This window comes from Diabrotica undecimpunctata, chromosome 9, assembly GCF_040954645.1.
Source record: "Diabrotica undecimpunctata isolate CICGRU chromosome 9, icDiaUnde3, whole genome shotgun sequence".
Classification (NCBI taxonomy): Eukaryota; Metazoa; Arthropoda; class Insecta; order Coleoptera; family Chrysomelidae; genus Diabrotica; species Diabrotica undecimpunctata.
In genome coordinates, this window is record NC_092811.1 from 121,231,244 (window position 1) to 121,354,892 (window position 123,649).

A 123,649-nucleotide genomic window follows, 5' to 3' on the forward strand; every position below is an offset into this window, starting at 1 on the left:
TCAGAAGGAAACATGGGTAGACTAGTTTCGATCCCTATTTGCTAAAGATGACGATAATAAACCACCAACACCAGAGGTGACGACAAAAAGATGAAATAAATATTGAGGAAGAAGAGGTAAAGGAAGCATTAAGGAAATTAAAAAATAGAAAATCACTAGGAGAGGACAGAATACCGAATGAACTCCTAAAGTACAGATGACCAAATCTGACCAAACAACTATTAAAACGAATCCAAAAATAATAGAACAAAACAGAATTCCTCAAGAATGGAGATCAAGCATCCTAATATCTCTCTTCAAAAAGGGAGACAAATCGGACCGGAAAAATTACAGAGGAATTAATTTATTAAACATAACACTAAAATCACCAAAGTGATAACAAATAAACTGAATGATATTATAACACTAGCAGAAGAACAACAAGGTTTTAGGTCGGGAAGATCATACACCGACGCTATATTTATAATTTGGCAAGTGCGAGAGAAATCATTAGAATACAACAAATCGGCATGTCTCAGACGTCATCTAAGGGGTCAGCAGCAAGCCCTAGTGGGAGTCTTCCGTTGCCATGAAGGTTATCTGAGAAATATTCAAACATCACAACACAATTTTAAGTAAAATGTAAGACATATTAAATTCTGTACCATCTAAAGGGTTTCTACCCAAATATTTAGTGGTAACTCATGTGCCCCGAGTAACATAACACTGATGATGGGCTTTTAGTCCGAAAACGTTTTGTGATGTAACCTGAAATAAATTATATATCTTTTATAAAGGATTTTAAATACACTTTTTAAAATAAAGAACTTATAAATTATTTTTTGTCTAATTTTTTGTCAATTTTACATATTCTGCATTTTACTATTGGGTTACTCTCTCTTCTTCTATAGCATCCCTTCCTTTCGAACCTTAGACGTTCGACGTCCGATCTGATGCTTCGTCAAATCTAAGGTCTTCCATAGGTTTTAATTTTTCCAGTTCTGTTTCGATCTAATCGTAAAATTGGTTTGTATGTTGCGAACAGTCTTATTAAAAAATCCCGTCTCCTCCGCTTCTTCCTCTTCGTCACCCTTTTTACCTTCCGGATCATCTTGTTCTTCTTGTTTAACGTCAGATTGTAACTAATTTAGGTTTAGCCGAATTTCTCTATTACGAGCTTTAAGGATTTTCTCTCGTTTTGTTTCCCACTCAAGCATAGAGGTCACCAGCATATTGTAATTTTTAATGAGAGTAGAAAGATTCTCACTGAGTTCTATCAAGAATGCAGTACTGTTTTGATTTCCAATAGCAACAAGTCTACCCTGATCATGGGTTTTTAAACAATTTAACCATTCTTCACATACTCGTAGGCTTAGGTTAAGCTTGTTTTTGGTGCTGTAGAACATCTTACACATCGAATCTCATTGTAAAATAACACCATAATCCAGGCGCCATCTGTTAAAGCACATTTATGAAAACCAGTTCATGCAATACTGCTCTCGCTACAATCTTCTATCCAGATTTTAGCAGTCCAGTCACCAATGGAAATTCTTCAAGAACACTGAGTTTCATTGGAGGGCTACGATTAGTCCCATATGAGCATTTGGAATTCTAGCCACCATTTTCTCTATTGCTGTTTTTTCCTTTCGATTTCCAAAAATAATAGTACCCTGTACCGTGCCAACCATAAACCTTGTTGGGATGGTTACTTCGTATTCTAGAAAAACAAACACCTACAGCTTTTCTTTTCCAAAGAGAACTGTTCTTCTTCTTTGGCATAGTCTAATATAAGGGTCACTGTGAGCTCGGACATTTTTTTGATACCCCACCATTTTATTTCATTATCGCTGGATACACTAAAAAATTACGTTCCTGTCTTGGAATGGATCCAAAAAGCAGATTTTGTACAGGGTTAATAAAACTATTCTCTCTGACACTCACTTCAACTGATTCCATACCTTTACGCACATCCCATACAGCTACTTGACCTAAAATTCACCGCTAGCCAAAATATGCGGGTCCTTCTGGTTATATTCTAAGCATACGATATAATCATCCGGTTTTAAAATATACAAGGGTCTGTTTAAGTATGTGGATTTGAAATATCAGATTGCAAAAAGATATAGCCAGATTGGTTTGGTTATCTGGAGACCAAGAAATATGTGCTATAGGTCTTGTGTGGCAATGATATATCCTGAAAAACATTAACTAATCTGGTTGAGCTGATTACTGAATTTATCACACAACTTTTTCTCCAAAAATGCGAATGCCACCTCTCACATCCACCTCCAAACAGATCTGCCCAGGTCTTAGTATGTGAGTTATTTTAAGAGTCCTCTAGCAAGTACTTCTCTTTCTCTGTTTTTTTTTGTATTTGGGATTCTTGCTCTTATTTTTGCTCCTACCAAGAAGTGGTATGAATATATATTAGCCTACCGATAAGTACGTACATTCGTTAGATTAGAGAAGTGTCTGGTTTCTATTAGGATGTGATCTATTTTATTTTTTGTTGTTTCATCAGGAGAGGTCCATGATACTTTATGGATATTCTTGTGGCGAAGGTAGGTACTTCCAATGACCATGCTTTTGGAAGCTACAAATCTTATTATTGTATTTCCATTATTATTGTTGATGTATAAGCACGGCATTTTTCATGTATGGTCTAAGGTGTATGATAATCTACAAACATTGTATAATAATATGTATATAACATGTATTTAATTTTTTTTATATTTATACGAACGAATATAATAAATCACTCTATTGCAAATATTCTTGTTTTCTTAATTTTGATCATTATTAATTAGACAGATCAAAAAATGTACGCACAAACATACGATCTAGGGTTAATACATACTTTTTAAATATAGATTTTACCATATTTAGTGAATTAAGAGTATTAATCTATATTTTGTATATGTTGGGCAAGTGATTAAATATTTTTGGAGCAAGATACATGGCAGATGTCTCTGCTATTGATTTCTTGGTATTTCTCAATTAAACATGATAATTTTTCGACTGTTCTAACAACCATTCAAATTTCGTCATTTTGTGTCATGTGGAACAATTTCACCCAATCATGTCAACATTAGACTGATAATTGCATTCAGTGCAATTTTCAATCCCTATGACAACACGATCGAGTTTGACAACTTCCTTAAAATAAATTTCAAAATATCACGTTTCGGCAATGAGAATGTTCAAAGTATAAATGTAAGTATATAAGTGTAGAAGAACAACAATTGCTAAAAATTACTGGTCATGGCAATCAGAATTCTATAAAACCATACTTGAATCTCGATCAAGAACACCACAATAAGATTATAAATATTATGCGTGGTAATAGATCTTCTATAGTAGAGAACAGCAACGAATCTAATGTTAACTTAAATTTTAATAATTGTACTTTCACTAACTGTACTTTTAATAAATAAATGTTTCGTTATGTTGAGTTATGATTTTTTTTTTTCGAAAAATTATCCGCCGAATATCCCTCGGACATTGATGAATGCCTCATAATTTCATGACAAATTTCTCAAGCTCGTTGCTTGGTAACAGCACTCACCCTTCGGCTTCGTGCTGTTACCAAGGAACGAGCTTTCGATTGTCATGAAATTATCTCGTCTGTTATCAATGTCCTAGGGATATTACTACTGATAATTGGTTTTAGTGCGAGTCTCGTAGTGATGAGGTAAGGTACGCAGGATATGATTATGATTGTATGTGTACAGTAGCAGGGAATATAAAGTTGCCTCGTATCCATAATGTTAGTATCACAGAATAATAAATAAGAGGAATATGTCATTTTTTTTTAATTTTGATTTTCAATATTTTTTTTGTAATGTGTCCTTTCTTTAAATAAGTTTTTTGTACACCGCTCCACCTAAGAATTCCATATCTAATTCTAGACTCAACTAGTGCATAATAAAATATTTTAAATCTATTTTAAATTAGAGAAATTTAAACTTTGGAACTATTTAAAGCTCTCAAACACTTTGTTAATTTATCTATCTGGACATCCCGTCTTAAATGAGAGCCGATTTTTATTCCAAGATACTTTATAGCGTTACTTGATTTTATAATTATTTTTCCCTTCGTGTTTTTAATTGTTATAGAACTATAAGAAGGTAGTGTTACTTTATAACTGCAAAACAGAACAAAAAACGTTTTTTCGTAATTAATTGTTAAACCTTTGTAATTAAACCATTTTATTAGTTTGAGCATATCTAACTAAATTTTATTCTTAAAATGTTCCCAATTGTCTGCGCTACATAAAATTGTAGTGTCATCGGTATAACTTACTATCTTCCCCTCAGTATTGAGATTATATAGATCGTTGGACTGGATATTGAATAGTAGTGGTACTAATACTGTACCTTGGGACACACCGCACGTTAAGTGAAGTTTATTACTGTTAATATCATTTACCCTAACGATGTGTTTGTTGTCCAAGTAAGACTTATGTAAATTATGAGCAGTGCCGCGTATTCCACTATTTTCTAGTGCTTCTAATAGTTTTGGATGGCTTACAGTATCGAATGGTTTTGCCAGGTCTAGAAATACACAAGTAAGTTGGCTATTGTCAATTCGATTATATATTTCATTGGTGTTCTATTATTGCGTCATTTGTCGAAAAATCTTCATGGAATCCAAACTGCGAAGACGATAATATGTTGTGCTTATCAAAGAAAGTTGTTATTCTGATTTTAAGACATTTTTCAAAGGTTTGTGTTAAAGTGATAATTAGTGACATTGGGGTGTGGTTTGTCAAACTTCTCCCTTCTTGTATATATGAATTACAACTGTTTCCTTAAATTTGTCTGGACATAGACCAGTTTTAAATATTAAATTCATTAGTTCCCCCAACAGTTTTATGATTTGTTTTCTATAATTCTTATTGTTTCTGCCCTAGTATTGTCAATACCGGGTGATTTTTTCTTCTTAAGTATTTGAATAATTCCCTCAAATTCACTTTCAGAGACCGATCTTAAATACATATAATGCATCACGCTGTTATATTGTGGGAAATACGATGTCGGTGACGTTATATTCTTGGCATAAGTTTCTCCAATTTCTGTAAAATAACGAGCAAAAGAATTGGTGATAGTTTCACCATCTGTTACAGTAGTTCTTTCTTGTGTAACTATTTCTATAATATTTCTTTCGGTTTCTTTACCTGTCAAATTTTTAACAATATTCCACAGGTTTTTGAAAATATTCTTATATATGAGTGGCTCAGAGGCAAAGGTGCATAACCCCAAAGATTTTCTTTTACTGATTAGGCTTAATAAGTGCTAATAATTTCTGTAAAAATCGTGTGCAGAATCAGCCTAAACTTAATTTTTATTGGTATGGTGTCTATATGTATTAGTTTTAGTCTTTGATCTTCAGAAAACGCTTCCTACTCCTGAGTTAAGTACAGGTGTAATTTATTATAAGAGATAACTGTGGACATATAAATTGGGACATCCATGATGAAGTCACAGAAACAGGACACGTGTATATCTGGCCTGAAAATGTCGCATCCCTAGGAGCTCAAGAGATAGCTTTATGTTTAATAAACCATCTTGAGGTGTACTTACCTGACCCAACCGAATATCTAATTTTGTATAGCGATGGTTATGGGGGCCAGAATCGGAATATAAAGATGGCTTTAATGTTAAGAAATTACCTTCAAAAGTGTAAATTGTCACTCAAAGTTATAGAACAAAGATTTTGTGTAGGTGGACATAGTTTTAATATATGCGATCAAGATTTTGGGTTAATTGAAAAGGAGAGAAAACACCATGATCGAATTTTTGATTCCGATGATTGGGTTTCCATAATTCAATCGGCCAAAAAAAGAAATCCAAAATTCTAGGTCAAAAGATTGAACTCACTGGAGTTTTTTAGTAGCAAGTCGCTTGAGAATAAGATAACAAATGGAAAAGTTAGGTACTATAACTGGCGAAAAAGTTAAATGGCTTAAAATTCAACAGATAAGGTGTCTTAAAAACGAACCAAAAAAATTTATGTAAAATATTATAGAGTACAGAACATGGGCTTGTTTCATGCGGTTGATTTAAGCAAGAAAACCAAAGGCTGCCCATCATCATCTACTCTAATGTACAACTCAGATGTTCTGTATCCAAATGGGAGAGCAATAACAAAAGAAAAGGAAAAGGATTTAATGGACTTACTTAAGTTTATTACGCCTGAGTTCCACAGCTTTTATTCTGGATTGAAAGATAGTTCTGATGCATTAGATGAGGGCTAAGAAGAAGCAGTTATACATAAAAATTAAAAATACGCACAAGAATAAGTTTTTAGCTAATAAGTTGAAGATTTGTTTTCTGTTTATCTTAATTTTTGTTTTGGACAATTTACTTATTTTAGTTTTCTTTTTGGCAAATGTGCCTAAACATAGCTTTACACACAAGTTTCTCTAGGAATATATTTCTTTGTAACGGCAAATGTGCCTATACTTTTTGAACACAGAATTAGAATAATAAAACTTAGGTTAGATTTTTCCTTAAATTTTGTTTTAAGACATTAGCTTTTCCTTTAAAAAAATAAAGTGTTACATTTTTTTTATCTTAAAAATTGTATTTTTTATTTAAAGTTAACTTTGGCATGATTTATCACAAAATCTCTTATGTATTTACTTCATTATTACATGCAATTCCAAATGGACACCTCTATTTTTAATTAATGCTACTATAATTATTAATAACAATTACATTTTTTTATACTCCTTTATAAAACAAAAGAAAATCCGAATCACATTAATGTATGTTAGCAACTGAATGGTATAATTTGGAGAAAGCATTTGATGACAAGGTTTATTATAATAGAAAAGGCCGATAACCTTCAATGCTACAAATCCGTGCACGCGAATACACATTAATTAAACAACAATAAATCGAGTAATAGAAAAAGCAAAACATACACAGTGCTACAAAAAAAGTCATCATTACGCATGGATTGTGAGACAAATTGATTTTAAATGGGTTTCATGTCAAAAAGGAAGTTTTTAGGAAAATGAAAGTTTATAGCGACAATACTCCAAAGTTTTAATTAATTTATAATTAATCGAAATTGTTGCTAGATATGTATAACGTAAAGTTTGTGTAAAATGTCTTCCGGGTTTATACGTAAAATAATTGAGCTAAATTTTAATATTTTTGATGCTCTGAGTTCAAAAATGTCTCTTTTTTTTGGCAGCATGTTTAATTTTTAATAGATAGCTTTGGCGACAGGCTAATAGTGGCCTTTTATAGAGTAAAAAAATAACTTTTAACTAAAAATTTCACGTTTGTTACTTGTCAATAAAAAAAAAAACAAAAAACTATGATTTAGGCTATTAAGGTCGTGGCATATTATCATGCACGTTGCGTTTCCAGCACGTAGTGTTTAGTTTCCGAAAAATATATTTTAAATTGTTTTAAATATGAACAATTCACACAGTCAGAAACGTAGCGTTTCAGACACCTAACGTTTCCGTTCAGTATATTCGAAAACAATATTTTACTGATGCCGACCGCTACGTAACGAGTCGTAACCGGTTGGTACGGATAATGTGAATTAGATGTCCGTCGTTTTCCCCTCGTTGTTTATTTAGGTATTTGTTTGATTTTGACACACAGTATTTAAAAAACTAATTTTCGAGGCTATTTTGTTATTTATGCATTGTGTTTTCATTGCTTTGTGACAATTAAACACGAAAGTGATAAACAATTAGGACTTTTGCACGGAAGTGATACCTCTTCTTTTTAAAAAATACTCTTTGGTTTGATAAGTACGGCTTCGTTAAATGTAGTATTTTATTTTTTAACTAAAGATGTAATTAAATTCAAAACATATACAAACTGAATCCTATTTAATCTAAAATGTCCATAATATTTTTCATCGTCATCAATTAATTATTTGTATAAAGTTCAGTATTCACCTTCCTTTTTCCTTTCTCTTAGCATTGGATGTACCTTCTTTTTACTACAGTTTTTCTTTCTTCATCGTTAAGTAGTAGAACAATTGCACATAATTTTTGTCGAGAAAAGCGAGATCATATCTTCACCGAACCAAACTGAAACCTTCTATGTATGAAAATGTGAACGCGCAGTCCAATTGCTGGACTCGAAACGCTACGTGCCGGAAACTATACGTGCACGATAATATGCCGCGACCTTTACCGTCCACTCGTCAGAGACGAAAAGATGAAGAGTGTAGTTTTTTATATTTTGTCGCAAATGAAGTTTCTTTTTAGCATCTATTTCTTTTAGGACTATACTTGAATATTTCCATTGAACCCTATGTTCATTTTCTCATGTGTGTTTACATATCGCACCCTTGCTTCAAAAGTGACACAACTCAAAAATGACAGCATTTGAGTTATCACTATAAACATCATCTGTAAACAAACCCACACAAATCATCAAAAGCATTTCAACTTGCATTCAAAAACTTCCGTGAGATGGCGACTGGATTCGGTTTTGATGATTTCCCACTCGGCATTTCCCCTGCAGCATAAGTGTCACAATGTTAGTTGCGTGCCTGTCTTGGTCATTGTTATTAGTCGCACTTACTACTAAAATCGCACTATTTTTAGTTGTGTCGTTTTTGATGATTTATTTTGTATTTTCTGTTGACAATATTTTGAGTTAACACAGTTTTATTGAAAATTTGTGAAGAGTGTAAACTGCATTAATTGAAATTGGTTCACTTTTGTAAATTAAAGTGAGTAAAACATGCGTTTTTAATTTGAGTTATGTCACTTTTATTGATGTTATTTGTAACGAGCACAAAAATAAGCAAATAAAATATTTTTATGTTGGATTTTTTTTGCTAACGAAGTCGAAATAAAGTTTAGTTTTTTCCGTGTTTTATCTTTTAATTTTATAGAAACTATTTTGACGTTTACGACCACAAATAAAGCAATAATCATGGCAGTAATTAGCTTGTTCTTACCGAATCAGAACAAAATAAACGTGACAAAATGTAGGTTCTATTCTTTCTGACAACATTTTAATAAATAAATCAAATTTAATAAATCAACTCTTAGGTACCTCCGTACAATTATGGATCCCATCAAAAGGCGAACCACTGCTATCCTTAAATTGGCAAAAGATATTATTATTCAAGAATAGAACATAAAAATAGAATGGGGGGTTAGACAAGGAGACCCAATGTCACCTAAACTTTTTAATACGGTGCTAGAACATGCTTTTAAGAATTTGGATTGGATGACAAAGGGAATAAAAATAGATGGAGAATATCTAAATACATACTTATAATAGCTGAAGATCTAGGTATGGCAAGAGAGATGGTACAGGAACTCGTTGTGGCTACAGAAAGTGTAGGTTTAAATATAAATATCTCGAAAACAAAAATCATGACCAATTTGGTACCCAACCAGAACATCAGTATTGGTGGAAAAGAAATAGAACTCGTAGATAGATATAAATACCTGGGACATGAAATTATGATTGGCAGGGATAACCAGACTCATGAACTGAAGAGAAGAATCGGCCTTGGGTGGGCAGCATTTGGAAAACTGAGAGAAACTTTTAAAAGTGAGCTGCCCACATGCCTAAAGAGAAAGGTATTTGATCAGTGCGTCCTCCCAGTCTTGACGTACGGAGCAGAAACACTTACCTTAACAAAAGCAGCAGCTACCAAACTGAGAGTCACGCAGAGAAGAATGGAGCGGTCCATGTTAGGAATAACTCTGCGAGACAGAATAACCAACGAAGACATCAGGAGAAGAACCGGAGTGACTGACATCATCGAGAAGATAGCCAGACTAAAATGGAGATGGGCAGGACACATAGCCAGAATGACAGATGGGCGATGGACAAAGAGGTTATTGGAATGGAGGCCAAGGGAAGACAAAAGAAGCGTCGGTCGACCACCTACAAGATGGACTGACGATTTAAGAAGACTCGATAAAAACTGGATGAGAGCGGCGCAAGATAGACGGGGTTGGAAACATGAGGAGGAGGCCTATGTTCAGCAGTGGACTCTTGAGGCTGGATGATGATGATGATTATTATTCAAGAGTCCTTAACAACAATAGATGACACAGACAAAGAAAATGTTGTTTCTATACATCTTTCGACCGCCAGTCATGGCCACTGCAGCAATATAATGGATAATCACGGAGAAAATAAAGAAAATCTGTATCTAAAAGTTACGTCGTCGCCAAATCCGTCCAAATCATGTCTTTTGTTGTAATTTTTTATGAACTTTTTAGCTTCGTAGATGGCTGGATGGTTTCCCGCACAATTTAGGCATTAAATCATGTTATCGTTTACGTTTATTGGACACTGACTAGTTTGGTGCGTTTCTGTGCATTTTACACATCTAAAGTTGCGTTGACAGAAATTTCTGTGCAACCCTATCTCTGGCAACGAGTGCATTGGGGTATGTATCTTCTTATATACAGTTGTTCAACTATTACACTCGTGTTCATTAACAACAAAGCTAACTTTAATAATTTGATATAATTTCCCTTTTAACGTCTTTTTTACTGCATGGTTATTTAAAGAAGAAGAATTGGGTGACCTAAACTCAGGTATCTGGACCATGTGCAGGAGGATTTAAGGGAGATTGCAGTAAGGGGAGGGAGAAGACAGACACTCGACAGAGAACGATGGAAGAATGTTTTGAGGCAGGCCAGAGCTCACGAAGGGCTGCAGCGTCAACTGATGATGATGATGATGATTATTTAAAAACTATCATTTCATTGGACTCTATGATAATTACTCCATTTATTTTATTTAGTCGTGTAGAATAATCGTAATTTAACAATATAACTAGTTCTCGAAATATATTAAAATATCTTCCTGATTTGATTATTATAGTAAGACTCAATTTATTTTTCACCTGACCAACTCTCTATAACTCCTGAATCTTTTCGTCCGATTTCTCTTACTTGTACTATCTGTAAACTTCTCTAAAAAAATGATAAGGGGCATTTGATTATCTCCAGAAAAGCAATCATTGACAAACTTTCCTACTATAATTTAGATGGTAATATTCTCTCATTTGTAAAAAACTTTCTAACTGTAAGAACATTTGAAGTCCTTGCCAATGGTAAACTTTCTCAATGTCTTTCTCAAAATTAAGGTGACCCTAAAGGATCTGTTTTAAGTTCAGCTCTATTCATTCTTGCATTCAACGAAATTTGCAGGTTCTTTTCTGCCCCTATCAAATATGTTCAATACGCTGATGACCTAATCATTTACTGATATGGTAAATCTATTACCACCACATGTAAACTCATACAAAGTGTAGTAAATCGACTTCAAGATAGATCTAATGAATTAGGATTATCACTCTCTCAGAGCAAAACCAAATTAATAAAATTTTCCAGAAGGATTGTCACTCCCTTACTCCAAATTTTATTTAACAATTCTTCACTTTCTGTTGTTAATCAACGTAAAATTCTTGGTTTGATATTTGACTCCAGATTAAATTGAAAGAATCAAATTTCTGAACTTAAATGAGGTGCCAATGAAACTACTTTATTAAGAGTCTATAAAGCCCTCATCTGATCTAAGCTCGACTACGGTAGCTTTATCTCTTCCTCTGCCTCTCAATCTGACATAGATTAATTAAACTCTGTTCACAATAGCGCGCTGGGTTTATATCTAGGTGCTTTTTACTCTAGTCCTATCGATAGTATATACCGTGAATCCAATGAACCTCCTCTTACCCTAAGACGACTATTTCTTCTACTTTCGTATGCTGCATCAATCATTTCCTAATTAATACAATGCCGTCTTGCACTGGTGTTGGCTGTGCAGTAACCACTAAACATGAGCTTGTAAGATCATCTCAGTTACCCTTAACATGAAGCGTTTACACAGGTGAACCATATAGTATTCTGTTGGCTTTTAAATGCATCTTCCATCAAAACAGACATATTGCCATTTGTTCAGATTCTCTTTCATCTATCCATTCAGTCAATACAATTTTCACTGACCACTCATTAGTTCAAAACATTCATGACATATACCAAAATCTCTCTGTTCACGATATAACAGTCTCTCTCATGTGTCTGCCTTCTCATACTGAAATTACTGGTAATGAAACAGCAGGTCATTTTGCCAAAGAAGCTACCAACCACAATACTGGAATCACTCCAATTCAACTAGCTAACGATCTCAAACTTGTTTTCAAAAAGTCAGTAGAGGATACTCTCGGCAAAACTTATAGCAAAAGAGCTAAAAAAATCTTCATGATCTCCAACCGTTTATTGGTCATCTCTCCCTGGACTTCCTACCTAGAAGAGAAGCATCGACTATTAGAAGACTCCGAATCAACCTCACCAAACTTACCCATGGTTTCTTGACGTCCTCTGAAACTCATCCAACTTGCCACCGTTGCAATGTTTACGTGACTGTAAAACACATCTTCACCCGACTGCAAACAATTCACCAACCTGTATAAAGCATTAGACTTGAAACCTAATCTTAAGGAGATGTTCAACAACTCTACACAGATCACAAAAACTATACAGTTTCTAAAAACTGCTCAACTCTACTACAAGATTTAACCTAATAGATATTAGTTAAAGTGATATAATTATTCTTCAGCCCAACTGATAGCGTATGCAGACGATATTGCACTGGTTACTAGAGTTTTAAAAACCATGCAGAACATAATATTAATACTAGATAAAGAAGCAAAGGAAGACCAGCCAAGTCTTGGATACAAGGTGTTATGGAAACCATGAAAGATAGAGCCATTGATGAAGACACCTGGAGAGATAGAAAAAGATGGCGATCGAAATGCGGGAAGCGGCAGAAGCTGTAGGATCCCCGCTTATATATATATATATATATATATATATATATATATATATATATATATATATATATATATATAAGAAGCAAAGAAGAGAGGGCTAGTAATAAACCAAAGAAAGCAAAACGAAATACCTCAAGTGTTCAAGAGAGAATACGAACATAGAGAAAGAAATTAAGCTTGGTGCATATACATTTGAAATAGTACACCGTTTCAAATACCTGGGAGTGATGGTGAATGACAGAAATGATAGAACGGATGAAATAAATGAACGCATCCTACTGGGTAATAAAACCTACTGGAACTACCAAAAATTCCTGAAAGAAAATCACATTAGTAAGAAAACCAAATTAAAAATTTACAAGACTGCAATCAGGCCAGTGATCACCTATGGTGCAGAGACGATGTGCCTAACACAAAAAGATGAAATGAGGTTTAAAATCTTAGAGAGAAAGATAATTCGACGAACAATGGGACCGGTGAGGATAAGTGTAGACGAATTTAGAAGATTAACCAATGAAGAAATTAAAGAAGTCATCGAGGGTGAAGACATAATTAAGTTCGTGAAGACGCAAAGGCTCAGGTGGCTGGGACATACAGAAAGAGCTAACCCAGACTCTAAGCTAAAGCGAATAACTGGATGGAGACCAACAACAAAGAGACCAAAGGGGAGACCCAAAACAAGATGGAGAGATCAAGTCTTAGGAGACATAAAGAAGCTGAGAATCTACAATTGGAAGGAGCGCTGTAAGGACCGGAAAGAATGGAGGAAAATTGTAGACAGGACCAAGTCACACACGCTGCTATAATAATAAAAAAAAACAACAGCGGACTGATTCTCCGCAATAAATAAATCAGAGAGCCCAAAAGAGCGGCAAACACTCCCCCAGGAGTGAATAAGCCATGATGACGATGATGATATAATTATTATTTCTTTTCTGAAAACTATACAGTTTCTAAAAACCGCTAAACTCTACCAGAAGATTGAACCTAATACACAATAGTTAAATTGATATAATTATTATTTGTTCTCATTATTTATTTTTTTCCATAGCTAATGTTAAAGTGTTGCTATAACAACTGTTTTGAGTAAATAAAGTATCACTTTAACCGAAAGGGTAGATAAAGTGACACTTTAACAGCCAGAGTGATAAAATGTTTTAACTTTTTTTTATTCAATAAAATTTACAAATTCAAACACATTAAGGATTAAAAACAACTGAAATTTTACAATTAACATTATTAGAAATATCTATTTTTGGAGCATCTCAACTTGTACTCGTTTGCTTAAACACTTGATTCAAGGTACTCGAGGATTGATTTTCTGGTCCGCCAAGTATACACTTGGATACAGCAATCTTATTGCTTATTGACTTTTCAATGTAAGATTCTGCAACAGATGACGATTTCCATCCACCTAAACGTTTAACTTTTACTAGATCAGCTCCAGAATTTGCGAACATAGTAGCTGAAGAACGACGGAAACAATGCCCCGTGTACATTTCTGAATTTGCAACACAATTGCGATTTTTGTGCTAAAAATTATAATTTTTTTTGAAATTCTATTTTTCACCTGAACTTGAAGTCTTGCTATAGAAAAAAATGTTGTATTGCACACGACGATAAAATCGCATTATCTTCTCAAGTATAATATTAGCGTCTCGACTGACGTCTCGACGCTAAAAAACGCTCTCGAAGATAAAGTACAATTTTATCGTCTTGTACAATAAATAACTAATATATTTAATATTATTCTTGTACCAATGGCCATAGTTGTCGAGGTACTTTATGTAAATGAAAAAAATATATTTTTCTCACTAGGTATACAATAAGCGATGTTATTGTTCATAATCGACAACATTTATCAGCAATTACATTTTCTTGTAATAATTCCCACCCGAAGAAAAAAACTTTTACTTTTTCTATGCATGGATAATGTAAATTTTATAGAATAAATGCATGCTCAATTTCTTTGTGAATAAGTGTATTCGTTTGACCAGCAAAACCTAATAATTAACATCAACTTTTACTATCCCATGAAGACTATTATCGCCGCTTGAAACTAATTGATTAATATCGATCATAAGTCTTCAAAATGACATTGAATGCGTGAAGGTATTTGAGTGAGAAACATTATAAATTGTTAAGATTCTAGTTTATTTATAATCTGTTAATTTAGTCAAAATCGAAATATTTTTTTCCTTCAGCGAAAGTACAGAATGCATAAATGAAAATAAAGATCGTAACATAGGGTCACCAAATAAATTTGAAAAAACAGGATACATTCAAGGAGGAATTGAGGGCGACACTCTCCAGCTATAGAGGGTCAAGAGGACCTTCATCGGACGTAGTTGTTAAAATATCCTTTTAGCTGATTAGAGCAGCGGCGTAATTACAATTCAGGGGGCCTGGGGCAGAAGTGACCGGAGAGGCCCCTCTCCACAATATAAGAAAAAGCTAAGACTTACCTCCATTATAGAAACTACCTAAAATTTATACCTATGCTATGCTAAAAATTACTTTTAATTGAATTAATCTGGTTTTGTTTTATTCATTATCCAAATATTAAAACAAGGGTTAACATTGATAACACAAGCATATTTTCTCAATATTCATACTTTAATTTATTTTAGAGTTTTTACTTACCAACATTTTTTTTCTTATTTTTATTCCTGAAAATTGTTTGATTACGCTGTCGAAGTCGATGTTGATTGCTGCTTCACGTTTAATCGAGAGCATTGCCAAATTATTTAGCCGAGTCTGGCCCATCGTGGATCGTAAATACACTTCTCCAAGAAATTAACGCACCGCTTCAATAAATCAATTTTATTTGTAAACAGGCAAAGAATAAAAAATAAAACTTCAGCAGATTTATTCAACATTTTATTAGTAACTATAACAATTTGTCTAATCATCAGAAAATGTTGAAGTACAGGAGAAAAAAAAAATAAATCGGAAAATTCTAAAAAAGTAGTGATAAGAAAAGTAAACTAAAATCTGAAAAAAGTCTTAATAACCAGTGTTTTTCACCTCTACTACATATAGCCTCACATTGTTGGCACACACTTAAAATTAATTGCCGTATTTCATTTTGGTCTAGTTCTCTCCAAATCTGGATCAGCCTCTCTCCCACTTCCTGTAAGTTGTTTGGTTGGATCGGTGTCACTCTCAATCGCCCACCAAGGATATTTCAGAGATTTTCAATAGGATTTAAATCCGAACTATGTGCTGGCCATTCCATAGTATTAATTTCTACCTCTTCTAGATAATTTCTGACGATCTGTGAAGCGTGAGGTCTGGCATTATCTTGCATTAGTAAGAAATTTTCACCGATATAAGAAGCGAATGGTAATACATGTTGCTTCAGGAACTTCAATATGTACCTTTCAGCTGTAACAGTTCCACTTTGTATGAAGACTAGGTCCGTATGTGCGGTCAAAGAAATACCACCACTCACCATAACGGATCCTTCACCAAAAAATGTGGTGTGAGAAGTTACACTGAGCATATCGTTCGTTTCGTCGCAACACACGAACACGTCTCGTTATTGTACAAACAAAATCGGGATTCATCAGTAAATAGCACTCGTTCCCAGTCAGCCTCTAACCAATTAACGTGTTCTCTGGCAAAATGTAGTCCCCCCCTTCGATGCTCTGCAGTTAATAGAGGACCTCGGGCGGCAATCCTAGGTGTTAAGTTGTATTCTCTCTTCATTTATTTTTGCAGCTTTTTTATGGTGGCGAAGTCTTTTGATTCCATTAACAATTTCTTGCTTATCGAATTCTGTGTCACAATCATTGAGTAAATACTCGACCTGAAAATTTTGAATTTTTCGATTACAGTCTCTATTCTTTACATCCTAGTTTGAAGTTCTTGGTGTAGCTTGTCTAAACATTCAAGTATACATCTTTTATTTTCATTTTCGAGAGATAGTCTGGCATCTTCGGCTGTCTCTCCAAGCATTATCTGCTTAAAACTGTTTTTTTCAAGGGAGATTCCAATTTCATCACATTTCTCCGAAGGAAACTGAAGAGCCTTCGTGACCAACTCATATGACTGTCTTCCAAAAAGACTTTCAAACTTCGGAATTTTATTACGGCATTTTCAAGGCTCAAACACTCCGTCTGTAAATAACACTTTGGACTGTCTATTTCTTGCAAAATGTACCCCCATAAATGAATGAATTCAAGAAATTTGAAATTAAAAAAATTCGTATATAAGTAATATCATAGGAAAGAAAATTGTGCCGGCAATATTCTCGACTGGTATGAAAGTTTGTTACCTAGCAATTTTCGCGAATTAAATTTTGACAGTTAAATCACAAGACGTCAGTCGAGCAGTTTACAGCCTCATTGCCTTTCAAAGCAAGTTTAAATGAGCAAAGGCGAAAAAACTTTTTTTGTGCTCAATCGGGGGTTTCCTCGTACCAAAGCACGCCGTTGTGTCCTTTAAAACATCTGAATGCCGGTTTGCATAAGTAATGACTTTAGACCTGGAATTGTTCGTTTAACTTAAATTCCAATACGAAACTTCCCCTTGGGTTAATTTTTATTTATTTATTTTTTTTATTTTTAAATAAATATTTACAATCTACTCATAAACAGTACATTGAGTAATTAGTAAATGTGATGACAATATTGACTTGATTTGGGACAGTGCTCCATTTTCACCTGTAACCATGTAACCAGGTCTTCTCTCTAAGTCATCTTCAGTCTTCGTTCCTCCATTGGTAGCTAATATAATTCACATATAATTTGGCTATAGTGCCTTGAATTTCGAATTTTGGCCTTGTTGGCTTGAAGTGATATGACATCTTTTATGGTTGGTACTCCTAGGTCATTGTGGATGGTTGCATTGCTCACATACCAAGAAGCGTTAGCTATCATACGCAGTGATTTTAGTATGACTTTGTAAAGCAGTATTTTGTTCTCCAATGCTAGTTGTGAGTTTCTGCCAAAAAACCAATTCATTTGTTTTAATTTTATATTGAGTTTTTTTGGCATTAATGTGTTACTTCCAGGTGAGCTTTGGGTCCAAATGCAACCCAAGATAATAGGTATGTCAGCAGTAAAGATTAGGTATAGGAAGGGAACGAGGACTTTAGGATAAGGTACATATCGCTAGGCAGTAAAGATTTTAGTTTATATAGCAAACCATTGTGCCAGACTTTATCAACAGCCTCTTGAATATCGAGAAATACTGAGGCACACATAGTCTTTTCTTCCAAACTTTTTTTGATTTTATTTACTATTCTCTGACACTGTTGGATTGTTCAATATTTTTGACGGAAACCAAACTGATGGTCGTGTATTATGTTCTCGAGTGGTACAATTTCGCTTATTCTATTCCGCAGGAGTCTTTAAAATATTTTGAATATAAGGGTAACAAGCTTATAGGACGATAGGAAGAAGGATCTGTAGGCAATTTATCTAGCTTTCTAATCATTATAATATGAGCATATTTCCACTGGATTGGAAAATGGCTTACAATAACTGCATCATTCTATTGTAGATAATAGTAAACATGAGAACTGCTTTCCTGGGTAGATGTTTTAGGATTCTACCATCGATTAAATCGTATCCTGGGGCTTTGTGAGAGTTGGTACTTATTAATATTATTCTGCAAACCTCAAGTGAGGAGAATGCTTTCATTGGAGGTGATAGTTGGCAGGGTGCATCTAGATATTCGCTAACTACACCATCATTTATGTTTTAACCTAAATTTTTTGTGTAAATGCTCTATGATATTGTAACTTTATATAATTTAGCAAAAATAGATTACCAATATATTTCATAATACTTATTTAATGTACATATTTGTAATATTAAATTTACAAATTCTATAAAAAAAAATAAATAACAAAATTAAATACTTGTATAAATTTTATAATAAGAAAAATCTACAAGAGATATGTATTATACATTTACAATATTTCTTTGTAGAAGGAATAAATAATTCATCAATAATATATAGTGTTGACATTCATTGTCAAACAAAACTTGATCTTGCTTTAGATCTAATGCGTCTGTGATTCTTTTCGTAGTTTCTTCGCATGTCTTCGAATTATAATTCGTATTTCGTTTTGGGCCTCAATACTGATTTAGGTTGCATTTTGGGACTATTTGGTGGCGTATAATCTGGTTCAGGAATATAGGGCATGCCGTAGTTGTACATATTTGGCATATTTGGTACAGTCGGAGAAGGAACGCTACGTGGAGGAGATCTTCTGCCAGGCGCTTGTGCCTTACCGATCTTAGCCAACCTGCTTCCGTTCGAGGTGGGTCTTCCGAATTCGTAGGGGTGCAATGGATTCATTGCGCTATTGCTAAGTGGATTCATACCATTTGAACCTCTCGGTGCTTGACCTGGTGTAGGGCTAAATATGCCTTCCTCTGAGTCGAATCCTCTGTTTTCGAAAGTGTTGTCTATTTGTACGTTGTCATAAAGACTAAATGGTGATTGCCTAAAACAAACAAAATAAAAAAAAATATTTTAAGAATGTAATGGTCCAGGATATGACGGTTCGCTGTTCAGAATTATTTCTACTTTTGTGGATTTACTTGAAATTTTGACAGTAGGTAGAAAATATCTCAATGATAATAAAATACTCTATGCCAATATGTGCTTTTCCTCTAGGGGTGGTTATCACCTCCAAAGTGGTGTGCAAGGATTGTACTCCCAAAATTAAGAATTTGATTGGAATCTCAACACGATGTTTTGGAGAGCGAAGTTCCATGTACTAAGGACATTACTAAGCAGGCCATGGACATGATACAACAAATGAAGTACCTTCGAAGTGAGCTGGACTCTTTGAATGGTTCTTTTCAGGCAAGCTTTAAAAAACTTAAATCTGAAAGATATAAGAGTGCCTCAAACAACTAGTCCCATGGAACAAAACACAACAGACCATTCAGTGAAATGATCGAGAGACAGAAAAGATCCAACAATATTATGATTTTTAATATGCCTGAGTATGGTAAGAATGACTATTTAAACAAAGCTGGATATTATCTGGATTAATGAACTCAGCCATTGATATTTTTGAGGCTACACGAATTGGAAAAAAGAACAAAAATGACTATCTATCAATACTCAGAAACAGAAGTAATATTGACAGGTCATTAAAGATTTTTATCGATTTAGATCTCACCCCACCAGAGAATCGCATTAAACACTAGTCAAGAGAGTTCAACTTAAGGAAAGAGAGAGAAAAGATCAACTCCTAGAATAATGTCAAAAAACTAACACAGTTTTCACCTGGACTGTGAGTTTATTTTCAAAATAAAGAAGGTCTAAGAATGAAGCTTGACAGTTTATTTATGAATGTATTCCATTCTCATTACAGTAGGGGAGAGTGGGGCACATTCGGCCTGGGGGCAGATTCAGCCACTGCAAATAAAATTTTAAATAAGCAGAATTTCGCAACCAATTTTCGCTAGAAATGTGGCAACAATCCATCTTCACTTTAGTTGTTGGTATTTCTGCAATAAACAGTGTCCAAATATTTGTTTTGTTTTTAAGTTTGTTTTTTCAAGCTAAACGTAAGTTTTTAAAAAATATATATTTTATGTGATTTAGTGGGCCTGCGTAGCGCAAGCGGTAGGATGCTTGCCTCGCACGCCGGTGGTCCGGAGTTCGAATCCTACCGCCGGCAAGAACAACTAGACATTTTTAAAAATGTCTATAGGCCCCAGGTCGACTCAGCCTGAATAAAATGAGTACCTTGGGTAAAACCAGGGGTAATAATAGGCGGTTGAAGCGTAGCACTGGCCATGTTACCTTCCTTGTATACCGTAGGCCCTAGATATAGCAGACTACCCTGCTATACTCCCAAAGCCGCGAGGCGGTATAAAACGGGAGACTATTATTATTATGTGATTTAGTTAGTTGCTGTTCACATATTTTTGTAAAAATTTGCTCATATTAGGTTGAAAATCTCTAGTTTCAGAATATGCATTGATATAACCTCTAACTTTGACCAGAAGGCCACAATAAATTTTTCATGCTTGCAAAGTCAGGTGGGGTACTTTCGGCCGGCCTAACGGGGTACATTCGGCAGTGGCCGATTGTGCCCCACACTAATTTAGTAGTAGTTTTAGTGATTATTTTGATATTTTTTTTGTATTGCGGATGGTAAGAAAGTACCAAAATAAAACAGATCGAGCAAATATAAGTGAGCAGCGCATAAAAGATGCTCTACAAAATGTCTTTTCAAGAGATATGTCCCAAAGAGAGGCAGCAAGAACGTTTAATTTAAAAAGACAAACTTTGCAAGCTCGCATGAAAAAAATATTAAGAACAATGACGGTTGAAGAGTTTTTACAAAAGTTGACGATGATGGATACGAGAGCGAAAATGTCATAGTAGGTTAGTTGATGGTTCTTGTGTTTTAAATATTTTTTTGATGTACTTGTTTGTCATAGATGAATAAATATATGTTTTTTAGGCAAGTACGCTTGTATGAAGTGTATTTTCTTCCTCGCAAGAAGACATGCTAGTGGATTACAAAAAGCAACGTTCTAATATGAATTAAGACTTAATCTACGAACAAATAAGATCAATGGTTTTTGACTACGCGAAGAATTTACCAAATTGCAAATATCCAGGGAGCTGGGATATAAATATTAAGGCAGGAAGAGATTGGTTACTTGGCTTTATGAAAAAGCACTCTAATTTATCATTAAGAAAACCGGAAATCACGAGTTTGGCAAGAGGTCTCGGATTTAATGCTACCAGAGTAGAGAAATTTTTCCAAAATTACAAGACAGTGTTACAAAAATATAATTTTAGCCCTGATCGAATCTTTAACTTGGGCGAAACAGGTGTAACAACAGTCCTACCCCCTCCCAAAATTGTAGCACCAAAGGGTAAGAAGCAAATAAGTCTAGTATCGTCAGCCGAAAGAGGTGAACTTGTAACAGTTGTCGGGGTTATAAGCGCAATAGGAAACGCATTATAACCGATTTACATATTTCCCATGGTAAGCAATATCGAAGACTATTTATATGAGGCACCGTCTTTAAGTGTAGCATTTGGAAATAAGTCGGGGTGGATCACTAAATACCTTTTTATTAAAACTCTGGGGCACGTTGTCAACCACACAAAATGCGATAAGGAAAATAAAATATTATTGCTGCTGGACAACCATGAGTCGCACACTAGTCTAGACGCAATACTTTATACACAAAATCATGGGAATAGTAATGCTATGGTTTCCTCCGCATACTTCCCATAAACTACAACCACTTTATTTGTGAGTTTATGGGATTTTTAAGAGTAAATTTTCTTTTTCCTTAAATGAGTGGTTGATAAATAATCCGGGAAAAACTATTGCTGTTACAAATATCCCAAAAATTACAAAACATTCATTTTTAGAGACATTTTCCCTGAAAAATATTACAAGCTCTTTTGAAAAACCAGGAATATGGCGCCTTAATTCACAAGCATTTAGCGACGCAGATTTTGATGCCACTAAGGTCTATAAGAATGAATCAAGACGTGAAAATATCTCAAATCAAGATGCAGATTTTGAAATAAATATTTAGCCATCTACTTCAAAAAGTGTCGGCGTAGTCCGTAATGGCTCTGTACAAGATAATAATGAAAAGTGGGGATCGAGGGCGACGAAACAGTTCCGAGCAAAATTCTAAGTCCTGAATATGTAAGATCTTTCCCAATAGTTGAAAAAAGTCAAGATAAAAAAAGAAAAATTAAAGCAAACCAAGGAAAATCTAGAATTTATACAGAAACCCCTGAAAAACAGCGATTGGAAGAAATAGAAAATGAAAAAAAAAGTGAAATCAGAAAAAGAGGACAGTAATCTAAGAAAGAAGCAAAAATTCTGAACCAATAGGGATGAACAAGCAAAGAAAGCAAAAATCCAAAAAATTAAAATAAAAGTTTTTTATGACAGCTCTAGCAGTGAATCGGAAGTGAGCATTTTTTGTGATGACTCGGATGACAATGAAAGTCTTGCATCTTTTGAATCCAGCGAGGAACTCATAAAAGACACTTTCATATTATTAAAATTTGAACTGAAAACAACAATGTTTATTATGTTGAAAATGTGGTTGAAAAAGTATCTGATTCTGAATATTTTGTCAAATATTTGCGGCGCAGGGGAAATTTTAATAAATTTTATTTTCCTCAAATAGAGGATACAGAAACCTGCGAAAAATCAAGTATTCATGCCAGACTTACCAAATTATCTAAATCTCGAAGAGATTCGACGGTGACATTTCACTACAACTTTGAAGGAATTACGGTTAAGTAAATATCATTGTTAGTTATTAGTTAATAATGTTTTTTAGTTCATTAGTTCTTTTTTGATGTGCTAATTTTCTTACTTTTTCATATTTTGTACGTTCAAAACAATGATAACGTTTCTTTTAATAAACTGTTTAACTTGTAACAATGCCGTTTCTATATACCTTAAAACATTGCGGCCCAAAGTGCCCCTTGGCCTGGCTGATTGTACCCCCACTGGGGGCACAATCAGCCAGAGTGTAATATATATATTTTATTTATTTATTAACAAAAAACTAAAATATATTCAACAAAACTGTTTTACTTTTTAAATGGACAAAAGTATAAATTTTACTTTTTTGTTTTCAAATTAAATATAATGAAACATTTTTTGTATTTTTTTACCTAAAAACAATTATGGGGCCGAATGTGCCCCACTCTCCCCTATTATCATATTCAACGAGACTTGGTTGACATGTATCTATGCCGATGAAGAGCTGCAGTTTTTTGACCTTAACATCAATGAACAGAACTGATCGTTCCAGGGAAACAAACGGAAAAATAATTTATATGGAAGACAATTTTTCTCTTACACAACGTTAAAACAAATTGATGCAACAAAAAAAGATATTGTCTACCTAGCATTTATTACAAATATTTAAATTATAAAAAAGACATGTTCTATGAGGCACTAGACCGAGAGTACGATGAGTGCCCAAAAAATGATATCAAAATAATAGCAGGAGACTTTAATGCGAAAGTCGGAAGAGAGAATATATTTTCGTTCTTCAAATTATATCTAGTGTGTCATGCTATATCTAGTATGTATTGATCGATCACAAAATTAACAGATTTCAGTATAATGTGCGGAATATTTCACTAACTATTAGAACTATCGAAAAAATAATATGGAATATTCTTTATTTAATTATCAAATTAATTAGCCAATAAGTTAATACTTACCCTGATTGATAGGCATTTATAGGTGAAAGTAGCGATCGCCGGGGCTAAAAAACAAAAATATGTAATTAAAATTCATTTTACTATAATGTTCGATATGCAATATTACGATGGTACCATAATATGATGTCATAGCGATGTTTCCATAATATCAAATCCCGGAGATGACTCCACAGGAAAGGTCGAAAGCTCGATATAACAAAATTCGACACAGTCCAACTAAACTAAATGACTAAAAAAAGTTACTTTATTTTAATACGAAATAAAAAATAAATGAAATGTTCTTTTTATTTAAATCTACATTAGTATTTTATACTTTTCAACTTTGTGAAATATTTAAGTTGGTATCAGAATAGTAAGGGTTACAGTCCCAAGCCGTAGGTACAAACTGGCAGTATGCATATGTTACACACCTTTTTCTTTAAGTTTACAGGAATGGAGGTGTTTTTCAAGATATACGCTAGTTGGGCCAATGGGCCATGGTCCATTATAATCGCCAATGTCCTTAGGAATGGGACACGTTAAGAAGAAGAAGATGCTAGTTTACCGAAAGCGGCCCATACCAGTTATGTTCTTCTTTTAATTTTTCCATCCTGATTTAGTTTTTTACCAGTTTCAAGACATGTTCCAATTATAAATAATGTTCAACATTATGTATGGTATGCTTTTGTATTGTTAGATACAAGCATAGATACATACAAGTTAGATAGTACACGTTCAAGTAGAAACGTTGCTAGAGAGTTAGATAACAATGACTATAGTTAGAATAACTAGCACAGAAGTATTGTTTACTAAAGTTAGCGTCTGGATTGTCATTTTAGGAGACTACATAATAAGTTCATTTTTTTTAAGGGCAACTTGAATAGTAGAGTATACCTCGATTTGTTACATAATCATGTTCTTCCCGCTATTCTCAAACTTCCTGATGTAAATCTGGAGAATGTTTGGTTTCATCAAGACGGCTGTTCAGTTCACAATTCTCGAATAATTAGGGAGTACTTAAAAAATACTTTCCCGAATCCAGTTGTCAGTGGAACAGGCGATATTAAGTTGCCTGCGCGATCTCCAGATCTTACACCTATGGACTTCTTTTCTTGGTACATTTAAAAATCATTATCTTTGGAACATTTAAAAAGCATCATGTACGATCATCCTGAGGCTAGAGCCCAAAATTTTGATGAATTTAAAAATGGAATAAGAGATGTCTTCAATTCTGTTATAGCAGAAACTTTTTCATCTGTCCGTAGAAGTTGTTATGAAAGAACTGGGATACTGTTCCGCCATAGAAGGTCAAATATTTGTAGGGCATAAAGAATTACATACTTTTTATTTTATTAGGAATTATTTTTTATTTTCTATATTTAGTATATTTTTTGTTTTATCTTTTTACCGCTTTTATTTTCAATTCAACCACAAAAAATTGTTCACATTATTAAAAACCGATACAAATGCACTGCTTTATAAAGGTCAGTGTATTTTTATTGAGTTTATGTTAAAAGAAATGAACCGGGCATACGTATGAACACAAAAATCGACGAACAGAGATGTATACCCCATACATTATTATGTGTTACTAAATGGTTTTCGTTTTCTCGTTTTCTGTCTGGGTGTTGGACGGGATCGGAGAATTACAATTAAGTAGATTTAATAGGCAATGTTGCAGATTTTAGCTCTGTATGTAGTGTGTAATATCTAATCCAAAAATTAACGCACTGTATATATGTATATATATATATATATATATATATATATATATATATATATATATATATATATATATATATATATATATTATTTGACAAAATTATAAGCCAATACCACGTTCATTACGAGTTTTAACTAGAAATAAAAAGACTCACCTTCCTTCTCTGTCGACATACAGAAACGATTAAAACGATGACCATAACTACATTCAATATCCATAATATGTATCCTCTTGCAGCGACAGACATGACGATACCTAACGCCGTATATTCAGTCTGTAAGCTTTCTGCGGCCTAAAAATAAAATAATCTAGAGATGTGTAATAGTAAAATCGCAAAATGGTCCCTTAAAAAAGCTCCGATTATAAATGTTAAAGCAAATATACAGACAAATGAATTACCCAAAGTTTCCCATTTACCAGTTGTTGTATTATATGTTAAAGTATATGTATATATTGTATGTACAATAAACGCAAACACTTACATTTTATTTGATCACAGTAATTATGACGCAAGTGTTTCAGTTGGCTACCTTGAAAAGTTTTAACTGTCGTCTGTCATCAGTTGTCACTATATTAGTCGTACGAATTGGACTGTTTTCAGTGATTACCGTATTCAATTAGTGAACAACAACAAACAAAATTTACTACGTTAATATACATAATATGATAACTTAACGTGCGTGAACAATAAAAAAGCGATTTTGAAGTTATGTTAAGCTAGGTTCTACTTTAGCGCACGTGGGAAAGCAAAAGTTAATAATAATACTACGAGAACGGTTTTTAGATGATTGGAGATAAAAATAAGATAATATTTTTCACATTTATTCTCAAAGTAGCCAAACGTATTCAGTTTTTAGGTTAAATATTCCATATGCATGATTGTTTAATACTAACAATGCAAATGTTATTTGAACGTAAAAACAATAATACTGGAACGTAGTGATATTATAAAGTGCTGTATGCTAAATAGTATACATCAAGGAAATACATGAAATAAATCATACAAATCTAGAGATACTTTTAAGGTGCTTTATGCAAGATAAAAGCCTAGCCAAACCTGCGTATCCTTTACCCGCTTTACCTTCTTTCATGTCACCTTAAACGTTCATTAAGATTTCTGTCGGCACACACCTTTATTTTATCATATTCGTGGGCATATATGCACCAAGTTAATCGAAGTTAAAAAAGGACTTAAGAAATATCGAAACTACTTCTAAAGAAGATGCCCAGATGACTAGGGAAGATCTAGCAGTCCCAACAAGTCGTCTTGTAGAGTAGTCTTATTTGAGATAACAGCAAGATGATGTAGCTCAGAAATGTTTAACCAGAGCTCACACCATACCTTCATCTACTTTCCGAGGAAGAACGCAGGCAGCTAACCGAACTTAAGCGCTGATAAAACTTATTGGTGAAGGTCCATTTGCTCATTTGAAGGATGTTGACTAAAGGACAGGAACTTTGGGTTGATATGTATTGAGGAAGAGTATTTTAATGCCAGAAAGGAATTTCTTCATGAAAAAAAGGAGTAGTACGAAGTTAACGCTGAAAAAATCCTTAAATCTAAATTGTGCTAACAAACCTTTCGGAGACCAAAAGGATTTTAAAGTGACATTAACCGGTCTTGATAAACGAAATAAAGAACTAAATCTGTCGTTTGGCAGCTGGACAGCAAAAACATATGAAAACTATAATTACTATATATACAGTATGTCGAAAACCCACACATAACGACAGATATTTATACGCCTATTCATATCACCATCCTGTACATTTACATTCAGTCATTAAAACACTGATTACAAGATACGAAAGACTTACAGACGAAGAACATAAAAATGAAGAAATACATAATGTGAAGGCTTCTCAATATACACCATCTAAAAGGCCCAGAATGCTCAAAGGAGAATTATGAACCCAACAGAAGACGAAAAAACCGTTTGAAAAAACTATCATATCATCTGTAAAGGGTTCAACAGAGAAAATGACAAAAGGTGCTGAGAAAATACAAAAAAGAAACGATATTTAATACCGACGGAGAAGTCTCAACTATTTTACCATACGCAACAACAAAAAAATCATTAGAAAATCAAGGAGTATATGAGATTCTCTGTGGGGACTGTGACAAATCGTACATCGGATAGACCAATCGAAGAATCTATGTGAGACGAGAAGAAAATCGAAAGGAGAGAGAAAAGTCGCCTAAAAAAATGTGAAATCAGAGAAGCATTAAAAATTGAAAAAAATCCTAACAATCTAAATCAAAGAGATGATAGGTACTCAAAGGCTTCCGATAATATGGAAAACGGTGTTGAAGAAGATTACCAAAGTAAACCAGGCAACAAGGCTGAAGAGTAGGACCCAACTTACCCATACACGTACAGGGCCAATCACAAGAGGCACTGCCAAGGGCCGCTTGATGGGATCGCGCCAAGATCTACCAGATAAAAGTTTTTTTTGGGGGAGGGGGGGGGGGGTAAATATGTCTTTATTACTCTTGATTTAAGATTTTTGTCGATTTTGTCAGTGACACATTTGATGTAAAGCCGCGTTTATTGGCGAGACAATTGTCATTGGACAATTGTCATCACGTGGTTGCGGATTGTCGGAGGCCAGTCCAGTTGAACGAGAAGATGTTTATACGGGGCCAACTATTGCCATGGCAGTAGGCAGCTAAAACATGGTCGACTGCTCGTCATCTGTGGTGTCCGGTGAGGGAACTGGCAAAAAACAAGACAGCACTACTTGCCTACACCATTCACACGGCGCCAATTGTCGCGACAATTGAGATTTCGAGTGGTGGGGGGACTCACTGGGCGCAGCTCATTGTCCTCAGTCTACTCCCGGAGACAACTGAATTTTGGGCCAATTGTGAGGGCAGTTGGCAAGGCAATTGGCCTGAAGTGTTTAGACGAAGACAATAATTTCATGCCAGTCAGTTGTCTTATGACAATTGTCTCGCCAATTGTCATTGTCTAAACGCGGCTTTAGGAAGAAAAATTTTCGTATGATGAAGGTCTGACTCGTTGGGTTGACATTGAGTGGGAGATTGATGTGGAGTAGAGAGCCCAGCGGGTCTACTTGCATCATCGCAAATGTGCATTGATCTGGAGACAAGGTGACTGGATTCATTTGTGAAGGTAGGATGAGAGTTGGCATGCAAGTAACAATTGGTACAGAGTGATGAAAACCTTGGGTTTGGTTTTTTTTATGAAAACCTCGAGAAACGGTAGGGATAAATCAGTTTCCACCTCCATAGTGAACTGGATACTAACTGGAACAACAAAGCATCTCTGCCGTGTGGCATCCCATCAACATGTGGGTTTGAGCATTGATGTGGATAGTGCTTGGATCTCGAAGTCTTCCATTAAGCTTTACTAGTTTCTGGAGATGGTATTGAATTTGGGAGATGAAATAAGTGTTGGACATACAATGTTTAATGAGAGGTATGTTTACTAGAATATCTGATGGTGAGATAGGATATTATTTAAGAAGTTCGATAAAATGAAAAGAATTTTTGACGAAGGATGAAGCATTTTCTGCGAGAGGATGTAGAATTTTGGCATGGTTGTGTAGTGCAGATGTATGCACTGACAATGGGACGTAGAGAAATATCGAGTTTGTGAATTTTGGGTAGACCATATATTCGAGTTGGTATGGAAGACTTTTCAGGAGGAATTAGAGATTGTTTTATTTCAAGAGAAAGGGAGGTTTTACCAATAATGGCTGTTGCTGTTTTCTCTAGATAATTTGTTGGATTATTAGGAATCGGTCTGCAGTCCGCAGTATTATCGAGATTTGAGAGTATGTTAACGTAAGAAGTGTTTACGATGACGGTGTCATTTCCTATATATAAATGAAAACACAAAACAGTATGTTGCGATGTACTGATGATTTGAACGGAACACCACACATAATGAATAAGCTTATGAAGATTAGAATATTTAATTAAACAAATTAGGAAAAACCCTCAGATTAAGTTAAACATGTCGTAGTAACAACGTTGTTAAATTTTATCTGTTATATTATTGCAGAACAAAATTAGTACTGGCATCAATTTAAATAAAAACATATCTCAATGCATCTTTATCGTCTAAATTTATTGCTACAGGAAAGCGATGTTGCCAAATATAAATTATCTTTATATTTAATATACTTATACCAAAAAAATATCAGAAAAATTTCTGTAGGAAAGTAGTAGCGGGTAGACACTTTCCTACGATCCCGGTAGATAATAGGTCTACTTCAAGGAAGTGACCCTGCCCACGCGAACCATGCTTTGTTCTGAATTCTTTACTGAATTAAATTATGTCACATTCCTTTATCTTTCCAAAATCTAGTTACCTATTCCTATCCCCTCCTGATAAATGACAGCAGCGATCATCAGTACCAGCTTAAGGCTGGATCGGCTTGAAACTGGTCTACCACAAGCATGACTGTAGCTGTTTGAATGATTATGGTACTGTAATGGGGAAGGCAAGAGAAAAACCCCCTATTACATTTATCAAAAATCTAAATGGCAGAAGGCTTATTCTTTGACGAAGTTAGTGCTTGAAAATTAAAAATAATAACAACCGCACGAAAACATTTGTAAAAATAATTGTAGGAACTTGCATTTTCAACAATTTCAGTCCTTACCATTTTGTCGAAAAGTTAAAATTGGCGGAGATATTAAGAAAAAATGGTTCTCCTTTTTTTATTTTCAAATTCAAGATGGCGGCAACGCAAGGTTAGGCCTTTTTTTCGTCTAACTTTTCGCCTAATTTTTGTGAAAAGTTTATATATATGTGAAAGCAAACTGATAGGACGATAGTTTTTTAGATCTGTTATGTCTCCTTGCTTGTGTAATAAAATAATGACTGCATTGTTCCATTGAGAAGGATTTTTCCTTGGTAGATGCATTGGCTGAAAAGCTTGGCCAAAGCCTAGATAATTTTATCTTCACCTAGTTTGATCGCTTCGATCACTACTCCGTCATCGCCAGAGGATTTGTTAATTTTCATTTCTAGAAGTGCCATTTTGATTTCGTATGTAGTTATTTCTGGCATTAATTCTGATCCCTGGTTTGTGATTTTAGGCAGGGGCTGATCCTGGCTTTCGTCGGTGCTCTCATACATTTTGCGATAAAAGGATTCGACAACTTTAAGGATTTTGGTTCTATCAGTAGTAATGTTTTTATCTTTGTTTTTATTTTGACATATTTTTGTTGCCTATGTTGTTCGTATTTCGTCTTAAAGCTTTTAACCTTTGGTTTCTTGAATTATTTTAGTTATTTCTCTTGCCGTCTTTTCGGATTGACCGGTGGATATCTTTATTTAATTTCTTCATTGTTGTGTAGTTGAAAGTCGTATATATATATATATATATATATATATATATATATATATATATATATATATATATATATATATATATATATAATGAACCAGAAGTATTTGCTGACAACGTAAGGAAGTAAACGTTAAATAGTGGGTTTGCAGCAATAAAAAATGAAACGTGTACTCTTTTAAATTTTTATTCCAAGCTTTGGGACATTGGTTATGTCCTTCATCAGGGAGCTACAAATGTGATTAATAAATTGTTGGCGTTGGTATAATTAATTAGAAATTGTTTCTACTTACAAACTTAACGAGGTTGTATCAACGAAGATGTATTATAATGTTGATAAAATTTATCATAGTCTCTCATCTTTTTTAGTATATAAAAACTATTTTTATGTTTAAGAATTTAAAAAAATTACTGTAAATACAAAAACACTTAATTATTCTAAATAAATACGTGACATTATTTTGACAAAATTCTTTTAAATGTCAATTGATAAATTATTGTTTGTGTTATTATTGCATTTATCTAGTAGTAACAAATAGGAGAACATTTCATTTAGATGGCCAATATCCGTTCTATGATTCATTGTATTATTATTTTGGCAAATGTAGGTCATTTCAAGAAAAAGTCTTTTGGTGATGTTACTTTCCTGTTCTACTACTTTGATGTTATTATAATCTATCTGATGCCCATTTTTAAATACATGTTCACCCAATGCAGTTTTTTCAGGATGCAGTCTATTATCTGACTTGTGGGATGTAATGCGATCTTTAAGGCATCTTGATGTTTGACCATAGTATACTTGTTCACATGATCCGCACGGTATACAGTAAACAACATCTGTTAAAGACAAGAGTGCGGATTGGTCTTTAAGTTTAGAAAAAACTTTGTTAACTGTTAGTACCGTTTTATGTGCAATTTTGATATTATTAATTGATGAAAAAATTCTACTTAGTTTCTGTCCAATGTCCTTAATGTATGGTAGAGATACATATATAATTGTAGTTTGTTGTGGTAAAGGATCTACAGGTCCAATTCTATCTTGTAATACAGACAGATTTTCTTCGTTTCTTAAATGACTAGTTAAATTTTGTGGAGTGTTAAACAAAATTTTCTTTAGTAGTATACTTGGGTATGAGTTTTCAATGAATAGGTTATAAAGGATAACCTATTAGATTTTTTGTATGGAAAGCGGTATCGCTGATTTTAAGGACACGATTTTTCATTTCTGTAACTAAATTCAGTTTCATCGAATATTTATGGTATGATAAAAAAACTAACATTAAATAAATAATAAATAATATTAAATAAATTAAATAACTAAAAATCTAACAAAGACAAAATCATAAAATAATTTAATTAATTATACCAACGCCAACAATTTATTAATCACATTTGTAGCTCTCTGATGAAGGACATAACCAATGTCCGAAAGCTTGGAATAAAAATTTAAAAGAGTACACGTTTCATTTTTTATTGCTGCAAACCCACTATTTAACGTTTACTTCCTTAGCTATATGCTTAGAGTAGGAAATAAGCAGGAGACATTAGCTGGCCGTTGGGTATGTGAAATTGAATCAGCCCTAGTCTCTGCGGACGCAGGGATGCGGAAATATCGTTGTAAGACACTTTATATAGACTATTTATTTCATTTCCAAGTGTATAACCTACTAGGAAGTTGTTTGAAAAAGGTGTTGGTTATTAACAGGTTAACAGGTTGTTCTCTACCCAGAATTACGCAAGTCTATTTCCCTTATTGTTCCTGGTACCGAGAGTATATGTTTTTATGTTATCTCTTTCAGCACAATGACCAATTTTGTCGTTAAAGTCACCCATGATCATCGCTCTCTCGCCTCATTTTGTCAGTCGTATTATTTTATCATCCATGTTGTTATAAAATTTTTCGGTTTATTCCTCTGACTTGTCACTTGTTAAAGCAAAGACCTGAATAATATACAGTGTGACCCATTTACACTGGAAACACCTCTATAAAATTTGAAGTTGTTAACCGATTTTAACCAAATTTTTTTTTAATGTCATGTAATAAAAGGTCCCCAAATCCGACACCCTGTTAGGGTAAAAGGAAGGGGAGAAAGAAAGAAAGAAAGAAAGTAATAAAAGGTCTATTGCGGGACAAAAGATGAAATATTTAGTTAAATTTTCAGAGCATTCTACGATACCTTTTCTTCGCCGAAAATGGAGAATTTGTATTAGCGATTATTTTATTTAAAACATTTCTACGCCACTGGATTTAGAGTGGCTTCAAATAGCTATGACAAAAATTTTATTAAGATATATTTATTAATAACAAACTTATGACAACTTAAAATTTTAAAACTCACTAAGAAAAAAAACACTCTGTATTAACGTTAAAAAAACACTCTAACAGAAACATGGAAACATAATTTTAGTTTAAATCCTAGTTGCCTCTACCAATCCACCATCTAATTGGATACATTTGTCGTAGCGTTTATGAATATTCCTAATTACATTTCTTAGTTGTTAGGGAGTAATTACTGCGCATGCCTGTCGAATTCTTGCACAAAGTTCGTTTACGTCTCTTGCACGGGTTTGGTAAACTTTTTGTTAGGTAACTCCCCAGAGAAAGAAGTCTAAAATTGTGAGATCTGGAGATCTGGGTGGCCAACCTATCAACGAACTACCCCAGTCTATCCAACGGTTCGGAAAATTTTCATTTAGCCATTGCTTCACGGTTCTGGCGTAATGAACTTAACACCCATCTAACTGGATATACAAATTTAATCGTTCATTAATTGAGAGCTCATGAATAGCATCCCACAAGTCGGTGTTTAAAAATTATAAAAAGTTCTGTGAGTTCAAGTTTTCTTCAAAAAAGAAAGGACCAATAACTCGCTCGTTCAGTATACCACACCAGACATTGATTTTTTGAGAATACTGGCTTTTACAGTTTATTACCCAATGGGTATTATCTGCTGTCCAATAGCGACAATTCTGTGATGATCGTGGCTTCTGTGGCTTCGTCGGTAAACAACACGTTTTTAAGACATCGCCGAATACTCTCTCGAGGCACATTCAAATATAAACTGGCATTCCTTAAACTGGCATTAGGGTTATTTCTGAAATGATCTAAAATGATTTGATCATTTCCTTTTCTTCTTTGTAACGGGTTATTTTTTAAAATTAGTTCTGATACTGCACCATATTCATTAAATATTCTATTAATTTTGTTTACCGTACCGCAGCTAATATTAGGATGATTCACATGTCTGTCATTAAATATTGTACAAACTTCCCTGGCACTTCTATCGTTATCTCCCAAAAGACGTATAATTTCAATTTTTTCTCTCAAACTTAATCTTGCAACCATGACACAAAATATTATTAAAAGAATTTGAAGTAAATATTGTTGCAGATATTATGCATAAATTTATGCTAGCACCGAAATTTTTATGCACAAATAATGTCAAACAGTAATATCGTTGTCATGGCAACTAAGATTTAAGTTGTAGCATGTAAAGTTAATAATAATGTAAGTGCGTTACTTGCATTAAATTTTTATGCTATTTTAAACATTTTTTTGTCTAGTAGTGGTTTATTATTAAAATTATTTGAAAAATAATTAGTTTTGTGGTTATCTGTTGATACAGGGTGTTCCTTTTTGACTCTTAGCTTAGTGAGTTTTAAAATTTTAAGTTGTCATAACTTCGTTATTAATAAATATATTTTAATGAAATTTTTGTCATAGCTATTTGAAGTCACTCTAAATCCAGTGGCGTAGAATTTTTTTTAATAAAAAAATCGCTAATACAATTTCTCCATTTTCGACGAAGAAAAAGTATCGTAGACTGCCCTGAAAATTTAACTAAATATTTCATATTTTGTCCCGCAATAGACCTTTTATTACATGAGATTAAAAATAAATTTGGTTAAAATCGGTTAACAACTTCAAATTTTATAGAGGTGTTTCCAATCTAAATGGATCACACTGTATAAGGTTCTATGGGTTGTTCGTAATTTCAACATTGCTACTCTATCATTTATGAAAGGATGAAGTCTATGACCGACTTGGCAATTTTGTCCGATACGTGTTTTTTGTTTCCCTGAACCAGACCATCTTAGTTCACTCATCCCCAAGATGTCTATTTTCATTCTTATCATCTCGGCCTCAGTGTTTGCCAGTTTCGCGGACATGAATAAGCTACGCACGTTCCAGGTCATATAATGCGTACTATTCTGTCATATATTTGGATTCTCTCTCCACTTCCTTGCTTCTCAATAGTAGTTGACATAAATAGTAGTAGTAGTTGAGGGAGATTCTTCGCACCGTCTCCCCATTTAAGGAGTGCTCTGGACTGAGCACTCCTTAAATGGGGAGACTGAAATGGAAAAATCTTAAACAACATAAGATTCGCAGACGACACCGCTGTTTTTGCAAACAGTCTGGAAGCATTGCAATGCTTAGTAAATAGATTACGTCAAGTCAGTATAATTATGGACTACAAATGAACGTTAAAAAACCCAAGTGCCTGACTATTTCTAAGCAATATACAGTAGGAAGGCTAGATATCGAGGGAAAACAAGTATAAAGAGTGAATAACTACAAATATTTGGGAACCTGGGTAAATGAAAACAATGACCAAGGTAGAAAAATAAGGACACGCATTGAAATTGCAAGACAATCATTTATAAAAATGAAAACAATGTTTGTTAATCGAGACCTTCCCCTGGAGCAAAGGATAAGAGCCTTAACATGCCACGTGTTCTTGACTTTGTTGTATGGAATGGAAATCTGGACACTAAAAGTGGATATTATAAAGAAGTTGGAGTCATTTGAGATGTGGTGCTATAGAAGGATTTTGAAAATACCATGTGCCCAACGAGTTACAAATGCAGAAGTGTTATGAAGGCTACAAAAGGATTGCGAGGTCATAAAGCACATCAAAACAAGAAAGCTGGAATATTTAGGCCACATTACCAGAGGTGCGAAATATGGGATATTAAGGCTCATAATTTAAGGTAAAATCAAGGGTAAAAGTTCTATAGGAGGACGAAGAATTTCCTGGCTAAGAAACCTAAGAGAGTGTTATAGTTGCAGCTCAGTAGATCTTTTCAGAGCAGCCGCCAATAAGGTACGGATAACTGTGATGATAGCCAACTTCCGATAGGAAAAGGAACTACAAGAAAAAGAAGAAGACTGAGGGCCATTTTCTTATTTTCGTCTGCCATTTAGATTTGTGGGAAATACAATGGGGCAGTTTTCATCTCATCAAATTACTTCAGTCATGCTTGTGGTATTTCAGTTTCAAGCCAGTTCAGGATCATTTCTTCTGTGTCTTGAGCTGATACTGATGGTCGCCGCTGCCCTTCTCCAGAGAGAGATAGGAAATAGGTAATTAGATTTTGTAAGAATAAAGGGATATGACATGATTTCTCTCAGTTTGATTATTCTTGTAATCTTATGTTTATTTTTAGTTGGATGACCTGTTTTGTATGTGCTAAGAGGCATATATCATTAGCGTAACCTGTATCTTCCAATTTTTGTTAATCCTCAATAAATTCCTCCATTAGACTTTACCTTTGTTAATAAGGAGTCCAGTAAAATGTTAAATAGTAGTGGGGATAAAACACAGCCATGTTTTACTCCGTTTAGCACATATATAGGGTCAGATGTTATGTGTTGTGTAGTAGTTGGTTTTCTGTATCACTATAGAGTTCTTTGATGAGATTTATTATTGTTTATGCTACCTATTGCAATTTTCTTTAGTACTCTCCATATGGTCTTATGTGTGAGCGTGTCGAAGACTCTTTTGAAGTCCACAAAGCATATGAATTATAGAGAGTTGAATTCCTGCGACTGTTCTAGTGTGTTAATTTGATCTATGAATGATGGGTTTGGTCTGAAACTGGTTTGTTCCTTCGTTAAAATTGACTCCACACTGTTTGCCAATCGGTTGTTTATAATTATTGCTGTTAATATATTTATGGTATTCTTGAGTGTGATTCCTCTCCAGATTTTGTAATATTCTGCAAGCATGAATGTCCACAAGCCAATTCTAAACCACTTCAAAGACATTATGGATAGATTAAACGACTACTAATAGATCTACACAGATAAATAAAAAACACGAATGGAGTGGGGGCAGCAATTTTTTCCAATACTTTTAATGCTAAATTAAAGCTGCATAACAACTGGACTATCACCAAAGCAGAACTGTACGTAATCTTCGAAGCTTCAAAATTCATTAAAAAGGAAGAGGAATTACGCAATCACAACTGACTTAATGCACGCCCTTTGTAACATCCAAAACATATACTCCAGCAACTCTGTACATAAAAACATTTACAAAGAACATCAAAATGTAGCAAAGGAAAATAAACACGTGCTATTAATCTGTGTCCCACCTTATATTGGAGTAAACGGTAACGAGATTATGACTGCCTAGCGCACGAAGCAACAGCAAAGGATGGTCAAGTACAACTAAATAAAATATTGCCAAGTGATCTTAAATTGTGCTTAAAAAACATAGTTAAGTCAAATTAAAGACAAGGTTTACCAAAACCCACTTTTTTGTTGCCTAGAAAAAAACCAGTTTACTTTACTCAACTCCAACTTCACCGCCATTCACATCTTTACCAAATTACAAGAGACAACCCACCATACTTCAACCAGTGTCAAACAAACCTTTACAATAAAACATATTTTAACCTATTAATGTCAAATATTTCACGAACCGAGAAATAAGCTCAATCTTCCCAATATTCTTAGAGACAATCAAAATCTAAACATCATAAAGCTGCTAACTACATTTAAACAAAAATTTATGTACCAAACTTAATATTGTAACATTTGTATCTTTCCATTTTTGTCAGTTATAATCCCAGTGGTTCCGACGACATTAAGTAAATAAAAAAATCAAAATGATAAAATTGTTCCATTACCGCGTTTCTTGCCGATAACGCGCTGGCGCGTAGCACAAGACTTTAGCTTGACGCTGACGTTCAGACTTTTATTGATTATCATATTGGATTATTTTACTAGAGCTACAACAGGGCTTTTTATATTTCAGAGGCAGATAACTAGGAGTATCAATTCTCTAATTTTGTTCTTGGTTCTCCGACTAACGAGTTTTTGTCCCAACAGAGTGTATATCTTTTGGCTTTGTAATAATTATTGTAAATATTAGTAACAGTATTTGGGTTCTTTTACATCTCTTTTAGTTAGTTTATATTTGAATGGCATAGGGTGTGCATATTGAAGTGTAAAAATGAATAAAAATAGTATAAATGACGATATTTTACCAAGTGGCTCAAATTCAAATAAAAAATAAAGTTAGATACGAAAAAGAATTATCAGATGAAGAACTATTGAGATTATTAGAAACAAGCGATGAAGAATTTAATGAGTTTCTTGATTCAGACAGTGAGAATCTGAGGATGAAATTAAATGTACACTGTTCCACAAATGAACAGGAAGAAGACACTAAGGTAGCTTTTTATCAAGATCTAGAAAGAATCTATGACTCAATACCAAGAAATGACATGAAAATGGTGATAGGCGACACAAACGCCAAGATCGGAAAAGAAGAGGAGTACATAGGGATAATAGGGAAACATAGTTTGCATAGAGACACAAATGAGAATGGTCAGTTTCTAATAGATTTCGCAGCTGGAAATAATATAATTATCAGTTCGACATGCTTCCCACATCGGGACATACACAAGGGCACCTGGATATCACTTGACGGAAATATAATCAATCAAATAGACCATATACTGGCTGAAAAAAGAATGGCGAAGAGTATATTAGATGTAAAAAGCAGAAGTGGCGCAAGCTGTGACTCAGACCATCTGCTAGTACAGACACGGTTTGGATGCAAAATCAGTTGACAGGCAAAGGAAAAATATCCAAAACAAGAAAAACTAAACTTAGATCACCTAAAAGTCGCTGAGGTACAAGAAAGATTTGAGAGAACAGTGGATGAAAAATTACTAGAAGAAAACAGAGCAGACTCCACAATAGAAAACCAATGGAACACCATAAGCAGTATCATACTCAACACAGCGAAAGAAGTCCTAGGAACAAAGACACAACGGAGAGAAGAAGCATGGTTCGATGAAGAATGCAAACAAGCTATACAGGAAAGAAATGAAGCACATAAGAATTACATACTCAGACGTACTAGAGAGAGAAAAACAGAACTTGGGAACAAAAGACGAAGAGCAGATAAACTGTGCAGGCAGAAAAAGAGAAAGTACACAAATCAACGGATACTAAACATAGAGAGGGAGTTTAAGGAAAACGAAACACCAATTTATCAAACATCTAAGACAGGGATACAAACAGAAGACCAACCTCTGCAAAAATAAGAAGGGTGAAATCATTAGCGATATGGGCGAAATTAAGAGAACCTGGATGACATATTTTAAGGAATTACTAAACAAAGGGACACAACCACCATTACAACAACAGAGGCAGCAGCAGGCACGACAGGAGGTACAACAACAAGAACTGGGGGAAGATGGAGAAGAAAATGAATTAACTAGACCCCCAACGCTAAAGGAGGTCCAAACGGCAATCCACATACAAAAAAGCCATAAAGCACCGGGAATAGATAAAATACCGACAGAACTACTCAAGCAAGGAGGAAGGAATTTGACACAACAGATGTACCAGCTAATACGAGAGATATGGATAGAAGAAGAAATCCCCCAACAATGGAAGAAAAGTATAATCTGCCCTATTCATAAAAAAGGAAACAAACTGTTGTGTCAGAATTAAAGAGGCATCTCTTTACTTTGTTCGGGATACAAAATACTCACAAACATCATTAATCGAAGACTCCCACCTCTCACGGAAAAAATCATCGGGGAATATCAAGCAGGGTTTAGGCAAAATAGATCTACCATTGACCAACTATTTACAGTTAAACAAATACTAGCCAAAGCATGCGAATATGACATGGACGTTTACAATCTCTTTGTAGATTTTAAATAAGCCTATGATTCAATAGATAGAACAATTCTACCTAATATATTGGAAGAATTTGGCATACCATCAAAATTAATACGACTAGTGCAAATGACAATGACAGAAACAGAAGCACATGTATGTATTCAGGGACAGATCACTGATGCGTTTACGATAACGCAAGTACTGAAACAAGGCGATGTACTGGCTCCAACGCTCTTTAATCTTGTTCTTGAATATGTAATTAGACGGTTGACGGTGAGCGGAAATAACATACTTATAAACAAATCTACCCAATTAGCAGCATACGCAGATGATATAAACATAATGAGCAGAACAGTGAATGCAGCGGAAGAAACCTACGTTGAGTTGAAACAGAGTGCAGAAGCAGTAGGACTAGCAATAAATACAAATAAAACAAAACTACTCATACAAACCAGATCAAATAGACCGGCGCAACACTTTATTGACGATATAGAACATGTGAATAGATTCACATACCTAGGAATGGATCTGGTTGCAAGCAATGAAGAAGAACCGGAAATAAATAGAAGGCTTATGCTGGCAAATAAAGCCTATTTCGCGATGGGTCACATATTCAAATCGCGAGACTTACAAAGGAAAACAAAACTCCGGGTATATAAAACAATAATCAGGCCCATAGTAAGTTATGGTTGTGAAACATGGGTGGTGACACAAAAATCTGCCAATGCATTAGATGTGTTTGAAAGAAAAATATTACGTAGGATACTGGGCCCAATAAGTGAAAATAACAACTGGCGAATTAGGTATAATAGAGAAATATACGAGCAATATAGCGAACCAACTCTAGCACAATACACTAAACTGCAGAGATTACGGTGGGCAGGGCACGTGGTCCGCATGCATGAGAAGATAGAATCCCCAGAAAATTAATAAATGCAAGGGAAAAGACCTGTTGTCTTCGAAGTCGATGAAGCTGCCAGAAACTGCCTGGGAACGCGTTCATGGAAAAGAACAGCGGTAAATCGAAATGATTGGAAAAGCTTGCTGAAGGAGGCCAAGGCCCCATTTGGGCTGTAGCGCAATTGGATGGATGAATGGAGGATGAAATTGAAAATAACTTACCTGCAGCACTTGTTGAGCGATGATGGAAGCGATAAATGGGAAGAAAATTTTGATTGTATGAAAAATTTCCCTTTTTTTAAAACACCCGGAGTTACTAATACAAGTTTCCGATAATAATTCAGTTCACTTTTTTCGAATGCTACTTACAGATGAATGTTTGCATCAAATACGCCATGAGACTAACGGGTATGCCCAGTACGTTTTCTTGTTGAACGTAGGGGCGACACACTCTAGATTGGAAAATTTTGACTCCCGAAAAACTACTAGTCTTTTTAGGATTGGTTTTACATATAGGTTACATTTCATTGCCCAGGATTGAGGATTATTGAAAAAAGAAAGATACTCTTTTTGTTGATGCAATTTTTTCCACTTTTATGGATCGAAATAGATTTATGGTCATACTGCGTTGTTTGCCTTTTAGTAAAAATCAAGAAGAGGGAGAACAAGTATCTGAAGACAGAATGTATAAAATTAGACCGATGATAAACTTTTTAAATAAGAAAATGGAACAAGTTTATTATCCTGATCGTAATATTGAGCTTAGATGAGTCAATGGTATTACACAGAGGACGACTTAATTTTAGACAATACTTAAAAAATAAAAAGCATAAATATGAAATAAAGTTGTTTAGAAGGGAAACTAAATGTATGCCATTGCATTTACATGGACAATTTTTACAACAGCTTTGATTTAGCCAAAAAGTTGCTTGAATTTTCAACTACTGCACAGGAACTCTTCGAATTAACCGTAGAAATATTCCTGGAGAAGTAAAACAAGAAAAACTTACTAAAGGTGCAACAATTGCTCGTTGCCGAAAAGGGGTATTAGTTGGCAAATGAAAGGATAAGAGAGACGTTTACTATATAACAACAGAATCTCAAAACACCTTACAACAAGTTACAACAAGAAGAGGTCAGCATGTAATGAAACCAGAGCTTATTATAAGATATAATGAAAATATGTCTCGTATTGACCGACAAGACCAGATGGTGGCCTATTATCTGTGTCAACGAAAAACTGTACGATGGCCAACAAAAATATTTATACATATTATGCAGATGATGGTTATAAATGCCCATATACTATACAACAAGTATTCTGGAAAAAAGTTTGGTCTTTACGAATTTCGTTTAGAACTCGTTAGATCACTTAAAAATTAATAATTTTGAAATCAAACATGTTACATAAGATAACCTAGTCACAAAACGAGAGGTAACAGATCTAAAAGGAAAAGTTATGAGAAAACGCTGTTTGACTTACAGCTAAAGAAATATCCGTAAAGATACAATTTACGAATGCAAAACCTGTCCCGATATGCCTGGATTTTTTCTGGATTGCTTTCAAATTCCCACATTTAAACATCAGTTTTGTTTTATATATATATATATATATATATATATATATATATATATATATATATATATATATATATATAAATATATATATATATACATATATATATATATATATATATATATATATAAATATATATATATATACATATATATATATATATATATATATATATATATATATATATATATATATATATATATATATATATATATATATATATATATATTATGTTATTTTGTATTTCTTGTTTTATTTTGTGTTAGTAAATAAATGTTCCTATTAAAACTGATTTTTATCAATATTACTTACAAAACGCACCAGCACGTCGTACGGCGTCTGTGTAAAAATACTAGAGCCGAGAGCCACCACCAACCCTTATTGTATATATGTGCATTTAGTTTAAAAATACTTACTTTATTCGAACTTTTCCAAAAAGTAATAAATTAACGTCTATGTATCAAATACAGTAAGCGACTCTTGGTGAAAACCTACTCAGAATAGATCGGCAGTTAACGTGTTAAATAACTTGATTTGATCAGATTATTTTTTTAAATTCATATTTGCTTATCATATAAAAAAGTAATTTGTTCCAACGTAAGTGAAAATTCTTCATGTAATGCTCGCGATTGGCATTTAATAAAAACGAATTTTAATACTAACCTTGTTACTGACTATTTATGTACATTATACAATAAATGTGAATATATTTGATAGTTTTTCCTAAATTTGTTAAACTATAAAACCAAAATTCCCTCTGCACACCAATATACAAAGCAAGTAAACTTACCGTTGGATCGATTGAATTAGATAAAGCATTTGTTAGTTGATTAGAGCTGAGTTGGTTAGTCTCGATGTTAGTATGTACAGGAGCAGATAAGAAACTATTTTCACCATATTCTGATTTAAGCTTAGAGTTTACAAAAGCCGAGTTATCTAATAAGGGACTCAAATCATGAACATCAAATACCGGCCTATTATTACCACGTGACGACAAAGAAATATCCTCAAATTCATTATCAATATTGTCTGAGCTACTGGTAGCAAAACTTCTACCAATAGTAGTGGTCCGAACCGGTATAGGAGGAGGTTGTTTCGTTGAACTTGACAGAGACGCATCCGATGTAAGAGAATATGTCGCAGAAACTGTTAATATTGAAGTAGTACTTAGAGTCGTGATTGTGGAAGTAGCTTGTGTCGTTGTAGATGTAATTAATGCGGATTGAGTAGCAGTCGGAATTGTTAATGTGGAAGTAGATGGTTCAGCAGTAGATTGAGTTATTGTGGACGTAGATGGTTCAGCTGTAGATGGAGTTATTGTGGACGTAGATCGTTCAGATGTTGATGGAGTTATTGTGGACGTAGATGGTTCAGCTGTAGATGGAGTAATTGTGGACGTAGATCGTTCAGATGTTGATGGAGTTATTGTGGATGTATATGGTTCAGATGTTGATGGAGTTATTGTGGACGTAGATGGTTCAGCTGTAGATGGAGTTATTGTGGATGTAGATCGTTCAGATGTTGATGGAGTTATTGTGGACGTAGATGGTTCAGCTGTAGATGTAGATGGGGTTATTGTGGAAGTAGATGGTTTAGCTGTAGATATAGTTATTGTGGACGTAGATGGTTCAGATGTTGATGGAGTTATTGTGGAAGTAGATGGTTCAGATGTAGATGGGGTTATTGTGGAAGTAGATGGTTCAGATGTTGATGGAGTTCTTGTGGACGTAGATGGTTCAGCTGTAGATGGGGTTATTGTGGAAGTAGATGGTTCAGCTGTAGATGGAGTTATTGTGGACGTAGATCGTTCAGATGTTGATGGAGTTATTGTGGATGTATATGGTTCAGATGTTGATGGAGTTATTGTGGACGTAGATGGTTCAGCTGTAGATGGAGTTATTGTGGATGTAGATCGTTCAGATGTTGATGGAGTTATTGTGGAAGTAGATGGTTCAACTGTAGATGTAGATGGGGTTATTGTGGAAGTAGATGGTTCAGATGTTGATAGAGTTATTGTGGACGTGGATGGTTCAGATGTTGATGGAGTTATTGTGGAAGTAGATGGTTCAGCTGTAGATGGGGTTATTGTGGAAGTAGATGGTTCAGATGTTGATGGAGTTATTGTGGAAGTAGATGGTTCAGCTGTAGATGGAGTTATTGTGGATGCAGATGGATCAGATGTTGATGGAGTTATTGTGGACGTAGATGGTTCAACTGTAGATGGAGTTATTGTAACCGTAGATCGTTCAGATGTTGATGGAGTTATTGTGGACGTGAATGGTTCAGATGTTGATGAAGTTATTGTGGACGTAGATGGTTCAAATGTAGTTGGATTTATTGTGGACGTAGATGGTTCAGCTGTCGATGGAGTTATTGTGGAAGTAGATGGTGCAGCTGTAGATGGGGTTATTGTAGACATAGGTGGTTCAGATGTTGATGAAGTTATTGTGGACGTAGATGGTTCAGATGTTGATGGAGTTATTGTGGAAGTAGATGGTTCAGCTGTAGATGGGGTTATTGTGGAAGTAGATGGTTCAGATGTTGATGGAGTTATTGTGGAAGTAGATGGTTCAGCTGTAGATGGAGTTATTGTGGATGCAGATGGTTCAGATGTTGATGGAGTTATTGTGGACGTAGATGGTTCAGCTGTAGATGGAGTTATTGTGGACGTAGATCGTTCAGATGTTGATGAAGTTATTGTGGAAGAAGATGGTTCAGCTGTAGATGGAGTTATTGTGGACGTAGGTGGTTCAGATGTTGATGGAGTTATTGTGGAAGTAGATGGTTCAGCTGTAGATATAGTTATTGTGGACGTAGATGGTTCAGCTGTAGATGGAGTTATTGTGGCAGTAGATGGTTCAGGTGTAGATGGGGTTATTGTGGAAGTAGATGGTTCAGCAGTTGATGGAGTTATTGTGGAAGTAGATGGTTCAGCTGTAGATGGAGTTATTGTAGACGTAGATGGTTCAGATGTTGATGGAGTTATTGTGGATGTAGATGGTTCAGCTGTCGATGGAGTTATTGTGGAAGTAGATGGTGCAGCTGTAGATTGAGTTATTGTGGACGTAGATGGTTCAGATGTTGATGGAGTTATTGTGAACGTAGATGGTTCAGATGTTGATGGAGTTATTGTGGAAGTAGATGGTTCAGCTGTAGATGGAGTTATTGTGGAAGTAGATGGTTCAGCTGTAGATGGAGTTATTGTGGACGTAGATGGTTCAAATGTTGATAAAGTTATTGTGGACGTAGATGGTTCAGCTGTCGATGGAGTTATTATGGAAGTAAATGGTGCAGCTGTAGATTCAGTTATTGTGGATGTAGCTGGTTCAGATGTTGATGGAGTTATTGTGGACGTAGATTTTTTAGATGTTGATGGTGTTATTGTGGAAGTAGATGGTTCAGTTGTAGATGGAGTTATAGTGGACGTAGATGGTTCAGATGTTGATGGAGTTATTGTGGACGTAGATGGTTCAGCTGTAGTTGGAGTTATTGTGGAAGTAGATGGTTCAGCTGTAGATAGGGTTATTGTGGAAGTAGATGGTTCAGATGTTGATGGAGTTATTGTGGAAGTAGATGGTTCAGCTGTAGATGGAGTTATTGTGGACGTAGGTGGTTCAGATGTTGATGGAGTTATTGTGGAAGTAGATAATTCAACTGTAGACGGGGTTATTGTGGAAGTAGATGGTTCAGATGTTGATGGAGTTATTGTGGAAGTAGATGGTTCAGCTGTAGATATAGTTATTGTGGACGTAGATGGTTCAGCTGTAGATGAAGTTATTGTGGAAGTAGATGGTTCAGCTGTAGATGGGGTTATTGTGGAAGTTGATGGTTCAGCTGTTGATGGAGTTATTGTGGATGTAGATGGTTCAACTGTAGACGGGGTTATTGTGGAAGTAGATGGTTCAGATGTTGATGGAGTTATTGTGGAAGTAGATGGTTCAGCTGTAGATATAGTTATTGTGGACGTAGATGGTTCAGATGTTGATGGAGTTATTGTGGAAGTAGATGGTTCAACTGTAGACGGGGTTATTGTGGAAGTAGATGGTTCAGATGTTGATGAAGTTATTGTGGAAGTAGATGGTTCAGCTGTAGATATAGTTATTGTGGACGTAGATGGTTCAGATGTTGATGGAGTTATTGTGGAAGTAGATGGTTCAACTGTAGACGGGGTTATTGTGGAAGTAGATGGTTCAGATGTTGATGGAGTTATTGTGGAAGTAGATGGTTCAGCTGTAGATATAGTTATTGTGGACGTAGATGGTTCAGCTGTAGATGGAGTTATTGTGGAAGTAGATGGTTCAGCTGTAGATGGGGTTATTGTGGAAGTAGATGGTTCAGCTGTAGATGGGGTTATTGTGGAAGTTGATGGTTCAGCTGTTGATGGAGTTATTGTGGAAGTAGATGGTTCAGCTGTAGTTGGAGTTATTGTGGATATAGATGGTTCAGAAGTTGATGGAGTTATTGTGGACGTAGATGGTTCAGCTGAAGATGGAGTTATTGTGGAAGTTGATGGTTCAGCTGTAGTTGGAGTTATTGTGGATGTAGATGGTTCAGAAGTTGATGGAGTTATTGTGGAAGTAGATGGTTCAGCTGTAGATGGGGTTATTGTGGAAGTTGATGGTTCAGCTGTTGATGGAGTTATTGTGGAAGTAGATGGTTCAACTGTAGACGGGGTTATTGTGAAAGTAGATGGTTCAGATGTTGATGGAGTTATTGTGGAAGTAGATGGTTCAGCTGTAGATGGGGTTATTGTGGAAGTGGATGGTTCAACTGTAGACGGGGTTATTGTGGAAGTAGATGGTTCAGATGTTGATGGAGTTATTGTGGAAGTAGATGGTTCAGCTGTAGATATAGTTATTGTGGACGTAGATGGTTCAGCTGTAGATGAAGTTATTGTGGAAGTAGATGGTTCAGCTGTAGATGGGGTTATTGTGGAAGTTGATGGTTCAGCTGTTGATGGAGTTATTGTGGATGTAGATGGTTCAACTGTAGACGGGGTTATTGTGGAAGTAGATGGTTCAGATGTTGATGGAGTTATTGTGGAAGTAGATGGTTCAGCTGTTGATATAGTTATTGTGGACGTAGATGGTTCAGATGTTGATGGAGTTATTGTGGAAGTAGATGGTTCAACTGTACACGGGGTTATTGTGGAAGTAGATGGTTCAGATGTTGATGAAGTTATTGTGGAAGTAGATGGTTCAGCTGTAGATATAGTTATTGTGGACGTAGATGGTTCAGATGTTGATGGAGTTATTGTGGAAGTAGATGGTTCAACTGTAGACGGGGTTATTGTGGAAGTAGATGGTTCAGATGTTGATGGAGTTATTGTGGAAGTAGATGGTTCAGCTGTAGATATAGTTATTGTGGACGTAGATGGTTCAGCTGTAGATGGAGTTATTGTGGAAGTAGATGGTTCAGCTGTAGATGGGGTTATTGTGGAAGTAGATGGTTCAGCTGTAGATGGCTTTATTGTGGAAGTTGATGGTTCAGCTGTTGATGGAGTTATTGTGGAAGTATATGGTTCAGCTGTAGTTGGAGTTATTGTGGATATAGATGGTTCAGAAGTTGATGGAGTTATTGTAGACGTAGATGGTTCAGCTGAAGATGGAGTTATTGTGGAAGTTGATGGTTCAGCTGTAGTTGGAGTTATTGTGGATGTAGATGGTTCAGAAGTTGATGGAGTTATTGTGGAAGTTGATGGTTCAGCTGTTGATGGAGTTATTGTGGAAGTAGATGGTTCAACTGTAGACGGGGTTATTGTGAAAGTAGATGGTTCAGATGTTGATGGAGTTATTGTGGAAGTAGATGGTTCAGCTGTAGATGGGGTTATTGTGGAAGTGGATGGTTCAACTGTAGACGGGGTTATTGTGGAAGTAGATGGTTCAGATGTTGATGGAGTTATTGTGGAAGTAGATAATTCAGCTGTAGATATAGTTATTGTAGACGTAGATGGTTCAGATGTTGATGGAGTTATTGTGGAAGTAGATGGTTCAACTGTAGACGGGGTTATTGTGGAAGTAGATGGTTCAGATGTTGATTGAGTTATTGTGGAAGTAGATGGTTCAGCTGTAGATATAGTTATTGTGGACGTAGATGGTTCAGCTGTAGATGGAGTTATTGTGGAAGTAGATAGTTCAGCTGTAGATGGGGTTATTGTGGAAGTAGATGGTTCAGCTGTAGATGGGGTTATTGTGGAAGTTGATGGTTCAGCTGTTGATGGAGTTATTGTGGAAGTAGATGGTTCAGCTGTAGTTGGAGTTATTGTGGATATAGATGGTTCAGAAGTTGATGGAGTTATTGTGGACGTAGATGGTTCAGCTGAAGATGGAGTTATTGTGGAAGTTGATGGTTCAGCTGTAGTTGGAGTTATTGTGGATGTAGATGGTTCAGAAGTTGATGGAGTTATTGTGGAAGTAGATGGTTCAGCTGTAGATGGGGTTATTGTGGAAGTTGATGGTTCAGCTGTTGATGGAGTTATTGTGGAAGTAGATGGTTCAACTGTAGACGGGGTTATTGTGAAAGTAGATGGTTCAGATGTTGATGGAGTTATTGTGGAAGTAGATGGTTCAGCTGTAGATGGGGTTATTGTGGAAGTGGATGGTTCAACTGTAGACGGGGTTATTGTGGAAGTAGATGGTTCAGATGTTGATGGAGTTATTGTGGAAGTAGATAATTCAGCTGTAGATATAGTTATTGTAGACGTAGATGGTTCAGATGTTAATGGAGTTATTGTGGAAGTAGATGGTTCAACTGTAGACGGGGTTATTGTGGAAGTAGATGGTTCAGATGTTGATTGAGTTATTGTGGAAGTAGATGGTTCAGCTGTAGATATAGTTATTGTGGACGTAGATGGTTCAGATGTTGATGGAGTTATTGTGGAAGTAGATGGTTCAACTGTAGACGGGGTTATTGTGGAAGTAGATGGTTCAGATGTTGATGGAGTTATTGTAGAAGTAGATGGTTCAGCTGTAGATATAGTTATTGTGGACGTAGATGGTTCAGATGTTGATGGGGTTATTGTGAAAGTAGATGGTTCAACTGTAGATGGGGTTATTGTGGAAGTAGATGGTTTAGATGTTGATGGAGTTATTGTGGAAGTAGATGGTTCAACTGTAGACGGGGTTATTGTGGAAGTAGATGGTTCAGATGTTGATGGAGTTATTGTAGAAGTAGATAGTTCAGCTGTAGATATAGTTATTGTGGACGTAGATGGTTCAGATGTTGATGGAGTTATTGTGGAAGTAGATGGTTCAACTGTAGACGGGGTTATTGTGGAAGTAGATGGTTTAGATGTTGATGGAGTTATTGTGGAAGTAGATGGTTCAACTGTAGACGGGGTTATTGTGGAAGTAGATGGTTCAGATGTTGATGGAGTTATTGTGGAAGTAGATAGTTCAGCTGTAGATATAGTTATTGTGGACGTAGATGGTTCAGATGTTGATGGAGTTATTGTGGAAGTAGATGGTTCAGCTGTAGATGGGGTTATTGTGGAAGTTGATGGTTCAGCTGTTGATGGAGTTATTGTGGAAGTAGATGGTTCAACTGTAGACGGGGTTATTGTGGAAGTAGATGGTTTAGATGTTGATGGAGTTATTGTGGAAGTAGATGGTTCAACTGTAGACGGGGTTATTGTGGAAGTAGATGGTTCAGATGTTGATGGAGTTATTGTGGAAGTAGATAGTTCAGCTGTAGATATAGTTATTGTGGACGTAGATGGTTCAGATGTTGATGGAGTTATTGTGGAAGTAGATGGTTCAGCTGTAGATATAGTTATTATGGAAGTAGATGGTTCAGATGTTGATAGAGTTATTGTGGAAGTAGATGGTTCAGCTGTAGATATAGTTATTGTGGACGTAGATGGTTCAGATGTTGATGGAGTTATTGTGGAAGTAGATAGTTCAGCTGTAGATATAGTTATTGTGGACGTAGATGGTTCAGATGTTGATGGAGTTATTGTGGAAGTAGATGGTTCAGCTGTAGATATAGTTATTATGGAAGTAGATGGTTCAGATGTTGATGGAGTTATTGTGGAAGTAGATGGTTCAGCTGTAGATATAGTTATTGTGGACGTAGATGGTTCAGATGTTGATGGAGTTATTGTGGAAGTAGATGGTTCAGCTGTAGATGGGGTTATTGTGGAAGTTGATGGTTCAGCTGTTGATGGAGTTATTGTGGAAGTAGATGGTTCAACTGTAGACGGGGTTATTGTGGAAGTAGATGGTTTAGATGTTGATGGAGTTATTGTGGAAGTAGATGGTTCAACTGTAGACGGGGTTATTGTGGAAGTAGATGGTTCAGATGTTGATGGAGTTATTGTGGAAGTAGATAGTTCAGCTGTAGATATAGTTATTGTGGACGTAGATGGTTCAGATGTTGATGGAGTTATTGTGGAAGTAGATGGTTCAGCTGTAGATATAGTTATTGTGGACGTAGATGGTTCAGATGTTGATGGAGTTATTGTGGAAGTAGATGGTTCAGCTGTAGATGGGGTTATTGTGGAAGTTAATGGTTCAGCTGTTGATGGAGTTATTGTGGAAGTAGATGGTTCAACTGTAGACGGGGTTATTGTGGAAGTAGATGGTTCAGATGTTGATGGAGTTATTGTGGAAGTAGATGGTTCAGCTGTAGATATAGTTATTGTGGACGTAGATGGTTCAGATGTTGATGGAGTTATTGTGGAAGTAGATGGTTCAACTGTAGACGGGGTTATTGTGGAAGTAGATGGTTCAGATGTTGATGGAGTTATTGTGGAAGTAGATAGTTCAGCTGTAGATATAGTTATTGTGGACGTAGATGGTTCAGATGTTGATGGAGTTATTGTGGAAGTAGATGGTTCAGCTGTAGATGGGGTTATTGTGGAAGTTAATGGTTCAGCTGTTGATGGAGTTATTGTGGAAGTAGATGGTTCAACTGTAGACGGGGTTATTGTGGAAGTAGATGGTTCAGATGTTGATGGAGTTATTGTGGAAGTAGATGGTTCAGCTGTAGATATAGTTATTGTGGAAGTTAATGGTTCAGCTGTTGATGGAGTTATTGTGGAAGTAGATGGTTCAACTGTAGACGGGGTTATTGTGGAAGTAGATGGTTCAGATGTTGATGGAGTTATTGTGGAAGTAGATAGTTCAGCTGTAGATATAGTTATTGTGGACGTAGATGGTTCAGATGTTGATGGAGTTATTGTGGAAGTAGATGGTTCAGCTGTAGATATAGTTATTGTGGACGTAGATGGTTCAGATGTTGATGGAGTTATTGTGGAAGTAGATGGTTCAGCTGTAGATGGGGTTATTGTGGAAGTTAATGGTTCAGCTGTTGATGGAGTTATTGTGGAAGTAGATGGTTCAACTGTAGACGGGGTTATTGTGGAAGTAGATGGTTCAGATGTTGATGGAGTTATTGTGGAAGTAGATAGTTCAGCTGTAGATATAGTTATTGTGGACGTAGATGGTTCAGATGTTGATGGAGTTATTGTGGAAGTAGATAGTTCAGCTGTAGATATAGTTATTGTGGACGTAGATGGTTCAGATGTTGATGGAGTTATTGTGGAAGTAGATAGTTCAGCTGTAGATATAGTTATTGTGGACGTAGATGGTTCAGATGTTGATGGAGTTATTGTGGAAGTAGATGGTTCAGCTGTAGATGGGGTTATTGTGGAAGTTAATGGTTCAGCTGTTGATGGAGTTATTGTGGAAGTAGATGGTTCAACTGTAGACGGGGTTATTGTGGAAGTAGATGGTTCAGATGTTGATGGAGTTATTGTGGAAGTAGATGGTTCAACTGTAGACGGGGTTATTGTGGAAGTAGATGGTTCAGATGTTGATGGAGTTATTGTGGAAGTAGATGGTTCAGCTGTAGATTTAGTTATTGTGGACGTAGATGGTTCAGATGTTGATGGAGTTATTGTGGAAGTAGATGGTTCAGCTGTAGATATAGTTATTGTGGACGTAGATGGTTCAGATGTTGATGGAGTTATTGTGGAAGTAGATGGTTCAGCTGTAGATGGGGTTATTGTGGAAGTTGATGGTTCAGCTGTTGATGGAGTTATTGTGGAAGTAGATGGTTCAACTGTAGACGGGGTTATTGTGGAAGTAGATGGTTCAGATGTTGATGGAGTTATTGTGGAAGTAGATGGTTCAACTGTAGACGGGGTTATTGTGGAAGTAGATGGTTCAGATGTTGATGGAGTTATTGTGGAAGTAGATGGTTCAGCTGTAGATATAGTTATTGTGGACGTAGATGGTTCAGATGTTGATGGAGTTATTGTGGAAGTAGATGGTTCAGCTGTAGATATAGTTATTGTGGACGTAGATGGTTCAGATGTTGATGGAGTTATTGTGGAAGTAGATGGTTCAGCTGTAGATGGGGTTATTGTGGAAGTTGATGGTTCAGCTGTTGATAGAGTTATTGTGGAAGTAGATGGTTCAACTGTAGACGGGGTTATTGTGGAAGTAGATGGTTCAGATGTTGATGGAGTTATTGTGGAAGTAGATGGTTCAGCTGTAGATATAGTTATTGTGGACGTAGATGGTTCAGATGTTGATGGAGTTATTGTGGAAGTAGATGGTTCAGCTGTAGATGGGGTTATTGTGGAAGTTGATGGTTCAGCTGTTGATGGAGTTATTGTGGAAGTAGATGGTTCAACTGTAGACGGGGTTATTGTGGAAGTAGATGGTTCAGATGTTGATGGAGTTATTGTGGAAGTAGATGGTTCAGCTGTAGATATAGTTATTGTGGACGTAGATGGTTCAGATGTTGATGGAGTTATTGTGGAAGTAGATGGTTCAGCTGTAGATATAGTTATTGTGGACGTAGATGGTTCAGATGTTGATGGAGTTATTGTGGAAGTAGATGGTTCAGCTGTAGATATAGTTATTGTGGACGTAGATGGTTCAAATGTTGATGGAGTTATTGTGGAAGTAGATGGTTCAACTGTAGACGGGGTTATTATGGAAGTAGATGGTTCAGATGTTGATGGAGTTATTGTGGAAGGAGATGGTTCAGCTGTAGATATAGTTATTGTGGACGTAGATGGTTCAGATGTTGATGGAGTTATTGTGGAAGTAGATGGTTCAGCTGTAGATGGGGTTATTGTCGAAGTTGATGGTTCAGCTGTTGATGGAGTTATTGTGGAAGTAGATGGTTCAACTGTAGACGGGGTTATTGTGGAAGTAGATGGTTCAGATGTTGATAAAGTTATTGTGGAAGTAGATGGTTCAACTGTAGACGGGGTTATTGTGGAAGTAGATGGTTCAGATGTTGATGGAGTTATTGTGGAAGTAGATGGTTCAGCTGTAGATATAGTTATTGTGGACGTAGATGGTTCAGATGTTGATGGAGTTATTGTGGAAGTAGATGGTTCAGCTGTAGATGGGGTTATTGTGGAAGTTGATGGTTCAGCTGTTGATGGAGTTATTGTGGAAGTAGATGGTTCAACTGTAGACGGGGTTATTGTGGAAGTAGATGGTTCAGATGTTGATGGAGTTATTGTATAAGTAGATGGTTCAACTGTAGACGGGGTTATTGTGGAAGTAGATGGTTCAGATGTTGATGGAGTTATTGTGGACGTAGAGGGTTCAACTGTAGACGGGGTTATTGTGGAAGTAGATGGTTCAGATGTTGATGGAGTTATTGTGGAAGTAGATGGTTCAGCTGTAGATATAGTTATTGTGGACGTAGATGGTTCAGATGTTGATGGAGTTATTGTGGAAGTAGATGGTTCAGCTGTAGATATAGTTATTGTGGACGTAGATGGTTCAGATGTTGATGGAGTTATTGTGGAAGTAGATGGTTCAGCTGTAGATGGGGTTATTGTGGAAGTTGATGGTTCAGCTGTTGATAGAGTTATTGTAGAAGTAGATGGTTCAACTGTAGACGGGGTTATTGTGGAAGTAGATGGTTCAGATGTTGATGGAGTTATTGTGGAAGTAGATGGTTCAGCTGTAGATATAGTTATTGTGGACGTAGATGGTTCAGATGTTGATGGAGTTATTGTGGAAGTAGATGGTTCAGCTGTAGATATAGTTATTGTGGACGTAGATGGTTCAGATGTTGATGGAGTTATTGTGGAAGTAGATGGTTCAACTGTAGACGGGGTTATTATGGAAGTAGATGGTTCAGATGTTGATGGAGTTATTGTGGAAGTAGATGGTTCAGCTGTAGATATAGTTATTGTGGACGTAGATGGTTCAGATGTTGATGGAGTTATTGTGGAAGTAGATGGTTCAGCTGTAGATGGGGTTATTGTGGAAGTTGATGGTTCAGCTGTTGATGGAGTTATTGTGGAAGTAGATGGTTCAACTGTAGACGGGGTTATTGTGGAAGTAGATGGTTTAGATGTTGATGGAGTTATTGTGGAAGTAGATGGTTCAACTGTAGACGGGGTTATTGTGGAAGTAGATGGTTCAGATGTTGATGGAGTTATTGTGGAAGTAGATGGTTCAGCTGTAGATATAGTTATTGTGGACGTAGATGGTTCAGATGTTGATGGAGTTATTGTGGAAGTAGATGGTTCAGCTGTAGATATAGTTATTGTGGACGTAGATGGTTCAGATGTTGATGGAGTTATTGTGGAAGTAGATGGTTCAGCTGTAGATGGGGTTATTGTGGAAGTTGATGGTTCAGCTGTTGATGGAGTTATTGTGGAAGTAGATGGTTCAACTGTAGACGGGGTTATTGTGGAAGTAGATGGTTCAGATGTTGATGGAGTTATTGTGGAAGTAGATGGTTCAACTGTAGACGGGGTTATTGTGGAAGTAGATGGTTCAGATGTTGATGGAGTTATTGTGGAAGTAGATGGTTCAGCTGTAGATATAGTTATTGTGGACGTAGATGGTTCAGATGTTGATGGAGTTATTGTGGAAGTAGATGGTTCAGCTGTAGATGGGGTTATTGTGGAAGTTGATGGTTCAGCTGTTGATGGAGTTATTGTGGAAGTAGATGGTTCAACTGTAGACGGGGTTATTGTGGAAGTAGATGGTTCAGATGTTGATGGAGTTATTGTGGAAGTAGATGGTTCAACTGTAGACGGGGTTATTGTGGAAGTAGATGGTTCAGATGTTGATGGAGTTATTGTGGACGTAGAGGGTTCAGCTGTAGATGATGTCAATGTGGATAAGGTAGATGCAGGAGTAGTAGTTGTTGTGGACGTAGAGGGTTCAGCTGTAGATGATGTCAATGTGGATAAGGTAGACGCAGGAGTAGTAGTTGTTGTGGACCTAGACGTCTCAGCTGAAGAGGACGTTATTGTGGGAGTAGATGATTCAGCTGTAGATGATGTCAATGTGGATAAGGTAGACGCAGGAGTAGTTGTTGTTGTGGACGTAGACGTCTCAGCTGAAGAGGACGTTATTGTGGAAGTAGATGGTTCAGCTGTAGATGATGTCAATGTGGATAAGGTAGACGCAGGAGTAGTAGTTGTTGTGGACGTAGACGTCTCAGCTGAAGAGGACGTTATTGTGGAAGTAGATGGTTCAGCTGTAGATGATGTCAATGTGGATAAGGTAGACGCAGGAGTAGTAGTTGTTGTGGACGTAGACGTCTCAGCTGAAGAGGACGTTATTGTGGAAGTAGATGGTTCAGCTGTAGATGATGTCAATGTGGATAAGGTAGACGCAGGAGTAGTAGTTGTTGTGGAAGTAGACGTCTCAGCTGAAGAGGACGTTATTGTGGAAGTAGATGGTTCAGCTGTAGATGATGTCAATGTGGATAAGGTAGACGCAGGAGTAGTAGTTGTTGTGGACGTAGACGTCTCAGCTGAAGAGGACGTTATTGTGGAAGTAGATGGTTCAGCTGTAGATGATGTCAATGTGGATAAGGTAGACGCAGGAGTAATATTTGTTGTGGACGTAGACGTCTCAGCTGAAGAGGACGTTATTGTGGAAGTAGATGGTTCAGCTGTAGATGATGTCAATGTGGATAAGGTAGACGCAGGAGTATTATTTGTTGTGGACGTAGATGGTTCAGCTGAAGAGGACGTTATTGTGGAAGTAGATGGTTCAGCTGTAGATGATGTCAATGTGGATAAGGTAGACGCACGAGTAGTAGTTGCTGTGGACGTAGACGTGTCAGCTGAAGAGGACGTTATTGTGGAAGTAGATGGTTCAGCTGTAGTTGATGTCAATGTGGATAAGGTAGACGCAGGAGTAGTAGTTGTTGTGGACGTAGACGTCTCAGCTGAAGAGGACGTTATTGTGGAAGTAGGTGGTTCAGCTGTAGATGATGTCAATGTGGATAAGGTAGACGCAGGAGTAGTAGTTGTTGTGGACGTAGACGTCTCAGCTGAAGAAGATGTTATTGTGGAAGTAGATGGTTCAGCTGTAGATGATGTCAATGTGGATAAGGTAGACGCAGGAGTAGTAGTTATTGTGGAAGTAGATGGTTCAGCTGAAGAGGACGTTATTGTGGAAGTAGATGGTTCAGCTGTAGATGATGTCAATGTGGATAAGGTAGACGCAGGAGTAGCAGTTGTTGTGGAAGTAGATGGTTCAGCTGTAGATGATGTCAATGTGGATAAGGTAGACGCAGGAGTAGTAGTTGTTATGGACGTAGATGATTCAGCTGAAGAGGAGGTTATTGTGGAAGTAGATGGTTCAGCTGTAGATGATGTCAATGTGGATAAGGTAGACGCAGGAGTGGTAGTTGTTGTGGACGTAGATGATTCAGCTGAAGAGGAGGTTATTGTGGAAGTAGATGGTTCAGCTGTAGATGATGTCAATGTGGATAAGGTAGACGCAGGAGTAGTAGTTGTTGTGAAAGTAGATGGTTCAGCTGTAGATGATGTCAATGTGGATAAGGTAGACGCAGGAGTAGTAGTTGTTATGGACGTAGATGTCTCAGCTGAAGAGGACGTTATTGTGGAAGTAGGTGGTTCAGCTGTAGATGATGTCAATGTGGATAAGGTAGACGCAGGAGTAGTAGTTGTTGTGGACGTAGATGGTTCAGCTGAAGAGGACGTTATTGTGGAAGTAGATGGTTCAGCTGTAGATGATGTCAATGTGGATAAGGTAGACGCAGGAATAGTAGTTGTTGTGGACGTAGATGTCTCAGCTGAAGAGGACGTTATTGTGGAAGTAGGTGGTTCAGCTGTAGATGATGTCAATGTGGATAATGTAGACGCAGGAGTAGTAGTTGTTGTGGACGTAGACGTCTCAGCTGAAGATGTTATTGTGGAAGTAGATGGTTCAGTTGTAGATGATATCAATGTGGATAAGGTAGACGCAGGAGTAGTAGTTATTGTGGAAGTAGATGGTTCAGCTGAAGAGGACGTTATTGTGGAAGTAGATGGTTCCGCTGTAGATGATGTCAATGTGGATAAGGTAGACGCAGGAGTAGTAGTTGTTGTGGACGTAGATGATTCAGCTGAAGAGGACGTTATTGTGGAAGTAGATGGTTCAGCTGTAGATGATGTCAATGTGGATAAGGTAGACGCAGGAGTAGTAGTTGTTGTGGACGTAGATGTTTCAGCTGAAGAGGACGTTATTGTGGAAGTAGATGGTTCAGCTGTAGATGATGGTAATGTGGATAAGGTAGACGCAGGAGTAGTAGTTGTTGTGGACGTAGACGTCTCAGCTGAAGAGGACGTTATTGTGGAAGTAGATGGTTCAGCTGTAGATGATGTCAATGTGGATAAGGTGGATGCAGGAGTAGTAGTTGTTGCGGACGTAGATGATTCAGCTGAAGTGGAGGTTATTGTGGAAGTAGATGGTTCAGCTGTAGATGATGTCAATGTGGATAAGGTAGATGCAGGAGTAGAAGTTGTTGTGAACGTAGACGGTTCAGCTGTAGATGATGTCAATGTGGATAAGGTAGACGCAGGAGTAGTAGTTGTTGTGGACGTAGACGTCTCAGCTGAAGATGACGTTATTGTGGAAGTAGATGGTTCAGCTGTAGATGATGTCAATGTGGATAAGGTAGATGCAGGAGTAGTAGTTGTTGTGGACGTAGACGTCTCAGCTGAAGAGGACGTTATTGTGGAAGTAGATGGTTCAGCTGTAGATGATGTCAATGTGGATAAGGTAGACGCAGGTGTAGTTGTTGTTGTGGACGTAGACGTCTCAGCTGAAGAGGACGTTATTGTGGAAGTAGATGGTTCAGCTGTAGATGATGTCAATGTGGATAAGGTGGATGCAGGAGTAGTAGTTGTTGTGGACGTAGATGTTTCAGCTGAAGAGGAGGTTATTGTGGAAGTAGATGGTTCAGCTGTAGATGATGTCAATGTGGATAAGGTAGATGCAGGAGTAGAAGTTGTTGTGGACGTAGAGGGTTCAGCTGTAGATGATGTCAATGTGGATAAGGTAGACGCAGGAGTAGTAGTTGTTGTGGACGTAGACGTCTCAGCTGAAGATGACGTTATTGTGGAAGTAGATGGTTCAGCTGTAGATGATGTCAATGTGGATAAGGTAGATGCAGGAGTAGTAGTTGTTGTGGACGTAGACGTCTCAGCTGAAGAGGACGTTATTGTGGAAGTAGATGGTTCAGCTGTAGATGATGTCAATGTGGATAAGGTAGACGCAGGAGTAGTTGTTGTTGTGGACGTAGACGTCTCAGCTGAAGAGGACGTTATTGTGGAAGTAGATGGTTCAGCTGTAGATGATGTCAATGTGGATAAGGTAGACGCAGGAGTAGTAGTTGTTGTGGACGTAGATGTTTCAGCTGAAGAGGAGGTTATTGTGGAAGTAGATGGTTCAGCTGTAGATGATGTCAATGTGGATAAGGTAGACGCAGGAGTAGTTGTTGTTGTGGACGTAGACGTCTCAGCTGAAGAGGACGTTATTGTGGAAGTAGATGGTTCAGCTGTAGATGAAGTCAATGTGGATAAGGTGGATGCAGGAGTAGTAGTTGTTGTGGACGTAGATGATTCAGGTGAAGAGGAGGTTATTGTGGAAGTAGATGGTTCAGCTGTAGATGATGTCAATGTGGATAAGGTAGATGCAGGAGTAGTAGTTGTTGTGGACGTAGAGGGTTCAGCTGTAGATGATGTCAATGTGGATAAGGTAGACGCAGGAGTAGTTGTTGTTGTGGACGTAGACGTCTCAGCTGAAGAGGACGTTATTGTGGAAGTAGATGGTTCAGCTGTAGATGACGTCAATGTGGATAAGGTAGACGCAGGAGTAGTTGTTGTTGTGGACGTAGACGTCTCAGCTGAAGAGGACGTTATTGTGGAAGTAGATGGTTCAGCTGTAGATGATGTCAATGTGGATAAGGTAGACGCAGGAGTAGTAGTTGTTGTGGACGTAGACGTCTCAGCTGAAGAGGACGTTATTGTGGAAGTAGATGGTTCAGCTGTAGATGATGTCAATGTGGATAAGGTAGACGCAGGAGTAGTAGTTGTTGTGGACGTAGACGTCTCAGCTGAAGAGGACGTTATTGTGGAAGTAGATGGTTCAGCTGTAGATGATGTCAATGTGGATAAGGTAGACGCAGGAGTAGTAGTTGTTGTGGACGTAGACGTCTCAGCTGAAAAGGACGTTATTGTGGAAGTAGATGGTTCAGCTGTAGATGATGTCAATGTGGATAAGGTAGACGCAGGAGTAGTAGTTGTTGTGGAAGTAGACGTCTCAGCTGAAGAGGACGTTATTGTGGAAGTAGATGGTTCAGCTGTAGATGATGTCAATGTGGATAAGGTAGACGCAGGAGTAGCAGTTGTTGTGGAAGTAGATGGTTCAGCTGTAGATGATGTCAATGTGGATAAGGTAGACGCAGGAGTAGTAGTTGTTATGGACGTAGATGATTCAGCTGAAGAGGAGGTTATTGTGGAAGTAGATGGTTCAGCTGTAGATGATGTCAATGTGGATAAGGTAGACGCAGGAGTGGTAGTTGTTGTGGACGTAGATGAGTCAGCTGAAGAGGAGGTTATTGTGGAAGTAGATGGTTCAGCTGTAGATGATGTCAATGTGGATAAGGTAGACGCAGGAGTAGTAGTTGTTGTGGAAGTAGATGGTTCAGCTGTAGATGATGTCAATGTGGATAAGGTAGACGCAGGAGTAGTAGTTGTTATGGACGTAGATGATTCAGCTGAAGAGGAGGTTATTGTGGAAGTAGATGGTTCAGCTGTAGATGATGTCAATGTGGATAAGGTAGACGCAGGAGTAGTAGTTATTGTGGAAGTAGATGGTTCAGCTGTAGATGATGTCAATGTGGATAAGGTAGACGCAGGAGCAGTAGTTGTTGTGGACGTAGATGTCTCAGCTGAAGAGGACGTTATTGTGGAAGTAGACGGTTCAGCTGTAGATGATGTCAATGTGGATAAGGTAGACGCAGGAGTAGTAGTTGTTATGGATGTAGATGGTTCAGCTGTAGATGATGTCAATGTGGATAAGGTAGGCGCAGGAGTAGTAGTTGTTGTGGAAGTAGATGGTTCAGCTGATGAGGACGTTATTGTGGAAGTAGATGGTTCAGCTGTAGATGATGTCAATGTGGATAAGGTAGACGCAGGAGTAGTAGTTGTTGTGGACGTAGATGATTCAGCTGACGAGGACGTTATTGTGGACGTAGATAGTTCAGCTGTAGACGAATTTATTGTGGAAGTAGATGGTTTACCTGTAGATGGAGTTATTGTGGACGTAGATTGTTCAGCTGTAAATGGTGTCATTGTGGATAAGGTAGACGCAGGAGTAGTAGTTGTTGTGGAAGTAGATGGTTCAGCTGCAGATGATGTCAATGTGGATAAAGTAGACGCAGAAGTAGTAGTTATTGTGGACGTAGATTGTTCAGCTGTAAATGGTGTCATTGTGGATAAGGTAGACGCAGGAGTAGTAGTTGTTGTGGAAGTAGATGGTTCAGCTGCAGATGATGTCAATGTGGATAAAGTAGACGCAGGAGTAGTAGTTGTTGTGGAAGTAGATGGTTCAGCTGTAGATGATGTCAATGTGGATAAAGTAGACGCAGGAGTAGTAGTTGTTGTGGAAGTAGATGGTTCAGCTGCAGATGATGTCAATGTGGATAAAGTAGACGCAGGAGTAGTAGTTGTTGTGGAAGTGGATGGTTCAGCTGATGAGGACGGTATTGTGGAAGTAGATGATTCAGCTGTAGATGATGTAAATGTGGATAAGCTAGACGCAGGAGTAGTAGTTGTTGTGAAAGTAGATGGTTCAGCTGGAGATGTCGTTAGTGTGGACGAAGATGGTTTAGCTGTAGACAAAGTTATTGTAGAAGTAGATGGTTTACCTGTATATGGAGTTATTGTGGACGTAGATGGTTCATCTGTAGATGACGTCAATGTGGATAAGGTAGACGCAGGAGTAGTAGTTGTGGAGGTAGATGGTTCAGCTGAAGAGGACGTTAGTGTGGACGAAGATGGTTTAGCTGTAGACGAAGTTATTGTGGAAGTAGATGGTTTAGCTGTATATGGAGTTATTGTGGACGTAGATGGTTCATCTGTAGATGACGTCAATGTGGATAAGGTAGACGAAGGAGTAGTAGTTGTGGAAGTAGATGGTTTAGCTGAAGAGGACGGTATTGTGGAAGTAGATGGTTCAGCTGTAGATGATGTAAATGTGGATAAGCTAGACGCAGGAGTAGTAGTTGTGGAAGTAGATGGTTCAGCTGAAGAGGACGTTGGTGTGGACGAAGATGGTTTAGCTGTAGACGAAGTTGTTGTGGAAGTAGATGGTTTAGCTGTATATGGAGTTATTGTAGACGTAGATAATTCATCTGTAGATGACGTCAATGTGGATAAGGTAGACGCAGGAGTAGTAGTTGTGGAGGTAGATGGTTCAGCTGAAGAGGACGTTAGTGTGGACGAAGATGGTTTAGCTGTAGACGAAGTTGTTGTGGAAGTAGATGGTTTAGCTGTATATGGAGTTATTGTGGACGTAGATGGTTCATCTGTAGATGACGTCAATGTGGATAAGGTAGACGCAGGAGTAGTAGTTGTGGAAGTAGATGGTTTAGCTGAAGAGGACGGTATTGTGGAAGTAGATGGTTCAGCTGTAGATGATGTAAATGTGGATAAGGTAGACGCAGGAGTAGTAGTTGTGGGAGTAGATGGTTCAGCTGAAGAGGACGTTAGTGTGGACGAAGATGGTTTAGCTGTAGACGAAGTTGTTGTGGAAGTAGATGGTTTAGCTGTATATGGAGTTATTGTGGACGTAGATGGTTCATCTGTAGACGACGTCAATGTGGATAAGGTAGACGCAGGAGTAGTTGTTGTGGACGTAGATGATTCAGCTGAAGAGGACGTTGTTGTGGACATTGATGGTTCAGCTGTAGATGATGTCAATGTGGATAAGGTAGACGCAGGAGTAGTAGTTGTTGTGGACGGAGATGATTCAGCAGAAGAGGACGTTATTGTGGATGTAGATGGTTCAGCTGTAGATGATGTCAATGTGGATAAGCTAGACGCAGGAGTAGTAGTTGTTGTTGAAGTAGATGTTTTAGCTGTAGGTGATGTCAATGTGAATAAAGTAGACGCAGGAGTAGTAGTTGTTGTGGAAGTAGACGGTTCAGCTGGAGAGGACGGTATTGTGGAAGTAGATGGTTCAGCTGTAGATGATGTCAATGTGGATAAGCTAGTCGCAGGAGTAGTAGTTGTTATGGAAGTAGATGGTTCAGCTGTAGATGATGTCAATGTGAATAAAGTAGACGCAGGAGTAGTAGTTGTTGTGGAAGTAGACGGTTCAGCTGGAGAGGACGGTATTGTGGAAGTAGATTGTTCAGCTGTAGATGATGTCAATGTGGATAAGCTAGACGCAGGAGTAGTAGTTGTTGTGGAAGTAGATGGTTCAGCTGGAGAGGACGGTATTGTGGAAGTAGATGGTTCAGCTGTAGATGATGTCAATGTGGATAAAGTAGACGCAGGAGTAGTAGTTGTTGTGGAAGTAGATGGTTCAGCTGCAGATGATGTCAATGTGGATAAAGTAGACGCAGGAGTAGTAGTTGTTGTGGAAGTAGATGGTTCAGCTGGAGAGGACGGTATTGTGGAAGTAGATGGTTCAGCTGGAGATGATGTCAATGTGGATAAGCTAGACGCAGGAGTAGTAGTTGTTGTGGAAGTAGACGGTTCAGCTGGAGAGGACGGTATTGTGGAAGTAGATTGTTCAGCTGTAGATGATGTCAATGTGGATAAGCTAGACGCAGGAGTAGTAGTTGTTGTGGAAGTAGACGGTTCAGCTGGAGAGGACGGTATTGTGGAAGTAGATTGTTCAGCTGTAGATGATGTCAATGTGGATAAAGTAGACGCAGGAGTAGTAGTTGTTGTGGAAGTAGACGGTTCAGCTGGAGAGGACGGTATTGTGGAAGTAGATTGTTCAGCTGTAGATGATGTCAATGTGGATAAGCTAGACGCAGGAGTAGTAGTTGTTGTGGAAGTAGACGGTTCAGCTGGAGAGGACGGTATTGTGGAAGTAGATGGTTCAGCTGGAGATGATGTCAATGTGGATAAAGTAGACGCAGGAGTAGTAGTTGTTGTGGAAGTAGACGGTTCAGCTGGAGAGGACGGTATTGTGGAAGTAGATTGTTCAGCTGTAGATGATGTCAATGTGGATAAAGTAGACGCAGGAGTAGTAGTTGTTGTGGAAGTAGACGGTTCAGCTGGAGAGGACGGTATTGTGGAAGTAGATGGTTCAGCTGGAGATGATGTCAATGTGGATAAAGTAGACGCAGGAGTAGTAGTTGTTGTGGAAGTAGACGGTTCAGCTGGAGAGGACGGTATTGTGGAAGTAGATTGTTCAGCTGTAGATGATGTCAATGTGGATAAAGTAGACGCAGGAGTAGTAGTTGTTGTGGAAGTAGACGGTTCAGCTGGAGAGGACGGTATTGTGGAAGTAGATGGTTCAGCTGGAGATGATGTCAATGTGGATAAAGTAGACGCAGGAGTAGTAGTTGTTGTGGAAGTAGACGGTTCAGCTGGAGAGGACGGTATTGTGGAAGTAGATGGTTCAGCTGGAGATGATGTCAATGTGGATAAAGTAGACGCAGGAGTAGTAGTTGTTGTGGAAGTAGACGGTTCAGCTGGAGAGGACGGTATTGTGGAAGTAGATGGTTCAGCTGGAGATGATGTCAATGTGGATAAGGTAGACGCAGGAGTAGTAGTTGTTATGGATGTAGATGGTTCAGCTGTAGATGATGTCAATGTGGATAAGGTAGGCGCAGGAGTAGTAGTTGTTGTGGAAGTAGACGGTTCAGCTGGAGAGGACGGTATTGTGGAAGTAGATGGTTCAGCTGGAGATGATGTCAATGTGGATAAGGTAGACGCAGGAGTAGTAGTTGTTATGGATGTAGATGGTTCAGCTGTAGATGATGTCAATGTGGATAAGGTAGGCGCAGGAGTAGTAGTTGTTGTGGAAGTAGATGGTTCAGCTGATGAGGACGTTATTGTGGAAGTAGATGGTTCAGCTGTAGATGATGTCAATGTGGATAAGGTAGACGCAGGAGTAGTAGTTGTTGTGGAAGTAGATGGTTCAGCTGGAGAGGACGGTATTGTGGAAGTAGATTGTTCAGCTGGAGATGATGTCAATGTGGATAAGCTAGACGCAGGAGTAGTAGTTGTTGTGGAAGTAGATGGTTCAGCTGGAGAGGACGGTATTGTGGAAGTAGATTGTTCAGCTGTAGATGATGTCAATGTGGATAAGCTAGACGCAGGAGTAGTAGTTGTTGTGGAAGTAGACGGTTCAGCTGGAGAGGACGGTATTGTGGAAGTAGATTGTTCAGCTGTAGATGATGTCAATGTGGATAAACTAGACGCAGGAGTAGTAGTTTTTGTGGAAGTAGATGGTTCAGCTGGAGAGGACGGTATTGTGGAAGTAGATGGTTCAGCTGGAGATGATGTCAATGTGGATAAAGTAGACGCAGGAGTAGTAGTTGTTGTGGAAGTAGACGGTTCAGCTGGAGAGGACGGTATTGTGGAAGTAGATTGTTCAGCTGTAGATGATGTCAATGTGGATAAGCTAGACGCAGGAGTAGTAGTTGTTGTGGAAGTAGACGGTTCAGCTGGAGAGGACGGTATTGTGGAAGTAGATGGTTCAGCTGGAGATGATGTCAATGTGGATAAAGTAGACGCAGGAGTAGTAGTTGTTGTGGAAGTAGACGGTTCAGCTGGAGAGGACGGTATTGTGGAAGTAGATGGTTCAGCTGGAGATGATGTCAATGTGGATAAAGTAGACGCAGGAGTAGTAGTTGTTGTGGAAGTAGACGGTTCAGCTGGAGAGGACGGTATTGTGGAAGTAGATTGTTCAGCTGGAGATGATGTCAATGTGGATAAGCTAGACGCAGGAGTAGTAGTTGTTGTGGAAGTAGATGGTTCAGCTGGAGAGGACGGTATTGTGGAAGTAGATTGTTCAGCTGTAGATGATGTCAATGTGGATAAGCTAGACGCAGGAGTAGTAGTTGTTGTGGAAGTAGATGGTTCAGCTGTAGATGATGTCAATGTGGATAAGCTAGACGCAGGAGTAGTAGTTGTTGTGGAAGTAGACGGTTCAGCTGGAGAGGACGGTATTGTGGAAGTAGATGGTTCAGCTGGAGATGATGTCAATGTGGATAAAGTAGACGCAGGAGTAGTAGTTGTTGTGGAAGTAGACGGTTCAGCTGGAGAGGACGGTATTGTGGAAGTAGATTGTTCAGCTGGAGATGATGTCAATGTGGATAAGCTAGACGCAGGAGTAGTAGTTGTTGTGGAAGTAGATGGTTCAGCTGGAGAGGACGGTATTGTGGAAGTAGATTGTTCAGCTGTAGATGATGTCAATGTGGATAAGCTAGACGCAGGAGTAGTAGTTGTTGTGGAAGTAGACGGTTCAGCTGGAGAGGACGGTATTGTGGAAGTAGATGGTTCAGCTGGAGATGATGTCAGTGTGGATAAAGTAGACGCAGGAGTAGTAGTTGTTGTGGAAGTAGACGGTTCAGCTGGAGAGGACGGTATTGTGGAAGTAGATTGTTCAGCTGTAGATGATGACAATGTGGATAAACTAGACGCAGGAGTAGTAGTTTTTGTGGAAGTAGATGGTTCAGCTGGAGAGGACGGTATTGTGGAAGTAGATTGTTCAGCTGTAGATGATGTCAATGTGGATAAGCTAGACGCAGGAGTAGTAGTTGTTGTGGAAGTAGATGGTTCAGCTGGAGAGGACGGTATTGTGGAAGTAGATTGTTCAGCTGTAGATGATGTCAATGTGGATAAGCTAGACGCAGGAGTAGTAGTTGTTGTGGAAGTAGACGGTTCAGCTGGAGAGGACGGTATTGTGGAAGTAGATGGTTCAGCTGGAGATGATGTCAATGTGGATAAAGTAGACGCAGGAGTAGTAGTTGTTGTGGAAGTAGACGGTTCAGCTGGAGAGTTCGGTATTGTGGACGTAGATGATTCAGCTGAAGGGGACGTTATTGCGGACGTAGATGGTTCAGCTGTAGACAGCGTTACTGTGGAGGTAGGTGGAGTTATTGGGGACGTATATGGTTGATCTGTCGATGATGTTATTGTGGACGTAGGTGATACATCTGTAGATGATGTCAAGGTGGATAAACTAGAAGCAGGCGTAGTTTTTAACGTGGAAGTTGATATAGAATGTATTGTACTTGATGTACTACTGTCTGGAATATATGTAGTGGAAGTAGTCCAGAGGGAAGACGGTTCGGTTTTGGTTGACTCTGTAGTGCTAGATGTAGTTTGATTGTAATCCTAGAAAATTTTGATCATGTTGGTTAGATTATAGTTGTCCTTATTAAAGTATGTAATATATGTACATATATATATATATATATATATATATATATATATATATATATATATATATATATATATATATATATATATATATATATATATATATATACTGTGGGGCACAAGTTAGAGATATAGCTAAATATTCAATAAACAATAATACAACAATTATACAACTGTGTGAATCAATTAAGTCTATTATCTACATCAACAATTATCATTAGTTTTTTGTTTTTTTGATTCAAAGACAGAAATAATTTAATTAAATTAAATTTATAAGTTGTTTATAGTTTATTACCCCATGAAACGAAGCTGAAAAACTACTTGAAAAATCGAAAAATTACTGGCGCTATATTTTCACTGGAATTAATTAGGGAAAGTCAATAGAACAGGCGTATTATCTTTAGCTATCGAAACTTTTACTGCGTCATGACATATAAGCAAAAAAAGTAACTTTTGTCATTCATTTTAGTATTGTGAAAAAACTACGCATTCTAGATAAAAACCTTCAACAGACGACTTTCTTGAAAATAGTTGCTCCTTAAAATTAAAATTTCTATATTAAAAAATATTTATAAACAAAAAAGTTATTGCAAATTAAATCCGAAAGTAAGGATGTTTTTAAATTTTTTGTATTTATTAAAATAAACAATATAATCATTTAAAACACATTTCATAATCTGAGTTTTTATGTAGTTACTACATTACAGATGGGCGCAATCGGTCAAATAGTTTTTAAACAATTATATTTGTTTATCCCATTTAAGAGAAAAAATGCGATTCAAATGGCTTTACAGGGGCTTTGTCAATAGTAAGAATGTTTTTTTGGTCTGATTCGCTTTATAAAGTCTTAAATTTTCATGTTTTTTAAAAACTATAAAAATTTTCAGTTGTTTACTTACCAATAATTGATGCAGAATGAAGTACCATTAGCATTAAATTAGCAATATCCATAATTTATGCCGCGCAATATATATATATATATATATATATATATATATATATATATATATATATATATATACATATATATATATATATATAGTGATAAGTGTCTTACCACCCGGCTTTTTAACGTAAGAGATAGAAAACACAGTTACCTTGTAAAATAAAAAGAGATGAAACCCGTAGAGGTGAGAAATAATCGATAAAAACCTATAATTTACATTACATTACATTACCACTATCGATAGTCTCACACCTTTACACGTTAGCTTCGAGCTAAATCACCTCGGTCATATTTATTATGTGTAACGTCGTATGTGTGACGTATTTCCATTTTTTAATTTCGCATAAAGTAAAAACTGATTGACCACAATAAAGCAAAAATGTGAATAAAATAATTTAATTAATAGTGATTATTTAATCTAAAGTTTTAAATTATTAACCAAGAATAATTTCTACCATGATTTGAACAGCAGCAGAACAATAACCCGAACTGTTACTAAATAATCATAAAAGTCTGATGGATCAGAGTTTAAGGCACGATGTTCTCATCCAGGCGCTCAGGGTTTGAATACAACATGGAGGTTTTACTTATTTAAAAATTAAAATTTGAAATTATGCAGATATTATATCGTTTTGCTTTAAATCACTAAACATTTATTTCAGTCTTTATTAGAAGTGTTTATAGTAAAACATGAAAATTTTATTGAAAAAACAATGTCGTACTTTCGAAAATAAAGTAAAAATTCTTCAAACATAAAAGAACGTTCTAAATAAATGTACTTACAAAAAATGTTTAAATAGGTAGAAATTCTATAAAAATATTCTAAATAAACGTATTTTATTCTAATGAAATGTATTTACAAAAAATGTTCGAATAAGCCTCCATAAGCAGCAGAACAATAACCCAATCTATTATAAAAGTTTCGTCTAACATTAATTAATGTTTCTGGACTAATACCTCTCATTGAATCAAAGATCTTTTCTCTTAATTCTCCGAGAGAATTAGGCCTATCGTCTTCAATTCCATATAGTTTGGACTTGATATATCCCCACATAAAAAAATCACAAGGTGCAAGATCAGGTGATCTTGCAGGCCAAAAAATATATCCGTGACCACTAATCAATCGATTAGGAAAAGTCGCACTGAGATATTCACTGACGATGCGAGAATTATGTGCAGGACAACCATCGTGTTGAAACCATATGGAATCGAAAGGTATTGGTAAATTACGAAGGGCTGGGACAATTTGATTTTGCAGAAGTTCCAAGTATTTCCGCCCAGTCAACATACCGTCTATAAAAAATGGACCAATGACATGATTCCCTATTATGCCTCCCCAAACATTTACTTTTCGAGGACGCTGGGTACGAGCGACATAAATTTGACGAGGATTTCTTCGAGACCAATACCGAGCATTCATTGAATTGTGACGGCCATGCAATGAAAACGTACATTCATCGGTGAACACAACGTTCTCTAAAAAATGTTCATCTTGATGTGACATTTCCATTGCAGTTTGACAAAATTCTAAACGTCTATATTAATCCTCAGGGAATTGTTCGTTGGATTTATGAAGTTTATAGGGACGATATCCATGTCTTTTCAAAATTTTACCTACTCTAAATCTTGAAATTCCATATTGTTCTCCGAGACGAGATGTTGATTGGGTAGGATTTTGCTCAATACTTGCACAAATCAAAGTGTTTCTTAGTTCCAAATCTGGATTTACCTCCTTTTGTCTACGAACTCCTCTTGGAGCGAACACTGATCCATAAGTAAAAAAAATACGTATAATAGACTGAATTGTTGATCGTGCTGGAGCCGGCCTATTTGGAAACATATTTACAAATTGTTGTCTAATCATGTTGTCTGATAATCCATTCACATGCCAGACAACAATTTGTACTTTTTCCTCGACCGTTAAAACCATTTTTACGAATTGTTTTTTCAATAAAAAGTTTCTGTTTACCGTGCAAAAACACTTCTCGATATGTTATTATTTGATGGCTGAAGGCTTGATGATTTGGTTAGCTGTAAAGCAGGCAGCTGTTCGCGCGCATCCATTCCAATGTTGTCAATTGTTTTGAAAATCAATACCTATACAGAGGAATTGATATTAACACTGAGAATTTAGTGATGGATTTGATATTAAACAGTCTTCACCGGATTATTTTGCATTCACAACTGAAGACTGTAAAACTGGAATTGAATTTGACTTATTTTGTATTTCTATTTTATAACATTGGAATAAGAATAAATTGTAAATAATGAGTTTTTCGAAAACTTGTTACCTAATATGTATCATATTTTTTATTATTTTTTGTTTGAATAAAACAAACATTTTTTCCTTGGTGTGAATTGAACCCCAACCTTCTTGTAAATATACTACGTCTCTAACTATTACACCAATTCCACATACAATAATTGTTTTCGGACAGAACATACCTACCTTTAGTTTAGTCAAATATTTCAGTTGAGTTATTTTTATTATTAACTAAATTAAAGATTTATAATTTAAAATCGCTACTAATTAATGTGTTTTACTATAATATATCTTAATTTATTCAATCATTTATTCTAACATCGGAAATTATTAAAATAAAATATTTTCGAGGTCATCCGTATAATTATGACTGAAGTCAAATAGCCACGTCTAAGAACTAGTTTATCTCGTACTATCTCACAACTTAATCTATCTTCCATCCTTTCCGCTATTTTGCCGGGTGGTAAGACACTCATCACTGTATATATATATATATATATATATATATATATATATATATATATATATATATATATATATAACTAAGATTATTATTATAAAAAACTATTATCGAATATACTCTAGTGCCCTTGTGCATCATGTCAATATCTAAAGTTGGGCCGCCGAACAGAAAGAATCCCAATGCCACGTGACTGTCAAAGAGTTGCAGGGTTGTGATTGGCTGTCTGCAGACTTACATGCGTTTGAAACCGAACGGGAGAAGCCGTGTAGTGTACACAACGCACAGTATTAAATAAAATCAGATTGTGTTAGATTATTGTCTGTTTTAAATATAGATGCAAATACTCTTTCGCCTACAAGAAAAAGGGCAAAAAAAAAAACAAAATTTACTGTTATATAAAAATGTGTAATTTTAAATACATATAAAAAAGCATCTGAGGAGTTAAACGCAGAGAAGAGCTGCGAAGGTGTTATTAAATTCACTGCTGAAGCTACAGGTAAATTGTTAATATTCTTATGTTATTATTAATAATAATAACGAATCATCTGTTTATAATATTTTAAAAGAACACCGCCAAAATAATGGTGAATTGAAACCTTCAAAACTTTACCAAAGATCTAAAAAAGAGCTTGATTAAATTACCGATGAACATAAGAACACGATTCGACGAATTGTTCAGTTTCTTTTTACTAAATGAGTTTCCAACGGTTCAGAAAATTGTGCAAAAAATTTCAGAAAACCAGAACATTCCAAATTTAAAGAAAACTACTTTGAAAAAAGTTTTGAAATTAATTAATTTTCGGTGAGCCCAATGTTAATACCAACCAACTATTATTAAATCTCATATAAATAATAATAAACTGGCTGAAAGACTTCGGTCGATGGCCTTTTTGGTACATAGTATCAATAAAGTATAATTCTCTCTCTAATAATAAACCTTTTATCTGGACTGATTCATTCTTGTTTTAGGTTTAAGAAAAGATGTCGAAATAGTGTTTTAAAGGAAAAAAATTAAATTATATTATGGAGGCGACGATACTTGCGATCCATAAGACAATATATGCAGGAAGACCGTACTATTTATTATTTGGATGAAACTTGGGTGAACGCTGGCTGGTCATACTGCTGACAGAGTCTGGACTGACATGTCAATCACCAATGCTCGACAAGCATATGTTGAAGGCTTTTCTACAGGATTGAAACATTCTTTTGGGAAAGGCAAACGACTTATTGTTTTACATATCGGATCTAAAAATGGATTTGTGGAAAACGGACTGCTTTTGTTTGAATCCAAAAAAATGGCGACTACCATGAAGACATGAATTCAATCTTTTTGAAGAGTGGCTGCAAAGGATTTTGCCAACTTTAGCTAAAACGGCAGTTATTGTCCTAGATAATGCGTCTTACCATAGCAGAAAATATGAAAAGATACCAACTAGTGCTATGCGAAAAGCTAATATTCAAGAATGGTTGCGACAAAAAATACTATATTTACTGACGACATGGTCAAAGCTGAGTTACTAACGCTAGTAAAAAGTCATCCCATAGAACAATAGTATGTGGTAGATGAAATTGGTACCATGAATACATATGGTATATGTACTTCCCACATCCCAAGATGTGGGAACTAGATTTTATTGTAGAACAGCAGTTAGAACCACTGATTATTAATGTTTATATGACGTCAACGAAGGTGGCGACGAATCTTCATCCGAGGACACCGATAGTAATTAATTTATTAATTAAGAATAAAGGTAACCTCTAATATAGAGGCATCACTCTACTCAATATGGCATATAAAGTGTTGTCCAACGTATTGTACAAAAGACTCCTCCCTTACGCCGAACAAATAGTGGGAGGATATCAGTGCGGTTTCCGTCCTAATAAATCAACAACGGACCAGATATTTACAGTGAGGCAGATCCTTGAAAAAACCCTAGAGTTCGGCGTCGACACCCACCACATATTAGTTAACTTCAAAGCCGCATACGACCCCGTTAATAGAAATAAACTTCTACTTGCTATGGTAGAATTTCGCATTCCGTTTGATCTTGTCCGGTTAACTGAACTTACACTCACAGGTGTAGAGAGCATGGTAAAAATCCAAAACGATCTCTCAAGACCCTTCCATTGCAAAAATGGACTAAGACAGGGTGATGGACTATCGTGTCTCTTATTTAACCTGGCATTAGAAAAAATAATTCGAGAGTCGCAGATTACTACGAATGGTACTATCTTTAACAAATCAGTACAAATTGTCGGATACGCAGATGACATAGACATCATAGGTAGGTCCACAGAATCTCTGACTGAAGCATTTCGGTCGTTAAGAGCATCTGCACACAGAATGGGACTAAATATAAATGTTCAAAAGACCAAATATATGTGTTGCACTAGGTCAAGCAACCCGACACCTACACGAATAATAATTGACGACCTAGAACTGTAAGGTGTTAACACCTTCATATACTTAGGGTCGCTGCTAACCAAAGATAACAACGTCAGTGAAGAAATCAAAAGAAGAATAGTGCTCGCCAATAAGTGTTACTATGGCTTAAGAAGACAGATGGCCTCAAAAATGCCTAGAAAAATTAAACTGACTGTATACAAAACACTAATAAGACCAGTGCTAACATATGGTTCAGAAACTTGGACACTAACACAGAATGACCAAGAATTGCTCAAACGTTTTGAGCGAAAATTACTAAGACGAATATATGGAGGCATAAAAGAACAACGTTTGTGGCGCAGGTGTTATAATTTTGAGTTGTATAGAAGATTTGGAGAACCTGACGTTGTAAAATTCATTCACAAGGTAGCACCCCTCAGATGGATAGGTCATGTAATCAGACGAGAAGAAGATGCCATAGTCAGAAAAGTTTTTGACCGAAGAGGGCCGATCGAACAACGAAGAAGAGGAAGACCGAGACTTAGGTACCAAGACAACCTAGAAAATGATTTGAAGTCTATCGGAATTAGAGCATGGAGAAGGGTTGCCTCCATTCGCCCCTGCCAGAGACAGGGGCGAATGGAGGATTGTTCTGAAGAAGGCTTTGGCTCATAAAAAGCTGTAACGCCACTGATGATGAAAGGTAACCTCTTTTTGTCATATTTTTTTATTTAAAACGCTTAACTTGAAAAAACTCCAATTCAGTCGAATTCGGGTCAAGGCTGAAAAACAATACTTGAGATCCGGGACTTTTCAATAAAAGTCGGGTCATTTTTTTAAATATACAGCTTTAATATCAACATTTTATTGATTATTTAACTTGCATTATTTGCGGCTCCAAACTGATTACTGACATAAAATAAATTTTTACATAAAATCATATTGCAACGCAGCCGATTTGATTTTGGTTCAAAGTACGCAATGGTTTGGGAATGAATCATTCGATGGGATTGATTTTAAATAGCGCGAATGAAATCAATCATTTTTCAATACCTATGTATATTATGGGTTTTGCCGCATTCACTGCGATAATTGTATTTCTCTTCTTGACTTGGTGTAAATCGAACTTGTGACGTTGGGAACTGCAACTCGTAACCAGCGCATGGCGTTCACGTGATAATTCTATCTGTTCGGCGGCCCAACTATAGGGGCAAACGAATTGCTGTATATGACTCTAGTGATATCTATCTATCTATCTAGTCGAAATCTCGTTGTAGTTGTTCCCAATGCAATCCGATCGGAGTAATATAAATTTTATCATAATTGTCTTATATATGTTCATTATACTGTTAAAGAAAATATACTGTTAAAGAACATACTGTTAAAGACAATTTTTTTTCGTTATGTTACAATATTACAATCTGAAGGGAACTAAATTTCATGCTCTGTGTAATAATTCCATCATTGCCAATGTTTTGATATCATTGACATTCGAATTTGTTTCATCTAGAAATATTACTGCACTACTTATGATAATGTAACGATCTTAATTTCGATCTACGAAGGTATTTGAGGGCTATGGAAATATGTTAAGAATGGTCAAATGTATAAAATTTGCTACACATTTAGTATTTGAACTAGTTATCATTATTATATTTTAGAAAATCATTTTTGTGAACTTTTATTATTAATAAAATAATATGTATAAAGTTAATTCAAATAAATTAAATATACTATACTGTTTAATAATATTAATAATAACTTTAGTCAAAACTGGCGTATATAAAATTTGAAATTATTTAGTTAAAAATGTGATAAGAGGACTTTTAGTTTCTTAACTTTCAAAAAATCAATTTTGTTATGTAAATCATAAAAATACTGACCTAAAATTTTATTAAGAGAACTGCATCCAAACCATTCACGGAGATTGCGTAGCCACGAGATTTTACGTCTTCCTACGCTTCTTCTGCCTTTGATTTTACCCTGCATTGTATTCCTTAGTAGTTCGTATTTTTCATCTCTCATGATGTGCCCCAAGTATTCCAATTTCCTGATTTTTATGGAATTTAAAACTTCGCATTGTTTTCCTAGTTGTTCGAGAACTTGTTCGTTTGATTTGCGATCCATCCATGATATTTTCAAAATACGTCGGTAACACCATATTTCGAATGCTTCTAGCTTTTTAATATTGGATTTTTTAAGTGTCCAAGCTTCAACCCCATACAAAAGGGTAGAGAAAATATAACATCGAAGCATTCTTATTCGGAGCGATATATTGATATCGCGATTACAAAAAAGTTTTCTCATTCTATTAAAAGTTGACTGTGCAATTTCAATGCGGCATCTTATTTCTTTTGTCTGATCAGTATCTTCTGTGATCCATGGTCTAAGGCAGTGGTTCCCAACCTTATTCGGCCTACCGCCCATTTTTCCAAAAACAAAATACTTAACGCCCCCCTTAAAAAACTCTTCCATTCTTAAAATTAGTAACGCACTTTCATTCACAATTGTTTTACCTTTTTTGGGTCAAAGGCTTCCTTAAATATGATTCGACGGCCCCTTAACTAATCCAAGCAACAACAAATTTAAAAAAAAATGTTTTATTCAAAAATACAGTATTCATGTATTGTTCAAACTTTAACTTAAATACATATCATAAAAAACAATATAATAATAATATAACATTTTTAATGAGAAGGCTGAGCTTGATGTAATGATAGTAATCTGTCAATATTTGGTTCCATACTTGTCATCAGCAATCTTAAATCACCGCGCTCCACTATGGACAGTCTATTTCTCTTCTTTGTTAATAAATTGCTGACTGTGCTAAATCCTCTTTCGGCTAAATACGATGAAGGAAAGGCAATGAAAAACTTCTTTGATGCAACCCATAAAGCTGGATATAATACTGAAATTTGACATTGCAACCAAAATTCTTGATATCCATTTTTAAATTTCACTTTTAACTCTTCATTTGTTGACAATTCTATCAATTCCTCCTGTAGTGATAATTCTGCTGTTTCTAAACTTGAGAACGGTTCTAGCACCCAATCTGGAATAATCAGACCAAGGATATCCTGAAATCTATTCCTAAAATCTTCTTGAAGTGCTTCCAAGTGCTGGCAATATACCAGAATGTCTTCATCATTTGTTTCCACAGAGGAAAGATTTTGAAACTGATGAAATTGTCTCCGACCCAAATTTTGCCTATACAAATTAAGTTTTGACACGACCGAGGAAATAGTTCCTTTTGCTTTGATCAAATTCAAATTATCACTTTGTAGCTGTAGGTTTGTTTCATTAAATTTATCGTATAAATCAGTTAAATAAGCAATATCGCTCTTAAATTTCTCTCAAAGAATCATCTTTGCTTTCAAAAAACTGTAAAACTGAGTCAAAGAGATCATAAAATCTTTTTAAACAGGTACCCTTCGAAAGCCATCGAACTTCTGTGTGCAACAATAAACGATTAAAATTCTCGTCGTTTTCATCACACAGTTTTCTAAACAATCTATTATTGAGAGCACTGCTTCTGATCTTGTTAACTGCAGTAATTACATATTGTAGTGAACAATGAAGGCGATCACTAATATTTTTTGCAACTAAATGCTGTCTGTGAATTACACAATGCACGGCGAGTATATTTGGTACCGCTTTTTTCAAATATGCTATCAGTCCGCGGTGCCGTCCAACCATTGCCGGAGCACCATCTGTAGCAACAGTTATGACATTTTCCAGAGGTATACCTTTATCTGTAAAATAGTGTTCCAGAACATCAAATATCGATTTGCCTTTAGTATCTGTTTCCAGTGTTCTTACAAATAACAGTTCTTGACAGATTTTTTCACTTTTTATGAAGCGAACGTACGCAAAATTTAAAACATGCCACAAGTAAATAAATATGCACTGAGAGAAGAATTTGAGGAAAAATTACAAAACAACTTATTAAAAATTACCATACTGTACACATATTATAAAAATAACTTTATATTCAGTAAATAGTTTATTTTTGGCAGTCTATGATCAGTATAGTAAATTTTATTAAGATTTTTTGTACTTTTTCCCAATTCTTCTCTCAGTGTGGGTAGGTAATAATTAACTTTTTACTTTGATCCAGTTTGTGCAAGTTGATACTTTTTGAATATTTTACAATAACTATACATATAAGGAAACAAATTTAGATTTATTACATTTTTACAAATACCTCGTAAATTACGATAGGGAAAAATAATAAAGAATTATAGTAAGTGATATAAATGCCACGTAGATACTTACCTTTGTGACAAATATATATTACAATAAAATATATTTCTAATAAATGCACTGCAACTTTCTGCAAATAACACACAGAAAATTCACCACCCTGCTTTAGCGAAACAATCTCGAATGATTGTTATGCTAAAGTTATGCCTGACCATGCCGCTGCGCGAAGGAGGAGCCAAAATTCACTTAAAGCAGAAAGGTTCTACTGGAAGTGGAATTATACTAACCAAACTGAAACGTTCTACGTTCGACTGCAACGTCGAAATTGTTCCAGTGTTGGACTGAGTGATAAATAAAAAATTGCACGGTGCATAACCAAAATGCATTTTGTGCATTTCGTTTATATTTTCGGATTGTTAGAAGTTTTTAGAAGCAAAGAAGCAATGAGTTACTTTAGGGGGGCGGCAGCTGTTCCTCAACGCCCCCCAAATTTTCCTTGGACCCAAAAAGCCCCCTTATATCTCTTTAACGCCCACCGGTGGGCGGTACCGCCCCCGTTGGGAACCACTGGTCTAAGGTATTTGTACGAAGATATTTGTTCAATTTCTGTATTATCTAGTACTAGCTTAACTTTGATGTTTTGTGCTTTCGTAAATATCATGAACTTGGCTTTCTTCAAATTTATTTTTAGTCCATATTCGTTGCAATATATATTTAGTTGTTCAGCAAGGTGTGGCAGTTCTTCTAGTGTTCCTGCCAGAAGGACGGTGTCGTCAGCATATCTTATGTTATTAAGTGGCTCACTGTTTATTATAAGGCCCTCACTGACTTCGGCAAGAACTAATTCTTGAGATGGCTTCACTGTATAAATTGAATAACAAGGGTGATAAAATACACCCTTGGCGGACCCCACGGCGAATCTGGATATCCTCGGTTAGTTCATTTTCAACTTTCACTTTTGCTGTTTGGTTCCAATAGAGGTTACATATGATTCTAATGTCTCTACTGTCTATGTTTTTATTTAATAAAATTTCTTTAAGCCGATTATGCTGCACTCTGTCAAATGCCTTCTTAAAATCAATGAAACAGGCATATACTTCCTGAGTTATATCTAAGCATCTCTGCGAAAGAACACTTACTGCAAACAGTGCATCTCGTGTTCCCAGTCCTTTCCTAAATCCCATTTGTGTATTACTTGTGCCTTCATCTAATTTCTTATGTATTCTATTGTGAATTACTTTTAAAAACAATTTCAAGACATGACTCATTAAGGCTGTGGTGCGATGTTCATTGCATTCCTTTGCATTGGCTTTTTTGGGTAGCAGTATGAATGTTGATTGGAGCCATTCTTTAGGTATTATACCTGTTCTATATATGGTATTGAATAGATCCAAAAGAAGATCAATAGATTCAGTATTCACAATTTTGAGTAATTCGATAGGAACTTCATCAGGCCCGGGAGATTTACCACCTTTAGCTTGTTTCATTGCATATTCAATTTCTTCTCGTATAATGGCAGGCCCAGTATCATCCTTAAATTCTTTTGGTGCTTCTGTACTCTCTTTGTCTTCAAAACGTTGTGCTATATATTGTGTCCAACTCTGCATTTTTTGGCGTATATCTGTTATAAGTGCACCACTTTTATCTCTTAGTTGCCTAGTCCTGTCAATTCTCTAATTCTTTTATGCATGTTAAAAAAGTCATATTTTTTCTCAATTTCTTCTAGTTCTTGGCACTGCTCATGTAACATTCTCTCCTTAGCTTCTTTTATTCTCTTTTTAATTAATCGATCAGTTTCATTATATTTAATTGGATTTTTTGTTTTGAATGATTTTCTTTCATTCATTAATAGTAGTATTTCTTCAGTCATCCAGTCTTTATGTTTTCTTTTCTTTGGTTTTAAGTTTTTATTTGCTGTTTTAATAATTGCTACTTTTATATTTTCCCATTTCTGATCAATGTTATAACAACTCTTATTCAGTTCTTGGGCATTACGTAGATTTTCAGTAAGAGTTTTTACAGTTTGTTCCTTTGTTTGTGGTTTCCTTAATCTCTTAATATCAATTTAGAAATGATAAAGTTTTGTAAATATGTGAATGTGGTGTATGTAAATATTTTTGCAACTTTTATAACTTTAGTAGACAATGATAAAGACCGGATTTTAAGCACACCTAACAATCGAAGAAGTAATGGAAATCGAAAATAAAACTACGATCCTGTCCAGAGGCGATCCCCGCTGCCTTGCGGTAGACACTCATCGATAATAAATATTAATGACTCTCTTAGATATCTGATAGGACTATACTGACAGTATTTAAGTGAAATTTGGCATATGCAAAATGCAGCTTTGCATATGGAAATGCATATTTGCATTTCTAATAGCTGTCAGCTGCAAATAAATAGAATATAATAGATAAATTCCTCTACATACATACCATGATATGATAATGTCATTTACTATAAAGCTAATTTTGATGCAGTATTAATGAATATAGAATTAGTATTGTTAGAACTACGGAACAAATTAAAGCACAGAAATGATTTTCTAAAAACAATTTACATTGAAATCAAAAAGTTAGTAAACATATATACAGCAAGTAAATTAGTAACGATTTGATAATTTTGTACACTATTTACAAGTTAATATATTAGTAAAGCTAATGCAGTCTACTCTATTTACAATTTGTAGATATTGGATGCCTCATTGTGTCTAAAGTTTGTTATCTGTTTATTTACAATATAACATTTTTGCAAAAAAAGTGTGTCGTATAATCTGGAGGACACAAAAAATGGTAAAGAGAAACAATTGAAATGGGAAAACGTCGCTATGTCAACTTTTGACTGCTGGCGTTCAATATCGTGCTTATCGTTTTATCGTTTTTTTTTCTTATCTTTTTTTGTCTTCTGATTATTCAGGTCTCTCCTCCATAGATTGCTAAGATCTAATTAGTATTCTGTTAATGCATCATTTTAGTAGATCAACGTAATATTTTAGATATCACCAAAGAAAACTCTGCAACACTTGTGTTAAGATTGTCGCTTACTTAAGTGCACGAACATGTGCACGGTTTTTCACTTATATACGAGAATGTACAGTATGTTGTTCGATTTGGATTTGAAGGCAGTTATACTTTGGCTAAAGTAGCTAAAGAAGAAGAACATAATATGAACAAATACACTTTTGAAAACAGTACAGTAGGACAAAGATCTTTGATAGAGTATATTCTGTCAAATAGAGAGTTACAGCCCTCTCAAATCTTGGATGTAAGAGCACTAACATCAGCAGAAATAGGAAGCCATCATAAATTGGTATTGTGCAAAATCCGAATAAAAGTACATATATGTGATAACAAAACACCAGAATACACCACAAAGATAAAAGTCGAAAGCTACAGGATGACTCCACAAGAAACCTATTTCAAAAAAGAATAACATAAAAAAGCAGAAACATATATATTACAGAAAGTGACGGAGTGGAAGAAAGCTGGGCAAAAATTAAGTCTAATATCTTAGACTCGACCAAGGAAATTATTGGTGAAAGAAATATATATTAAAAATAAATCGTTCCCAAGCCGAAGAACTCCATAGTTTCGTACAGAAGTGAAGGAAAAATGCTAAGAAAAGAAAAAAGCTTACCTGAAATACATCAACCAAAGCACAAGAGGCGTACCATAATTACAAGACAATTAGAAACGAAACACATGCACTTGTAAGAAAAATTAAAAATGATCACTGAGAATGCTTTTCGAAAGAAATGGAACATAATTTTTACGGTCTGCCAAAGGAAATACTGCGCTTCATAAGAGTTCAAAGAACGGAGGTAAAGGAACTAATAGAACCAAAACGCATAGAAAAGGATACCTAAAAAAACTCTATGCAGAGGAAGAACAAGCGACGCTAGAACCGGAAACACCAGAAATTACCACAAATGAAGAACTTAATAATACTTGAAAACCTGAAGAACAGAAAAGCAGCAGATAAAGATGGGATACCAAACGAATTACTGAAATATTGTGGAGCAGCAATGAGAGAACAATTAACAATATTATTAATTAAAATTATAAAACACAATAAAATACCGGAAGAATGAAGAACGAGTGAACTAATTCTACCATTCAAAAAAAGGGATAAAAAACAGCCAGAAAACTACAGAGGTATAAACTTGTTAAATACTACGCTAAAACTTACAAGTAAAATTTTACAAGTGCTAATAAATCAGAGGATAAGCTGAGCAGATAAACAACAGGATTTTCGTAGTGGAAGATCGTGTACAGATGCAATATTCTATATAAAGCAAATTACTGAGAAGTCACTAGAGTATAATAGACCAGCATTTCTGTGTCTGATTGACCTAAAGAAAGCGTTTGACAAAGTAAGACTCAAAGATGTATTCCATGTTCTGAATAATAGAGAAGTTACCCTAAATATTATAAAAACTATCGAAAACATCTACCAAAACAACAAAATGAAAGTCGGAATAGATGGACAACTTACAAAACCTATAGAAATAGACAGCGGAATAAGACAAGGGGATTCATTGAGCCCCATGCTCTTTAATTTGATCATGGATGAAATCATCAAAATCGTTAACAAAGGAAGAGGATACAGAATGGGAAACAAAGAAATAAAAATACTCTGGTACGCACACGACGCAATATTGATAGACCAAGATGAAGATAGTCTGTAAGACTGATCCACAGTTTTAACATAAGAGCAAAATAATTTAATATGACAATCTCATCTCATAAAACTAAAACAATAGTAGTCAGCAAAGAATCAATCAGACGTAAAATAGAAATTAATGGCATCAGTATTGGACAAGTAATGGAAATAAAATATCTGGGAATTACACTTTTACCATTGTTGGGGGATTTCTTCTTCTATCCATATCTCTCGTATTAGCTGGTACATCTGTTGTGTTAAATTCCTTCCTCCTTACTTGAGTAGTTCTGCCGGTATTTTATCTATTCCCGGTGCTTTATGGCTTTTTTTGTATGTTGATTGCCGTTTGGACCTCCTCTAGCGTTGGGATTCTAGTTAATAATAATCTGCCCTATTCATAAAAAAGGAGACAAACTGTTGTGTCAGAATTATAGAGGCATCTCTTTACTTTGTTCGGGATACAAAATACTCACAAATATCATTATTCGAAGACTCCAATCTCTCACGGAAAAAATAATCGGGGAATATCAAGCAGGGTTTAGGAAAAATAGATCTACCATTGACCAACTATTTACAGTTAAACAAATACTAGCCAAAGTATGGGAATATGACATGGACGTTTACAATCTCCTTGTAATAAGTACATAGTAAGTTACGGTTGTAAAACATGGGTGGTGACACAGAAATCTGCCAATGCATTAGATGTGTTTGAAAGAAAAATATTACGTAGGATACTGGGCCCAATAAGTGAAAACAACAACTGGCGAATTAGGTATAATAGAGAAATAATCGAGCAATATAGAGAACCAACTCTAGCACAATACACTAAACTGCAGAGATTACGGTGGGCAGGGCACGTGGTCCGCATCATGAGAATAGAATCCCCAGAAAATTACTAAATGCAAGAATGCGGGGAAAAGACCTGTTGGAAGACCTAAAAAGAGAAGGGAAGACGAAGTTGATGAGGATGCCAGGAACTGCCTGTGAACGCGTTCATGGAAAAGAACAGCGGTAAATCGAAATGATTGGAGAAGCTTGTTGAAGGAGGCCAAGGCCCGATTTGGGCTGTAGTGCCATTGTATGGATGGATGGGAATTACACTGTCTAGCTATGAAGACCTGGACACAGAAGTGAGAGATCAAGTACAAAAAGCAAATAGACTGACAGGATGCGTAATAACACTATATGGCGGCACAGATACATTAATATTGAGATAAAGTCAAGAATTTATAAAGCAAGTATAAGACCAATAATGACAAATGCCTCAGAAACAAGACCCGACACAGCCACAACGCAAAGGCTACTGGAAACGACAGAGATGAGAGCACTGAGAAGAATTACAGGAAATACGCTGAGAGATCGAGAGAAGTGAAGACATTAGAAAAAATGTAACATACAGTGTATAAATGAATGGACACAAAATAGAAAAAAAAATAGAATAACCACATAAGCGGAATGGAGGAGACCCGTGTCGTCAAAATAGCAAGAGATAAGTCACCAATCGGCAGAAGAAGTATCGGAAGACCGCGCAAAAGATGGAGTGACAACCTTCCATAGAGGTATTAATTTGCCAATGAACAAGCAGAATTGCTTATAAAGAGGAAGAAGAAGAATAAGAAGAAGAAGAAGCATTTCCTTGGATTACCTCTTACTCTTTTTTGCTTATTCTTGTAGATTTTACCACATCTTCAGTAACTTATTTTTATCTATCATTAAAATATGTTCAAATTATTCAAAAACACTTTTGACAAATCTACTTTCAGTCATCCAGCATATATGGCCATACTACCCTAATTGTTTTCTTTCAATAATTTTATTACGAGTTAGCTAAAAATCTAAGTTACTTCTTTTATACTTTTGTAGAATTTTCTGCCTTTGTGTTCCAGGATTTCTTCAATTTTCATTGCTAGGGCCCTCCTTTTCTTTCTTCAGTGCGTTTTATCCGCTTGTATCGGCTTTCTATTATATTCCGTTAAAATTTGATTGTTTACTATAAAAAGTTAATATCAAGTCGGTGTGTTGGCAGACAGACTTTTTTCAAAAAAAAAAAAAAAGAAATAGTCTAATGAGGCATCCCATATAAAGGCTAAAATAAAATGTTACCTGTCCTATTAAAGATTCTCCTTTACTTCTTGCTTTCTGCATATCTGTCGCCAGCAAACTCATAAGAGTTAAGTCCAGAATTGCTATAGTTATGGTAATTATAGCCCAATATATCAATACTTTCGATACAGCCTTCCATTTCTTCCTTATTGTCACTAAAATACCAATAGATAATATAAGATCTTTTTATTTTTAAAAATGAAATAGATTATATCATAACAAACAAAAAAAAAACAGAAAAGGAATAATCAAAGACATCGAAGTACTCAACAAATTTTCAATAGAAAGCGAACAACGATTAATCCGAGCTAAAATACTATTAAATGTCAAATTGGAAAGAACAAAGATGATCCTAAAAACAAAAAAAAAAACAAAAGAAATGGATTTCCCCAGAAAACAACGACCTTTATGAAGATGAACTAACTAGACATATACAAGACTTGTAAGATGAAATAGAAGATGTAGATCAAGCAAATGATGGCATATCGAAGGCTCCAAAAGACTCGGAAAGAGAGTGCTGTCCGACCGTTCTGATCCATAAAGAAAAACTAAGCCAAAATACCAAAGAGCTAATATAAAAAAAGACAGCTGACGGAAAAATACGGCTCCAACTACACAACAATGAAGAAATTAAATAAAGGTATCCACCAGTCAATCCGAAAAGATGTAAGAGAAAACAATATAAGAGAAATAACTAAAATAATTTAAGAAAACAAAAGTTTAAACAACCTAGGCAAAAAATTTGTACAAAATAAAAAACAAAGATCCTTGAGGTTGTCAAATCCTTTTATAGCTAAATATATGAGAGTACCGACGAAAGGCAAGATCAGCCCCTGCCCAAAATCACAAACCAGGGATCAGAAATAACTACGAAACATACGAAACCAAAACGGCACTTTTAGAAATGAAAAATAACAAATCCCTTGGCGATGTCGGAGTAGTGATCGAAGCGATCAATAAAATTATCCAGGCTTTGGTCAAGCTTTTCACCGAATGCATATACCAAGAAAAAACTCCTTCTCAATGGAACAACGCAGTCATTATTTTATTACACAAGCAAGGAGATATAACAGATCTAAAAAAAAATCGGTTGCCTGTAAAGTCGGTTTTACGGGCGAAGATTTTACGTGACAACGTCTTTTTCTCGGTAGAATATTTATTGATACGAATATTATTAAATTGCACAATAGTTGTTTGCAGTTAAAACGCGCTGTTTCTTCTCAATCGACTGAATTACGATTGATTGCAGAGTGATTTAAACTAATAATTTACTTAATACTATCAACATTTGTCAATAGTATGACATAACCTATAAACTCAGTTTCTCAACTTTTGTGTCAATCTAACAATTAATCAATCAATCATAGTTTACGATAATGAAATATTAGTGAACAATTATTTACCTTTATTGTTGTAGTTGTTGTAAATGACGAATCTAAGCACTCCCCATTTTCACTACAGACACAGCTGACGATACTTTAACCACACGTGTGAACTTGTATTATGACGCTTTCTCGGTTTTCCAACGCCAAGAACGCTCGAGAAAGACAGAGACACCAGCACGCACCGATTCAACGCGCCTAATTCTCTAGTGCTGCGCGCGCAGCGGACCGATCATGTTTGAGTGGGAGAGAGACGCAAGGCATTCGCCGGTCCGGCGGGCCTCTCTCTCGTTCGGTGACTCATCGTAACAGACGTGAGCGGGCGTTACACTTTTTCATGAGTGACTCCGAGCCACAACCTAATTTAAGACGTTGTCACGTCAAAACTACCGTCTTATCAGTATGCTTTCACACATATATAAACTTTTCACAAAAATTATCGAAAATAGACTGGACGCTAAATTAGACTTCTATCAGCCTAGAGAACAAGCTGGATTTAGATCGGGATACAGCACTAACGACCACTTACTAGTGATAAAGAGGAGAAGTCTTCAGAATACAATTAACCATTGGCACTGATATTTGTCGACTACGAGAAAGCATTCGATACCGTAAGCCATCAGGAAAGGTTAAAAGCATTGACAGAATGCCGAATAGATCATCGTTACCCTAACATAACCAAATATATCTACCAAAATGCCGCAGCTAGCGTAAAACTATTTGAACAAGAAACAAATAAATTCTGAATACAGCAAGGAGTACTGCAAGAAGACAGCATCTATCCAAAGCTATTTACGATGCTTTTAAAACATACTTGTAGGAAGGCACATCTGAACGAGCATAGTATCAACATAAATGAAGAGCAGCTCAGTCATTTGAGATTTGCAGATGGCATCGTCCTTATAGCCAATCGTATGGATGATGCAATATTAATGTTAAAAAAATTATATTAGGCTTCCTTGAAGGTCGAACTAAAGATTACTATGAACAAGACGCAAATAGTGACTAATCTGATGTTAAATCGAAATATTGCTGTTGATGGAAGGGATCAGGATGCACGATGGGATATTGTGCAGACTACATCGTATAAGTACCCACTTAGGACCTGAAATTCGGTTGGGCAGAGATAACCAGATTTGTGAGCTCCCACGTCGCATATGCTTAGCCTGGGCAGCGTTTGGTAATTTTTTTTTTATTTAACATCCAATGTTTATTGCCATCTGTCTCATTATAAATAATAAGCAATATGTATAATTTATGTACAATAACATAGTGGGAAGCTGCCCAGTGGCGAGCACCCAGGTAAAATATAATATAAATATAATCTATGATATATCAATTAATTTAAACTTTCACTTAACAAACAGAGATTAATACAGGTAAACATCACTGACACACATATGAGAATAACAAGGCTAAAAACACAAATTAAGGAAAGATTTAGAAAAGACCAGAATAGAAACTTGTTATTTCACCGCACCATGACACTATGCTCTATTTTTCCTGATTTACTAGAGGTCCAAAGGGTCTGGTCGTTTTAATCTTCTTACGTGTGAAATGTTGAGCAGATCCGTGGCCAGCGGATTTGGATGGCAGGATAGTCTGTTCTTGTATTCAGGGTTTACAGCAGATATTGCTTCGCAAACTGTTGGTAGCTGTAAATCGTGGTGTAATCTGTGGTTCGTGATATACCAAGGGGCATTACAGATCTGGCGCAGTACTTTCGATTGGAAACGTTGAAGTTTTTGTATGTTGGTATTACTTGCTCTACCCCAGATTTGTGCTGCATATTGCCATACCGGTTTTAAAATACATTTATATATCAGAAGTTTGTTCTCCAGGCTAAGATTTGATTTTCGACTCATGTACCAATACATTTTCCGGTAGATTAAGCTGAGTTGAAGGCGTTTCTTCCAGATGTGGATGCCCCAATTAAGTTTGCTATCCAAGTTTGGTAAATTAAACTATGTATTTAAATCGAATCTACCCATGTGCCTAAAAAAGGAAAATCTTTGACCAATGCGTGTTATTTGTGCTTATTTATGGAGCGGAAATGTTAGCACTCACAAAAAAGGAAGTGACTAAGATTCGCGTGACTCAGAGGATTATGGAGCACCAGATGTTGGGTGTCTCTCTGAGAGACCGAATCCGAAAGGAAGAAATACGTCGTAGAACAAAAACAACAGATATCATCGAAAAGATCGCGCTGAAATGGAATTGGGTAGCACACGTCGCCATATTATCAGACAACCGATGGACAAAACGTATTTTAGAGTGGAGACCAAGGCAAGAAGCAATACGGAGCAGAGAACGCCCACCAACTAGATATACTGACGACCTGAAGCGTGTTAGCAATAACTGGATGTAAGTTGCACGAGACAGAGATAGATGGAAAGAGCTGAGGGAGACCTATGTACAGCAGTGGACGCATACAGGTTGATAATGATGATGATTGTCAATTATACATGGACACAACCAATTAGAGATCAAAAAAACGTTATAGACTTTATAGCAAGTGGATAAAATGAAGTTGGAAAGATCAATATAGATCAAGGTCTGATTTCTCTTAATGGAGAGGAGATCGAAAGGATAAATCATTTCAAATACCTTGGCAGTTGGTTAAATGTAAATTGTGACTCTGATGAAGAGATAATAACCAGGATCGAAATATCACGTAAGGCTTTTATGACCTGGAAACCAGTTTGATGCAACAGAAACCTGTCGATGAATATTCGTAAGAAGGTCGTGAAATTGTATGTGTGGTCCATCCTATTGTATGGTTGTGAGACATGGACGTTAAAAACCACAATGCTAAACAAGTTAGAAGCATTCGAATTGTGTTGCTATAGACGAATCCTAAAGATATCGTGGGTTTCGCACACTTCCAATGAAGATGTTCTTCAAATGATCAATTCAGAACGTCTGCTCATAAACACCATACAGAGGAGAAAAACAGAATACTTCGGCCATATAGTTAGAGGACCTAAATACCATCTACTTCGCCTTATAATACAAGGAAAAGTGGAAGGAAAGAGATGGATTGGTCGAAAGAAGCTTTCATGGCTGCGTAATATTAGACAATGGTGTAGTTCCACAGTAGAAGAATTATTTCGCACAGCAGCCGACAGAGAAAGGTTTCAGGAAATTGTAAACATGATGACGGCCAACGTCTGAAATCGGACACGGCACCCAAAGAAGAAGAAGGATAAAATGTTCGAATATCGATTTCCAAGACGTAAGAGTACTTAGAGACCCATCATGTGAGAGTGACCATTATTTTCTAAAGGCAAAATATGGACGCCAATAACTAGGAAACAATGGAAACAGAAGTAACTGACAAATAAAAGATAAAATATATACAATATAAAAACCTTAGAACAAGAAAACTTACAGAAATTATATTAAAGCAGTTAGATGATAAATTAAATAGAACAGAATTAGGAAGTATAGAATATATTTTGTTAGAATTTTTTTAAGAAGAAATATTGAAGATAAATCGACCAAGTTACAGATGTATGCAAAAGAGGAATGCATGAATTAAAATAAATGACCAAAGACAGAGATCCGTGGAGACAGACTATATGCCACATCAACACGACATCTACACTTCCTCTGAGTGATCAGAACTAAAAAGTAATTAGATAGAGACGAACTGAAACCTAATAATTAGTAATTGAAGAGGAAAACTTAAATATGTGGCTGAAAGACGTGGAATATTCTGTTTTGGGAATGTAAGGAAATGGTTGAAATTCGGCATCGTAGAACTATTTAGGTTTTCGAAATGTGGCTTTATCGTCGAATCTTGAAGGTATCCTATACCGACCACGATACTAAGCAGGTTATTAAGAATGCAAAAAGGAAAAGAGTTGTTAACCACAATGAAAACAGCCAAAATCGAATGCTCTCATGGGTGATTTTCTATTTTTTTAATTTCCTTAATGCTTCCTCCTCAATATTTATTTCATCGTTTGTGGTCACCTCTGGTATTGGTGGTTCATTATCGTCACTTTTAGCAAATAGGAATCGAAAATAGTCTACCCATGTTTCCTTCTGAATATGTTTCGTTTTTATTGGTTCGTTAATATCTTTTCTTTTTCCTCTGATCATTCTCCATATTTATTTTTGTGTTCCGTAGAAGTCGTGTTCCATCTGTTTTGGGAAGCTCTGCCAGTGTTCCCTTTTTATTTGTCTAACTAAAGTATTCGTTTCATTTCTGATTCGTTTATAGTGGTTGCATGCCTGTTGTGTTTGTTCTGTTCTGTATTGTAAAAAGGCTTTCTTCTTTTCTTCACATTTTGTCTTCACTTCCTCTCTAAACCATGGTGTTTTCTTTTTTGATATGTTAGTGTTTGTAATTTCCTCTCTCCAAGTAATTCTCTTGCTGCGTTAATTATGTTATTTTTGAGTTTTTCCCAGCTTTCCTCGATGTTATCGTTTTCTAATATTTCATTCCCAGCGATCTTCTCTGATATTCTTTTCCTCTATAAGTATTCCGTGGATTCCGTATTTACTGCTTCCACTTTGAATTTTGTTTGTGTTGGCGCCACCCTCTTGGGTGGGATGATTCTTATTTTACATAATACTAGGCTATGGTCGGTACCATCTGCTGAGTTGAGGCATCTTCATCATCCAGCCTTTATTTATCACGTCCACTGCTGGACATAGGCCTCCCTTAAACTCCTCCATTCTTTGCGATTTTGTGCTCTTTGTTACCAATTTTTCGTGATTCGCCTGATGTCGTCAGCCCAACGTGTAGGTGGTCTTCCTCCACTACGTTTGTCTGCTCTTGGCCTCCAATGTGTAATTTTACTCGTCCATCGTGAGTCATGCATTCTCGCTACATAGCCTGCCCAATTCCATTTAAGTTTCGCTATGCGTTCCACAACATCAGCAATACTGGTCCTTCTTCGCAGATCTTCGTTTCTTATTCGGTCCCGCAACGTCACTCCCAGTATAGATCGTTCCATTCGTCTCGGTGCCGGTCTCAGCTTGCGTGAAGGAGGAATTCTGAACTTAGTAGGGGTCACTCAGTTCTCTACGCAACACAGACTTGGGGGACAGGACCTGGGCGGGGGAGTCCTCAACCCCGACACGGCGCGTTCCAATGGCTGATAGGGAAGTTCCTGTAGATATACAGGACAGGTACGAATAAGACTTAGCCAAATATGTACCCGCGGATCAACTGAGGACATGACACAGGTCAGCAGCTGTGTCATTAGTGACCCGTGGCTGAGGAATGCCATTCCTAACAGGTGCGGTACCACAAAGTTACAGGCGGCAATCAAGTTGATTTAACCGGCTATGATACTGCGTACACTCACCAACCCGTCTGGAAGGCGTGGTGTTTTAAATGCCAATATACCCCTTAAAACCGCGAACCGTGATGAGGCATCTTACGTCGATTATTTTCGATAAATGTATATCTCTGTTGGTTATAACATAATCTATCACAGATCTTTGTCCACGGGTGTTATTAAATGTATATTTGTGTTGGTCTTTGTGGTCAAATAATTTGTTGTTCGTTATTCGTACAGAAGATTATCATCAGTTCTCCATTTTCGTTTTTGACATCCTCGTTATGTTTTTTCTTAATTCCGGGTATTAGTTGATTGCCTATTCGAGGCAGAAGAGGACAGAATACCGAACGAACTCCTAAAGTACGGAGGACCAGATCTGACCAAACAACTATTAAAACTAATCCAAAAAATAATAGAACAAAACAGAATTCCTCAAGAATGGAGATCAAGCATCCTAATACCTCTCTTCAGAAAGGAAGACAAATCAAACCCGAAAAATTACAGAGGAATTCATTTATTAAACACAACACTAAAATTAATAACCAAAGTGATAAAAAATAAACTGCATGAAATTATAATACTAGCAGTAGAACAACAAGGTTTTAGGTCGGGAAGATCATGCACCGACGCTATATTTATAATGAGGCAAGTGCAAGAGAAACCATTAGAATACAAAAACCGGCATATCTATATTTCGTGGACGTTAAGAAGGCATTTAACCGGTTCAAATTAAAAGACGTTATCCAGTTACTGGACGCAAGAGAGATATCTCTAGGAACAATCAAAAAGATCGGAAATACCTACCAAAACAACACAATAAAAGTAAAAGTAGAAAAAGAACTAACCGACCCTATTGAAGCTGGCAATGAGATAAGACAGGGATCTTCCCTGAGTCCTCTATTGTTCAACCTGATTATGGAATTATCTATATAAGGATTTTTAGCCAACGTCTCCAGTCCTTTCTGTTCTGCCATTCTCCATCTCTAAGGTCTCGTCTTTCCATGGCCTCGTCCACTTCATCCCTCCATGATCTTCGGGGTCTACCTCTTTTCCTCCTTCCTATTGGGCTCCAATCCGAAATCTTTGCTATCCACCTTGTATGATCTGTTCTTCTCACATGTCCATACCAAATTAAACGTTTTTCTTCGGTGTAGCTGAGTATGTCTTGTTCTACTGCCATTCTTCGTTTTATCTCCTCATTTCTGATGTGATCCATTTTTGTCACTCTGCAGCTTCTTCTCATGCACTCCATTTCAGTCGCTGTCATTTTAACCTGTTTCGTTTATTTATTACCCAATTCTCTGCTCAATAGGTCATTATACTGCGTACCAAGGTGTTATAAATTCTCTTCTTTGTATTTCTGGTAATCTTTCCATAAATCTGTCTGTAAAAGAAAAATTAAATCGAATGCCGCGGTCACATTATGAGGAACAGCGAAAAATATGGGTTGCTGCAATTAATTCTACAAGTAAAATTAGAAGGAAAACGAGGACAAAGAAGGTGAAGGATTTCCTGGCTGAAAAATCTACGTACTTGGTTCAACACAACTACCACAAATCTTTTTAAAGCAACAGTTTACAAAATACAGATTGCGATGATGGTCGCCAACATCCGATAGACACTACAAGAAGAAGAACTATTTAGGCTATCGATCAACAAAGTCCACATAATCATGATAGTTTCAGCCTTCGATAGAAGGCTGGAAGAATAATATTTTGAAGAAGAATATTGTGGAATACTAGTGAAACTAGTGAAGTGTTACTTGCAAAGATATTTTTGTAAGATAATTTTGGTATTTAGTGTACTTATACTTACCCCATGCCAAAGTTATAGACGCCACCAACCATATGAAGCTGAGTACCAAATAGACGTACATAAAGATGTTAAATGCTTTAGGATGTACATAATATTGTTTTTGTATTAAATCAATTGGTTCTAAAACAAAAATAAACAATTAATTGATGTATTTTGATTGTGTATTATAGTATTGGGCTCTAAGGCTAAGAGCTAAGAGATAGGTACTTTGTGCATAATCCTTTTGTATTTGATGTATTTTGTGGATCGAGTATATATCTCGGTGCTATCTAAAGTCTACTGTATTGCCTTTACAAAGAGTCTTTCTTATACCCGAACTACTGCGACTTCTCGGACGTTAATCGATCTGGCAGATCTAGGATTATTTATGGTTGTCAATCTGTATAATTTTAATGTAACAATAATAATGAAAAAGTTCCTAATAATGAAAAATAAAATGATGTTATGACTGTACATGTGAATAATATCTTTTTCTGCAGCCGTCCCGAAAATAAAACTTTCGGTATGATTTATTAAATCGACAGTACCATTTTACATAACTCGTACCGAAAGTAGTTACTGATATTATTTATCTATGGTAGTTACTTTCGGGACGATTTTGGGTAGCTAGGTAACGGCTTTGACAATAACATCAACACAGTGGCGGCTGGTGTGGTAAAATTTTGGGTAGGCCAAGCCAGCAAATTACATATAGCTATGTGTAGTCAGTGGCGGATCCAGAGGGAGGGTTAACGGGGTCATGGGGTCATGACCCCCCCATCCTTAAAAATATTTGAAAACCCACTGAAACAATACCCCTATTGGTGGTAAGACTAAAAGTGACCTTGCATCAGAAAAAAGTAATCACTCTCAAGATCCATGACCTCCCCAAAAAAATTTCTGTAGCCGCCAGTGTGTGTAATACATATTTTTTTTTGTGTGTGAGAGTGGGAATCTTCTAAAGACCGTACCAAATGAATCGTACCTGGCGTGTGTTGGATTCAAAGTAAACGGAGTACATCTGGACATAGTTCCCCCTAGGGGCCTTGCCTCCGGATACATCCGTGTTACAATGCCTACCAACTAAACTTTAGTTCTTCTAGATAATGACGATTCCAATAGTGAAATAACAATGTCCAAACACTCACTATCAACGGCGACAGTGTTGCCATATATAAGTTGCATACAATCAGGCGATATAGAAATCATGCAAATGTGATTTTTTTTTTTGAATTTTAGGAATTTTTTTAAATTTATTTGGGCAACCGTGCACTTGTTTGCAATTGTGTTGTTTGTTTAAAAATATGTTACAATTATAGATTATGTTACGGTTGAGTTTACTGAAAGTACAAGCTCAATATAGCCGCAAATGTCAAAAATATGTGGGTTTGGCAGTGTTGGCGTGTTTTTATAATGCATATGTTGTATTCTAATATATAGAGAAAGCTTTTAAAAAGTAAATTTTGATTATACTATTTTATGAACTCTGCAATTTTTAATTTATATGAAGCAATAACGAGTAAATATTTGTCTCTTTCGAGATTGATTACAAACATTTATTGCAATCTGCCAAATGCTGATTTGACGCCTGCCACCAAATCTATTTCCTAATATATCAAAGGGTAATTGCCAAAAAAATTTCTAATAATTAACTGCAATTTATCTCCAAAGAAACAAATACTTACTGATTCTTGTTTTATAAAAATCAAAAATTGCAGAATTTATAACAAAATATAAACAAAATGTACTTTTCTAAAGCTTTATCTTTTTATATTTGAAGCATATAGTACCTACATTATAAAAACATGCCAACACTGCTATACCGAAATTTTTTTTCCATGTTTGACATTTGCGGCTATAATCAGCTTGTACTTTCGGAAACTCAACCTTATGTTACATATTTTTTTATCATAATTTAAAACAAAAATTTATATTACAATTCGATAATTACGTTACAAGTGACAACGATGGTCGGCGTAGGCCCGATCGTCTGGTGCCTAAACAGCAAGCATGATACTATAACATAACTATAAAATGACTATAACATGATACTATAACATGTTTGTTATAGTATCATGAACAGCAAGCATAAACACGACAATATAAATCGTTGTCCGGCAAGCTGCTTAACTTCAAACGCTTTTTGTACAGGGATCTTATGTGAGCTGGGTCGGCCAGTTCCGATCGGGCCTATTAATGATATTTAAAATGCCTGAATACGATTCGATGCTTTCTGTGGTTTTCTATTTATAATAACATAGTTGCTTTTACGGACGCTAATGTATTGAGTGATTTAGTACATTTAAAAGTTATTTACATATATTAACATAATTTTTGAATATATTTTTTTTCAATTTTAAAATTCTTAAAATTATTGGGTCGAAGAGAAACAGCCGAAAAAGAATATCAAGATATAAAAAATTGCATTCATCAGGCGGCCAAAGAGGCATTGGGGTACGAAGAAGCTGACAAAAGAAAAAATCCTGAGTGGTGGAACGAAGAAGTAGGAAAATTAATTAAAGACAAAAAAGAGCTTATCAAACATGGCTATCCACGAAAGACTCAGAAGACCGCAGAATTTACAGCAGACTTAACAGGGAAGCAAAGAAGGAAGTCACTAAAAAAAAAAAACGAAATGTGGGAAGAGAAATGCGAAGAGATGGACCGATGCTTAGGAGGAACCAAAGTGACACAAGCTTGGAAATTCATAAAAAGTATTAGAAAAGAAAGAAAAGATGAGGGAAATATAAACCTGATTCAAAATAAAAAGTGGGAAAAATATTACGAAACGCTATTAACAGAAAGTAGGCACGAATTTACGGAAAGACCTGACCATATCTCAATGACAGAAAACTCAGAGGTGCCTAAGATAAACAAAGAAGAACTGAAAAAATAATTGAAACAAATGAAAAATGGAAAAACACCCGGGCCTGGAGACATTCCCATCGATTTGGTGAAACATGGACCGGATGCTCTTTTGGAAAGCTTAGTGAATATTTTTAATAAATGCTTAATTAAAGGCCAAACGATTCCAGACGATTGGAATCTGGCCCACATTAGCCCCATTTATAAAAAGGGAGACAGAAAAGAATGCGGAAATTATAGAGGTATTAGCGTAACTAGCTCGCTGGGAAGGTTATATGGTCGTATATTGAAAAGAAGAATAGAAGAGGAGTATAAAGAAATTGAAGAACAAAGCGGCTTCAGAGCAGGAAGATCGGGCGTGGACAACACATTTACCCTTCAACAAGTAATTGAAAAACGAACAGCTCGAAACCTCCCTACGCATCTGGTATTTATAGATCTGGAGAAGGCTTATGTTACAGTTCCTTTAAAACTCTTATTTAGTGTCTTGACGAAAACGGACCTTAGTAAAACATATCTAAAAGCAATACTGAACATCTATAAATGTCCTCAAAGCACTGTAAAAACAGAAAATACTTTCTCAAGGGTATTTACAGTAACGAAAGGCTTGAGACAAGGATGTTGTCTTTTCCCCACCCTATTCAAAATATATATCCAAGAAGCACTGCACCAGTGGAGACAAAAATGTGCGGGAATGGGGTTGAAGCTTAGCAATCATTATCTGACAACGCTGTTCTTTGCAGATGATCAAGTACTAATTGCAAGCTGTGAAGAAGATGCAAATTATATGCTTAGAAAGCTCAAAGATGAATACGAAAAATGGGGGATGAGTATGAATATGTCTAAAACAGAATATATGCGAATAGGAAGTGAAGACGAAGACCAGGATTTGGAAATTAGACAAATGAAAAGGTGCTACGAATACAAATATTTGGGAAGTATTATCTGCAGTAAAGGAACAACGGAACGAGATATAGACTATAGAGTGCAACAAGGCAGGAAGAGTATTCAAATTCTGAATTCGATACTTTGGTCCAACAAAGCTACTATGAGAACTAAAATGACTATCTACAAAGTAATTGTAGAGCCCATTCTTACATATGGAGCAGAATGTTGGCAAATGACAGTAAAAGGAAAGAAAAGCTTGACACGGTTGAAATGGACTACCTGAGAAGAGCTTGCCGTAAATCAAGAGTAGAACGTATACCTAATTCTGAAATTAGAAGAAAAACAGATAGAGTACATACAACTTCTGAAATAATAGAAACTAGAAAGTTAATATGGTATGGACATGTACAGAGGGTGGACGACAACAGATGGCCAAAAAGGGCTATGGAATACAATCCAAGTAATATAAGGAAACGAGGAAGACCAGCCAAGTCTTGGATACAAGGTGTTATGGAAACCATGAAAGACAGAGCCATTGATGAAGACACCTGGAGAGATAGAAAAAGATGGCGATAGAAATGCGGGAAGCGGCAGAAGCTGTAGGATCCCCGCTTATATATATATATAAAATTATTGGGTAGGCTTGGCTTATCCTGCCTACCCCCAAAAGCCGCCACTGCATCAACATTGTATTTTGTTATGACAACGCTTGTCATTTAAGATTCGTGTATTTTCACTCAGTTTTTCGTTTTTCGATTCTAATAAATGGAAATCAGCAGTGAAAGTGAAGCCGAAATGATTCCAGATGACATTAGGGAAACTGCTAAAGCCGCTATTTATATATATTATTAAAAAATCTAATATCTTGAAGCCATCAAGCCTTTGGAGCAATTACTCGATGCTTAAGTCTACACTTAACATTAAAAATAATATAGATATAAGCCGCTATCCAAAAGTTATTGCTTTCCTTAAAAGAAAATACATCGGCTCCAAACCAAAAAATCGAAAGTATTGAATAAAGAAGAAATAGATAAATTTATATCAGAAGCTGAAGATAAGATCTACTTAACGACAAAGGTTATAATTAAATCTAATTTCTCTTTTTTTTATTATTTTTTTTTTGTATATTTTAGGTACAATACAACTACTTTAGGTACTACTATAAAAAATAGGTACTTATATACAACTACTACACTCTAAAAAGGACGAGGGTTGTACAACAGACGAAACAATCGAACACAAATTATTTAACAGCTAATGCTAAACAAGCATAAACACTGCATTGATTCTGATTGCAAAAACCGTTCGCATGTTTTAAATAAGGTTTTTGCTGATTATGTATTTTGTTATATATAATATATATATATATATATAATAATATTATATATAATAATTAAATAACACCAATACATCCCACGACCACCAATTAATTTTTAACGATAAACAGAAGAGAAATATGATGACGTTTGAATTTGATCTACTTTGTCGATGACAGTGTCTTTAACAGAAAGATATTTTTAAACAGCAAGAATCATTTTTCAATGATTGTGTGGATTTAAGAAATACATTACTAATGAAATTTTTAAAGTGTTTATACAGGAGACTACAATTATTATGACACATGGTACTCCTTATTTTTCAAATAATATGTTCTTGTAAAGGCATAACTTTGATTATTGGGTAAACCTACATTATACGATACCTATGTCAGAAGAAATTAAAAAAAATTAACATGTAATAAATTCACTGTTTAAAAAAATATTCCGTACTCGTACTATTGCAATAAAATATTAAAATCAATAAACGATAATGTGCTGAGCAGTGTTGATAGAAACAACAGAGCAGTAAAATGTTATTCATAAAGGTAATGTAAAATATATCGCCGCTTATCTGGTCCTCTAGTAATAAAGTTACCAACATTTAATTGCAAAGCGGTCTTCTTAGGTGAAAAATATAAATCTCGGTAAAATCTATTCTTGTAACAAGCCCAGAAACTTTTTTGAATATTAATTTTCATCATAGAAAAATGTAATTAAAATATTATTAAATATTTTTTTTTCTTTGGAAAATACTGCATCAATAAGAGCTTTGTGTTTTGGGATCCACAGATGTCACCCAAGATGATTACATATATTGCAGATTTAAATTGTGAAATGATTTGGAAACAAAATAAAATACTTACGTAGATAATAATTATAAATTATATATCCATAGCTTGTTTTTGATAACGAATCCGATATTCCAATGATGTTATTATAACAAAATATTGCTAATAATGATAGCGTGAACCATATAGCTGCTTGAATCTAAAAAAGAAAAAAAAAGACTATATATAAAATATTAGTTTGTATTGACTGCAATATCAATATAAGACTGCGGATGAGAATACTACGATGTTATATTTTGTCCTTATGATTACAATCCAGTTGTTGCCGAATTCAGGTTAAATTTACAACTCAGCTGTTATATATTAATCCTGCATTGAAACAGTAGACACTTCGAAAATATTGGACAGCCTTGGGTGAGGTTATGTAATGTGGATGAACAGCTCCGAATGTCCACGTTGTGCTTTATTAAATACACAACATATTTGGCGACGAGCCACAGGAATAATTCCAAGTAAAAGTCGAAAAATATCGTTAATTGGGGCCATTGAACAATTCGATCCTACTAAAAGTGATGTCACGTCTTATCTAGAGAGACTTGATCAGTTGTTTTTATGTAATGTAGTGGAAGAAGACAAGGAAGTTCCATTATTGATTACCCTAATTGGTGGAGAGGTTTACAGTGTCTTAAAAGACTTATTAGCACCAGAACTACCAAGTTCAAAAACATGTGAGGAGCTAAAAAGAGTTCTGACTGAACATTATAGTCCAAAGCGGTTAGTGATCGCTGAAAAGTATACATTTTACAACACAAATAGGCCTGCACAAGAGCCGCAGGAAGATATTAAAAGTTTTGTGTCAAAACTAAAAAGTGTGGCTCAATATTGTAAATTTGGTCAATTTTTGGAAAGAATCTCTCAGAGACAGACTTGTATGTGGTGTACGGTCAGTCACAATAAAACGTAAACTCCTGGCAGAAGATGATATTTCCTTTGAAAGAGCTTATGAGATAGCATTGTCAATAGAACTTACAGAAGGTTAAGTTAGAAGGATGGAACCGGAAAATGTAGCTACAATTGAAGAAAAGTTAGATAAAGTAATGTTCAGAAAAAAGGAAGCTACAATTAAAAATGATGGTGATCATCAAGCTGGTAGAAGTAATGTCCAATATAAGTCATGCTTTAGATGTGGTAGAAAACATGATTTATCAAAATTTCCAGCCAAAGCATGGCAATGTTTTAGTTGTAAGAAAGTGGGACATACAAGTACCAAAGAATATAGATATTCTTTACAAGTATCATATGTTGTTCGAAAGTTATGTTGTTAGAAGAAGAAGATATGTACAAGATGAAGTGAAGGAAGAAAATTCATTACTTCTGGGATTCTTGTCTTCATTAGTATCTGAAAATACGAAAAAATTGAAATTTATTGTATTGTGATAGTAGATATCTGCTTAGGTAAGTACTAAAAATTAAGAATGTTGAAAGTGTCTCGAAAACCCCAAAAATGGTTTGTGCTATATATGGCACACTATGAAGTTATGGACTCATTGATTGTTTTTGTAGATATGGATCCGAAACTCTTTTATGGTACAATGAATGCAGTTAGAATTCCAAATAGTACTAATAGTGAAGAATCAGATCTCTCCGATGAAGACGGCACAAATGAGATGCTATTGTGTCAAAATAGTGAGGAGCGTGAAAATTTACCAAGCAATGTCAAGGAAACTGTCATTTCTGCCACATCCTCAGATTCCTCAGATGATGATACCCCTTTGTCTGAAAGACTACGATATAAGAGGAAGAAATCTCATAATTGGGTGAAAGGAAATCTGAGAAGATCAGAAAATGATACAAAATTTACTGGTTCTGAAAATTTACCTTCTTCGATGTTACAATTAGAAACTCCGGTCCAATTTTTTAAGTTTCTCTTTCCTGATAGTCTTATAGAGCATATCACAGACCAATCAAATTTATACTCAGTGCAACAACGTCCAGATAAACCAACTAATATAAAAAAATATGAAATAGAACAATTTATAGGAATTACTATTTACATGTCGATAATTCAACTTCCATCAACAAGACACTATTGAAATGCCAATATTGTCCACCGAACAGTTAGCGATGTGATGAGCTGTAACAGATTCTAAGAAATAAAACGTTTCTTGCATTTCAATAACAATGATGACATGATTGAAAATGATCAGCCTGGACATGACAGATTATTCAAAATTAGACCTGTTCTGAGCCGAATTAAAGAACAACTACTCATGGTTCCGAAAAAAGAATTTCTAGCTGTAGACGAACATATTATACCAACAAAAGCGCGAAGCCAGCTAAAGCAGTATAACCCAAAAAACCTCATAAGTGGGGCTTCAAAAACTTTATGTTGAGTGGCATTTCGGGATTCAGCTACGACTTTAATTTATTTGCTGATTCCCAGAGTAATATTGTACCTCTAGGAGCACCAAATCTTAGTATGAGTAGCAACGTGGTTGTCATATTAGCAGATTCGATACCAAAACATCAACATTACAAGTTGTTTTTTGACAATTGGTTCACCAGCATTCTTCTTATGATATATCTGATCAAAGAGGGCATTTTACCTTTGGGAACAGTAAGACTTAATCGTGTTCTTGGAGTTGTGATGCCAGCTGAGAAAGAAATGAAGAAGCGCGGCAGAGGTCATATGGTAGAGAAAATAGCCAATATAGACAATGTGGATGTCACTGTAATGTCTTCGTTTAATAATAAAATCGTTACTACAATGTCAACATATGCTGAAAGTGAAGCAAAGGGAGGAAAAAGAAGATTTTTCAAACAAGAAAGTATACATAAAATGATACCTTGTCCTAACAGTGTCCTAATTTACAACAACTACATGGGAGGTGTAGATCCCCTTGATTCCATGTTAGGATTTTATCGTATAAAAATCAGGTCGAAGAAACATTATTTACGAATATTTTTTCATTTCATTAGCCAAAAGAGCGAAGAAATTTGATTTACCACTTTTGGATACCAAACTAGCAATAGTCGATGCTCTATGCAAAGCCGGAAAACCAATTAAACAGAACAGAGTAGGAAGACCGTCAAGTAGTAGCATTCAGCAGATGTACGAGAACAAACGAAAAAAGGGACCCACTAAAGAAATACCCCAAGAAGACATACGTAAAGATGGGCTTGATCATTTTCCCTATTGGGATGAGAGCACTAGGTCAAGATGCAAATTTCCAGGTTGTATAGGGAAAACATATATAGTGTGTACAAAATGCACAATATCGTTGTGTATTAATAAAGAAAGAAACTGTTATTTACAGTTTCATCCTGTATAGTGTATACTGTAGCTTAAAATAGTTTGACTTTAATATTACATTGTTGCATGATGTTCCATATTTGGAATCAAAAATTTTTTTTTGCCAATAAAGTTTTCCTCGTAGCTAGATTTTTTTCAATATTTTTTCGTAAAAATAGAATTAAATTCTTCTCTGAGAATTTATTTTTGACAAAAAACAAAAATTCATGCGGTAAAGGGTTAACTTGTAAGTTATCTTATCGAATATGGGAGAATATGTATCAATAAGAAAATTTCTAAAATAAAATAATAAACTTTGAACAATTTTTATGTCGGCATAAGTTTCTAAGTAAAAAATAGTAATGCGCTAAAATAAACTACTTATCTAAGATAATACGACATTTTAATACCGATTAACGATTTTTTAATCCAATAATTCATTATCTCACTTTTATTGATTCGGTTTCTTTAAACTGAGTTACATTAAACTCAAATACAATGAAACAATGATAGAAATGAATTCCGATTCCTGGAAAAAGACTATCGCTGCCGAACCAACAGCTCGGAGTATGATAGAGAGATACCATGAGTAAACCAATTGGTAGTAAAAAGCTGGGAGTGGCCCTTATAATCTTCTTCTTCTTCTTTTTCTTTACTGGCTTTACAACTCGGGGTGAGTCTTCGCCGAATCCACTATCGCCCTCCATCCTCTACGATCTTGCGCTTTTATTTCCCATTGTTGTACTCCAATTCTAGATAAATTGGCTTCAACATCATCCTTCCATCTTTTTCTCGATCGGCCTACTGATCTTCTACCATCTGGTATTTCAAAAAACACTGTCTTTAACATTCTATCATCCTCTGGTCGTACCACGTGACCTGCCCATCTTATTCGGTTTTCCTTGATATGTCTAACTATGTTTTTAGTTCCATACAGAGTCACCAATTCAGCATTGCGGCGTCTTCTCCAATCCCCTATGAATTCGTCTCTTTGAGGGCCAAATATTATTCTGAGAACCTTTCTTTCAAATACTAGAAGCTTATTGATTTCCCGCTGGTTGAGAGTCCATATTTTACTGCCATATAATAATTAGGCAAATAATCGACTTGTACAGTGTTAATTTAGATTTTCTCTTTAGCAGCTTCGATCTTAATAATGTTGAAAGGGAGTATAATGCTCTATTTCCCGCGGCTATCCTTGCTGAGACCCCTTTTTCTATGTGGTTGTCCGCTGTGATTATCGCCCCAGGTATTTAAACTCCTTTACTACTTCGAAGTTGTGATCATTAATACTGATGTTCTGCCTAACTCTTGGTCTTGGATTTTTGGTTATTACCATGTATTTCGTCTTTTCTTCATTTATTCGGAGACCCAGACTACCTGTTTGCTCCTCGAGCTGTGAAAACACTTCTCTCACGTCTCTTGTAGAATGCGTGACTGCATCTTTATCATTAGCAAAGGCCACCAACAGTTTTGATCCTCGATCAGCAAATCCTCCTGTCAGCTCAGACGATATTTTACTTATTGCATACTCTAAAGCAAAATTGAACAGCAACGGTGACAAGGAGTCCCCCTGCCTAAGTCCTGAATTTATATCAAATGGCATCGATGTTCTGCTTCCTATCTTTACTTGCGCATATGAGTCTGTCACGCACATTTGCGTTAATTTAATTAATTTTCTTGGTATTCCCATTTCTAACATTGCTATCCACAATTTGCTTTTTTTATGGAATCATATGCTTGCTGAAAATCTATGAAAATTTGGTGCACATCGCGGTTGAATTCTCAGTTTTTCTCTATTTGTCGGATGCTAAATATCTGATCTATAGTTGACCTTCCAGCACGAAAGCCGCATTGGTAGTCGCCTAGAATATCTTCCGAATATGGTGTGAGTCTCTTTAGCATAGTCTCTTTAGCCTAAAATAGTGGATGTTGGTAATTATAATATCAAAAAAAATTATTTAACTCGTAGGTTACATACTCTTCTACTTAACAGCTGAAAGTATAGTATACTGCATTTTATTCCCTGATCCATTATGAATAGGACTAAGAGACTTCATTAATTCCACTTTATCATGGAAAGAGACAATTATGAACCTTTAAAGTCATTATTATGTATAAATCAACGCGTTTGTGACGCACTCGGGATAAAGTAAAGCTGTTTCTTAATAAAAAAAATACATCTAATATATCCTTTCTTTGATCTTTACATTTCTACAGAAGAAGATTTATACAGAATAGAACCTCAGGTGTTGCAAAAGCGTTTCTGAAGCCGAATTTTTTCTATTAGAGGAACATAAAAACAAAAAAAAAGAAACATAAAGCAAGTTCGAAAAGGTCACGTACAATATTCCATAAATTATTTGTCAATAATTTACTTTTAGATCACAGATATCAATCTACAAATATTTTATGTTAATAATGAAAAAATATAGATTGTATTATGGTTATTGTTATCTTAATTTAAATAAAACAATCCATCAATTCCATCAAGCATTATATAGATTAGTGATTTTTTTAGATAGAGTTAATGAAATAACGTCAAAAATAAAAATAGGAATAATTAACAATATTTCACAGATAACAAAAACAAACTGAACAGAAAGATGTACTAGAGTCGTTATATTTCTTTTTCTTTTTGTAGGACATGGTCCTGTTTATTATACTATTTCATCTCTTATTATGCCGATGTCCAGCTGTCATATCACCATATCTTCGGGGATCTTCCTAGTGGTCTTTTTGTATTGGGCTTTATGTGTTTTTACCCATTTCGCGATTTTCTTGAATCCATTCTGTCGACATTTGCGGCTTCGTACTCGTTTCCATCTCACCCATCCTCCTCGGCTTCATTTTCTCTTAATATATCCTCATGTCTTATTCTATCCCTGAGAAAAATTCCTCTTCTGGTTAGTAATACTTTCATTTCTGTAGTTGTCATTAACCGTTTTGTAAGCGACGTTTCAGCTTTTGTTTCCACTGCTTACGTTAATACTGGCCTTACACATGCTTTATATTTTCGGATTTTAGTCTGTACGCTCATATATTTGTTTCTCCATATGTGATCTCTTAAATTGTGTTGGATACGGGCCACCAAAGAAGAATATCTCCACTGTTTCTCCTGCTTCTCGTAAAGGGCGACTAAGTCTGTCCTAAACCCTAATTCCTATTCCCCAACTTCTGACCGCACATGGAAGGTATAACCCTAACCTAACACATGAAATAACACCATTGGCCTAGACAAAATTTCTAGCTACTATAAGCGAAGTCAACCGAGGCTGGTTCAGAAGCTACAGCCAGCAGCCCTGGCACTAGCCTTGGCTGCAATAGGCCGATAACCTGTTCAGCTTAATTTTAGCTATGACGAATGCTATGAACAACGTACAAACAACGACTAAAGCTACAGAATAAGAAGTTTGATGGAATTGCAATTGGGAACCTGGAATGTCCAAACCATACTGCAGGCAGACAAAATGCAAAGTATTGTCCAGGAACTGCAGAAATACGAAGTACACATAGCTGCTGTCCAAAAAATCAGATTTAAAGGGCATGGCTGCATAAATAAAAAAAGTACAGTTTATACTACTGTGGAGCAGAAAGACAAAAAGACTTTGGAGTGGGTTTTATGATAAACTATAAATCCTGCAAGTTAATATTGGGTTTCACTCCAGTGAAGTAAATTTCATAATATTACCATTATTAATATCCATGCCTCAACAGAAACAGCAGATGAACTAGAAACTGATCAATTTTATGACCAACGCCAAGTTAGGAAAAGAGCCAATGTATGAAGAATCCTTTGGTAAGCATAGTTCACACGATATTACCAGAAACAATGATATAAGAGTAGCACAGTTGGCAATGGCAAATAAACTCAGAATAGTTAGTACGTATTTCTCCGACAAAAATATTCATAAGGGAACCTAGATGATACTTGGTGTTAATAAATTTAATCAAATTGATCATATATTATTATCTAAGCGATGGGCAACCTGTGTAACAGATTTTGGATCTTATAGAGGCGTAAATTATGATTCGGATCATTTCTTGGTGATATCGAAGATAATACAAAGAGTATCAATGGTAAGAAAAGAGAAAGGCACCAAACAAAGAAAATAAAAAATATACATGTTTAAAAATTAAAAGAAGAAGAATCAGTACCAGCAGAAGATAAAGCTAATAATAAATAAAAGAGGAGAAGAAAAACATCGAAGACAAATGGAATATCATCCAAACGACAATTACTAATACAGCAAGGAAAACATTAGGCGAATCCTCAGGTAAAAAAAACGACGAATGATTTGACTAAGCTTTTTCCAAACCCTTGGCTCGTACTTCCTGATAGCAGGCAAGTAGAATGCCAAAAATACTCTATGGGGATCACAACTAACTACAACGACAAGTAGAAACCTACATCGATCATTACAGAAAAACAAATTCATTCTTCTTATCCACGGGACAACCAACATACTGGTCAGCAGATAACAACAAAAACACAACTATAATATGCAATTAACAGCCATTATGACTATCTAACAAAAAAACAAACTGGGAACAATTTTAAATTACCATTAACCAGATTTTAACATTAGATCACCGAATAAAAAAATCTTATGAGCTGGAATTTACATTACAAAAGCTAACGGTTGTAATACAAAACGCTGCGCTGCTTGGGAATCTACTTTTATAAGTAAATAAAGGTTATTCCTAAAGACAACAATGTGCCATTACATATCAAACAAATTTTAACCGAAAAAAGGAGAGCGCGTGCAAAATGGCAAAGGTCCTGAAATCCACGATAAGACACAGCTAAATGAACTAACACACCAGCTAACGTCAGTGCTAAATCAAGCTCGTAATGGCACCTTTTATATTAACAATCTCTCTCCAGATGACCGCTCTATGTGAAGAGCAACTAAAAAATTCAAGACTCTACTAATTTCTTCAATAAGACAACCTGACAATGAAAAAGCTAATGAATATTTAGAAAATATCTTCTTCTTTGCGTGCCATATCAGAATTATCCGACTTTGGCGATCACCATTGCGAAGGCTTCTCGATCTTCTGCAATATGGAATAATTGTCCTGCATTTGATATATGTGTCCATTCACGAATGTTTTTTTAACCAAGAAACTTGTTTTCTTCTTACACCTCTACGGCCCTCTATTTTGCCTTTAAGGATCACTTGTAATATTTTATATCGACTTCATCTTACTATATGTCTCAGATAAGACATTTTTCGATGTTTAACAGTCTTTAGCAGTTCTCTATCTTTGTTGACGTTCCTTAGTACTTCTTCATTAGTTCTCCTTGCTCTCCAAGGTATCTTTAGCATTCGTCTATGAACCCACATTAAGAATGCTTCAATGATCTATACTTTTAGCGTCCACCCTTCTGCACTATACAAAAGTACGGACCAAACATAGCACTTAACCATTCTTTGTCTTAGTTCTAAACTGAGATAATTATTGCAAAGAAATGACTTCATTTTCATAAAAGTAGTTTTAGTCATTGCTATTCTACGTTTTATCTCTATATCTGGATCTAGTTGGCCCGTTATCACAGTTCCCAAATATGTCATTTTGTGAACTTTCTCAACTTGGACTCCGTTTAATTGAAGCTTTGCTTCGGGATGTGGGTCACGACTAAACACTAAACATTTGGTTTTGTTTGAGTTTATTTTAATGCCCATTTCCTCTCCTACCTCGTGAATACGATCAAGCAGAATTTGGAGACCTTCAATATTATCTGACAGAATTACTATATCGTCTGCATACCGTTGATTTTTATTCCATATGGTTGTCCCTCAAGTGTCTTTTTAAATAACTGGTCCGAGTAAACATTGAACAATGTTGGCGACAAAATGCAACCTTGTCTGAGTCCTCGTTGTATGGAGATCTCATCGGTGTAGTTATCTCTCACGGCATTTTTGTAATAGGATGTTAAGCGCAAAAAGTGCCTCTTTGGTTCTCATCATCATCATCATCATCATGCAACCTCTTCTGTCCACTGCTGGACATCTGTCTCTCCCATTTTTTGCCACTCTTCACGGTTCTGTGCTTCTTGTTGCCATTTCTTTGATATTCGTCCAATGTCGTCCATCCAGCGTATTGGTGGTCGTCCTCTGCTGCGTTTATCTTCTCTTGGGCGCCAGTCAATTAGTTTGTTTGGTTCTCATAGCATTTCTAAAACCAAATTGGGTATCTTCGAGATCTTCTTCGCATTTGCGTCTAATTCTGTTGTGAAGTATTCTTAGGAAAATTTTAAGAGTGTGGCTCATTAGGCTAATGAATCGATATTCTGAGCATTTTCTTGCATTGCGTTTTTTAGGTATTGCGACAAAGATGGATTTGAGCTAATCTGTGGGAATCACTCCGGTTTTATATATTGAATTAAAAAGTCTTACTACTACTTTTATGTTATCATCCACTATTAGTTTCAGCAATTTAGTTGGTGTATCATCTAGACCACAAGCTTTCCTAATTTTATCATTATTTATAACGTGTTCTACCTCGCATTTCATAATTTCTGGGCCATCAGTACAGTTTTGGTAGAATTCGGCAATATTATTCCTGTTATTTTCAAACAACTCTGATATATACAGCTGCCATTCTTTTCTTATTTCGTGCTCATTTACAATAATTTTGTTATTATTGTCAACGAGTACAGAGCGAACTCGTTTTTTAAATATGTTACTCATTTCTTTTAGTTTTTGGTGCATATTAAATAAGTCGTCTTTAGATCTTACATCCTCTATTTCGTCGCACCTTTCTATAATCCATTTTTCTTTGGCTAATTTGATCTCCTTTTTTATTCTCCTCTGCAGGTGTCTATATTCTGTTTCATTAGATTTTATCAGTCGACGTTGTTCCATTAATTTCGAGATGTCGTCTGTCATCCATTTATTTTTCTTGATTAAGTTTTTTCTATAATCACTGTTTGTGGAGATTTCATTAACTTGGTTTTTAAATTCACTCCATAGTTCTTCTGGATCTTCTAGTTGTTCTCAAATGTTTTTTATTCTATTGTTAAATTCTTTTTTAATGTTATGTTTTATGTTTATATCGTCAAAGTTAAGTACATTGGTTTTTGGTTTTTGTCGCTGAATTCGTTTTAACCTTAATTTAATATCTGCTACAAGCGGTTGATGATCAGATCTAATATCTGCCCCAGGAAATGTAGTGACTTTTTTGACGGCATTTCGGAAACGCTTATTTACAAGTATATAGTCTATTTGATTTCTTGAGGACTTATTGCCATCATCAAATGTTGCTTTTCAAGTGTATAGTCGTCGCTTGTGTAGTTTATACCAGGTGTTTGCAATGATCATATCGATTTCTTTACAAAATTCATAAAATCTCTATCCTCGATCGTTAGGTTGTCCTAGACCATAAGGACCTACCGACCTGACCTCGTCGACCTTCTCCAATTTTTGCATTGAAGTCGCCTATAATATATAAAATTTCGTGTTTTTTAAGTTTCTGCAAGATGTCTTGGATCTCATCATACAACTTCTCGACTTCATTGTCATATTTTCTATCTGCAGTCGGGGCATAGATTTGAAGTATGTTAGTTTTAAATGGTTGAGTATTTATTTGGAGTAATATTATTCTATCCGAGACTGGTACGAAATTGGTTACATATTTACTCAGTTCTGATGTTACTAATATACCTACACCATTTTTGTGATGCGGGTCTTCTGTGCTGTTACCGGAATAATATAATACACTTCCGTCCTTTTTACATGATCCTGACTCTGGCCATCTCGTTTCGCTGATTCCCAGTAGGTCTATTTTCATTCTTTTCATTTCTTGAATTGCGTTGTCAAGTTTCCCAGTTTCCTCAAGTTAGAAAATATATTTACTCCAAATTTAGGTCAAAACATAAATGATGATGTAATTAGCGAATATCTATATGCACCCTGCCAACCATCACCTCCAATAAAAGCATTCTCCCCATTAGAGGTTCGCAGAATAATTATGAATACCAACTCTCACAAAGCCCCAGGATAAGGTTTAATCGATGGGAGAATCCTAAAACATCTATCCAGGAAAGCAGTTCTCATGCTTACTATTATCTATAATAGAATGCTGCAGTTAAGCCATTTTTCAATTCAGTGGAAATATGGTCATTTTATAATGATTGATAAGCCACATATATTGCCTACAGAACCTTCTTCCTATCGTCCGATAAGCTTGTTACCGTTATGTTCAAGATATTTGAAAGACTCCTGCTAAATAGAATAAGCGAAACTGTACCACTCGAGAACCTAATACCGTTGATTGAATAATCCAAATCATTGGATTATTTAATCAAACAATTGGGTTATTCAATCAACGCTAATACCCTAACATCAGTTTGGTTTTGGTTTCCGTCAAAAATATTCAACAATCCAACAGTGTCATATAATAGTCAATAAAATCAAGAAAAGGTTGGAAGAAAAGAGTATATGTGCCTCAGTATTTCTCGATATTCAGCAGGCTTTTGATAAAGTCTGGCACAACGGTTTGCAATATACATTAAAATCTTTACTACTTAGCGATATGTAATCCTGAAGTCATATATTAACGAACGTTCGTTCCAAGTAAAAATCAATAATAATTTCTCAACCTATCACTCAATCTAATTCGGTGTTCCTCAGGGAAGTGTTCTCGGTCTCTTCATGTACCTAATCTTTACTACTGACTTACATATTACAGATGATGTCACAATGGCGACTTTTTCCGATGATACATCCGTTTTAGTTTCAAACAAACCCAGACATAGCATCTGAAAAGCTGCAAAATTACTTGCATATATTAGAGAATTGATTAACAAAATGGAAAATTAAAGTCAATAACGAAAAATTAGCTTAAATCACATTTACAACAAGAAGAGGCACTTGTCTACAAAGTCTTCTTCTTCTTTCTCTTTATAAGCAATCATGCTTGTTCATTGGTGGAGTAATACCTCTATGGAAGGTTGTCACTCCATCTTTTGCGTGGTCGTCCGATACTTCTTCTGCCAATTGGTGACTTATTTCTTGCTATTTTGACGACACGGATCCCCTCCATTCTGCTTATGTAGTTATTCCACCATTTTTTTTCTATTTTTTTCCATTCATTTATACACTGTACGTTACATTTTCTTCCAATGTCTTCACTTCTCTTTCGATATCTCAGCGTATTTTCTGTAATTCTTCTCAGTACTCTCACCTTGTAGCATTTGTATTTTCTTTAGTATGTATTGAAATCATCCTGTATGTATTAAAACACCGAAAAAGTATTTTCAATCCCTTTGCATCGCTGGAGTTAATAATAAACCACATTTTAAAGTTTGTTTATATATTACGGACAGTAAAAATAAACTTTTTTTTTCAATAATACAAAGTGTAGTAAGTAATATTAGATATTTTTGATTTGTAATAATTTCTTTCCGCTACAAAATGTCGCCCAACAATAATTTAAATTCTTATAGCGTCCCCAACGTCTAGAGTTTTTTATAAACCGACAGCACCATTGTAAGTCGTTTTTGTATTTTGTTATTATTATTTGTATTTGTAACTGTTTATGGTGAAATAATAATAAATATGTAATGTTTCTCCCTAAACCAAGAGTATTATTTCCTTTAACAAATTCTAACCCTTTTGATATATTTTTTTAGGAAAGAAAAGCCTATCTTTTCATCCAGCAGAAAGATTCTTGTAAGCGGCGTCCGATTTAAATAGCTTAAAGACCTTCTTGTGTTGTTTTGTCCAGGAAATCCATGTAAGTAACTTTTTAATTCACTTTTTGTAGTTACCCCATTCCAGTCCCCTTTTCATTCACTTTTTCACGATCCAGCTCTCCAAACAAACCAAGAGTAGCCGTTCGCAAATGTTCTGGTTTGTTTTGTTTACCCTATCCCCAGCCCAGCAATTTCTGTCCCCATTTTTCAACCCCCTATAAGTGACCCCAATGTGGTAGACAATATAACCGCTACAATCTACGCCGTTTCCAGTAGCCTTTGCGTTGTGGCTGTGTCGGGTCTTGTTTCTGAGGCATACGTCATTATTGGTCTTACACTGGCTTTATAAATGCTTGACTTCATCTCAGTGTATGTCTCTGTTTCGCCATATAGTGTTATTAAGGCATCCTACCAGTCTATTTGCTTTACAAGTTAGTCTGAGCAATGCACCCATTCCTGCTAAAGACGTTGTGAAATATTTTGGGTTGCATTTGGAGCGAAAACTTACTTGGAAGCAATACATTAACGCCAAAAACACTCAGCTCAATATATAATTAAATTAAGTAAATTAGTTCAATTCGGCAGAAAGTCATTGGAGAACTAAATACTGCTTTACATAGTCATACTAAAACCAATATGTCTTACGGCGTAGAACTCTGGGGCTGTAGTAAGCCTTCGAACACAAAAATTTTGCAGACCTTCCAATCAAAAATATTGCGCATGATAGCTATCGCACCGTGGTATGTGAGCAATGCAACCATCCACAATGACCTAGAAGCACCAACCGTAAAAGATATCTTATCACTTCACGCCAACAAGGCCAAAATTCTTAGCCACCAATGGAGGAATGAAGTCTGAAGAAGACCTGGTTACATAGGTGAAAATGGAGAACTGTCGCTGGATGGTACCCAAATCAAGTCAAAATTGTCATCACATTTATTAATTACTCAATATACTGTTTATGAGTAGATTGTAAATATTAATTTAAAAAATAATAAAAAAAATTTACAGTATGTTTGAGATAGATATAATTTTCATAAAAGTTCCTACAAAAGTTTTTTTATGAAATATAAAAATAACAAACTAAAAACTAGGTTGTTTGAATTTTCCGCATAAATTTTGAGGTTATGTAAAAAACTTTAAATTAAAATTAAATTAAAAAGTTTTTAAAAGTAGATATTTTTATTATCTACAACTTTGCTATTTAATTTTTTTCCATAGTACTTGTAGTTTTGCCATAAATCGTAATAAAACAGTTTTTTACCCTTAAAAATTCGTTCCCTTCCACTTCCTGACTTCAGATCGACCATAAATTATTTTCCTTTAATATTTGTTATATCACACGCTTCGGCCCTGTTCTTATAATGCATTCTAATATAAAATAAATGCTGGAGTAACAACATATTGTGCGAAAACTATTGCACTGATTAATTCCAATATTTTAGTGGTATTTTAACACATCCAAAAATATTTGCTGAATATAAAGTTTGCAATCATTAAATAAATGGTTTACAAATTTGAAGTTGTTTTTTCTTCAATTTTTATTAATTGCTAATAAAAACCTATCTGTTATCTAGGGCTACTTTTATCTATGCATTTTATTTTGTTAAAATACTTACCCCAGTAATAATAGCAGCCGGAAGAGTGAGACATTTTATAGTTGTGTTAACCCAGTCGTTCAGGGCCATTTTCCAATTAGAAATTTGTACGGATACAAACTACATAACGTTGAAAAGACCTAAACTTTACGTTTTATCACTAGAACGAACTTTTCTATTTTCTCGCGATGGTCTAAAGTGATAACAAAGCGAGAGTGTAACAATGTTTGATTGTGCAAACATTCATGTGTGGATTTTATTATCTGATAAGAAGATTTAATGATTAATAAGCAAGCAAGTTAAATCTTAACACAAAAATAACTATGATTATATGATTATTCCAATACTTTCTGTATGTACGTTCTATATGGATTACGATATTTTTAATTTTAAGTATCTATTTTATCTTAATTGTTTCGATACTTTTCCAAGTTTATATCTTATCTGATTAATGTCATAGTTCTCTATTATCGCGCAATAAATCTCGTGGAGTACCAAAATTGTGAAGATTGTGACGCCATCTAGTATCTAAAGGAGTCGTGGCTAACGTTTCTGCGAAGTGGGTCAAAAATACCGTTCGGTATTTTTTAATAGTCTTCTTTTTGCAGTACCGTCTCCTATCGGAGGTTGGCTACCATTACAGCAATCTTCACTTTGTTGGCTGCAGCTCTGAACAACGGTATTGAACTGCACCCATACCACTCCCTTAAATTTCGCAACCAGGAAATCCTCCTACGTCCCACATTTCTCTTTCCCGAGATTTTTCCTTGGATTATGAGTCTAAGCAGAGAGTACTTTTCTCTTCTCATTATGTGGCCCAGATATTCCAGTTTTTTCGTTTGTATGGTTTTTATGACTTCGCATTCCTTCCCCATCTTCAGCAGAACATCTTGATTTGTTACTCTTTCTGTCCATGGTATTTTCCACATTCTCCTGTAACACCACATCTCGAATGCCTCAATGTTTTTGATGTTTATCTTTTTCAGTGTCCAGGCTTCCATGCCGTACAGCAGAACGGAGAAAACATAGCACCTTAACATTCTCGTTCTTAAGTTTATATTTATCTCCCGGCTGCATAAGAACTTTTTCATTTTGACAAACGATTGTCTCGCTATCTCTATTCGCCTCTTGATTTCTCTTGTCTGGTAATTAGTATCAGTGAAGCAAACCCCTAAATATTTGTAGGACGTAACTCTTTCAACTGGCTGATTATTTATGGTTAAATTCACATTGGTGTATAGCTTCTTTGTTACAATCATGAATTTAGTCTTTTTAATGTTCAGTTTTAGACCATATTTTTTGGTATGGGTGTTTATGTTTTCCATCAAAAACTGTAAATTTGCTAGGTTATCTGTTACTATTAGCGTGTCATCAGCGTATCGTTATATATATTGTTAATTAACTCTCCGTTAATGTGCATACCAATGTTTTGCTCTAGGAGCGCTTCCTGACATATTGTTTCGCTATATATATTGAATAATAGTGGAGAAAGCACACAACCCTGACACACACCTCGACGAATCTTTTTAATAGTACTACTGATTAAACTAGATTAAACTAGCAAAGACAAACAAGCTATAATACAAGAGTTTTGTCTAGGAATTGAGAAGCTGGAGCAACGACACGACAGTTTCCATTTGCATAAAAAACTGAAACAATTAACGAATGAAAGTAGAATTTACAGATCAAATATCTTGCAAGACTCTAGTCGTTTAAGTGATATTAAGGGGCGATGTACCGAATGGAAAAATTATATAACAGCATTATGTAAAGACGGTATTTTTTTTAAATACCTCCCAAATTAGTTAGACTCATCCGAATAACGATGACGGACACAGTGGCTCAGATACAAATACAACTTCTTCTTATTCAAGTGCCCTGTATCTTTGAAACTGTTGCTCTAAATAATTGGTTAGATGGTACTTGGTACTTTTTCCCTTTCATCACATGACCAAGATATTCCAACTTTCTTCTCTTGATGGTGATCAACAGCTCCCGTTCTTTGTTCATTCTTCGAAGAACTACACTATTCGTTATTTTGTCTGTCCAAGATATTTGGACAGAATAAATAACATCAAAATTCTTCTGTATATCCACATTTCGAAGGCCTCTAGTTTATCGGTATTGCTCTTGTTTAAAGTCCAAGTCTCTACTCCGTACAGCAGTATCGAGAAGATGTAGCATCTAACCAATCTCATTTTCAGGTTTAAGTTAATGTCATGACTTCCCAGAATGTCCTTCAGATTAACAAAAGCAGCTCGAGCTTTTCCAATTTTAGTTTTTATTTCTTCTGTGATGTCATTGTTGTTATTAACGCTTGTTCCCAAATATTTATATTTGTGCACCCGTTCGATTTCGTTATTGTGAATATACAGGTTTGCAATCTTTGTTTTTTTTTAAATAATCATGAATTTCGTCTTCTTGACGTTCATTGTTAACCCTTTCTCTTCACTAGCTGTGACTAACTTGTTTAAAATGACTTGCAGTCTTTTGCATACTCTGAAAAAGACTTGCATACTCTGAAAAACAACGAGGTTTTTTAGATTTACCGATGAATAATGCTAAGAGTTTTTTTGTGATCGACATGTTCGCTGCTATAGAGCGTTTCACGTTAAGCAAATAACATTGCGAAGATAGGGCCATGTATTTCTTATGGACAATAGAAGCGTAGCGATGCCACGATGAACACAAGCACGATTCAGGGTTGTATAATTTGTATTTTCGTTTTCACAGACATAAATTAAATTCATGTTTTTTAACGTAATTGACCAAAAGTGCCCATTCGAAACAAGAGATGAAAAGTAGGAAAAATGATTTTAATTTAATAAATAGTATTTATAAAAGATAATTTTATTTTATCTTATTTTAATTATAGTAACGACAGTTTATTTGTTTTTCGGTAAGAATATCATATACCATGAATCATAGAAATCAGTAGAAAATTAATTTCTACTGATTTCATTGATTTTATTAAAGATTTAAAAGCAAATGAACGGACCGCTTGGAATGCATATATTTAATTACTAATTGCAACTTAAAATAATACGGTGTGCGTATGTCAGCGATTTTATGTCGTTCTCTGAGACTACATAATGATAATAAGGCTTTGTGGTTCTTCAGTTGTTCTGACTTTCCAGTTAAATGTTAATTGAAAATGGAAATTCGAAAAATATATCGACAATCTAGTAAACCGCATGCTTGAGAGATTTGGCAACACTGATCTCCATAAGCCTAATGTTATTTTCTTAACGTGAAACGCTCTATAGTAGAATAGTCAAACGTTCCTTGCTATGCTTTTCACCAGGATGTTTATTTTTTGTAAAAAAATTCCAATTCACTGTTCTCTTTGTTACAGGTTTCAATGAGTTTCACTGCCTACAAAGTTTTACCTACATACTCAACAAAGACTCCAATTAACTAAAAATATTGTCGGGAAATATATATCAAGGATCATGTAAAAAAATGTAGGTTTTTAGACAAGAACGATCTACAACTCACCAGCTATTCAAAGTAAAACAAAATGAAATCGTGGAAATACGACATTTACGTCCACACCATATTCATAGATTTCAAACAGGCCTACGACTCAGTTTATAGACACAAATTGTATCAAATATTGCATATCTTCAACATCTCGTTTAGGTGAGGGTAGAATAAAGAAAAATATGCCATTTTTAATGTTTCAAAGTTGACAACCCTTGTTAGTTGGCGAATAACAAATAATGAACTTAATAGTTTTTTCTTTAGTTGTGAGATATGATCCGACCAGTTCAGTCGATTATCTATGGTTATTCCCAACAGTTTAACAGTCTCTTTGTTATCAGATAGATAAGAAGTTATACGCTTAAAATGGACACCTCCGATTTCATAGCAATTTAATTTGTGAAGCAAAATATCGTGTGAAACGCAGTTAAAAGCCTTCGACAAGTCTCGACAAGCACCTCAATCGCCTCGCTCACAACATTAAATATCTACCGCGTTCGTAGTACAACGAGCACTTCTGAATCCATATTTTGAGTTGCTAAAGTAATTATTAGACTCACAATAGGAATAAAAATGTTATTTGATAACCTTTTCAATCACTTTCCCAAAAGTAGAAACAATGCTTATGGGTCTGTAATTGTCAGTTTTTGGGGAATCACCTTTTTCGTAGATAGGTAGTACTTTTGAGTATTTTAGTATTTCCGGAAATACTCCAGTTGATAGAATTAAATTAATAAGATGAGTGAAAGGTGTTAAAACTATTTGGTAAGTTTCTTTTAAAATGTTGGTATTTATTTCGTGAATGTCTCTACTATTAGAATTAATAAAAGACTTTATTATTTGAGAGACCTCTTCTTCCACAACGGCGCAAAAAACGTCAACTCTGTATTGTTTGCTAACTTTTTATTGTATCCTTATCTGTACCTCTGAAGAACTATCATTTTGTATAATTCTATACCTTTCTTTTTGTGTAGTATTTGAGCAATTTCGCAACTCATCTCAGATTTGATATCAAATGACTTCATTTTATTTTATTATATGTATTTCCATTCGTTTTAATTAATTTTTAAACAGGAATAACTCAAATTAAAATTTGCAATCGCTTGATATCCAAAATATCAAAAAGAACAATAAAACTTAAATATTTTATCTAAAGCTTTGGATTATCCTTTTTAGATTTTTTACGATTTCAAACAATAATTTTATCTTAGGTTAGTCATGCTCGTTTTTGTCCTCATTACTGGATGTTATAATTTTGATAAGATAATCAACAAAGGCTGAAATGAAATTACAGGTTCGCAGTTATGTATGTTTACTTTTAAATTGTTTAGTTTGTGATGCAAGATACACCTTACTGTTTATATAAAATACTACTTAGCAAATACTTTAATGAAAATAAAAGCTGTTACATAGTTTAACTCGACAGTATCAACGAGAATACTTGGGGATATATAATGTAAGGCGAATGTTTGGAATGCTTGAATTTTTCAGAAATGACTTCCAGTACATTTTTATCAGGTTTTTGTATGCTTCCGGTTTTAAAAGAATAATTTTGACTGTCCACGTTATTTTTATAATTATCAATAATAAATCTCGTTTGACCACCACCAGGTCTCTTTTTTCATAAACTTCTTTTCCTGTCATATTTCTCCACATTATATTAGGACTACCTTTCATGTTGCAATACATTTTCTCTACTATTTTTGACCTAAATAGACTATTTTTCCCATCTTTTAACATCCACCACATGATTTTTTGCAGTCCTCTTTAATTTTTTGGTTTATAGCCCAAGGAAATAAGCATTTTTTCGTAACAGTAATCCGGCCAGACAAACGACAGTTGTTTTAAATAGTATGAATCTCTGTAACAAAACCTATATGAACCAGAGATACAGTTAACAGTTTATTCCCCCTCCATGGCTCCCGCGAGTTTCAAAGCCGACCGATATTAGGGGAAGGGCGAGCAAGATGGCATACTTAGTTTATTTTCCATATATCTGAGACATAAATAGAGATAAATCATTCCTTTTGATGTATAATGATAGCCAGGTCATTTTTCTACTATTCTAAGTAACAAAAAATCACTCATACAAAGAGATTTATTTAAAAAAAAAATCAAAATCAAAATGGTATACACATAAACAATAGTGTTAAATACAAAAATAATTATAAATTTTTATTTTTACGAAGAAAAAAATTGAAATTAAACATTTTAGTTCATACAAAGTTCGCAAATAAATTGTTTTGCTTTTTTGGGAAGTGCAGCACATTCTGAATGTGACCAGTTTTGGCAAATTTGGCATCTTAACCATCCTTCATTAGATTTGGACCTACTAAACGTATCATTGCAGTAAATGCAAGCGCAGTCCTCTTGTTCACCATCATCAATACTAAAGGATTCTTCTTCATCACTTGATATATTGTTCAGTATTGGTCTGGTCACAATATTTCTCTTGCCTTTTCTCTCCGACTGATCTCTATCTTTGTTCACAATGCGTCTTCCATCACTTAAATCATTGACTATTTTTCTTTTCACGACGTCCCCTTTTCTGCTTTTTATTTCTTGTGCTTTTTTTCATTTTCTTTTTCGCGGAGATATTTCAGGAAGGGGCTCTCGGTTAATACATCTTGGTATTGACCAGATTTACGTTTGGTAGATTTTCTTACATTACTCTGAGGTACCGGTGCCAATTCCATCAGGATTCCTTCAATAGATTCATCTTTAGAACCAGATGCCGATGGTTCTTGGACATCATGATGCTCGTAAGTTGCAGCGTGAGGAACATTAATATCAGCAGGTAAAGATGTGGAAGCAATGTCAGGTTTATTAGTAGAACCAGGCACATCCTCAGGCACATCTGTAGTTGCCCTAGGCAAAAATGCATGCTCCGGAAAAATGTCACGATTTATAGGTGATATTCCTGTGGCCCGAAAACCATTTACTGCGATTTCAATATTTGCTGTTTTCTCATATGCTTTCTGGAAGAGACTGGACACTTGATATATGGTTATTGCACGACCAGGATTTTCTCTGAGCCAATGAGTAACAGCTTGATTATAATATTTATGGAGTGGTCCGAAAACGGCAACATCCAATGGCTGAAGGCGGTGCGTGCAGTGTGCCGGCAGGCAAAGTAATACCACTGAATTCTGTTTAGCTAATTCTAAAGCTTCGTAGCTTTTATGGCTGGAGTGTCCGTCTAAAATTAATAATGCTTTCTGCGCAGGATTCGGCCTGACATGGTCAATGAAATGTTGCATCCACCTTATGAACAAATCTCCGGTCATGTATCCTGATTCATTATGCAATTTTAATATTTCTACAGGTGCGCCGTCATATAAAAGTGGGTTAAATCTTTTTCGGGGGAATATTATTGATAGTGGTACGTAAGTTCCTCCAGAACTCATGCACACTACAACTGTTGTGTGTACACCCCTTTCTGCGCTCGTGATAGAGCCCACTTGTTTTTTTCCTCTCTGAGGAAAGACTTTTGGCGGAACTTGGACGGTGGTCAAGGCTGATTCGTCCATGTTGAATATCATGGTATTTTGAATTTTGTGTTCTTCAACAACTTCTTCTAACTTATCTTTACCTGAGGCTTATTGAATGCTTCGGTCCGTCCAAGAGACGTAGCTTCTGGAAGACGTAATGATAATTGCGGATTTCGTTGGCGAAAACCATGCAACCATCTTTTGCCAGCCATCTTGGTCACTTTATTGAACGGATGATTAATCTTCATTTTCTCTGCAATGCTATAGGCTAGCTTGCATAAGTCTGCTCTTGTCACGCCAAAAAACCGGGATTCAAGATACAGAATGTGGGCAACTATTGCAGTCTCCATATCTTCGTTTAAAACTGTTGCCAGGGAGCCCAAATGTTTTTTTGCTTCAATGGCAATTTTATTTTTATTACCTGCTCGACGTCGTAGTGTTGAGAACGGTACATGAAATGTATTGCTTGCTTTAAGCCAACCCATTTCGGAATTTCGGACTGCCTCCAAAGCTCTTTGCGTGTCTTCCTCACTCCAACTATTTCTGTTAGACTTCCTTTTATATGAATAAACCATCTGCAAAAAAAAACTGAATATGTACCTTAACCTGAAAAACAGACGGGCAAAATGGCATAGTATGTTATTTTGCCCGCCATAATACTATGCCATTTTGCCCGTTTTGTATTTGCCGACTACTGATAGGTGAAAAAAATTAATAATGGAAATAAACCCAATTTATATTTAAGGTCACATGCAGCGTATAAAACATAATTACCAAAAAGTGAATTCAAAAAGCTCTATAACCTTAATTTAATAAATTATTGAATAAAACTTACATTGACGCATCGAACTCGACCAGCACTTATTCACAAATACACCAATCTCATGGCCGGCCGTTAAATTAGGTGCACGAGACTTAATGTGGACAGTGTTGCCACTGTTTATAATAAGTATCCAGAATTGCGGTGACGTAGAACCGTTAGCTTGACTACGAGAACAAAAAACCATTGTGCCCGCCTATGCCATTTTACCCGCCCTTCCCTAAAAGGAAATGTTTTTCGAATTTGGTAAATTAAAACTTTAAAGTATGTTTTTCAAATGACGCTAATAAGATCTCTTAATTATGATTAACAATGATATGATCAGTTTACAAAATAGTGATTAACGTCGTCCCAAATTGTCCTAGGACAACTAAATATGAAAATAATTTTCCTGTAGGTTTTTTTTTGGCATAGGCATTTGCCATTCAGCCAGTCACAACGTTTTTAAGTTCCTCCCAAAGGAAAGAAAAGAAAATAATTATCACAATGCATATTTGGTTATCAGTAAAGGAACAAATATGGTTACTCGCTTCTCGTCTAGGGACCCATCAAAACGTTAAATTAAAACATAAACTAGACTGGGTCACGGATAGTAGGTTTAAACCAAATCGGATAAAACAAAGATTACTATTTTAACTGGGCTTACAAATTGAGGTTACTTTTCGAAATAAATTCTGTTAATTAGTTATATACAATTTTGTTATTTAATGACAGAAGGTAACAAAATGTTATAGGGTAGAAGAATTTTATGTTTGATTAAATTTTTTATTAAGTCGTCAGTTTGTTGTATATATTTTGTACATTCAAAGGAAATGTGGTTTAAATCTGCTTCTTTTTGACAGACTTCACATAAATTGGAATTTTCAATTTTAAGTTTTGCCAGATGAGCCGGATAACACGCGTGTCCTGATTTCATTCTGATAATAGATGTAATGTATCTACGTGGAACAGAGTAATTTTTAAACCATAATTCATAGTGAGTTAGAGTGTTGACTATATTCATATATTCTTGTTTCCACTGATTGTTTACAATATTCTTGATTGTTACAAATACATCTGGTATGCAGAGCTTATAATCTGTTTTCGCACCAGAATTAATGGCTTTCTTAGCTAATATATCTACATACTCATTATGCTCAAGCCCTATGTGAGTTTTAATCAACAAAAATCTAACTGTTCTTTGTTCCGATGTAATTCAAAAATAATTTTTTTGATTAGAAGGATGTAAATATTTGTGCTTTTGGTAAGAAGATATAGTCTAAATATGACAATTATCTTAAGATTTTCACTGACGCATCAAAAATCAAAAATGGCTGTGCCGCAGCCTTTTTAACAGATGATGTCGAATATGCTATACGAGTACCTACCTACTTTTTGCAGCGTATTTACTGGTGAAGCTATTGCAATTTTAAAAGCACTTGAATTTTGTCAAAAATATACAGATACTAATCTTCTGTTTATCTCAGATTCATTATCTGTACTCCAAAGCATCAAACAAGTCTATCCAACACATAAAATCATCCAATACATAAAATCTATGCTTCATTACTTACAAAACAAAAATGTAAACATTCACTTCCTCTGAATACCATCACATATAGGTATTTCAGGTAATGAAAAGGTAATTAAAGCGGTTAAAGCAACCTCAAATGAAAGCATCGATATTATCAAACAAATTCCAGTCACAGATATCTACCTTAATATCAAACAATACTGTACAGAAGTTTGGCAGCGATGCTGGGATTCAAATAACTCAAATTTTAAAGTAATTAAACCCTCTATCGGTGTCCGGCTCCAACTTCCAGAAAAAAGAAGAGAACAGGTGGTTATAAATATATATAAATAAATATATAAACTGTAACTTAACCAATACGTCCTATTTAAACAATGCCAATACGATCAAATATCTTAAGGACATTAACCTATTTCAAAAAATGTAATTTTCCTTTTAGTTACCTAACCTTATAATATGTACACTACCATATTATATTGTAATAAACTTCCGCTAATAACCTTTTGCCGTTGATGCGGCTTTTTGAAAATAAAAAAAACTGTTGATGCTAGCCAGTTTTCTAATAAATTCCTTAAAATATTGTAGCTGATTGCAGTATTTACATGGTATCTAGGTTTAATTATCGTAATAGTTTGCAAAAAAAAAAACATAAAATTCTTCAAAGTTTGAATTATCATATGTGTATGAGTTGGTGTAATCGCAATTTGAGAGATTTCTAAAAGCGTCACAAAGTGAAGGAGAGTTTTGTGGATCCAATATTTATTTGTTAAATCTGCATTATTAAGTTTGCTAATACTGCATTAAAGAGAGAGGTTTCTATGCCAAGTATTAATCAGAAATTTTTGACTAAGATATTCTCTTCTATATTTGAGTGGAAATTCTAGTGCTTCAACATATAACGAATTGGTTGGAAACGAATTGGTTGGAGTTGATTTCATAGTACCTAGGCAAATACGTAATATTGTATTTTGAAACACGTCTACGTTCCCCAGGATATACTTAGCTGCTGAACCATACAAAACACATTCATAATATATGATTCATCTTATGTACGATCGATAAAAAAGTAATGCAGTTTCTACATCGGCTCCCCACCAAGTTTTAGAAATTGCTATTTAACATGAAGTCAATGTGTAACTTCCAAGTTAATTTACGGTCAAGAATCATCCCTAAATATTTAATTGAAGAACAGAAATTATATTCCCGACTGTTCACTGTTAACTTGTCTATTTTTGGGAGATTATGCCTCGTGAAAATACATAAATATACTTGATTTACTTGGTGCTAATTCGAACCCATTTTCTTTAAACCATCTATTGGAGAAGTCGTCCATTTT

At 35.7% G+C, this 123,649-nt stretch overlaps 2 protein-coding genes and 2 pseudogenes across 2 annotated transcripts; 1 reads left to right on the forward strand and 3 right to left on the reverse strand.

Annotated features, from left to right (window-relative positions):
• Positions 1 to 1,121: 1,121 nt before the first annotated feature.
• On the reverse strand, positions 1,122 to 15,534 carry LOC140451298 (dynein intermediate chain 3, ciliary-like; annotated as a pseudogene).
• A 3,017-nt stretch (positions 15,535 to 18,551) lies between these two features.
• Positions 18,552 to 51,832, reverse strand: LOC140451299 (uncharacterized; the record flags this gene model as incomplete). The annotated part of the gene is made up of 4 exons (XM_072545046.1): positions 18,552 to 19,228; positions 23,974 to 24,017; positions 25,830 to 25,967; positions 43,199 to 51,832. Coding segments are annotated over 4 exons (9,216 nt in total), but the record flags the coding sequence as incomplete, so codon positions are not given.
• A 17-nt stretch (positions 51,833 to 51,849) lies between these two features.
• On the forward strand, positions 51,850 to 66,938 carry LOC140451300 (uncharacterized). The gene is made up of 10 exons (XM_072545047.1): positions 51,850 to 51,881; positions 51,962 to 52,140; positions 52,246 to 52,500; positions 52,606 to 52,860; positions 52,930 to 53,076; positions 53,146 to 53,580; positions 53,686 to 53,868; positions 54,046 to 54,300; positions 54,370 to 58,628; positions 58,698 to 66,938. The coding sequence occupies exons 1-10, from the start codon at positions 51,850 to 51,852 to the stop codon at positions 66,786 to 66,788; spliced, it is 14,091 nt and encodes a 4,696-aa protein (XP_072401148.1). The 3' UTR covers positions 66,789 to 66,938.
• An 8,861-nt stretch (positions 66,939 to 75,799) lies between these two features.
• Positions 75,800 to 76,808, reverse strand: LOC140451301 (protein FAM200A-like; annotated as a pseudogene).
• Between the last annotated feature and the right edge of the window lie 46,841 nt (positions 76,809 to 123,649).

Bases quoted from the DNA above. Each gene is read 5' to 3' on its own strand.
- LOC140451300 (XM_072545047.1), top strand. From the start codon at position 51,850: ATGGTTCAGATGTTGATGGAGTTATTGTGGAA. The intron at 53,869-54,045 runs GTTCAGATGTTG...TTGTGGAAGTAG, and splicing joins GGTTATTGTGGAAGTAGATG to ATGGTTCAGCTGTAGATATA. The intron at 58,629-58,697 runs GTAGATGCAGGA...AATGTGGATAAG, and splicing joins ATGATGTCAATGTGGATAAG to GTAGACGCAGGAGTAGTAGT.